General features: G+C 49.2%; 6 protein-coding genes across 17 annotated transcripts in view; 3 read left to right on the top strand and 3 right to left on the bottom strand.

Annotated features, from left to right (window-relative positions):
* Nucleotides 1-2,994: 2,994 nt before the first annotated feature.
* LOC102451997 (uncharacterized) lies at nucleotides 2,995-22,970 on the bottom strand. The gene is made up of 4 exons (XM_089770818.1): nucleotides 22,806-22,970; nucleotides 13,603-13,803; nucleotides 10,130-10,243; nucleotides 2,995-7,974 (listed from the first exon to the last, which is right to left on the bottom strand). The coding sequence occupies exons 2-4, from the start codon at nucleotides 13,787-13,789 to the stop codon at nucleotides 6,704-6,706; spliced, it is 1,572 nt and encodes a 523-aa protein (XP_089626944.1). The 5' UTR covers nucleotides 13,790-13,803; nucleotides 22,806-22,970; the 3' UTR covers nucleotides 2,995-6,703.
* Nucleotides 22,971-26,208: 3,238 nt separating this feature from the next.
* LOC102463934 (uncharacterized) lies at nucleotides 26,209-42,047 on the top strand. Of its 3 annotated transcripts, XM_089770795.1 has the most exons (6): nucleotides 26,209-27,377; nucleotides 29,111-29,223; nucleotides 34,832-34,919; nucleotides 35,624-35,750; nucleotides 39,472-39,585; nucleotides 39,904-42,047. In XM_089770795.1, the coding sequence occupies exons 3-6, from the start codon at nucleotides 34,896-34,898 to the stop codon at nucleotides 41,430-41,432; spliced, it is 1,794 nt and encodes a 597-aa protein (XP_089626921.1). In that variant the 5' UTR covers nucleotides 26,209-27,377; nucleotides 29,111-29,223; nucleotides 34,832-34,895; the 3' UTR covers nucleotides 41,433-42,047. The 3 variants fall into 3 exon arrangements, with proteins under 3 accessions (XP_089626921.1, XP_075770081.2, XP_089626920.1); XM_075913966.2 differs by lacking the exon at nucleotides 29,111-29,223 and having other exon boundaries at nucleotides 26,210-27,377; XM_089770794.1 differs by lacking the exon at nucleotides 29,111-29,223 and having other exon boundaries at nucleotides 26,222-27,377; nucleotides 39,946-42,047.
* A 14,293-nt stretch (nucleotides 42,048-56,340) lies between these two features.
* On the bottom strand, nucleotides 56,341-74,675 carry LOC102443700 (uncharacterized). Of its 6 annotated transcripts, XM_075913924.2 has the most exons (7): nucleotides 74,561-74,656; nucleotides 72,190-72,216; nucleotides 71,184-71,297; nucleotides 69,320-69,520; nucleotides 66,668-66,868; nucleotides 63,278-63,391; nucleotides 56,342-62,971 (listed from the first exon to the last, which is right to left on the bottom strand). In XM_075913924.2, the coding sequence occupies exons 4-7, from the start codon at nucleotides 69,504-69,506 to the stop codon at nucleotides 61,284-61,286; spliced, it is 2,190 nt and encodes a 729-aa protein (XP_075770039.2). In that variant the 5' UTR covers nucleotides 69,507-69,520; nucleotides 71,184-71,297; nucleotides 72,190-72,216; nucleotides 74,561-74,656; the 3' UTR covers nucleotides 56,342-61,283. The 6 variants fall into 6 exon arrangements, with proteins under 6 accessions (XP_089626904.1, XP_075770039.2, XP_075770038.2 ...); XM_075913923.2 differs by lacking the exon at nucleotides 72,190-72,216 and having other exon boundaries at nucleotides 74,561-74,675; XM_089770777.1 differs by lacking the exon at nucleotides 72,190-72,216 and having other exon boundaries at nucleotides 56,342-62,968; nucleotides 74,561-74,675.
* Nucleotides 74,676-74,803: 128 nt separating this feature from the next.
* LOC102444088 (zinc finger protein RFP-like) lies at nucleotides 74,804-101,536 on the top strand. Of its 5 annotated transcripts, XM_089770809.1 has the most exons (9): nucleotides 74,804-74,935; nucleotides 77,698-78,127; nucleotides 80,968-81,063; nucleotides 81,365-81,595; nucleotides 83,641-83,663; nucleotides 84,394-84,509; nucleotides 85,607-85,666; nucleotides 99,873-99,986; nucleotides 100,276-101,534. In XM_089770809.1, the coding sequence occupies exons 2-9, from the start codon at nucleotides 77,711-77,713 to the stop codon at nucleotides 100,956-100,958; spliced, it is 1,740 nt and encodes a 579-aa protein (XP_089626935.1). In that variant the 5' UTR covers nucleotides 74,804-74,935; nucleotides 77,698-77,710; the 3' UTR covers nucleotides 100,959-101,534. The 5 variants fall into 5 exon arrangements, 4 of the variants coding, with proteins under 4 accessions (XP_089626935.1, XP_075770078.2, XP_075770079.2 ...); XR_016347311.1 differs by lacking the exons at nucleotides 74,804-74,935; nucleotides 100,276-101,534 and adding an exon at nucleotides 95,715-95,898 and having other exon boundaries at nucleotides 75,791-78,127; XM_075913963.2 differs by lacking the exon at nucleotides 74,804-74,935 and having other exon boundaries at nucleotides 75,791-78,127; nucleotides 100,279-101,536.
* A 12,724-nt stretch (nucleotides 101,537-114,260) lies between these two features.
* LOC106731265 (E3 ubiquitin-protein ligase TRIM39-like) lies at nucleotides 114,261-128,575 on the top strand. Its single transcript, XM_014573187.4, has 6 exons — nucleotides 114,261-115,297; nucleotides 122,122-122,217; nucleotides 124,498-124,728; nucleotides 125,189-125,211; nucleotides 125,313-125,416; nucleotides 127,966-128,575. The coding sequence occupies exons 1-6, from the start codon at nucleotides 114,563-114,565 to the stop codon at nucleotides 128,526-128,528; spliced, it is 1,752 nt and encodes a 583-aa protein (XP_014428673.4). The 5' UTR covers nucleotides 114,261-114,562; the 3' UTR covers nucleotides 128,529-128,575.
* Nucleotides 128,576-137,461: 8,886 nt separating this feature from the next.
* The window catches only part of LOC102463681 (uncharacterized), an 11,381-nt gene continuing 8,873 nt past the window's right edge, over nucleotides 137,462-139,969 (bottom strand). The window contains exons 3-4 of the mRNA XM_089770815.1: nucleotides 139,652-139,765; nucleotides 137,462-139,341 (exon numbers count right to left, since the gene is read on the bottom strand). Of these exons, the coding sequence (XP_089626941.1) occupies nucleotides 137,975-139,341; nucleotides 139,652-139,765 (1,481 nt within the window). The 3' untranslated portion in view covers nucleotides 137,462-137,974. The remainder of the gene's footprint in view (nucleotides 139,342-139,651; nucleotides 139,766-139,969) is intronic.

Here is a 139,969-nt window from a genome sequence, read left to right as displayed (position 1 = left end):
CTGTCCTTCGGGAGGGGAGGGGGGGAGCAGCACTGGGTCTAGGACAACCCTGCCCCCAGTGCAGAGATGTCTTTTGAGCCAGGTTAAGCACAGACTCTCTCTCCTATATTCCCACAATAATTACCCTGCAATTAGTGCTAGCCCAATTTGTGGCCTGATGCCAGGCAGTTTGATGACAATGAGCAAAGCACCGCGCTGTCGGCAGGACATTTCACACACCTATGCATAGCAGGAGCAAACTGTATTTCCATAGACACACCCAGGGTGTCTCCCCACTCCCAGCTCGCTGCGAGGGACGCAGTCCTAAGTTTATTTTCAATCCCCTGTGGTGAGTGTGATTGGCTCCTGGTTGTTGAATTTGCTTTAACAGAAACCAGGGGCTGTGCCCCCTGCTGGTTGGCGCTTGCCAACCTGCCGTTGCGGGACTTGGCTCTGGTTTTGACATGGCCCGTGTGGGACTGAGTGGAGCAGCGGGGCCTGGAGAACAGGTCCCTCTCTCAGCCCTGGGAGCAGCCCAGTCAGTCCCCACTAGGGCACACGGACCGGCTGGGTGAGAGTGGAGCTGGGCCTGGTGCTGCCCCGGCTGTTTTCCCTCTGACTGGCGAGAGACCCCCAGGCTGGTCACGGCCCTGTGAGCTCTGCCTGTGGCCCAGCCCCCACCCCGCTCCCCTGTCTGGCTTTGGGGGGGGGCAGGACTTAGGGTCGAGGAGGGAGACCGATAAATACCCTTGTGTGTCTGCAACGGTGAGGAGGTGACGTCGCCGCATCTGGCACCCGAGTGCCGAGCTGGAACGGAGAATCTGGGATTTCCAGAAGGGTGTGATGGGATTCCTGGGGAGGGGGACTGCAGCTGGGGGTTCATCTTTCACTGTATTGGGGTGGGGGAGGGGCTGCTCCCTGACCACGCCTCTCCCTGGGTTATTGTCAGTGCCGGTGTGTTCATATCCCCATGGACCAGAGCCGCACTCAGAGCCCTGCATCCCAGCTAAGAGGGCCCCAATCCTGGGAGATCCCCTGGAGTCCCAGCACCCCCGGCTGCTCAGAGCAAGGCCCCGGGGGCGGGGGGGGGGGAAGCTTGGAGCTACCAGGATAGTTCATTAGCACAGATGTGTGCCCAGGGCTGCCTCCGGCTGTCACTGCCCAGCCGAACAAGGGGGCTGGTGCTCTCAGCTGTGCTGGTTGTTCACAAGTGTCCTGTGTTTCACTTACTCTATGACTTGTGGCTTGATGCTCCAGGCCTGGGATGCTGCACTGGGAGCAGGGGGGTGACTGTGGGGCTGGGCTGTGACGGTCTCTGTGCTGGAGGGAGGCACCCAGTGAGGGAGCTGAGGGTTCACTTGCCAGCGGTATTTGTGCTGCTCAGTTAAAACCTGTTAATTTGGCCTGCAGGGAAATGCAGCCCACAGGGCGTGGAAAGGGCCAGCTGGATTCCCTGTGATACCCCAGTGACTGTTCCTGAGGAGTGGCTGGCGGGTTTCTGAGCTGGGGAAAACTGCTCTGAGCAGAAGGGCAGGTTCCCATAGAGACGTGAATGGCTGAGAACAGGCGTGTGGCATGATGGTGTCCCCCCCCCACTGTCCCTGTAGCCTCCCCCTCTTGCTGTGCAAGGTAAGAGTCTCCCTCCAGCCCAGCCTGCACAGGCCGAGGGGCAGGGAGATTTCTGGGGAATGCTGGGAGCTGGTTGCCATGGAAGACGTCACAGACTCAGGGATGTTCCTGTGCACCTGGGCTCCAGAGTCTGAGTCCCTTGGGCCAGATGCTTTGAGCTAGGTATGTGCCCAGTGAGTCACACCGGTGCCTAGCAGGCCTTTCAGAAGCCCCACAGAAGCTTGGGCCCCTAACTCCCATTGGTGCCCATAGGAGTTGGGCACCTCCCCTGTTCTGGTATGTGTGGCATCCCAGGGGCCTCTCTGTGTGGCTGGGTGTGGAAATGCCAGTGAGAAGCTGGCTCCTTGGCCTAACTCTCCAGGGTCTCTCTCGCAGCATGGGGCAGAGCTGGGACGTTAGCCCTGGGCATGCCCCTGCCAGTGATGGGTTTTTCTCTTCCCTTTCAGAGGCGCTGGCTGCAGAGAGAGGTGAGGATCCCAGGGCACTGCCCTAGGGCCAGGCACGGCATGTGTACAGAGGGTATGTCTACACTATGGGATAAAGATGAATTAAGATACACAACTTCACCTATGTTCATTTCGTAGCTGAAGTCAAAGTACCGTAAGTCAACTTTTGGTGCTGTCCATAATGCATGAAGTTGAAGGGAGAACACTCTTCCTTTGACTTCCCTTCCTCTTCGTTGAAGCAGGACCACCGGCATCAACCAGAGTACCCCTCTCATTTCAAATGAACAGGTCTTCACTAGACCCGCTAATTCAAACCCCAAGATTGACTGCGGGAGCTTCGATCATCTCTGTAGTGTAGACATACCCAGACAGGGCCATAGGGAAAGTACAGATAGCTATCCTGCTTTGCTGTCCTCTACTTTTGCACAGGTTACTGGGCAATTTTCTCTTGTTCTGGTGACAGGAATGCAGAAGTGAAGCTGTCTCCCAGAATGACAGTGGAGTGAAGGAGAAAGGGGTTGGGAACCAAGTAATTTTCAGATGAAAAGAGCTAAACAATTATCACAATTCAGAATTGGGAAAAGCAATCAGTTAGAAATGCTTCTCAAATAACTGGAAATGAATTCAGAGATGGGTGTGTTTATGGTTATAATGAGACTACCCTTAGCTAATTGAGACTGAAAATATACATGACAGGATGTCTCAAAATAAACATTTAAATAATCAAAAATGACAGAAGGAAACTATTAAATAGTCCAAGAAGGCCTATTCAAATGAGGCACCAGATTTAAAAAAGGGAAATAAAGAGAGTGATCCAATGTAGGAATATTTAACTAAAAATTGAAATTCTGTAATACAAAGTTAAAACAATTTGGTTAACTGTTTTGAGTGGAGTAGTGTTATAAAGGTGGGCCTAGAATTCCAAAACTTATGCTCTAACCACAATTATATTCATTTATTTTTCATGACATACAAACCACATCCATAGGTTGTTGTAACTCAAATGAATTATCTAAGCATTAACAATTGACTTCAACAGCTAAACGTAAAGAACTAGCTCTGGCCATCATTTCATAGTTACATTGATGTCAGCCGTCTTGCATCACTATAATTCTGCATGAGTCTACATTGAAATTGGGCTTCCAGCTATGTAAGCAGCCAATTACAGGAACATAGTAACACCATCTCCTTGAGCCAGGGTGACCTAGTGTGGTCAATGCAGGAGGAGCATAGACACCGTTTGACCTATGTCAATGCTAATAGTCCTCCAGCAGCTGCCCCTCTCTAGTCATCATTGTGAACTCCGCTGCCCAGGGATCATGGAGACCAGAAGCCCCCCACAACCACTTACCCACCCCACATATTTTTGAAATACTTTTTTCAGGTTGCCCAGCTTGGCAAGCACCCCTAGCAGCGTTCCTGTGTTGCATGTGCCAATTACATGTGCTAGACATGTGCTGGTACGGAATAAACAGGGGGCTTTGAACATTGGCCTGGCCCCCTGCGCTGCAATTCTTCTTGGGGCCTGCAAATACCAGAGGGTTCTTCACCCTGTGTGTAGAGCGGTCATGACACTGGTGCAGAGCTGTGCAGGCTCCATGCTGTTGGCAGAGAGAGGAGAGTGAAACTGCTCTGGGGGTAAGTAGAAGCAGCACTGACAACTGTGGCCAAGTTTGCATCCATACAACGGTTCTACTAACAGCAGCCGCTTTCTGTCACTGTAACTTGCATTGACCAGTTTGTAACATGAACATGGACCTTACCTCAGATAACCAAGTATAAATTCATTGGAGTAACTTGGTTAAAACTATAGTTTGATTTGATCATAAAACTTCTGAACAAAAACATGAAATTGAACACAACTAGATGGACTGGGTATGATGAGCGAGTTCATATCAGTGCCAACGTAACAAATTCTAGACAAATCACTAATCCTTCTCGGACTTTGTCTTAGGTAGGCAGCATTCTTAGGCTAAGCAAAATCTGTAAATAGCATTCAGTCCTATGATCACTACAGCCTGAAAAACAGCAGCATGTAGATGCGTCTCTAGCTGAAAATGGTTAGAACACACACAAAAGGTGGGTAAATGAATCCCCAATTCTTCCTGGTTCAAAGCAAGAAAGTCACAAATACACCATTGTCCTGGCTCAGTGCCCAGAACCAAGCCAGAGCCTCGCAATGACAATCTGAGCCATCTCAGCACCTGTGTGTATCCATTGAGCTAAGGAAGGGATCAGGGATTCACAAAGGTTCTCAGGTGCTCCTGTGATTATAACACTTCCACTCCAGAGCCAACTCTACTGTCAGCTCTTGAGCTCACTTACCATCTATACCAAGGGTTGGAAACCTTTCAGAAGTGCCATGCCAAGATTTAACTTATTTACTTCTATTTACAGATCTATGTGCCAAGGGGAAGGAAGAGGCAGCGGCAGGTTAGGGCAGGCTGGGTACTGTGACCATATTGTTACAATGGGGTCAGATGCAAACCCTGTCACCCATTCCAGTTTGTGTGAAGAATTTTCCCCAACCTGCGGCAGTTGGAAAGCTGTATTACTTTTCCCATTTCTAGCGTTCTTCTTTTGTACCATTTGGAAAAAAAGGTTTTTTTCATAGCATCATAGAACACTAGAACTGGAAGGGACCTCGAGAGGTCATTGAGTTCAGTCCCCTGCCCTTACAGCAGGACCAAGCACCATCTAGATGATCCCTGATAAATGTTTGTCTAACCAGCTCTTAAAAAGCTCTAATAACAGAGATTCCACAACTTCTCTATGCAATTTATTCCAGTGTTTAACCACCCTGACAGTTAGGAAATAAAACATCCAACCTAAATCTCTCTTGCTGCAATTTAAGCCTATTGCTTCTTGTCCTATCATCAGAGGGTCAGGAGAATTAAATTTTCTCCCTCCTCTTTGTAACTTATTTTAGGGTATGTCTAGACTACGTTGCTATTTCAGGCATCCCTGTAATCCTTGTTCCACAAAGGTTAAGGGATTTGTTGGAATAATGCCTTATTTTGAAATTTAGGCATGGAGGAGACTTGAACGGGACTCCACATCCTAGTCCCCACTGCAAGGTCAGGCAGTCTCTCAAAACATCTACTAGGCAGGGCCCTATTGTCAGCAGATAATTTCACTTCTGTGGTTCATGAATAGGGAGAACAGATATATGCCTATTTGCATTAAAGGGGCGAGGCTTAAGACAGATTCCTCTTGTTAGCATGCCACACTGGCTAGCTTACTTGGCTCCCTATGTGATGGGCGGGGATTTGGGACTGCTTTCTAAGACACCTATTCCTCCTCTGTCATGATATAATGGGGTTGGACACATAACTCAGTCTTTGTGGATCCCACTGCTGTTTCTCTAATATTCTAGATAACCAAGAGTTAGGCATTTGCAACACTCAATGTCATAAAGTTTAAGTCTTTTGATGGATTCCAGCCTAAAAAGGCTGTCAGGGATGAATGAGAAATCAATGGGTTTAGGTGTGTAACATCAAATGCAAATGAAATGACTGAACAGAAAATATTCAGATTTCTCAACAAGTTATAATCAAGTCCTGTTATAATATGGGAAACTTATCTCAACTTCTCACTGTCCATGGCTCTGTTCTTGGAGGACATTTCATACCCTGGTTGAATAACGATGCACATCCTCATTACATGTCTGTGGAGCCATGCCCTACCCTCAGAGATGTGTAGGAATAATGAAAAATGTTACTCTCTTGCCCCATCCCCAGCCAGCACACTTTTACGGTGTGCGTACTCAGTGGATGTTCTTACATCTCATGAGGGATGAGCTGCACTAGGAGGCTTTAGAGCACCCTTTCCTGTAGATTCTCTATGGGTTATTAAGGGCTGAGCTCTCTCAGAACGTTTTCCAAATCTGGGGCATTTAAAGGGTTCTTCCCTCTGTGGATTCTTGCGTGGGCAGTAAGTACCTCAGGGCTCCTCAAATCCCCACACAACACAAGGATAGCCATGTAAGCCAGCCAGTGTGGAATGCTGATGAGAGTGGTCTAGCCTAAGATCTCCAACGAATGCTTTTCCTGACCTTGACAATTCATAAGGTCTCAGCCTGTGGGCTTTTGGATATGACAGAATGTGTGAGCACTGCCCTGCACCTGTAGGTTCCCTCTTCTTTTGGGATTCTCTGATGTTCAATAAAGCTTGAGCGCCCATGAAAACTTTTCCCACAGTCAGAGCAGTTGAAAGGTTTTTCACCTTGTATTAATTGTACAATGCCTGTTACGATTTGAGAACTAACTGAAGGTTTTGCCACAGACAGACCACTTGAAGGGGTTTCTCTCCCATTTGGATTTTCCTATGTTGCATACGGTATGACCTCTGACAAACTTTCCCCATATCGGAGCAGTTACGCAGTTTCTGTGTTGTGTGGGTTCTTCTATGTCCAACAAAGTCTGAGCGTCAACTCAACATTTACCCACAGTCAGAACAATTAGAAGGCTTCTCACTCATGTGGGTTCTCTGATGTTCAAAAACATATCAGCTCTCACTGAATCTTTCCTCAGTCACAGCAGTTATGGAGTTTCTCTCCTGTGTGGACTGTAGGATGCCTGCCAAGATTTGAGTGTCAACTGAACCTTTTCCCACAGTCAGAGCAGTTGAAGGGTTTCTCTTCTGTTTTCCTAAGGTTTAATCAGATTTTCATTTGGATGGAAGCTTTTCCCGCATTCAGAACAATTAAAGGGCTTCTCTGCTGCGTGGATTCTACTATGTCTAACAAGGTCTGACCTCTGATTGAACCTTTTCCCACAGTCAGAGCAGCTGAAGGGCCTTTCTCCTGTGTGGATCCTCCAATGTCTAACAAGGTCTGACCTGAGATTGAACCTTTTCCCACATTCAGAACAATTAAATGGTCTCTCTCCTGTGTGGATTCTACTATGTCTAACTAGGTCTGACCTCTGACTGAACCTTTTCCCGCAGTCAGAGCAGCTGAAGGGTTTCTCACCTGTGTGGCTTCTTCTATGTGTAACAAAATCTGATCTAAGATTGAACCTTTGCCCACAGTCAGAGCAGTTAAAGGGTGTCTCTCCTGTGTGGATTGTACGATGGATTTTAAGACTTGAGCGCCGAATGAAGCTTTCCCCACAGTCAGAGCAGCTGAAGGGCTTCTCTCCGGTATGGGTTCTCTGATGATCAACAAGACTTGCACGCCGATGAAAGCTTTTCCCACAGACAGAGCAGTTATAGGCTGTCTCACTTGTATGTAGTACCTGATGTTGAATAAGATGTGAGCGCCGACTGAAGCTTTTCCCACAGGCAGAGCAGTTAAAGGGCTTCTCTCCTGTGTGGATTCTATGATGAATGTTAAGATTTGAGCGCCGATTAAAGCTTTTCCCACAGGCAGTGCACATAAAGGGTTTCTCTCCTGTGTGGATTCTGTAATGAATGTTAAGATTTGAGCGCTGACTGAAGCTTTTTCCACAGGCAGAGCAGTTGAAGGGTTTCTCTACTTTATGGTTTATCAGCCAATCAGGTGTTACTGAATACCAATGTAAACTTTTCCGACAGTCAGGGCAGTCACAGATTTTCTCAGACAAATTGAAGGGTTTCTCACCTGAATGGATTTTCTGGTGTAAAATGAAGAACTGTCCACATTGGAAACTTTTTCCGCAGTCACTGCAAGTGTAGGGTCCCTCTTGATGGGGGATTTGCTGTGGAATGGTTTCTGGTTTCACCCCTCTGCTCCAATGACTGGATTGACCCTGTCCCTCCACTGCATGGTTTCCCGGCTGCCTTTCTGGTCTATGCTGACTCTCATAGATCTCTCCCTGCTCAGGACTTTGAGAAACATGGCCTTCAGATCTTCCCAGGAACATCCCATGTGGAGCCACTTGCTCCAGTCCTTCCTGATGAAGGCTCTCCTCATTGCTCTCACTCAGTGTCCTGTCACCTGCTGGGAAAGAGAAAGACAGGAGTCATTCTCTGTGCTGAGCTGAAATGACAACAGGAAAAGGGGGAGAAAACACCTAAACAACTGCTGGGTAGGTTGAAATTGCTACAGCTCTCCCCCATCCTTCATGAAAATTGGCTTATGAAAATGAATTTTCATAAAACATCTTTGAGACAGGCATAATAGAATATGTAACATTTAAAAAGTTACTGCCGTATCTGTTTCTGCTATTTTTCGTGCCTGTATCATTCTTGTATGTGAAGTTAGATGCATGAAGTGTGCATCTAGTTTTAAGTATAAATGTGCTAATGAGGACCCTTAGTGATAAGTTAGGAACTTAGTGACTCAGCCCTCAAACCAACCACCAATGATGGTTTCATTTTTACTGTAAGCCCAAACTGTGGTTGATCTTGAAAGTCACATGACCGTGCCACCTGGTACTGGAAACCATCTTGAATCAAATACTTTTCCATGGGGATGAGAAGCATGAACAAAGGATTCTGACCCTGGGGGAAGTCTATGTAAGGAAAGGAAAGCAATCAGGTCTTTGTCTTCAGCTAGCCTAAGAAACTACCTCACCCACCGTAAGAAGATGCACATGAAGAAACCTGAAAACACAGAACTCTAAAGAACTCTGAAAAGCTATAGATCTAGACCAGAATAAAGATCAGCTGTGGGACTTGACGCATTTTACTTGAGATAAGAACTGTTTAGAGTAAGAATGTGCATGTAATAAGTTTCTTAGAGGATTAGAATTAGCTGGTGTATATTGTTTAAATTAGTAATTTACTTTGATCTGTCTGTTTTCATTTGCAATCACTTAAATCTTACTTTTTACATGTAATACTTTTGTTTATCGTCAGGCCCAGTGTAAATAATTGTTATCTGGAAGGGGTGACCACTGCGTATCTATCTTTCATGCAAAAGGAGGTGAATTTATGAGCTTTCTCTGTGTAACACTTTTACACAGGGTAAAACTGATTCATATGGGGTTTTGGTCATTTTTGGGGATTGGTTTTCTGGGTGCTGAAGCCTTATAGCTGAGCCCTACTAGAGCAGATCTGGTTCAGTGTCTGTGTCCCTCAGCTGGGAGGCAGTAACCCCAATTCTGTGCTTTGGCTGGGGGAGACCTGTGCTTCTGGCCCAGCAGGACAGGGTGGTGAGGAGCCCCTGTGGGCAGGAAAGCGGGCACTGGTGGCTTTATCAGTACACTGCGGGACAACCCCAAGTGGATTTCTATGATCTAACCCTTCACAGAAATATCATGAGCTGATTTCACCCTCCTCCCTCACAACCCTTCCCCAGACAGAATCCATCATTCCAGTCAAATATAGGCAAACAAGTGAAGTGTGTTCCCTTCTGCTTGATAAAAGCAGCCAAGCTAGCAAGCCACAAACGGGTTTTGGCAGCAACCACAGCATAACCAAGTTGGGGGAGGGGAGCAGGAGTTGGGTGCCACAGAAAGGCCCTCACGTCCTTCCGGAGATCCCTTTTGCAATTGCTGAGAAGCTTGTCTATGTGCCCTCAGGATGTGTCTGTCTGGGCCCCAGGAAATGCAAACTCTGAAAAATCTCATCTGGCTGGCTGATGGTTGAAAGATAACCTCTTGCCTGACCTTTAGGGCTGCTCACGTAACAAGTTTTCTTTGAATAAACAGGGGCAAACAGTTAGAGGTAATTGAACCCTTTGGCAGGGGCTCTTTAGGGACTCCCCCTCTGGATTGACCTTGCAGTCTCCACCAGCAGCAGCAAGACTGGCCACTGGGAAACTGCTGCTGGGTCACTCGAGAGCCACACCCAATTTCAGGAATTATTGTAGTTTGAGGGCATTTCACTAACCTGTTACAGATGAGTGTAAGTGCTTGAGATTAAGTAACATGAAGGTTTAAGTGAGAGCTCTTATGTGGTCATGTTTGTGCCAGCCAGCTATCAGTCTGACGGCCATGTCTCGCTGGATTTACTTCCTGACACCACTTCACACAGAGTAAAGATATTGAGATCTTTGGGTTAAAGGAACCACAGGTAAACTCCCCTCCCCCACCTCTCACTGGAGTTGAAGACAGGCTGAAGTGTCAGTCAGACTGGATGAAAATGCACAAGTGAAACCTGCTATGAGGACACAGAAATTGGTTTCTGAGTCAGTTTAATCGATTGCTCACCTGTCTGGGTGTCACTGATGATCTCCCATTTCACAGAGCCCTGGAGATCTGGGATCCGCAGCTCCTCCCCTTGCTCCACCCAGGAGATCACATGAACTTTGGAGACTGGAAATCCTGCTCAGGGGAGCAATTAATAAAGTGCTGATCTTGTTCATTAAGGTCTGTGCCATTACTACTTCTAGAGCCAGGATCTGAGTCATGCATCCAGAGAGGCTCCTTTCCCACCTTGCAGATTGTACAAGATCTCATGACACACTCACCTGCAAGTAAAGGTGCATCCCCCAGACTCGGGAGTTGCCCTGCTTATTCCCCAGGGGAGCTGAACTCTCTGCTGCATTCTCTAGGGTACAACTAAGTCTCCCTCAGGGCCTGTTCCTTGCCCCCCACATCCCAGGGCGGGACAGGAACACACTGCTCAGGAGATGAGCTCTGGTGAGGGCTTGCAGGTCTGACACTGAGACCCCAGGCAGGTCTCAGACGGCAGCTGCCACATGGCAGGTCATTAGGGCTATGTCTACACTCACAACTTCTTGCGGAAGAAATATGCAAATGAAGCTAAGTGTGGAATATCTCTGAGCCTCAGTTGCATACCTAATGAGCCGCCATTTTTGCAGAAGAGGCTTTTGTGCCAGAAGGAGCTGTCTACACTGCCTCTTCTTCCACAAGAAAACCCCTCTTGTGTAATGCCGTTATTCCTGAAAATAATCGGCATAATGGCATTGCGCAAGAGGGGTTTTCTTGCGCAAGAAGGGGCAGTGTAGACAGCTCCTTCTGGAGCAAAAGCCTCTTTTGCAAAAAAAAAAAAAAAAGGCAGCTCATAAGGTATGCAAATGAGGCTCGACAATATTCCACACTTAGCCTTATTTGCAGATTTCTGCCACAAGAAGCCGCGAGTGTAGACATAGCCTAGGAGTTGGAGAGAAAGGACCCAGCAGAGCTCTAGCTCCCCAAGGGATCTGTGCACAAAGCTCTTGGCTGGGAGCTCAGCTTGCCCTGCTCTTTGGTGCTGATGCTCGATTTGGACCAGGAGGCAAAGGAAGTTCTCTGAGCAGCTAAGGAAATCTTTGGTGGCTGTTTCCGACCCTACCTATGCTCCACACTCCAGCCAGCCACTATCACCTGCCTCATGATTCTGTCCCTTTTCTGTATGATTTGTTAAGACACAATCCAATTCCAGGAATATCCCATTTTCTTGGCTCAACCAAAATCGGACCTTGCTTTAAGTTATGATAAGAGGAAGCTTCATATTACATTTGGTGGTCCTAGCTTTTACCCTGTAAGAAGTGTTCTTGAACTGATACAGGCACACAGACAGACTCTCTTAAATATACAGTAGATAAAAGATCTCTGTGTATCATCTATTGCAATTATTTTGAGCCTGTCTCTCATAATTCACTTTATTGTATTAAGTTTGTTTATGTTCATTAGTCAGAGACAGTCCCCTGGTAATATCCAGGCAATCCCTACAGAGCCAGAAGTCACCTTTTACACATGTGGGCTAGCTACACTGATAAGGACAGAAGAATGGCCATACTGGGTCAGATCAAAGGTCCATCCAGCCCAGTATCCTGTCTGGGTCAATGCTAGGTGCCCCAGAGGGACTGAATCAAATAGGTAATGATCAAGAGATCTCTCTCTCCCCTGCCATCCATCTCCACCCTCTGACAAGCAGAGGCTAGGGACACCATTCCTTACCCATCCTGGCTAATAGCCATTAATGGGCTTAACCTCCATGAATTTATCTAGTTCTCTTCTAAATCCTGTTACAGTCCCAGCCTTCACAACCTCCTCCAGCAAGGAGTTCCACAGGTTGACTGTGTGCTGTGTGAAGAACTTGTATTTGTTTTAAACTGGCTGCCCATTAATTTCATTTGGTGGCCCCTAGTTCTTATATTATAGGAACAAGTAAATAACTTTTCCTTATTCACTTTCTCCACACTACTCATGATTTTACATATCTCTATCATATCCCCCCTTAGTCTTCTCTTTTCCAGGCTGAAAAGTCCTAGTCTCTTTAATCTCTCCTCATAGGGGACCTGTTTCAAACCCTTAATCATTTTAGTTGCCCTTCTCTGAACCTTTTCTAATGCCAGTACATCTTTTTTTGAGATGAGGACAACACATCTGTATGCAGCATTCAAGATGTGGGTGTACCATGGATTTATATAAGGGCAATAAGATATTCTCCGTCTTATTCTCTATCCCTTTTTTAATGATTCCTAACATCCTGTTTGTTTTTTAGACTGCTGCTGCACACTGCATGGATGTCTTCAGAGAACTATCCACGAAGACGCCAAGATCTCTTTCCTGATTAGTTTTAGCTAATCAGTTCATGGTTATAGACAAACTAATACTGAAAATCTTGGGTCCAAATTTTTCTGCTAACGTAAGTGAGTTGCCCAGGGTCTCTCAGAAAGGCAGTGTCAGTGCAGGAAATTGAACATAGGTCTCCCAAGTGCACGGCTTAAAACACAAGAAGAGCTCTCCTCATGCTTATCTACTATAAAGCTACCCCCACAGAAGCCTTGCACAGTGTGAACTGCCTCGTCCACCCTCCCTCAGCCCCAGCACCCAGCCTCTCTCACGGGCAGGAACCAGCATGTCATAGAGATCAGTCACAGCGAGAAAAGAACTCCAGGAATTGCACCCTCCTTCCAGGGGCTCAGCCCACTGGCACAAGGAGGACCCTGCAGGCACTAAGAGCAGCTGGACCCAGCCCCACAACTCTGGTGCCTGCCGTTCCTGCCTGGGCTCTTCCACTGACACCTGCCGTCAAGGCACAACATGGGCAAGATGGTGGGGAAGCACATAGACACCTTGGCTACGTCTACACTGGCCCCTTTTCCGAAAGGGGCATGCTAATTTGACAGGTCGTAATAGGGAAATCCGCGGGGGATTTAAATATCCCCCGCGACATTTAAATAAAAATGTCCGCCGCTTTTTTCCGGCTTTTAGAAAAGCCGGAAAAGAGCGTCTACACTGGCCCCGATCCTCCGGAAAAAAGCCCTTTTCCGGAGGATCTCTTATTCCTACTTTGAAGTAGGAATAAGAGATCCTCCGGAAAAGGGCTTTTTTCCGGAGGATCGGGGCCAGTGTAGACGCTCTTTTCCGGCTTTTCTAAAAGCCGGAAAAAAGCGGCGGACATTTTTATTTAAATGTCGCGGGGGATATTTAAATCCCCCGCGGATTTCCCTATTACGACCTGTCAAATTAGCATGCCCCTTTCGGAAAAGGGGCCAGTGTAGACGTAGCCCTTGGGTGTGGGAAGAGCAGCACAATTGTTATGTCTCTGAACCTACCTCCCCTTGGAGGCAGGCATAAAGGGAACAGTTCTCACACAGGAGCCAGAATTATTGGGACTGATACTCATGACATTGGAGGTCAGCGAGCAATGAGAGACTCTGAACCTAACCCAATCCAGCTGCTCCAGAGCCCACCCAGCTTCTGATACCTGAGGGGACAGGAATCCTTACCCAGCCAGCTCACAGCCTCGTAATTCTCCTGCATCACATCCCAGTAGAGGGCTCTCTGACCCGGGTCCAACAGAGCCCATTCCTCTTCAGAGAAATACACAGCCACCTCCTCGAAGCTCACTGGCTCTGCCACAGCCATTTCCTTTCCCTGGTACTTCAGGACATGGGCTGAGCTGGAGCAAGACATGGGTGTTCTGCAGCCTGTCGGGGAGAAGGGCAATTGGAGACATTTTAAAGGGGGCTTTAATTCTTCTCACCACACCCCCATTCCCCCAGACTCTTTCCCTGTTCACACATATGCTGGACTCTGCCATTCAGGGCAAATGCTTGAGTCTCGATATTCCATAAACAACACACACAAGCTAGATCCGAAATCCATATTCATTTTCTCAATACCTGGCTTTAGTTTCAACATTCCTGTACCAGCAACAATGAGATTCATTTCTGAGCACCCAGTGTTTCTGATAATCAAGCTGCATATTTACCTGCCTGAACATCGATGTAGGTGTCTAAATTTAGGCTCCTATATTTAAAGTCTCCAGTCTTCCTCCATTTATTTACAGTGCAGACCTAGGCCCTCTCATCAGGATTAAATCAGCAGAGATTAAGTAAAGTCAAGGGGACCATTCTGATCCTTAAAATTAAATGCAAATGCTGAATGTTTACAAGATGAGATCCTAAGATTCATAGATTCACAAGATCAGAAGGGATCAATATTTCATGTACTCTGGTCTCATCTGTCACAAGCCATTGTATTTAACCCAATTGCCCCCGTAACAAACCTGGATTTCCTCAAAGCATATTTCCTAGAAAACCATCTATTTCCTTTAGTTTTAAATGTTTTAACTGCTGTTCCATAACAGCTTCACGAGGGGCTACAGACATTCAGACACAAATACCTGTGACAGCAAAGTAGCACTATTAGCCCCACAATTGGTATCAGAACTGTCATGCTATTAATAATAATGTTTAACTTCACATCTGAGTCAGTGTAATAGACTGTTCCCTCAGCAACCAAAAAGCACTAGCTAGCCTCCTGTAGAAACAAGTGGAAAAGTCAAATCTGGCCATGTAAGCACTATGCTAGAGACTCAACCTAAGCAGAGAAGGATTATTCATTTTAAAAATCCTGGATTTTGGCAACTCAGAACAGTAACATTGTCAGAACAACAACAGTGAAGTGTATAACAACAGATATAGCCTGTATACAAATTGGTGACAGTTTGTGTAATTAGAACTATAAATGAGTAGAAAGCCCAACATTTGTTTATGCAATACATAAAGTAATAAAAAAGTACAGTGTGTACTTCAGTTTTGGCAGGATGGGGAATTAATGACAGAAAGAAGGATTTTAATACTTTTTCAATTATAAAATAAGGATGTTAAATTTAGTTTAATCACCTAATCGACTAGTCGATGGATTTTCCATTGACTAGTCAGTCAGTCAGTCAATAAGTGGGGAGCCGCCGTGGGGTTAGCATCTGGTTCCAGGAGCTAACCGCACTGCAGGCAGGACAACTGATTCCTGGCTTGCACTGGATCCCCCTGCTGCACATCAGCCTTTTAAATGTATTAAGAGCTGGCGGGCTCTTAATACATTTAAAAAGCAGAGGCACGGCATCTAGGACTGGGCACAAGCCAGGAATCAGCTAATTCCTGGCTTGGGCCCAGTCCCTGCTACCCCCTTGTCCCCTGCGGATACGGTGCTGGGGAGAACTGGCTTTTAAGCCATCTTTTCCCAGCACCGGCTCCTGCTCCCCTACGGGAGGAGGCGAATGGTTGAGGGACTAAGTCACCTATCCGATAAGTTTTTGCTTATCAGATTGACTACTAGTCGCTTACACCCCTATTATAAAAGAGTATCTCGGTGCTTTCACATTTACAAATCTGGCCTATAGTGAGTATTTGGGATGCAAGATCTATCCAAGTGGTGACCTGTGACAAAGCCTTAAGGTGCTGGGTAGAGAACCAAAACAACAGCTAATAAAGGCTGCCCCCATTGGAGGAGGAAAGGAAACTGAAGGAGTTTTGAGACCAAGCCAGGAAATCTGTCAACCTGGATATCACATGGACCCAAAGAACACAAATCCGAAGCTACAGTACAGACAGGAGGTGGAATATTAGAAACAAACGGCCAGGGGACTGCTGAAACTGTCAGCTACAGAGTGTTTTCAATGATTTCTTGGTATTAAAAATACACACAAGGATGTCTAACAAGAGCTCTGTGCACACTGTTAGGGAACACTCAGAAGCATAGCTATGTTAGTCTGTAACTGTAAAAACAATGAGCAGCTCTGTGGCAGCTTAGAGACTAACACATTTATTAAGTCATGGCAGGGCCCTGATCCTGTTCTAAACCCACTGCCTGCCTGTTATCCCCTTTGGTCCCTCTCCTGGCCCTGTAGACAGCTGTTCAACCCATCCCTGTGGTGGGTTTGGCCCCTGCACAGACTTACCCCCTGCACCTGCAGTTTGCCGCAAGCAGCCAGGAGCAGGTGTCAACCTGGAGTCCAGGGGGAGCAAGGACAGCAGCACATGGTCAGAGCAGCCCCAGTTTTCAGGGGGCTGCTCTGACCCCACACTGCATCTGATGGTGTCCCTTCCCAGCCCAACCCCTTGTCTGGGGCTTGGCCCTCACTTGCAGGTTGTGTCCCCAGAGCTGGGGCAGGATCCAGCCTCCAGCCAGATGCAGTGGTGTGCTGAAGAAGGGCTCTCCCAGTCCATCCACCCGCACCCCTCCCCACAGGGAGTAGCACGGGTCAGGCAACAACATGTGACCAGCCCCAGTTCTGTGGAGCAGCCAGAGCAACTTCCTCTTCCAGAGGAACAGGCAGTGCAGGCTAAGAGCACAGGGTTAACCCCTTCGATGTCAGAACCCCGCCACAGCCCCTATGCTCCCTACCTGGTACCCAGGGACACCCTGGGGGACTGACCCAAGATAGACTCCCTGCGACATGGCCTGGCCCTGCTAGGGTGGCTTGTGCAGCTCCCACTTGGAGGAATAGCAGCCGCTTCTCTACCTCTGCAGTGCCTTGAGCAGCAGCTGCAGTGATGCACTTCTGGCACTGCCTAACCCTGCGGTCCCAGCCTGCCCTGCCGGGTCACTTTGGTTCCTCATCCAAAGCTCCTGCTAGTGCCATGTCACCCCAGATATACCTAGAAATACACCCTGTGCAGCTGCCTTGCAACTGTGTCATTTGCCTGGGTCTGTTTCATTAAACATCACTCAAACTTTTTCTATTTCAAAGTCTAACCCTTTCCAAATGGTTCCCAAGAATCAGTTCCTTTTGGATGGTCACTGCACTCAGAACAGATGGTTTCAGGGAGCTGATTCTGGGGCTGTTTCTGCACTTCAGACCTTACAGCAGCAGAGCCATGCCATAGTAAGATCTCACACGTAGCCCTCTCTGCCAGTTTGATCAGTCCAGGCACCAGCACTCATGAAAAGAAATATTATCTAGACCGAAGGAAGAAGAGGGCAAAGTGAAGCCAAACCACCAGATCTGGCCCAACACCACCATCCCATGGTGCAGCTTGAGCCTTGGGCTAGCTCCCTGCCTTCCTTGCACTTGCACACCACTCAAAGTGGCTGGCTACAGGGGCCATGTGTTCTGTGTGCTGAGAGCCCCTCGGGGTGGGCTTTGTGCACTGCCAGTGCTCCCAGCACAACCTCATAGCTTCCATTATGGACGTTAAATATTGGTTAATTGAACAGTCGATTAACCTCATGAATTCTTATCGGTTAGTGGACTATTCTATTGTCCCCAGGAAGCCCCTGTCCAAGGGGGAGGGCGGCGCTACAGGACCAACCCAGCAGCACCCCAGCTGCTTTGCCCCAAGCCACGGGATTCAGCCGCTGCTGAAACTGACCAGCAGCGTCAGTTTCACCAGCAGGCTGAATCCGGACGCCTGGGGCAGAGCAGCTGGGGTGCTGCGGGGTTGGTCTCGTAGCACTGCCCCTCGGCGCTGCGGGACCAACCAGGCAGGACCCCAGCTGCTCTGCCCCAGGGGTCCCCAAGTCAGCCGCTGCTGAAACAGATCAGCGGCTGATTCCAGGAAGCCCCGGGCTGAGCAGCTCTGCCCCGGGCTTCCTGGAATCAGCCGCTGATCTGTTTCAGCAGCAGCTGAATCGGGGACCCCTGGGGCAGAGAAGCTGGGGTCCTGCCGGGTTGGTCCTGCAGCGCCGTACTTTGGTGCTGCGGGACCAACCCGGCAGCACTCCAGCTGCTCTGCCCCAGGCGTCCCCAAGAGCAGCTGGGGTGCTGCCGGGTTGGTCCCGCAGCCCCGAGGGGCAGCGCTACGAGACCAACCCAGCAGCGCCCCAGCTGCTCTGTCCCAGGCGTCCCCAAGAGCAGCTGGAGTGCTGCTGGGTTGGTGCCGTAGCGCCACCCCTCGGCGCTGCGGGACCAACCCGGCAGCACCCCAGCTGCTCTATTGCAGGCATCCCCGATTCAGCTGCTGCTGAAAGTGACCAGCAGCAGCTGAATCAGGGACGCCTGGGGCAGAGCGGGACTATCGTAAGGGGGGGCTATGAGAGGTCTGGGGTGGCATTCCCTCCCACCCCACTCCAGACCCCTCATAGCACCCCCTTCTGATAGTCCGGCATATCTGAAAATCCGGCATCCCCTGGGTCCTAAAGGTGCCGAATTATCGGAAGTTTACTGTACAGTATATTAAAAATGTACATGCTTGGACTGAGGTGGAGATAGATGTAGAAGACAGATGTGTTGAGTGTCTCTGGGGTAGGTTAAAAGGGGTAAAAAGCAAGGGTGATGTCATGCTATGGGGCCACGACAGACCTCCTACCCAGATAGAAGAGGTGAATGAGGCTTTTTCCAAACAACTAAGAAAATCATCCAAAGCACAGGATTTGGTGTTGATGGGTGACTTCAATTATTCAGACATATGTTGGGAAACTAACATAGTGGGGCACAGACTACCCAATAAGTTCTAGGACTGCATTGAAGACAATTTTTTATTTCAGAAGGTTGAAAAAGCTACTGGGGAAAAGCTGTTCTAGATTTGATTTTAACAAATAGGGAGGAACTGGTTGAGAATTTGAAAGCGGAAGACAGCTTGGGTGAAAGTGATCATAAAATTATAGTGTTCATGATTCTAAGGAATGGTAGAAAGGAGAACAGCAAAATAGAGACAACTGATTTCAGGAAGGCAGATTTTGGTAAACTCAGAGAGCTCATAGGTAAGGTCCCATGGGAAGCAAGACTAAGAGGAAAAACTACTGAAGACAGTTGGCAGTTTTTCAAAGAGACATTATTAAGGGCCCAAAAGCAAGCTATTCTCCTGTGTAGGAAAGATAGAAAGTATGGCAAAAGACCGCCTTGGCTTAATCAGGAGATCTTGCATGATCTCAAAATCAAAAATGAATCATATAAAAAGTGGAAATCAGGACAAATTACAAAGGATGAATATATGCAAACAATACAGGTATGCAGGGACAAGATTAGAAAGGCAAAGGCAAAAAATGAGCTCAAACTAACTAGAGAAATTATGGGTAACATAAGACATTTGATAAATATACTAGAAGCAAGAGGAAGACCAAGGACAGGGTGAAACAATCATGAGGAGGGAGAAACAATAACAGGAAACTTGGGAATGGCAGAGGTGCTTAATGACTTCTTTGTTTCGGTCTTCATAAAGAAGTCTGGAGATGAAGGAATGCCTAACATAGTGAATGCTAGTGGGAAAGGGTAGAATTAGAAAATAAATTAAAAAAAGAACAAGTTAAAAATTACTTAGAAAACTTAGAAGTCCTCAGGGTCTGATGAAATGCATCCTAGAATATTCAAAGAGCTGACAGAGGAGGTATCTGAGACCTTAACTATCATCTTTGAAAAATCATGGAAGACAGGAGAGATTTCAGAAGACTGGAAAAGGGCAAATATTGTTAGTGCCCGTCTATAAAAAGGGAAGTAAGAACAATCCAGGAAACTGCAGACCAGTCAGTTTAACTTCTGTGCCAGGAAAGATAATGGAGCAAGTAATTAAGGAATTCATCTGCAAACATCTGGAAGAAAATAAGGTGATAGGTAACAACCAGGATGGATTTGTAAAGAACAAAACATGTCAAACCAATCTGACAGCTTTCTTTGATAGGATAACAAGTCTTGTGGATAAGGGAGAAGCGGTGGACATGGTATACTAGACTTTAATAAGGCATTTGATAATGGTCTTGCATCATCTTATCAATAATCCAGGCAAATGCAACTTAGATGGGGCTACTATAAGGTGGGTGCAAAACTGGCTGGATAACCATTCTCAGAGAGTAGTTATTAATGGTTCACAATCATGCTGTAAGGACATAACAAGTGGGGTTTCGCAGGGGTCTGTTTTGGGACCGGTTCTGTTCAATATCTTCATTAACAATTTAGATATTGGCATAGAAAGTACGCTTATTAAGTTTGCAGATGATACCAAGCTGGGAGGAGGGGGGTGTTGCAACTGCTTTGGAGGACAAGGTCATAATTCAAAATAATCTGGACAAACTGGAGAAATAGTCTGAGGTAAATAGGATGAAGTTTAATAAAGACAAATGCAAAATACCCCACTTAGGAAGGAACAATCAGTTTTATACATACAGAATGGGAAGAAACTGTCTAGGAAGGAGTACTGCAGAAAGGGATCTAGGAGTCATAGTGGACCACAAGCTAAATATGAGTCAACAGTGTGATGCTGTTGCAAAAAAAGCAAGCATGATTGTGGGATGCAAGAAGAGGAGTGTTGTGAGCAAGACAGGAGAAGTCATTCTTCCGCTTTACTCTGCACTGATTAGGCCTCAACTGGAGTATTGGGTCCAGTTCTGGGCACCACATTTCAGGAATGATGTGGAGAAATTGGAGAAGGTCCGGAGAAGAGCAACGAGAATGATTAAAGGTCTAGAGAACATGAGCTATGAGGGAAGACTGAAAGAACTGGGTTTGTTTAGTTTAGAAAATAGAAGACTGAGAGGAGACATGATAGTGGTTTTCAAGTACCTAAAAGAGCGTTGCAAGGAGGAGGGAGAAAAATTGTTTCCGCGGCCTCTGAGGATAGGACAAGAAGGAATGGGCTTAAACTGCAGCAAGGGAGGTTTAGGTTGGACATTAGGGGTGTGTCTAGACTACAGGGTTTTGTCAACAAAAGTGGATTTTTGTTGACAAAACTATACCTGCGTCTACACTACTGCCGAGTTCTGTTGACATAACGTCGACAGAACTCAGCAATTTTGTCGACGGCGGTAAACCTCATTCTGCGAGGAATAATGCCTTTTGTCGACAGAGTTCTGTTGACAGGTGTTATTGCATCTACACTGTCCTTTGCGTCTACACTCTCATGTTGACAAAGTGGCTTGCTTTGTCAACAGAACTGGATGTAGTCTAGATGCTCTTTGTCGACAGAGGCTTTGTCGACAGTATCTGTCGACAAAAGCCTGTAGTCTAGACGTACCCTTGGAAAAACTTCCCAACTGTCAGGGTAGCGAAACACTGGAATAAATTGCCTAGGGAGGCTGTAGAATTTCCATCACTGGAGCTATTTAAGAGCAGGTTAGATAGACATCTATCAGGGATGGTCTTGACCAGTGTTTCTCAACCAGTGGTATGAATACCTTTGGGGTACTTGAGAGAAGTCTAGGGAGTATGTCAATGCAACTGAAATGTGGAGAAAACTGAATTTTTGTCTTAGGTTTTACAGCTTTTTATTATTTTTGTATTTTTTACACCCAAAAATGTCATCACCCGCCCAGCTACGATTAAGTTGTTTAAACAAATGTGTTGCAATGGTAGAAAAATATTTTGCATGTTTGATACTGGGGGTACTTTATATAGATAGATAGATATAGACAGATATATATTTTTTGAAAAAGGGGTACTTTATAAAAAAAAGATTGAGAAACGCTGGTCTAGACTGTGCTTGGTCCTGCCGTGAGAGCAGGGGACTGGACTTGATGATCTCTCAAGGTCCCTTCCAGTTGTAGTGTTCTATGATTGTGATTTCAACACAGGATGGGCATGAGTACAAAGATTAAGGCAAGACTACACAACACAGCCCCCATTTAAGTCAGTTGTGCTGATATTAATAAAATGCAATACTTACCCGATTCCCACCCACATGACAGAACTTTTACTGAGCAATGACAGTGCAGGAATTCATCTACTAAAATGCATATCAACAGAAGACCATTATATTGACTTGCTGATGTGACGCATGTGGCCAGTGGAGGCAATGTTCAAAGGATCCAACCTACGGGGAGCGTGTGGAGCCCTGTATAAACCAACACACAGACTGTGGGGCGGTTTGGAGTAGCCCTGGCCAAGAACAGGCCACCATTTTGTTTTCCCGGATTGGTGCCCGATGTAAACGCAGTGGGGGGAGTGGACCAGTGCTTTAAATTAAAGGGGCCACAACAAAATGTGCTCGGTGGGTGTGCGTGTGGGGGAGGGCATTTTTCCCCAATAAAAATTTTCCCCAACCCTAGGGTGTTGTGAATTAAAAAAGGCTGAACACCACAGGTCTACACCAGTGTTTCTCAACCTTTTTTAAAAATAAAGTACCCCTTAAAAAAAATTAGAAGGATCCCCAGTACCTAGTTTCCAGACACACCATTTTTTCCCCCCTACCATTGCAACACATTTGTTGAAACAATTTAATTGCAGCCAGGTAGGTGATGCCATTTTTTAGGTGTAAAAAGTACAAAAATAATGAAGCGCCGTAAATCTTCTGCCCCACACGTCTGTCACGTGCCCCTAAGGGTACCGGTACCACCGGCTGAAAAACACTGATCCAGACCATCCCTGACAGGGGTCTGTCCAAGCGGCTCTGAAATCACTCCAGTGATGGAGACTCCACGACCCCCCTCGGCAATTTATTCCGGTGTTTCCCCACCGGGACAGACGGGAAGTTTTTTTTTTTTCTCACTATCCCACCTAAACCTCCCTCGCTGCAGTTTCAGCCCATTGTCCCGCAAAGCACGAGACCAGGCCGCACATTGTTCAACCAGGCTGCCCCCCCCCCCCCAGGGGTGTGACAAAGAGCCTCCCCCCCCCCGCCAAGCCCAGGGCAAAAATCTCTCCCCCCCCCCCCCTTCCCCCCCCCCCCAGCGATTTATCTGCCCCGGCCTCAGCCCCTCCCCCCACAGACTCCCCTTAGCGCCCCGCCATCTTACCCGTCACCCCCCCTTCCCCGTCGAAACGCCCACCCCCCCTCACCTCAGCGCCTCCGACTGCTCGCGCCCTCGCCCGTCCAACCGGCGCTCCCCGCCAGCAGCCGCGCGCGCGCGCGCGCCGAGTAACGGCACCAACGGACTCCCTCCGAATCCGCGTCGCGCGGCGCATGCGCAGTTGCCGCGACGGCGAGCGCTGAGTCAGGGGGTAGTGCGACGCTGCCGAGTCGCAGCGGGGGCCCGGCGCGCGGGGCAGGGAGGGACTGGCGGGGAGGCGCCGAAAACCCGGCGGGGAGGGAAGATGCGGAAGGGGGACAGACTGCGCGTGCGCAGCGGGCCCGCGCCGTCCCGGTCGGGAGGGCCAGCGCCGGGGCTTAGCTCAGACCGGGAGCTGCCTGGCCCAGCGGGCTCTGCGCAAAGCAGGCTCCAGGCGACCCCCCCCTCCCCCGCGGGGAGTGAGGGGTCCCCGCCCCCAGGGCGCGGCGCGCGACAGCTTGTGCGCGGGGCGGAGGGAGGTGGCTGTAGCCCTCGGGGCTTGCAGGGGGCGGAGCAGCCACGTGGGGGGGGGGGGTTGTGGGAGCCAGAGGGCAGTGAGGGGGGGGCACATAGGGGTGGGGGGGAGCTGGGACAGGGGGACACTGCGGCTATGTCTACACTGGCACCCTTTTCCAGAAAGGCTGAAAACGGAAAACTTTTCCGTTAAAAGCATTTTCGGAAAAAGCGCGTCTAGATTGGCACAGATGCTTTTCCGGAAACGCACTTTTTGTGGAAAAGCGTCCGTGCCGATGTAGACGCGCTTTTCCGCAAAAAAAAAGCCCCGATCGTCATTTTCGCAATCGGGGTTTTTTGGCGGGAAAGAAATCTGGGCTGTCTACACTGGCCCTTTTCCGGAACAGTTTTCCGGAAAAGGACTTTTGCCTGAACGGGAGCAGCATAGTTTTTCCGGAAAAACACTGACGATTTTACATTAGATCGTCAGTGCTTTTCTGGCAATTCAAGGGGCCAGTGTAGACAGCTGGCAAGTTTTTTCGGAAAAGCGGCTGATTTTCCGGAATAAGTGGCCAGTGTAGACACAGCCTCTCGGTGTGTGTGTGTGGAGGGGGGGGGTAGGAAAAAAAGAGCAGCAGCTGTGAGGGAGCCTAGAAGCTTGACTTGATGGGTTGTTAACTTCTGGGGCCAGGGGACCCCCCCTTTTCCCTCCCACTCCACTCCTCTCCCATCTGCCTCCCTGTGCCTGGGGGGGGGCGTCTCCCCACTGCAGAGTAGGCTGTGCTGGGAACACTCTCCTGGGCCTTTTGGGTGGCTTGTTTTGTTTTGCGGTGAGACCAGAGCTGGTTTGCTTCTGTTTCCTCTCAGCCCTGAACTTCAAGCCTTGCTGAAACTTCCTCCTCCAGCAGATGGTCCCAGATCAGACCTTTTTTGCTTTGTAAAGTCTGGTTCCAGTTCAGTTAAAAACCCTAGTGCTCTGGTTCAGTGTTGGTGGGTCCAGCTGGGCGAATGGAATCCACCACTACTGAGCTGTCCCCAGGGCCTGCAGGGTGACCCCAGGGGGCTCGGGCATGTGGGGAGGGGTCCCTGGTTACTGCAAAAGCAGAGGTGACTGGTGTCTGGGGCTTTGCACCCATGGAGACGTGGTCTTGGCGCCATGGACTGGACTCCTGTGGGACCCTATCCCCTGCAAGGCTGGACACCCTGGGGTTACCTACCTGCCCACCCCTGCTTTGCTGTGCTGCACCCAGCCTTCCTCTCCCTCCATTTCCCTGAACTCCACCCCAGAAACCTGGACCCCATCCCTATTCCCAGGAGCACCCTGCCTCCCATCTCCATGAACCACAGCCATTCTTACCCCAGTTTTAGCCCCAGGCACTCCTTGCCCCGACCAGACACTCTACCTCCAGCCTGCTCCTGCATTCTGCCCCCTGACCAGACACCCTATTCCCAATCTGCTTCTGCACCCTACCTCCCACCAGACCTTGCACCCTCATCCCTTTCTGCATCCCACCTCCCATCCAGATCCTGCATCCCATCCCTATCCCACTCACTGGCAACCCTATCCTGCACACTGAACCCCTCATTTTTGTCCCCACCCCAGAGGCTAAGAGGGTCTGTAAAACCCATTAACTCTGGAACCCCAGAAAAGTAAATCTGGCCTATGGGAAGCCCTGAGCCTCAGGTCTCTCTGACCTTTTCCCTCGCCCCATGGGGCTGGAACGCTGGAGGAATGAGGTGTCTCAGTTGGGGGCCACATCAGTGAGAGTTGGGGGTTTTGGGAGGAGTTTTTTTTGCTTCTTGTGTGTGAACCCCGACACAAAAAAGGTTCCCCCCACCTTCCATAAATAAAGAAAACATTGAAACCTTGTGTGTTAGACATAAATTAATATTTTATTTTCTTTAAAATGAAGTTTGATAAGCTAACATGAGAATGTTAAAGCTCTTGATCTGTTTAATAATTTAAATTAAACTGTTCTCTCTAGATGCAGTGCTACCAAAATGGCTTGGACGTTATGTACTTAATGGAGCGTTTTCTTTAGCAACTGTTGGTCCACGGAAAGGTTAACATTGAGCCAGGGAATCCATGGGCCAAAAGGTTTGAGAACCACTGCTGTAGACCTCTAGGCTAAAAGAGGGATTTGAGGGGTGCACTGGGGCACTGTCACTAGGACATGGCCTCATAATCCTTTTCAGAGTTGCAGCTTATTGGGATACCGTTCTCCATTCCAGGGGTGTGGCTTTGGGCGAGGGCTAAGACCTAACACATGGCTCTGGGAAGCCTGCTTTGTTTGCATGTATCCAGCTTCCCAAAGGATCCAAATCATTCTGTGTCACTATCCTGCCCTCAGCCTTATTTACCTGTCTGCTCATATCTTGTCATCCATACACGTTGCCAGCTGGGATTTTATATTTGCTTCAGGTTCACTGAACAATTAGTTCCTAGACCTTCTTCAGAGCTCCTTATAGCCCAGTGGGAAAAGGCCTCCAGCCTCTGTTACACAGGCCATGTCTACACTGGCATGATTTTGCGCAAATACATTTAATGGAAAAGTTTTTCCATTAAGAGTATTTGAGCAAAAGAGCATCTACACTGGCACGGACACTTTTGTGCAAAAGATATCTTTTGCTCAAAAGCATTCGTGCCAGTATAGACGCTCTCTTGCGCAAGAAATTAACGTGGCTGTCTACACTGGCCCTCTTGCGCAAGAATACTTGCGCAAGAGGACTTATCCCTGAGTGGGAGCGTCGGAATATTTGCGCAAGGACCACTGATTTTGTACATTACAAAGTCAGTGTTCTTGCGCAAATTCTCGCAGCCAGTGTAGACAGGCAGCAAGATTTTGCATAAAAGCAACCGCTTTTGTGCAAAATCTTGCCAATGTAGATGCAGCCAGAGACTATAGTGCAGAACACACACTTTGGATCTGTGTTATCCAGAAGCATGTGGAGCGGGGGAGTGTCAGCAGCTTATAAATGCCTCACTGCTTGGTTCATGCTCATGATGAGGAACAGAAACAGTGTTACTGTCCTGGGTTCTGTGATGCTTTCATGTGCATGTTGCATATTAAATCCATAGGAATGAGTGGAGTGAGGTGTGTCTGCCCCTTGGTTCTTCTCCAGCATCCTCCCATTCCCTTGGGTTGGGCTCTTTCTGGCCTTTCCCTTCATGCTGGTCATGTCTTTACAGGCTCCATTCCCCCGGGGGCAGGGAGGGGCTACCTCACACAATGCCACCTCCTCCTCCTTACTCTCTGGCCTGGAATGTGCTATTCCCCAATGCTACCTCTTCCCCGCCTCTCCCAGGACAAGGCAGGGAGGACCAGCTGGGGGAAGGGGGATTCCCAGGGTGGTTAAATCTCTTTCCAGCCTCCTGGCAAAACCCTCCCAGCAGAATCAGTCTCTTTCCTCTGTCTCTCTACTCATCTGTTTCTGGAAGTCAAACAGAGGATGTAGTCAGGCATCCACTCCAGTATCTTCCTGGTATCCAGGATTTCCCAGCCAGAAAGGAGCTGCTGGAAAGTGTGAGAAATGGTCCCAGTTTGGCCCCTCACACTCTGATTCTCTCTTTCACCAGAGAATGTGACTGGTGACACGGCTCATCCTGTTCCTGCTTATCCATGGGAGAACTTTTATTGTCATGATCAGCTGTAAAAATTAGTTGTTTTTACGTGTGACATTTACTGCAGTTCACAAAAATAAACAAACAAAAGATCCCCAAGAAGAGTCCCTTCAAAATCCTTACTGCACTTAGGCAATTTGTGTTACACGGACGTTTTCCTCTGCTGCTACTGACACTTCTCTTTTAGCAGGAATGTGGCTGTTCCTTTAAGAGAAGTCTCATTTCCCCATATCAAAACGGTTGATATGACAACTTCACATTTCCTCTAGTACTTGCTGTTTCAAACTCAGCCATTCTTAGCCAAGGCGAAAAGCACATGTACCAGTGTGGAACAAAAAGGATTTATTTAAAACTGTAAGGAAAAGCTACAATAAAACACTGCAGCTATTTTACAGCTAGACTCAGCTGTGCAAATTGATACAATGAAATGGGCGTTGGAATATAAACTATCAGTTACCAGATGAAGGCCAGGGCACATCTTAAAGATCATAAAACTTCTCAAATCAGGTAAGTGAATCTTGACTGCTTGAAAGCCATGGAACTAAAGGACTTATAGCATCCTTAAGAGCCACTGATTTTTTATTTGCACAGCGTTAATAATACAAAGATTTGATAATCTCTTGAGACTTTATTTTACTTTTTATGCTACATGTACATACAAAATAAATTTCAGATCACTTTCCTATCTGTAACACCATTTTTACAGCTCTTTGACTTAGCCATGCATTTATACAGTTTTTTGTGCTTGGTTCAAGAGCATTGGGCCAGCTCCCACCCTCAGTGAAGGCAAAGGAAGATTTGTAATAAAATAATTTCCTGTATTTAACATACTGAAAGAAACATACAGCTGCTAAGCCAACTGCCATCACTATAGTTAGAGCCCTGCGCAGATAAAAAATGTATTCAGATCCTCGTTTGCATCTGCAAAATTGAGGCACAGACATCTACATCCATGGATGTAGATATCTGCAGCCATAAAGTGGTTATCCACAGATTTGCTGGGCTCTAATTATAGTTTCCTGCCTATTGCCACTATTTTTCTTGCTTTTCCTTGGGACGGGGGAGGGAGCACCAAATCTTCTTGCTCTGAAAGCCTTACGGGGGAAAAGTCCAGTTATATGCAGAATCAAATAGGCTACGTCTACACTGGCCCCTTTTCCGGAAGGGGCATGTAAATTTCACTAGTCGTCGTAGGGAAATCCGCGGGGGATTTAAATATCCCCCGCGGCATTTAAATAAAAATGTCCGCCGCTTTTTTCCGGCTTTTAAAAAAGCCGGAAAAGAGCGTCTAGACTGGCCCCGATCCTCCGGAAAAAGTGCCCTTTTCCAGAGGCTCTTACTTCAAAGTAAGAATAAGAGCCTCCGGAAAAGGGCACTTTTTCCGGAGGATCGGGGCCAGTCTAGACGCTCTTTTCCGGCTTTTTTAAAAGCCGGAAAAAAGCGGCGGACATTTTTATTTAAATGCCGCGGGGGATATTTAAATCCCCCGCGGATTTCCCTACGACGACTAGTGAAATTTACATGCCCCTTCCGGAAAAGGGGCCAGTGTAGACGTAGCCATAGAAAAGAGCCTTCTTTCTTCATTTTAAAATCCGTGGGAATCATGAATGTGCCTGCAGTGAAGCGACTGTTTTACTTAATCAGATGGACTTAATCGCTGAACTGGGGGTCAGAAACAAGGAGGACGTGTCTACACACTTAACTCAGTGTGGGGTTTGTGCATGTCTGTGTGCACTGATTGGCACCAGCTATTGAGTGATCGATTCATCAAACATGGATGAATGGTGCCCTAGGTGAATATCTATGTTGGTGCTTCCCCCCATTACCTCTGACCCTTAGGGACTCTCTGGGTTCCCCTCCCATCATCTCTGGTCCCAGCTGCCTCCCCTGAGAGTGTAATTTAAAAGAGGTACCAGAGCGCCGTCCTGGCATCAGAAATTAAGCTAATAGTGGATTGCATCTTGCCAGAGCTCAGAGCTCTCCCTCTGGCCACTCCTGACTACCAGGGGCATCATTTTGGATTTTATAGCGGAGGGGGGAATAGGGGTTCTTCACTGTGATTCCAAGGACTGCTTAGGCACCTGAAAACTCTAGGGTGGTTTTTTATTTATTTTTTTTTTTGCATGTTATAATTTAGCTGACAGGAGCACTGTATCTAGCTGTTATTGACAGAAATAAAAATGCTCCAAATTCACATAGAAAATTAAAAATTTAATGTAATTGGAATTTGTATCTATCAGGAGACAATACAGCAAGATGTTCCCAATTCCAAGCCTTGAGGTATCCATTCTGGAGCTTTAACCCAGGTATCAGAAACACAAGTTTGAGGCTTTGCAGACTCTCTTTAGAAGAGGTAAATACATTTAAATAGAATCTGCTTGCTTTCCCTAACAGACACACTCTGTGTTACTACTGTTATCAATTCCACTAGAACCATATTTACTTGATTTGAATATACATCAGGTTATTCCCTCTGTTATTAAGAAAGGAAATTTATTTTCTAATTATTTTGGTATTTATGTTTATGGACCACAATAATGTACGTGACTCATTAACATTACACTACATCATTATGATCATACTTGGAATTGCATTTATTTTCATAAGAATTTTAAGTTATTTTACAAATATAACTAAAAATCAAATTTGAAAGTTAGCAATTTTCATCTGCAGAGTGTCTAAACTAATGTGTTTAGCTTTTTTTTTAAAACTGGCTCCGGCTCCGGCCCCGGCCCGCCTCTCTTTCTCTTTTCACTGGCTTCCTCCCAGCTTTTATAGCTCTGAGTTAATGAGGCCTGGTGGGTATTAGGTTGTCAAAGGGTTATTGACACAGCCCCATCCATTCCTCTTGATTGGGACTGGAGTTATGGGAGCTGATTAATAACAAACAATTGGAGGAAACTGAGGCAGACAGATTAAGGGTGTATCCCAGAAGAACTAAGGGGACTAAACCAGTGTTTAGTTTCTCAACCTTTGTTTATAAAGTACTTAAAAAAAAAAGAATGATCAAGTACTCCCTTTTAAAAAAAAATAAGTACCCCCAGTACCAGTTTTCAGACACACACAATTTTTTTTCTACTATTGCAACACATTTGTTTAAGCAACTTAATCGTAGCCGAGCGGGCAATGAAATTTTTGGGTGTAAAAAGTACAAAAATAATAAAGCGCTGTAAAACTTAAAACAAAAATTCAGTTTTCTCCCAAGTTTCAGTTGTGCTGAAGTGCCCCCCTGGACTTCTCTCAAGTACCCCTAAGAGTACTCGTACCACTGGTTGAGAAACACTGGATTAAACAACTTGAATCCTAAAAGTTCTGAGATATGCGGCCTTTCTGGTGTCTCTAAGTCTTTCTGATGGCTTATGTGAACTTATAAGTGAGCTTCTCCTGGCACCATGAGGGCAGGTCACTGAGCTCCGTGCTGCTGCTTATCTTCTTGGTACATCTGGCCAGGAAAGGGGAAAACAAACCTCTAAGTCAAACCACAGTACAAACCAAGAAACTGGGACCGCTGCCAAGAAACAGCCATGGGAAATAAAGATTTCTGTGCTCTAAGACAGTCAGCTAAGTCAGAGACCAAGTCAGGCACAGCCTCTGCTTTCTAACTCTGATTCTTTCACTGTTGCCTCCAAAGGGTCTAAAATGTCTGGAATCTCTAGACATTCCTGTCTCACGCTCCTCAAAGAGCCTGTAGCCTGATTTAAAGATGGTAAATACGATTAGTTTGGGTTACAGACTCGCCAATTGAACTAATCAGAAGATAATAGGGTTCTTGTCCCAGAATCAGGCTGCACAGAATATCCCAGGGACTTTCAGGGGGCATTAAGGGGGGTTCACACGGAGACAAAATAATTTTAAAACTTTATTAAAATATATGGAATTGAAATGAAATAGTAATTTGAGTAGTAAAGTAAATCAGGGTTACAAATGCAGCGTTATTAGTCTAAGATACATATAGAATTATTTCTATAGGTGGTGATTAACATCCGATCTTGATAAGCTGGTGACAAGAGACTAAGGATGAGCCTTCCCTCTGGTACAACAGGTCAGGCCCAGGTTTCTCAGTTCTTGACTGAGAGGTGCAAAAGCTAATGCTAAAAGATTATTGAAGCTAACTTAGTTTACCTAACAGACTGACCTAAATCTAGATTAAACTAAGAGACTATTAGGAAAAAAAAAGTTTAGGGACAAAGTTGAGAGACTAATTTTTAGGGCCATGTCTACACTGTACGGCCATCAGAGCACCTGTGTTTTTTCCCAGGCTCCAGCTGGAGCATCCACATCTGCCTTTTTGCACAATAGCTGTAGCGCAAAAGGGAGTTATGCCTCGTAGAAGGAGGTTTCCCTGCATCGGCAAGTGCCCTCTCTTCTGCCATTTTACTGCAGATTTACTTGTGCAAAATTGGCCATTTTTGCACAAAAACCTTGCGGTGTAGACGCAGCCTAAGGGTACATCTACACAGTGCAGCTATTTCCTTCCCTCCCCCCTCCCACCACGTAGGCGGCTTCCTTGGCGCTTTGCTGGCGGGCATCTGGGATGGAGCATTCTCCGCTGCCGCCCGCCGAGCCCCTGCCACCCCGCCACCCACTGCGGCTGCCCCAACACTACACCTCATGCTCCCCTCCCCGCAGGACTGTCTCTGCTGTGCAGGGCCCCAAGTCCAGCTGTGCCACTGCCTCCTCCTCCACCTGCAGGCAGCCGCTTGTTCCTTGTTACAGTGGCTGCCACGGCCAGGGGGTGAGGTGGGGGGATGCTGGGCGGATGTGAGACAAAACCCAGGCAGAGCAGCAGCCACCTGAGTCCCAGGAGGGGCTGCGCGGAGCCTGGCTGGGGTGCTGCGGGGTGCCCTGGCCTGGGCGCACTCTGAGCACTGCCGCTCTCTCTCCCCCCACTGCATGTGGGGTGCTGTGCTTGGGGTGGTGTGTTTGTGGGGGAGGGATTCCTGTCACTATACCCAAGCATGCAGGGGGTGGAGGTATCTGGCCATGCTAAGGGGATCCCCAATGGGGGGGTTCCAAAGGCTACAGGGGGGCAGGGACCTGACCATGCTAAGAGAATCCACAACAGGGTCCCCATCACTGCACAGGGTGGTCTGTCCATGCTAAGGGGGTCCCTGAAGGGGGGTGTTGAGCTCAATCAGCCTACCCACCCTGTTGGGGGAATGGCAGCACGGTGTCTGGAAGCTTTCCCAGCTGCAAGGGGGTCTGAAGTCAGGTGAGCAACCCCCCATGATGCTGAGCAATTTAGTGGAGCTCAGGGGGTTATGTATGTATGTATGTATGTATGTATTTATTTTTAATTGGACTATAAAAGATCATGGAACAAAATCAGTCCCCACAATCTAAGATTGAAAGATGTTTTGAATCTGTTACTGGAGAACATTCCCCAGAGCGTTGTATTGAGAGAGATGCCACATTCTCTCTGTCTAGGATAATGAAAAGTTACCTGAGTGCCAGTAAATTAAGTGACCTACCTTTTATCTCTAATTTAAATGAAAAGTGTGGTAATGGGTTAACTGAACACATAGGAACGGACTTGCTGGGCCCCCGTGGACAGAAGGGACGGGACAGTCAGCCCTTAGCACTGCCCAGATCACACTATCTGGCACTCCAGTGGTGAATTGCAGAGCTTGGGGTTCTGGCTACTGCCACAGTAGTTAGCAGCAATTGCTGGGACCCCCGGCCCATTTGCCTCCTTTGCCCGTGACCCCTGTCGGCAGGTGAATTTGTACATTAATGGGAATATTTTGAAAAGCGCTCAAAATATTTAGAAAAATTAATTCTATGGCAAATCAATGTGGTTTATGCCACCACGTTTTTATGTGCTTTTAAAATTTCCTCCCTAAAATGTTCCATCCATGTGCGGACTCTGGAGCGAACCAGATGAGTTTCTGAGAGAGGTCAAATCAATGAACAATAAAAATGATAGCATGTCAGTGTCCGACTAAACAACTCATTTTACCATAGTAATACAGGAAACCCGTGACTTCCAACTGCCCGAGTTACGACCCCCTGCACTTACAACCATTTTTGTAAGTGCGGAAGGGGACAAACCCTCCCAACTTACGTTCTTGGCTGGCATTTATGACGGCACGCAGCGACTATTGTAAATGAGGGTTTGCGTTATGACACCCCCGACTTGCGATGCTTCTTCAGGGACCAATTGTGTTGCAAGTCAGGGGCCGACTTGTACCTTCCCATTGTTAATTGCCTTTCCTCTTATTTCTAATTTAATTTTATGGAGTTTTGAAGAAAAAGACCAATCAAGCCAGAGTCTGGTACAAATGTTCAAAATAAGTAACACAAATAATGACCAAGTAAAATGACAAGCCCATGATACAAAATAATGACACTCTGACTCAATATCAAACAGCAAGGAAGAAACTGAAAAGAAAAATCCTAAAGGAAAAGAATCCGGAGAAAGTTGCACTCCAACAGCTAATGCCACCGATACTTATGAGCTACCTGACCACGGAAATAGCCTTTAAAATGTTTTCATGACTCTGCAGATGATACTTTCAAATATTGCCAGGTCAACGAGCTGCATGTAACCCTTCAGGAGAGAAGACGCCATGGAAGATCACCACTTCAGCAGAATTATTAGAACCAAGGTGTCAAATTCTGCTCTTGCTTCAGCCAGAAAAATTTGGATTTCATTTATAGGGCGGACTTCAGAGTGGTTGAACCTGCGCAATTGCAAAGGGCCTGAATTAGACCTGGGATGAACACGTTAGTTGACCCTTCTGGGCACAAAAGAATTGCTTTCTAGAAGACCACCTCCCACCGACCCCACTCATATACACCCCCCGCCCTTCCTTCTATACATAAATATTCCATTTATAGTGAAATCTCCAGATTACATATTGGCTGTGTCTAGGCTGGCCAGGTTTTCCGGAAAATCAGCCGCTTTTCTGGAAAAACTTGCCAGCTGTCTACACTGGCCGCTTGAATTTCCGCAAGAACATTGACTTCCTACTGTCTGAAATCAATGCTTTTTGCGGAAATACTATGCTGCTCCCGTTCGGGCAAAAGTCCCTTTTGCGCAAAAGTTTTGCGCAAAAGGGCCAGTGTAGACAGCTAAGATTTGTTTTGCGCAAAAATGGTAATCAGGGCTTTTTTGCGCAAAAGCGCGTCTAGATTGGCCACGGATGCTTTTCTGCAAAAAGTGCTTTTGCGGAAAAAGCGTCCGTGCCAATCTAGACGCTCTGTTCCGAAAATGCTTTTAACGGAAAACTTTTCTGTTAAAAACGTTTCTGGAAAATCATGCCAGTCTAGACGTAGCCATCCAGTTCTACTGATGATTCCCTGACCTCTGGGAAAGGGTTAAAGTATTTGAATGAGTCCTAGTTCTGGGTGATTCTGTGTCTTTCTACAAATCCAAAGCATGGAAACATACTTACTACAGCCGGAGCAGCGCCTGCTGCTTGCTTGTGGTTCCTCTGGCCCTGGCTGCCGGAGCAACCACTTGCCACTCATCACATGGCCCCGGATCAGCCCTGTCTGCCGCCCCCGACCATGTGGCTCCGGCCACCAGAGCAGCTGCCAGCTGCCTGTAACATGGCTCCATTTCCCTGCCCCGGCTGGGACAGAGGCAGCAGCCGCTGCCAGTCATGTGGCTCACAGCTCCAGCACTGGGGAAGGGCTGAAGCTCTGGCCAGGGCCGTGTGCTACTTCTGGAACAGGGAAGCCGCCTGCAACTTGGCCCCGCCGCTGAGCAGCCATTGCGCGGCCCTGCTGAAGAGGTGGGCGGGCCTCAAATTCTTGGTTTTCCCCCTGCACAGGCGTGCACCTCGGAGGGAACACGGGGGACGAGGTCCGTGTTGTCAGTGCACAACTGAGGGCTTTCCCTGCATGGCACGGCCCTACAGTGTCTGTCGGCAGGGAGGCAGCCTGGGGGAACTGGGCTGTGAAATGGACCGAACCTCCTTTGGAAACCTCCCCAATCGTCCCTCTCGCCCTGACAGAGTGAAGACTCACGTCCGCGCTTTGCTCCGGAGCGTCCCATCTTGCAGGAGACAGGGCGGGGAAATGGCTGTGGTGGAGCCGGCTCAGGTAGGGGATTTTGTGGGGAGCTGCAGGGGGGTTATTGTAGAGGGGGAAGGGGCAGGAAATACACAGGGTGAGGCAGGGAGGGGGCCGAGTGGGATAAACCTGCTGGGACATGCTCAGCATAGGGCCTGACTGTCTCCCTGTTCTAAAACTCCCTAGGGACAGGGCGAGGAAAACTGAGCAGAGTCTCCATTGGTGCATCAGTGGCTATTCGCCAGGATGGGCGGGGAGGGTGTCCGGAGCCTCTGTTTGCCAGAAGCTGGGAATGGGCGACAGGGGATGGAGCACTCGGTGGTTCCCTGTTCTGTTCATTCCCTCTGGGGCACCTGCATTGGCCCCTGTGGGCAGACAGGACCCTGGGCCGGGGGGGCCTTTGGTCTGACCCAGCCGGGCCGTTCCTATTGTATTTTTCTCACGCTGGAGACAGAGCTCACTAGCCAGAGGCTGCCGTGAAATAGGTGGGTGCTGGGATTCCTGTCCCTGTCGCCTCTGCAGAGCTCTGCTCCCCCCTCAGCCTGTGGCTGGCAGGTGGGTGGATGAGAAGACCCAGCCCTGCTCCATCTGCTGGGAGGCACAAGGAGCTCTCTCCCCTCTCTCTTCCCTGGAGTCTTCTGGCCTCTCTGGGCAGGGCAGGGCGGGATTCTGCTCCTCTGACCTCCTCCTTTGTGACTAGTGGGGCTGTGGCTGGGGGGCTCCTGTTGTTGCAGATGAAGGTGACCTTCGAGGAGGTGGCTGTGTATTTCACCCCGGGGCAGGGGGCGCTGCTGGGCCCCGCTCAGAGAGCCCTCTACAGGGACGTCATGCAGGAGAACTACGAGGCGGTGACCTCGCTGGGTAAGGATTCCCGTCCCCTCAGCTAGCAAAGCGCTGGGGCCGGCATTTCTGTATCTGCTCAGTTAAATTAGAGGGGAGTGGGGCCCACAGCCCCCATGTGAGAGACATTTTCATCCCCCTGTCCCCTTCCGGGGAACAGAGGAGACAGACACCTAAGGGACGTGTAATTCACCCCATCTCTCCAGCTTTCAGTGGCCAGAACCAGGGAACTGTCCAGCCTTTATTATTTCTCCTACACACATGGTTCATCGGCCTTCTTGGGACTGGCTTCAGCTGTGGGGAGGGCTCCAGATTCCTCATGCTTGGAAATGGGCAGAAATTTACCCCCAGGCTACATCTACACTGCAGGGCTACGTCTACACTGGCCCCTTTTCCGGAAGGGGCATGTTAATTTCAGAGATCGTAATAGGGAAATCCGCGGGGGATTTAAATATCCCCCGCGGCATTTAAATAAAAATGTCCGCCGCTTTTTTCCGGCTTTTAGAAAAGCCAGAAAAGAGCGTCTACACTGGCCCCGATCCTCCGGAAAAAGTGCCCTTTTCCGGAGGATCTTATTCCTACTTTGAAAAGCCGGAAAAAAGCGGCGGACATTTTTATTTAAATGCCGCGGGGGATATTTAAATCCCCCGCGGATTTCCCTATTACGATCGCTGAAATTAACATGCCCCTTCCGGAAAAGGGGCCAGTGTAGACGTAGCCCAGGCTTCTTGCACAAGAACTGTTTTTCCCAAGTGCTTTTGCGTGAGAGAGTCCATGGCAGTGCGGATTCCCTCTTGCACAAGAAAGCTCTGATCGTCATTTTAGCCATAGGGGTTTCTTGCACAAGAAACCCCTGGTGCCCGTCCACACTGGCTTCTTGTGCAAGAGGGTTTATTCCTCGAAGGGAGAGGAATAACTCTTACGCAAGAAGCCTTCTTTTCCGGCACCGTACTGTAAATTTACTTGCGCAGTGTAGAAACTCTGCAAGTTTTTGCGCAAGAATGGCCATTCTTGCACAAGAAGCCTGCAGTGTAGACATAGCTCTCGAGATGTGTGTGTGTCAGCAAGTTCCCCAGAACCCATAGATCATTAAAACTCCTAGGCTGTGTCTAGACTGGCATGATTTTCCGGAAATGCTTTTAACGGAAAAGTTTTCCGTTAAAAGCATTTTCGGAACAGAGCATCTAGATTGGCACGGACACTTTTCCACAAAAGCACTTTTTGCCGAAAAGCGTCCGTGGCAAATCTAGACGCGTTTTCCGCAAAAAAGCCCCGATCATGAAAATGGTGATCGGGGCTTTTTTGCGGAAAACAAATCTGGGCTGTCTACACTGGCCTTTTTGCGCAAAAGCTTAGTTCGAATTAACTTTGATAGGGGCTACACATACAAACCGCTAGTTCGAATTTAAATCAAACTAGTGGAGCACTTAATTCGAACTAGGTAAACCTCATTCTACAAGGAGTAAAGCCTAGTTCGAATTAAGTAGTTCGAATTAAGGGCTGTGTAGCCACTTAATTCGAACTAGTTGGAGGCTAGCCCTCCCCAGGTTGCCCTGGTGGCCACTCTGGGCCAAACCTGGGAAACTTTTCTGCCCCTCTCCCGGCCCCAGAGCCCTTAAAGGGGCACGGTCTGGCTACGGTGCTTGTGCCAGTTGCAAGCCTGCCAGCACCCAGCCAGCAGACCCTGCACCTGGCACGGCATGAGCCAGGCACCTGCTGCCACCCAGCCCTCCGCCTCTTCCCAGGACCAGGCTAGCGGCTCCCAGGAGCCTGCCTGGGGCCGCAAGAGGCGGGCGCCCGCCTGGTCTAGTGCGGAGATTGTGGACCTCATCGAGGTTTGGGGGGAGGCCTCCAACGTCCACGATCTCCGCACTAGCCACAGGAATGCAGCCATCCACAGCTGCATGGCTGACAGCCTGGCCACCAGAGGCCATATGTGAACCCAGGAGCAGGTTTGCATGAAAATCAAGTTGGTCCAGTGAGACCCCCGACCCTGAGCCCTGAGCTTAGAACATAAGAATATAAGAACGGCCATACTGGGTCAGACCAAAGGTCCATTTAGCCCAGTAGCCTGTCTGCCGACAGCGGCCAACACCAGGTACCCCGGAGGGGATGGACCGAAGACAATGACCAAGCAATTTTTCCCGTGCCATCCATCTCCAGCCTTCCACAAACAGAGGCCAGGGACACCATTCCTACCCCCTGGCTAATAGCACTCCATGGACCCAACCTCCATGAATTTATCTAACTTCTCTTTAAACTCTGTTATAGTTCTAGCCTTCACAGCCTCCTGAGGCAAGGAGTTCCACAGGTTGACTATGTGCTGTGTGAAGAAGAACTTTTGCTTATTAGTTTTAAACCTGCTCCCCATTAATTTCATCTCGTGTCCTCTAGTCCTTATATTATGGGAACTAATGAATAACTTTTCTTTATCAGCCCTCTCCACACCACTCATGATTTTATAGACCTCTATCCTATCCCTCCTCAGTCTCCTCTTTTCTAAGCTGAAAAGTCCCAGTATCTTTAGCCTGTTCCAAACCCCTGATCCTTTTAGTTGCCCTTTTCTGAACCCTTTCCAAGGCCAAAATATCTTTTTTTTGAGTTTAGGAGACCACATCTGTACACAGTACTGAAGATATGGCGTACCATAGCTTTATACTTCCCCTCCCCCTTCTTCCCCTGGCTTCCCTCTTCCAGCTCCCTCCTCCCAGGTTTCCCCCTCCCCTCTCTCACCCCCTTTTCCCAGTCTCCCCAGAGGTTAATCCCCTTGCCCCCAGTTTTGTTAACTAAAGACAAAAGGGGGGAGGGATAGCTCAGTGGTTTGAGCATTAGCTTGCTAAACCCAGGGTTGTGAGTTTAATCCTTGTGTAGGCCACTTGGGGCAAAAATTTGTTAGGGGTGGTACTTGGTCCTGCTGTGAAGGCAGGGGACTGGACTTGATGACCTTTCAAGGTCCCTTCCAGTTCTAGGAGATAGGCAATCTCCATTAATTTATTTATAAGAGAATTTCTATTTTTGAACACGTGTCCTTTATTTTTTACATCAGGAAGGGGGGCTAGGGAGGTGTAAGTGGAAGGAGGTAAGGGAGGAATGGGGTACGAGCCCCCGATGGGGAGGACTGGGGTGGCTCTGTGGGCTCCTCGGGGTGGAAGCTCCCCTGCAAGGCCTCCTAGATCCTGACAGCACCCCAATTGATGCCCCCGGATGGCAGCCTGGGGCAAATGCAGCCGTGCTGATGGCCGAGTGCTGTGATGTGCCGAGTGCGGGCACTCAGGGCACTCCAAGACAGGACTGCTTTGCTGTACCTCATCGAGGTAGACAAGCAAGCAGGGAACCCTGAGAACTGTCTGTCCGGGGTGGGGGTGGGGTCCCTTTAAGCACAGCCCTTGGTTAGCCTGAGGCAGCAGCTCCACACTCTAAGTCCTAACCTGATGTCCTGCCCGCACTGGTTCCGGCCATCCTTAACCTCGGTTCAGGGTCCACTCAATGTGGACATGCTATTTCGAGTTAGCAAAATGCTAATTCGAATTAATTTTTAGTTCTAGATGCACTAATTGGAATTAGCTTAGTTTGAATTAACTAATTCGAACTAAGTTAGTTCGAATTAGCGCTGTAGTGTAGACATACCCTGAGCTACTATAGTCCCATGTAGGATCAGATTGTGCTCAGGGAATGTTCCATGTGACACATACTCTGCCCAGACTCCATGTGCCTTCACTTTGCCTGATTTCACCCCGTGCAGGATTCCCCATTCCTAAAGCTGACCTGATCGCCCGGCTGGAACAAGGGGAAGAGCCGTGGGTCCCAGATCCCCAGCCCTCCAAAGCTATGGGGATCTTGAAAGCCACCTGCACAGGTGAGGAGTCAGGGGAGCTGACACAGAAATCTTCCAGTGTGTGCAGGAAAAACCTGGGAGTCCCAAAAATGAGCCGAGAGCGAGAGCCCTCACTTCTGCCCCATGTCCCCCAGGTAGGGCTGCAGGTATCATGCTGACAAATACCTGTCACAACTTCCCAGCCATCCTGTTAGCTGTCAGGAGTTTCCTCCCTACGTTTCCTTCCCTGGGAGTGCTTGGGTGGGGTGTGGAGGCAGAATCCAATGTCTCAGTTTCCTGAACTATTATTGTGTTGTGCTCTCTGCCTTTGCCATTCCCCTCTTGGTCCTTTCTCCCCAGCACAGACGGTGACTCCTGCCTGGATTCTCTCTCCCCCAACAGGTGATAGGGCAGTGAGGGAGAACAATGAGGAGAATCGACCACGGGAAGGTCCCGGAACTGTAGAATCACAAGGAACATTTTTGGAAGGAGCTGAAGGGGATTTTTCCCAGTGTGTAGAACAGGGGGAAGCCTGGGGAAATCGACACAGGGCAGAGAGGCAACTGGAGAACAATCCAAGCAGGAAAGCAGAGGAATCCATTAAATGTTTGGGAGGATCCAACGATCCTAAGGAAACTTCAGCCCAGCAGACACCTCTCAATGGAAAAAAATCCTATGAATGCTCAGACTGTGGGAAAAGATTCCGTGAGAAGTCAGGCCTTATTCTGCCCCAGAGAGGGCACACAGGAAAGAGGCTCTGCAAATGCCTGGAGTGTGGAAAAAGTGTGACTGAACGGTCATCCCATACTGAACATGAGAGTATCCACATGGGAGAGAAATCCCATACATGCCTTGAGGGTGGGAAAAGCTTCGCTTTGAGTTCGCACCTTAGCAGACATCAGAAAATCCACACAGAAGAGCGGCACTATAGCTGCTTGGAATGTGGGAAAAACTTCAGTCAGAGGTCAAACCTCATTAGACACGAGAAAATCCACACAGGAGTGAGGCCATATAAATGCCATGAGTGTGGGAAAGGTTTCATTGAGCGATCAACCCTTATTGTCCATGGGAGAACCCACACAGGAGAGAAGCCATATAAGTGCTTGGATTGTGGGGAAAGCTTCAGTCAGACTTCACACCTTATTATCCATCAAAGACTGCACACAGGAGAGAGACCATATAAATGCCATGAGTGTGGGAAAGATTTCAATCAGCGATCAGCCCTTACTCTCCATGAGCGAACCCATACGGGCGAGAGACCATATAAATGCCACGAGTGTGGGAAAGGTTTCATTGACCGATCAACCCTTACTGTCCATGAAAGAACCCACACGGGAGAGAGACCATATAAATGCCATGAGTGTGGGAAAGGTTTCACTCAGCAGTCAGACCTTACTGACCATGAGAGAACCCACACAGGAGAAAGACCATATAAATGCCATGAATGTGGGAAAAGTTTCACCATGCGATCAGCACTTACTATCCACAAGAGAACCCACACGGGAGAGAAACCATATAAGTGCTTGGATTGTGGGAAAAGCTTCAGTCAGAGTTCATACCTTATTATCCATCAGAGGGTGCACACAGGAGAGAGACCATATAAATGCCATGAGTGTGGGAAGGGTTTCACTCAAGGATCAGCCCTTACTGTCCATGAGAGAACCCACACGGGAGAGAGACCATATACATGCCCTGATTGTGGGAAAGGTTTCGCTGAGCGATCAGCTCTCATTGGTCATGAGAGAATCCACACAGGAGAGAGACCGTATAAATGCCTTGATTGTGGGAAAAGCTTCAGGTACACTTCAAACCTTACTAGACATCAGAAAATCCACACGAGTCCTGCATCAGCAAATACCCCAGGGAAGAAACTTTGCAGATTTCATTAGCTGGTGTGTAAAACACTTCTATTAGCGCTTGGGCACCAGAGACTCCTCCACACCCAAGAGAAATTCTCTTAGTGCCCTTCCTAATTCCCACACACAGATGAGTGGCATTTGACTCCCAGGGATCCAGCTGTCCAGCGCTAGGGTGAGGGCACAGCAGGACCCAACAATTAACTGGTCAGTGACCCACTGGTTCTGCCTGGTCTGAGCAAACCTCAGGCAGGCAGGGGGGCAATTGCCCCTTCTGCCAGCTGCAGCCAGAGCTGCTGGGCCGGAGGGGGGAGAATGAAGAGACACAAACTCCTCCAGATGCTCCCTGTGCCTGCCTCAAGTTCCCCCTCTCCCGTCCCATCCCATTTTTGAAAGAGATCATCTAGACAGCCATGTGACTTTCGAAAAAGCGATCCACTTTTTCTAAAGAGTGCACACAGGAAATCTGGACGCTCTCCTTTGAAAAAGCCCTGTTTGCGTTCAAAAGTGTCTTTTTTCAAAAGAGCTCTTTTGAAAAAAAGGCGTTCTTTGTCGTAAAAGGAGGTTCACCACTATCAAAAAAACCACCATGTTCTTTCGATTTAATTTCAAAAGAATGCGATGACAGTCTAGACTCAGGTGAAGTTTTTTTAAAAAAAACCCTGTAGTCTAGACGTACCCTCAGAGGGGCCTCGAAGTCTGCTTCTCAATTCAGGAAAAGGGTCTAAGATAATAGCTAGATGGTTACTCCCCACAGATACCAACACAGGGTCAGGAAAATGTCGAGATTGATACATGAGTGATGGAGATGGTCTAATCAGATCATGAGGCACAAGGTGATTTGTGGTAGCATGGCAACATCAGAGGGCAACACATCAGCAGTGATGTATTTGTAACTGTATATAAGGTGGTGTCTTGGGGTACAGTCTTTGAATGGCCTAGGGAGGCAATGAAAGTGTTTCCTTGTTTTGAGCCATTTCATTGTTACGGGGTACAAATACATAGTGGCTCAGTAGAGTCTATTAACAACTATTAATGTACAGTACTTCGCTTCACAATAAACTTAGCCTGGCACCTTCAATCCTTATCTGATTTGTGGTCTGTGGGGGCTCTCCTGGAGCCTGCTGTGAAGACTAAGTGCATTAATATACACCGCACACATCACGGAGGACCCACGCAAGCAGCCTTCTGGTTATCAACATCAATTCGATGTCGTGAGGACACCGCGACAGTGAATCCTGGCCCCTGCTAAACAGCTGCATGAGCAATGACAGCCCCTTCCCGGGGAAGGGGGAGGGTCCATACCACAGTTCCTCACAGCAGCCATAGATGGCACGCTCAGAGCCCTGTGCAGATATAAAATGTGTATCCACGTCTGTCCTGGTAACTGCACGAAGGGCAGCGGGTACAGAGCGGCTCCTTGTGGCTTGGCAGGCCCTGCCTGGGGAGGGAATGGCTGGGGAGCAGGGGGATCTGGGTGCCAGGGAATATGGGATAAAAAAGCAGAGAGAACATGAGGGGGGGATGCCTCCTCTGCCTTCTCCCTGCCCCCTGTAGTCAGACAGCACCAAGGAGGGGGGGTGATTTCCACACAGACTTTTGTGGGAGGTCCAGAGACCATACCTCTGCCTCTGCAGCATGCACCTCAGAGGGCGTCTCTGTGGCAGGAAACGTGGTGGGGATTGGCCATCGCGTCCCTGGAACCCTCCACCAGATTTCAGTGACCTGCTCCTTCCTTGTTAGCAGAGTGATTGCTAGTCCCCCGATTGGCTCCTTCCCAAACATTCTCACATGACTCCAGGCCACTTTTATTGTTTGTCCATTTCCTTCCTGATGGAAGGAACTCACTAGCTGCTAAAACAGTGGGACAGTGAAACGTGGTTTTCCCATCCAGTGCCATTGGATGAGGATGGGTGAGTCTGCGGCTTCCCGCCTTCCTCCATGACCCTCACCCTCCACCCTCGGCACAGGAACCTCTGGCTCCGCATGGAGAGTTTTATCCTCTCCCCATTCTACTGCTGCACTTCCCCAAGGTTTACTGAGCACAACGGCTTGGGATCTCTGTGCTCAGGAATCCCAGAGTGATTTCTGTGATCTACAGGAAGGAGGTGGGCAGCTCTTGGTGGAGAAAGAACAGGTTAAAAAACAATTTAGAAAACTATTTAGAAAAGCTAGACATACCCAAATGCATAGGTCTGGATTTAATGCATCTGAGGGTACGGAGGGAGTTGGAAGATGTCATTGCAGAGCCTTTGGCCATTATCTTTAAAAACTCGTGGAGCTGGGGAGAGGTCCCGGATGATTGGAAAAAGACAAATGCAGTGCCCATGTGGCGGGTTTTAAGGGTGCGAGCTCCACACCCCGTGGCTCCCGCCCGTGCCCCGGGCCGGGGCCGGCGGAGTGGGGTGGGGCTCCGCGAACTCACCGCCTTAGAGAGTTCAGTTATCCCGTCCTCCGTGGTCCATGAGTGAGTCTTCTCCCGGGTGCGATCACCCCTCGCCCTGTCTGGGGGACGAGGGGGCTCAGCGGACCCGGTCTGGTACCTTCCCGGGTGGCCCCTAGCCAAGGCCTGGCCGGGGCTCTGGAGCCGTCCCTCTAGTCCTGGTCCCTTCCTCTCGTTCCCTCTCGACGGCGGGGGGGGTTGGGTAGTGTTCGGCTATTGCCACCTTGAGGACCTACGCTGAGGTCGGGGGGTGGGGAGTGGGGGACCCGGGCCCGCCCTCAACACCGGGTCCCAGCCCGAGGCCCTAAGTGGGGTGGGTGCTTTAGAACGATCCCCCCCACGACAGGCGGGGCAGCCGCCCGAAACTCGCCTGTCCACGGGCGCCAAAACGGTCCCGCCTCGGGCTCCTTCCACTCCCCCACCGCCGGCCCCCCGGGCCGGCGCGAGGGTAAATCACTTACCCTGTCGCAGCCACCGTGCCCGTCCCAGGGCGAGTCGCCAGCTGCCGGCGTCGTCTCCTCTCGTAGCCCGGAAGGCCGGGTGCTTGGGGTGCCGGGAAGCCAGGGTGGCTGCCCTCTCGCTCCCCCCGCTCGGAGCGTCTCCCAGCCCCTGTTATGGGCGCGGGCGGGTGACATCAGGGGCGCAAGCCCCGCCCCCTCCGGGGCTCTCCGGGCCGGCTCCCGCCGGAGCACGCCCATGGCTCCACCCCGGGACGCAAACCGGGGCGCCCTAACCGGGCGTTTCGTGGCCGCCCGGGGCTTCCCCCGCTTCCCCCGGCGTGTGCCCGCCCCCGCTTTCTGCTGCGGCGGGGCTGGCAGCGCCGCGCCGAGCGGCTTTCGGCCATCCGCAGCTGCCGCTTCCCGCTCGGGAGGGGGGGCCTCCCCCGCTCCCAGTGCGGACCCTGCTGGGTCCGTCACAGCCCATATTTTAAAAAAGGGAAGTAGGACAATCCAGGGAACAATAGACCAGTGAACCTCACCTCAGTCCCCGGAAAAATCATGGAGAGAATCCTCAAGGAATCCATTTTTAAACACTTGGAAGGGGGGAAAGTGATCAGGAATAGTCAACATGGATTCACCAAAAGCAAGTCGTGCCTGACCAATCTGATTTGCTTCTATGATGAGGCTCTGTGGACATGGGGAAGTCGGTGGATGTGATATACCTTGACTTTAGCAAAGCTTTTGATACAGTTTCCCACAATATTCTTGCCAGCAAGTGAAGGAAGTATGGATTGGATAAATGGACTGTAAGGTGGATAGAAAGCTGGCTAGATTGTTGGGCCCAACAGGTTGTGATTAACGTCTTAGTGGTCAGTTTCAAGCAGAGTGCCCCAAGGATGGGTTCTAGGGCTAGTTTTGTTCAATGCCTTTATTAATGACCTGGATGAGGGCATGGATTGCACCCTCAGCAAGTTTGCAGATGACACTAAGCTAGGGGCTGAGGTAGATATGCTAAAGGGTAGGGATAGGGTCTAGAGTGAGACAGACAAATTGGAGGACTAGGCCAAAAGAAATCTGATGAGCTACAACAAAGACAAGTGCAGAGTCCTGCACTTGGGACAGAAGAATCCCAAGCATAGTTACAGACTGGCTAAGAAGCAGTTGGACAGAAAAGGATCTGGGGATTACTGTGGATGAGATGCTGAATATGAGTCAACAGTGTTCCCTTGTAGCCAAGAAGGCTAATGGCATATTGGGTTGCATTAGGAGGAGCATTGCCAGCAGATCTAGAGAAGTGATTATTCCCTTCTATTCAGCACTGGTGAGGCCAGTTCTGGGCCCCCCCCCCCCACTCTAGAAAGGATGTGGATACATTGGAGAGGGTCCAGCGGAGGGCAACCAAAATGATTAGGGGGCTGGAGCATATGACTTATGAGGAGAGGCTGAGGGATTTGGGTTTGTTTAGTCTGCAGAAGAGAAGAGTGAGGGGGGATTTGATAGCAGCCTTCAGCTTCCTGAAGGGAGGTTCCAAAGAGGATGGAGAGAGGCTGTTCTCAGTAGTGATGGATGGCAGAACAAGGAGCAATGGTCTCAAGATACAGTGGGGGAGGTCTAGGTTGGATATTAGGGAAAACTATTTCCCTAGGAGGGTGGTGAAGCACTGGAATGGGTTACCTAGGGAGGGGGTGGAATCTCCATCCCTAGAGGTTTTTAAGTCCTGGCTTGACAAAGCCCTGGCTGGGATGATTGAGTGGGGTTGGTGCTGCTTTGGGCAGGGGGTGGAACTGGATGACTTCCTGAGGTCTCTTCTAGCCCTAGGATTCTATGATCGTAAGTCATACTCCTGAGGGCTGCAGGAGAAAGTGTCACAGGTCTGGGCGTGGGCAGGGCAATCCCAATGAACCTCCCAGCACAGTGTGATCGGTCCAATCTCACAACCCCGGTTTCATCTCTGGGTGCAATTGCTGCTGGGCTTTTCTGGGCTATTCCAGATCATTTGTTCATGGGAACCCGGGGGATGTTTTTTCTTTTAGTATAATGATGTAACTTTTGTAACAGAGGGTGCATCTACACTCCACTGTTTTTCCGGAATAACGGCTGTTATTCCGGAAAAAAACAACACTAGCATCCACACAGCAATAGCGTTATTTTGAAAGAAAAGCAAAATAATGGAGGGCTTTTTCTGATGTTGGTAAACCTCATTCCATGAGGAATAAGGAAGGCCTTTTCTGAAAAATCTTTTTCAGAAAAATCTTTTTCAGAAGAGGGTGCGTGTGGATGCTTCACTACTGCTATGTCAAAATAGCTCCCCACCAGGGCCATATTCTAAAGTTATTCCTCCCCAGTGCCTCCTGGGGCTCTAAATTCACATCCACATTAGGGGAGCCTGCCTTGGACTAATTTTGAGGCTTCCCTGTAGTGTGGATGCTCTATTTTGAAATAAGCTATTCCAGAAGATAGCTTCTGGAATAGCTTATTTCTAAACAAGGTTGCAGTGTAGACATACCCCGACACAGTCAAGTAATGAGGTGAGAAGTAAAGCAGGTTTAACCACTTCAGAAGAAAATGGGTAATTTTATTTCTCTGCTTTTGAGCCTTAACAGATTCCCTAATGTATCACTCTATATAGATGTGAAAGTGTTTTACAGCCCATCCTGTATTGTGGGTTTTCTCTCTCTGTGAAAGTTGTTGGGTCGCACAGATTGATAGCAATTTAGTTAGACGTGCAGACATCACAACACAAATGCTCACTTGCCAGAATTTTCATTGTATTTTAACCATGTTCTAGCCTTTTCTATAAGTGTAACCCTTCTGCCAGGCCCAGTAAATAGCAGCAAGGGCTGGGTTCTGTATCTAGGGGTCTCCTCCCAACAAGGTAATACAACACCGGCTCGAGCCCCCACCCAGTGACCTGGGAAATCTTACATACACCTCTGGGTGCCTCAAAAGAGGCAATTCTTCCCCTCTGGCAAGCACAGAGCCTCAGTATAGTAGCAAACCTTTAATAACATGAGGTAACCAACGTCAGCATTAAATTGGGGAAACACCAGAACTCAGCATTAAATTGGGAAAACACCAGAATTGGGATTTACAGACCAAACATGAGCGAAGGCCCTCCCCCAGCCACAAATCCCCCCAAAGTCCCAAAAGTCCAACACCCCAAAAGTCTCTGTCCTGTCAGTGCCGCCCGGCAGGGTTTCGATACACCTTACGTGGTCCGGTGCCCGATCTGCCACACTCCACCTGTCAGCCGCCTCCACTGTCCTGGCTCCCTCCACTGTCCTGGCTCCCTCTACTGTCCTGGCTCCGCCAGCCATGGTCCAAGCCCCTGCCCAGGTCCTGTCCTGGCTCCCTCTACTGTCCTGGCTCCGCCAGCCATGGTCCAAGCTCCTGCCCAGGTCCTCCCCCTGCTGTCAGCCACTCTGTCCACCCCGCCAGCTGCATCTGCTGTCCACCCGCCCCCGCAGGTCACCTGCAGGTCACCCCCACCAGCTGCATCTGTCCAACTGCACCAGGCAAACCACTCCGCTGTCCACATGCACTGCGCTGCTCCACAGCAAAGTTAATTCCACAATTCATAACTAGACTCCTAACAGAATCTAAATTAACTCTGATATTCCACAGTGGAAAGAAGAGGAGGTACAACCAATGTTGTATATGCCTTCAAACAGAACCACCCCCCAGGAACAAAAACCTGTCTCCAACCTCATTCAATTTGACTGGGTTTGGAACCCATGCCCCTTGTCTAGCGAGTGCTACTTAGGTTATGGCGAATCCCTCGGTCATAAACAGTTCCACCATTCCATTGACCTTGATTCGCCTAATCAGGGTAACAACACTTTTATCCCCCCTGCCTCAATAACAGAGAGACTGGGGATCCCACAGTGGCCAAAGTGACCATTTGGGCTGCTGTGAGCACATACTAGACAGGGTGGGTATGTCTATGCAAATTGGGCTCAGCCCCTGAAGTCTCTTTGTACCACTTGCCACAGTTCACCACCAGATGTCAGGATAGAGTTTACCCTGACCCTGCTTACATCAGCAATGACAATGGTCAGTATCTCTCAGCTGTGGGGGCAGGAGGGGGCAGAGCAGGGGAATATGAAGGGCATCAGGATTACTATGACACTGTGCCCCCCCTAGGGATGGGCCTGGCTGCAGGTTTCTAATCTCCCAACCCAAGCCCTGGAGGCCAGATATAGTTGAGCTGGGCCAGCTGCAGCCTGGCCCCAGGGCTGTTATCTAAGGGCAGACAAAACCAGACCGTTTCCTTTTGTGTTGGAGCCTCAGGGATTCTCTTCACTTTTTACCCCACCCATGTCTAAATGCTGCTTACTGACAAGTTCCCCGGGGGATGTTTGGGCTGGGGGTGCAGAATGTCAGGCTGAGTGGGGTGGGGGTGGGGACAGGGGCCTGTCTTTGTTTCTCCTTTGCAAAAATAAAGCAGATTTTTAGTTTCTCCCACTTCTGGGCTATGTCTACACTACGGCTGTGTCTACATTGGCAAGGCACAATGCAGTCGCTTTTGTGCAAAATCTTGCCACCTGTCTACACTGGCCGCGAGTATTTGCGCAAGAACACTGATGTTGTAATGTACAAAATCAGGGCTTCTTCCACAAATACTCTGATGCTCCCGCTCAGGGATAAGCCCTCTTGCGCAAGTATTCTTGCGCAAGAGGCCAGTGTAGACAGACAATGTTAATTTCTTGCGCAAGAAAGCTCGATGACTAAAATGGCCATCGGAGCTTTCTTGTGCAAGAGAGCATCTACACTGGCACGGATGCTTTTGTGCAAAAGCACATGCCAGTGTAGACGCTCTCTTGCGCAAATACTTTTAACGGAAAAACTTTTCCGTTAAAAGTATTTACGCAAAATCATGCCAGTCTAGACGCAGCCTACATACTTTGTCGGAAGAGGCAATGCAGAAGAAGCACTGATTAGCATTTCCTTGCACTTCATTTGCATCATCTATTCCGATCCGTTTTTGTGCAAGAGGTTTTTGCACAAAAACAAGCAGTGCGGACGTGGCCTAAGGATCTTATGCAAGAAGGGTTTTTTTGTGTGCAAAATGGACGTGTCCACACTGCTTGTTTTTGCACAAAATCCTCTTGTGCAAAAATGGATCGGACTAGATGATGAAAATCATGCACAAGAAAATGCTAATCAGCGCTTAATTTGCATTGCCTCTTCCAACAAAACATGTAGGCTGCGTCTAGACTGGCAAGTTTTTCCACAAAAGCGGCTGCTTTTGCACATAAACTTGCCAGCTGTCTATACTGGCCACTTGAATTTGCACAAGAACACTGACGATCTCATGTAAGATTGTCAGTGTTCTTCTGCAAATACAATGCTGCTCCCATTTGGGAAAAAGCCCTCTTGCGCAAATGTATTTGCGCAAGAGGGCCAGTGTAGACAGCTAAAAACTGTTTTGCTCAAAAAAGCCCCGATGGCGAAAATGGGGATAGTTTCTTTCTTGCGCAAAACCGCGTCTAGATCGGCACAGACGCTTTTCCGCAAAAAGTGCTTTTGCGCAAAAGCGTCCATGCCAAACTAGACGCTCTTTTCCGCAAATGCTTTTAACGGAAAAACTTTTCCGTTAAAAGCATTTGCGGAAAATCATGCCAGTCTAGACATAGCTGTAGTGTAAACATAGCCCTGGTGTCCTTTATTTTGCATTAACTGGCTCCCTTCATCACGTGGCTGCTGCTGGGGATCCCCAGCTGGGGACCCCTCTCCTGGAGGCCGGGGCTTGAGTTGTTCCATGCAGGAAACCCCCTCCGAGGAGGAAGCAGGAGTGTTGCTGTGGTGTCCCTGAGAACATTCAGCCCACTTATCTGCTCGACCAGGGGGCCAGGGTCTCGTTTCCCCTTCTCACAGGTGGGGACACGGCTCTGAGGAAGGGTCTCTCGTCTCTTAGGGGAGCTTTGACCAGTGAGCTGGGCCAAGGCTTGGCAGAAATCTCTCCCAGAGACTTGCAGGCTGGAGAGATGTTTGCTGGGCAGCATTTTGTGAATGTCGATGGATTTAAACGATTTCCTCAAGTGGTGGGTTTGAAGCTTTGGTTTAAAATTTGTCTCTATTCAGATGTTCACAGTTTTAAGGAATTAGTGTGTGTGTCGGGGGGAGGGGCGGGATGAGAGAGAGGCTGTCAGCCAAGGAGGAGCAACAAATAATGATTTACCGGCAGTCGATACTGTCACTCACAAAGCTTTATAGCACTAGGTGGATGTAACTATAGAGAGCAAAGGGGCTGCAGGGCCGGGCTGGCTGCCCTTTCCCACAGCTCCCATTGGCTAGGAACAGGGAACCACAGCCAATGGGAGCTGCGGGGGCGGTGCCCGCGGTTGGACAACACCAGCACAAGGCCTGGCAGCTGCACTCACATTGCCCTGATGGACCGCGTTTGCCTGCGGGTTGCAGGCTGCTCACCACTGTTCTTATGGGGGAACTTTTATGCCCCTGGGTTCTGCTTGGGCAGTGGTTCCCAAACTTTTCGGCATCACACCCCCTTTTTTGATTTTTGAGAAACCTTCACTCCCCTCCCCCCCAATAGCAAAACTTGTTGAGCAAAACCCTCCTCCCCCCAAACCTGGGCTCTTTCTTGGGGCTGGGGCTCGTTGCCTCATGCCTCCCCAGGGATTTCTTCACCTCCCCCCCACTCCCAGTTTGGGAACCTATGTGCTTGGGGAAGGAGGCACCAGTCATGCGACAGCCTCCCAGTGTGAGGAGCAACCCTCCAGCTCCCCTCCCCTGGCTGCCTTGCCATGATGGGAGAAGCTGGGCAGGGAGGAGTGGGGGTAATTTCCCATCACTCTTCAGCGGACACAGGCTGCTGGCCCTCCCCCACAAGGTAACTCCCCGGCATGCCCAGGCCTGGCCTTTCAATGGCACCTTTCAATGACCACGGGCTAAATAAGTCTCCCATCAAACAGTTTGGCTGTGTCTACACTGGGCCACTTATTCCGGAAAATCAGCCGCTTTTCTGCAATAAGCTGCGAGCTGTCTACACTGGCCCTTGAATTTCCGGAAAAGCAACGACGCTCTACTGTACAAAATCAGCCGCTATTCCGGAAAAACTATTCTGCTCCCGCTCGGGCATAAGTCCTTATTCCGGAACACCGTTCCGGAAAAGGGCCAGTGTAGACAGCCCAGTAGTCTTTTCCGGAAAAAAGCCCCGATCGCGAAAATGGTGATCAGGGCTCTTTTCCGGAAAAGTGCGCCTGCCAATGTAGACGCTCCTTTTCCGGAAAAACTGAAAATGGAATAGTATTCCGTTTTAAGCAGTTCCGGAAATTCATGCCAGTGTAGACACAGCCTTTCTGTGGGGCTGGGACATGTGCTACCTGCTGCAGAGGGCAAAAATGGTGGGGACAGGCCTGGTGGGGGGGGCAGAGTTGCTCAGGTGGGGAAGTGCCTGCTACACCTTTGGGTACGGCTAGACCATAGGGGGAGTTTCGGGACCCAAAAAACTCTGTCGCGTCCAGGGAACATGTTTGCTCTTGTGCTTTTTTTTTTTTTTTGCGGAGGAGCAAACACGCTCTTTCGGAAGCCCCTGTATTCCTTGTAATATGAGGCAGAAGGGGGCTTTCAAAAGAGGGCTTTCTGCCCGAATGTCGGAAAAGCCTCTTCCAACAAAAGAATCGGAAAAAGGTGCGCAAAATGCGGCGTACCTTTTTCCGACAAAAACTTGTAATCTAGCCGTACCCTTTAAGAGGCAGTGGCTCACTCCACACGATCTCCAGCCGGCTCCTTTGGGGTGAGGTATTGGCATGGTGATCATATTTTCCAAACCAAAAAATGGGGACATATGGTATAAGGGCCTTACTATCAATCAAATGACAATCACACATCCTGATCCCATTAGCCATGCCCCCTGGCCCTCTTAGGCCATGCCTACCCCTGCCACAATTCGTCCCCCCTGGCAGTACTTCTGGGGTCAAGATGGACACATGACCGGATGTAAAGGACACTATGGGCAGGATATGTGTGGTAGTGTTGTGCACAGGGACAGGATGTGTAATTAGGCTCTAGTGGCACAACTGGGCGTAACGGAGCCTGGCTGTGGCACTGTGTGCAGGGGCAATAGGTGTGTGGTGGCACCGGTAGTGCTGTGTGTAGGGGCAGGGGGCGTGTGGGTACAAGGGCCATCGTGGGGAGCTGGTGCTGTCTCCTGGCTGCAGGGGACTGTGCCTACAAGCTCTCCCACTTGGCCTGGCGGCAACTCCTGACACCCGCTGCAGGTGGGAGCTGAGAAATGCAGAGCCAGGACAGGGGGCTGAGCGCCTGATGCTCCGGAGTGCTCGAGGCCAGGTGGGACGTGCACCTACCTGCATTGCCTCGTGGCGGGCTTGTCTCCTCCTTTTTGTCACTGCGGATGCGCTGCTGCCCATTAATCATTCACCAGCCAGAATTAGCACCGCTTGGCTCTGCCGTGGCAGCCTCCTCCCGCCTTTGCCAGCCTCACGCAGGAGAACTTGGCATGGCTCCACCAGGAAGCTGAGCCAGGTGGACAGCCAGTGCCTGCTGCTCTGAGCCCGCAGGAGGGGAGGGAAGGGCCGGGCAGAGGATGCTCCCACTAATAGCCATAGCGGAACTTTCCTTCATGAATGTATCTAGTTCTTTTTTGAACTATGTTACAGTCTTGGCCCTTCACGACATCCCTCGGCAAAGAGTTGGGGGCCCCCCCCCCCAGGGGAGACTCCCCTAGCAAGACAGGACTGGCCCGGGATGGGAACCGTTCAGCAGGGTTGGGGAGCTGGGGAAAACCTGTGGGGAAAGGTAGCTGCGTCTCCCTGATCTTCTGCCGCCAGGAGCCGCCCGGCTATTGGAAGCACTCCCGGAATCCAGCCACTGGCCCGAGAGTTTCGGCAGGGGATAGGACGGGCTCATGCACACTCAGCTTCTGGTCCTCAGCTTCTCTTCAGGGGTGTAGCCTGCCATGCTGAGCCCCATCTCCTGCTTCACCCCATGCCCCAGGGAGCATCACGCCACTCACCGCACTCAACAGTCGTACCATCACTGCCGCCGGGCCCACCCTGCCTGGCCACCACGGGGGAAGGTCTGGGCTGGGGCAGACGCTCCCCAGCCATGCCAGGGACTTTGGTTGGGGGCCCGCAGTCTGTGGCAAAGGGCCACCAGGCTCTGTTGAGCTGGGGCATGGGCTGAAACGTGAGGTTGCCAAGGATAGGAAACTGCAACGGGTGCTTTCCGGTGGCATCTCCACCATGCAGATTCCCTGCTGCTCACGGAGTGGTGCGCAGCACTAACGCTGCAAGTGGTCTCTCGGTACTTCCTGTTTCTTGTGGGAGGGGGAACAGCCGCGCACAGCTGGTTCCAGCAGCGTTTCAAGACTCCGGGGTTTGTGAGACATTTCAGTGCTTGATGGGGACACCGGGACAGACTTAAAATCAGGATTGTCCTGGGAAATCCAGGACTCGTGGTCCATGTAAGTACAGTAATTCTTCATTTAACATGGCAGATACGTTTCAGAAAATGATCGTGCTAAGTGAAAACCTGTTACGCGGGGTCAATTTTCCCATTGAAAAGAATGGAAAAGGTGGGGGTTGCGTTTCAAGCACATGCGCGCTCGCAGCTCCAGTCTGCACTTGTTAGCAGCTGGGATTGGGACATAAGGTTGGGGGAGAAAGGGGACTGGGTTATAGCAGGGAGGGGAGGTGTTTGGCTCTGGAGAAGGGAAGGGAAGGACAGGGGAGGGGGCTAGCAGCCGTTGGCTGGGTTTCCCCAGCTTGCCAGTCACCGGCAGCTGCGCGGGGCTTCCTCTGTCTCCTTACAAAGCTGTAGAGGTTTGCCGCTCGCCGTGCAGTTCCCCGGTGACCCCCTCTGGCCAAATACCTTGCGTCTTGCAGGAGGGGGTCACCGGGGAATGGCGCTGCGAGCAGCAAACCTCTGCCATTTTTCAGGGAGGCAGGGGAAGCCTCACGCAGCTGCCAGCCACTGGCCGGCCCTAGGGGAAATCGTGTTATTGCAGGGACGGGGTCGTGTTGTTTGAAAAGTGTTCTCTAAAAAAAAAAAAAAAAAAATCGTGCCATCGCGAAAATGCATTAAGTGGGCACATGTTAAGTGAGGAATTACTGTATTGATCCTACTGTCTCACGCACACTAAGCAAGTGCTCCCAAACCTGAGCTAATTCCACCACACAGGAACAAGCCTCCTGACCCACCCACCATGTTCCAGAGGCCACAAAGTCTGTGCAGCTGCCAGAGGCTCCTTTCTGAAAGGGCCATGTGTGAACATGCTCTCGTGCTGTGGCTTGATTAGCCGCTAGTGCTAATAATGCCATGGTCATAGGTTCAAGCCCTATACTGGACAGTTGGGATGGGGGCCTGTCTTCCTTCAGCTGGCTGCTGTGGCCAGGGCAGAAGAAACAGGCTGCTTTGCAAAAAGCAGGCCAGAGATCTGGTAGGAGAAGGCTCCAACATGTAGAGAGAATATTCAAGGGAGGTGCCTTATGTACATGACCCTGAATTCTCTGGCAGATCTCAAGAAGGAGACTCCCTGTAGCAAAGCCATGAGGAATCTCTGAGATTAACCCGTCCCACCTGGCTGCCATCTTGGACTTCCTGTGAGGTCACCATCTCCTTTAGCCAATAAGCTGAGTTGCTGCAAAAGGCCTTGTGATGTCACAGACACATCCACAGCCACCCCTGCTCTCCAGGCTAATGTCCTGCCCTTGGCAGTCCCTTTGCATGTTTTGGCTGCTTTCAGGGGTGAAAGTAACCCCCCACCTTTTTTTTACAAGTACTCTCATATTGGATACTCCCCTTGGGTGGGAGGAGGCTCAAGTCAAGAAGTTGTGGGGTAGTTGTGATGTGACAGTATCTGTAAGAAATTAAAGTGTGGAGAGGAATGTGGGAAGTTCAGGGCAGGGAGTTGGGTAGTTTGTGTGGGGGGCTCAGGGTGGGGGTGAGGATGTGAGAGGGTACAGAAGTCAGGGCAGGGAATTGGATGGCATTGGGGCTGGAGTTGTGCCTGTGTTAGGGTCTAGGATCCCAGCTCCCTCTACTCTGGGCTCCCTGAGGCCTTTTAACAAACCAAGAGCTTTCTCTGCAGCGCGCTGAGGAGAGAAACCCCTGAGCCAGTGACACGGACTGACCTGGGTGCGGGCGAACGAGGCGTGCTTTAATAAAGCTACATGTAAATAGATCCATTTAGCAACAACTGCACCAGCCACATGTACAGGGGAGGGGGCTTTAGTCAAGGAAGCAGTGACTCAGAGAAAGGTTTGAGAGTGACTGTGGCTAATCAGATGCACAAGTTTCCAGTGCTGGGCTGTGACCAAAACAGGTGATGTGAACTACCATGTCACGGGGAAAAGAAAGGGCCCTGCTGCACCAAAGCCTGGGATTGAACCAGGGCCTTTAGGCGAACACTCTCCCAGCTGAGCTACTTCAGCTTTTGCCCTAGAATTCTCTGTCCAGGGTGTTTGGCAGCTATGCCACACAAGAAGGATGTTGCCATGTACTGCCCAGGAAAGGAAGACTAGCATTTCCCTACCACTCACTGGTTGGTTGTGTAGCTGTTGCCTTAGGTATAGGAACTGTTTGGGAGAGCAAGCAACACGAGTTAGAGGCTAGGTCAGTGGTCCCTAACCTTTCGGGGATGCTGGACGCACGGGGGCGGGGCCACTCACGTGCTGGGCACCCGGGGGCGGGGCCGCACAGGCGCTGGGCACCTGGGGGCGGGGCCGCCCATACGTTGTGTGCCCAGTGCCGGTGACACCCATGCGCTGCACTCCCGGGCTGGCGTCGCTCCTGTGCCGCACACCCAGGAGCCGGCATCACCCATGTGCTGCGCGCCTGAGGCCAGCACCGCTTCTGCGCCGCATGCCCAGGACGGGGCCGCCGCCGTGTACCCGGGGACAGCGCCACGCCTGTGCCACGCACCCGGGGGCAGCGCCACGCCTGTGCCGCACACCCAAGGGCCGGCACTGCCCATACGCCGTGTGCCCGGTGCCGGCACAGCCCTTGCGCTGTGCACCTGGGGGCAGGGCTGCCCATACACTGCGCATCCAGGGGCCGGCACCGCCCATGCACCACGTGCCGGGGGGTGAGGCTGGCCCCGATCACTCAGCGGGCGAACAGAAATGGCCCGACAGGTGCCATGATGCCCACGGGCACTGCGTTGGGGACCACTGGGCTAGATCTTTTGTGGTCTTGCTCCCCTTGCATCCATAAAGATTCTGCAACAACAGTCATGTAAAAAGAACCCAATATTCTTTCTTCCTTTCTAGGAAGAGGCAGAAGCCACTGGACGTGCTTAGCCCTAGGGCTGCTCTGCCTGTGAAAAGAAGAACCAAGAACACTCCTGCCACTGGAGAACATGGGCATCGATCCCACTGCCTTTTGCATGCTAAGCAAGTGCTCTGTCACTTGAGCTAATTTCCCTATGGAGAAGTAGCTATTCTGACCCACCCATCTTGTTCCAGAGCTCACAACGTCCCTCTAGCTGCCCATGGCTTCCTTCCAAAAGGCAATTTGTGAACCTCTTTGCTGTGGGGTAAATAACTCAGTTTGCCTTAGACCTCAGGGACTTAGCATGAGGCGTCATCCCAGGCAGCTCTCTGAAAGGAGCAGAAGGCGATGGGGAGTGCGTGGAGAATATCTCAGGGGGAGCATCTACACTGCACCCTTAACTCGAAATAAGCTACACGATTTGAGCTATGCGACTTGTGTAGCTTATTTCAATTGTCTTTCAAAACAGCTTATTTCATAATTTGGAGCAGTCTACACAGTGCCAAATTTAAAAATAAAACGCTAATCCAAAATGTCCCTTAATCCGCGTGGAACGAGGTTTACAGGGACATCAGAATAGCAAGTCCAAAATAACGGGCTTTCTGTGAAGACACGGGATAGCTATTCCAGGATACTCCAGTATCCCAAAGTAGCACTGCAGCATAGATGTACCCAGGGGTTGCGTAGCTGTGTTGCCCTTGTTAGGGGATGTGGTCAAAACACAGGTCATGCTGTGAGCAAGATTTCAACATGCACAGGGAAACCCTATTGGATTTCTAGTCCCACACCTTAATCACTCGGGCATGAGCTCAGCACTGCCCCAAGGCCAGGGAAAGCTGTCAATAATCCAGTGCCCAGGCCTGAAGTCACCTGGCACGCAGAATTCTAACAGCAAACCTGGCTCCCAGAGCACATGGGGAGTTTGGGGTCTGACTGCTGAACTGTGGGGGTAAGCATCAAACCAGCTCCCTGCTGTGGGGCCTGTAATTGTTGCCGTCCCTGCTGTACAGAGAGGGACATGGAGACAGTGAGAAGTTAGCTGAGCAGGCTAAGATCACCCAGTGAGTTAGAGCCCAGCTCTGGCCCCCATCTCCCTGCTAACCCATCAACGTAATGATTTCTTTGCTGTCATGGGACTGTTTGAATTGGCCTCTCTTCTTTATAACCAGGGCTAAGCCAGGACAGAGTGTCAGGCAGGAGAACGTGACCTGGACCCTGCATTTCTCATCACTTCAGAGACACTTGTTAGTAGAAAAATAAATCATATTCAAATGACTATGGGATTTGGTCCTGCCTAGAGCAGGGAGCTGGACTTGACCTTCTGAGGTCTCTTCCAGCTCTATGACTATAGATTATGAAACTTCTGTTGTGGTTACTCTGGAAACTTCCCCCAGACCTTCCCTCTGAGCCTGGAATTATAATGAATTGGATCACTCTGATTTGTTTCAGTTTGATGTTAATATCTATTGCAAGTAAACAGTCAGAGCCCGTCACGTCTGAAAGGCACAGACTTGTGCCTCAATTTCCCTACCCGGTTCCCTTCTCTGTATCTTTCCTGCACTGAAGGAGACTCGGAAGAAAATGATTTTGTTAGCACCAGTAACCAAGTCTGATATGCAGATCAGGAAACATGTCCTCCCTTTTTCACATCGGAAAATAATTAGTTTTTCCCCATTCATCATTATTTATTTTATTGTTGCATTTTCCTCTGAATTTCTTGCCTGTGACAATGCTGAATGGAAAAGCCTTGCTGGGCTGCCACCCACTTGTGTGGCACTTGCCCTGATACTTACAGGCAAGCTAACCTGGATGAAGCAGCAGTCTGTAGCAGGCCTTTGATAGCTCAGCTGTAGCAGGTGCTCTGCAAGGGATCCTTACGGGTCTGGCTAGAAGGAGAGCCTCTTTTTTTCCTCCTCTGGGCTGAGGCAGGGCAACCAAAGAGAGGAAAGGCTTGCTGGCCCGTAGGTGGAGCAGTAGGACAGACGACATCCTTCCAGGAAGGGTTGGAGTAAGAGTTTTATATTTGCATTTTAGGTTTAATAATGTAATGTAACACATTTAACAGGTTACCAATTAAGCCCTTTAGTTAAATATATATTACTTTGTTTTAAGGTTTAGAAGTGAGACACAGGATTTTGGTATTGTGTCTATGTTAATGAGATTAGAAATATTGAAGGCCCGGACCTTTAGTGTGAATTGTTTTGATTATAAGATTTAGTAGGGCAATTTACAATGCTGTTTGCTTTGCTCAATATAAAACTCTGCTGTTTGTATCTCTGTGTGAATGAGATAAGGTGTGAAAATCGTTAGAGACAGATGGTCAAGAGAGAAGGGGAAGAATGTGGGGTGAAGACAGACTGTGAAAGAGAGACTTGTCAGCGTCAGAAAAATCAGAAGAGTGCATCATGATTAAGGAAGGGGCAAGACTGACGGCTCTAAAGATGAAGGCATCCCTAAAAATAACTGATTAACAATCCAAGACAGGATGGCCTCTCGGAGATGTCTGGAATATCAACATCAAAAGATAACAGTAACCGGTCACAGACTGACACAGCAAAATCCATAGAGGAAAGGATTATAAAAGCAGCGAGCTTTGCGATGGGACTTCGGGCTTGTCTTGCCACCAACTCCAGGAGAGCATTGGATTGCAAACGACAAAGTGATCGATCTGGCGGGTCACTAGATTGATCCAGACTCTGGACTGGTAACTATAACATCGTCTGGTGGGACTGTGTGTATGGTGTTTGTGTGTGTGAGTGACTGAAAAGCATATGCTACTGTTGTATTCTCAAATGCGGTGTACTGCCTTTTCCCCTATAAAAGGATCTCATGTGCTTTGTTTAAGCATAACAGAAGCACAGCTGAGCTCTCCAGAGAAGGGCCAAACAGGCTCAGGGAGAAAGGCTTCTGTCAAAGCTTAGGATAGGGTTAGAGCCTTTAGAGCTTCAGTCTATTGCTTTCCCAACTGAGCTACTTCAGCAGCTGCTCCCTAGGCTTTGGGACCACCAGTTCTCAATGGGGGATGTTTTTTCTCAGCAGCAGCGCACAAGAGAGAAGCTATTGCAAGTGGCCCTCCAAGGCAAGAGGAGTTTTCCCTGCTTCCCTCATTTCTTTGCCGCTTCCCTACTTCAATGCTGGTTGAAAATGACTGCGGCTCCCGGGGGGGGGGGGCGGGGGGGGAGGGAAGAAAGGAGGAGGAGGAGGGAGAATGGGCAACAAGACCCAGCTGGCAAACTTCCCCCTTCCCCTCCAGTTTTAAAACAGAAACAGAGCCCTGCAGCCACATTTCTGCACAATGCATGGGGCTGCAGGACAAATTGGGGAGCCTGCCTGGGGTTCCCTGCTGCTTCTAGGGGCCAGATCTGGTGGCTTGGTGGGCCGGATTTGGGCTGAAGGCCATATTTAGCCCAGGCCTGTTATAGGGTTTCTCTCCTGTGTGGATTCTCTTATGTTTAACAAGTTCTGAGCTCTGAATGAAACTTGCTGCAGTCCAAGAAGTGAATGCAACCCTATAACAGGAATGTTGTGAGCAAGACACGAGAAGTTATTCTTCCACTCTACTCTGTGCTGGTTAAGCCTCAGTTGGAGTATTGTGTCCAGTTTGGGCACCACATCTTGAGAAAGATGTGGAGAAATTGGAGAAGGTCCAGAGAAGAGTAACAAAAAACTAGAAGACCTGACCTGTGAGGGGAGACTGAAAGAATTGGGTTTGTCTAATTTGGAAAAGAGAAGACTGAGAGGGGACATGATAGCAGGTTTCAAGTCACTAAAAGGGTCTTACAAAGAGGAGAGACAAAAATTGTTCTCCCTGGCCTCTGATGATATGAGAAGAAGCAGTGGACTTAAACTGCAGCAAGGGAGATTTAAGCTGCACAACAGGAAAAACTTCTAAATGTTTAGAGTGGTTAAACACTTGCATAGGGAGATTGTGGAATCTCCATTAGAGGTATTTAAGAGCAGGTTAGATAGACATCTATCATAGATGATCTTGATGGTACGTGGTCCTGCTATGAGGGCAGGAGAGTGACCTTGATTATCTCTTGAGGTCTTTTTCAGTTCTTGTGTTCTATGAGTCTATAGTTCTCCTGTGTGGATTGTAAGGATGTTAAATTTAGATTAATAAACTAATCAAATAGTTGATGCAATTTGCATCGACTATTAGTTTAGTTTCTAAGGCAGAGGTTCCCTTATCAACGTAGCAAGAGCTCTACCAGCTCTTGCTACATTTCAAAGGCGGAAGTGCTGCAGGGAGCACAGTGACAGCAGGGGACTGCTTGAATCCCCCGTTTGCTCCTGCTCCCCCGGCATTTCTGCTTTTGAAATGTACCAGGAGCCCTGTTCTTGCTACATTTCAAAGAGGGAAGCACCACCAGTTCCCCACTGCACCCCTGCCTCTCCTCCATGGAGACGGTGCTGGGGGGGGGAGGGGAACAGGCTTCTAAGCTGGCTTTTAAGTCTGATAGAGGCAGAAAGGGGGAGAGTGACTAGTTGAATTGACTATCCAATAAACATTTGCTTATTGGATAGCTGACTAGTCACCCACATTCCTAATCTGAACACAGATACAAGTCCCCCCCCCACCCCAGTCCGCATTCAAAGGATTTCTTTTGTGAGATTTTCCTATGTCTAACAAGATGTGAGGTCCTACTGCAGCCTTTCCCATAATAAGAGCAATCAAAGGATTTCTCTCCTGTGTGGATTCTACGATATTCAGTTAGGGCTGAGCTCTGACTTAAGCATTAGCCTGAGTCAGAGCAGATGAAGGGCTTCCAACTCAGTCTGGTTTCTCTCCTGACTTATAAAACTTGAGCGCCTACTGAAGTTTCCCCCACAGTTAGAGCAGCTGAAAGGTTTTTTTTCTGTGTGGATTCTCCTATGTTTAACCAAGTCTGACTTGTCCCTGAAGCTCTTCCCACAGTCACCACAGCTGAAGGGTTTCTCCCCTGTGTGGATTCTCCTATGCCTAACAAGGCTTGACCTCTGACTGAAGCTTTTCCCACAGTCAGAGCAGTTGAAAGGTCTCTCTCCTGTGTGGATTTTTCTATGTTTAATAAGATATGAGGAACTACTGAAGCTTTTCCCACAGTCAGAGCAGCTAAAGAATTTCTCCCTGGTTTGGACTCTCCAATGCCTAACAAGGTCTGACCTCTGACTGAAGCTTTTCCCACAGTCTGAGCAGGAGAAGGGTTTCTCTCCTGTGTGGATTCTCTGATGCCTAACAAGATGTGCGTTGCTATTGAAGCTTTTCCCACAGTGAGAGCAGTTGAAAGGCTTCTCTCCAGTGTGAATTCTCTGATGTTTAATCAGGGTTGAGTTCTGACTGAAGCTTCTCCCACAGTCAGAGCACCTGAAGGGTTTCACTCCCCTGTGGATTCTCCTGTGTGAGACAAGGTATGACCTCTTACTGAAGCTTTTCCCACAGTCAGAGCAGCTGTAGGGTTTCTCTCCTATGTGGATTCTATGATGTTCAATTAGGTCTGAGCTCTGACCTAAGCATTTTGCAGCATCAGAACAGCTGAAGGGTTTGTCTCCTATGCGGATTCTCCTATGTCTAACAAGTTCTGAATGCTCACTGAAGCTTTTCCTGCAGTCAGAGCAATTGAAAGATTTTTCTCTTGTGTGGCCTCTCTTATGTCTAATGAGATTTGAGTGCTGACTGAAGCTTTTCCCGCACTCAGAGCAGCTGAAATGTTTCTCATCTGTGTGAGTTCTCTGATGTCTGTAAAGATGTGAGTTCCATCTGAAGCTTTTCCCACAGTCCGAGCAGTTGAAGGGTGGCTCTTCAGTGTGGATTCTCTGATGTTTAATCAGGGTTGAGTTTTGACTAAAGCTTTTCCCACAGTCAGAGCAGCTGAAGGGTTTCACTCCTCTTTGGATTCCCCTGTGTGTACCAAGGTCTGAACTGTCACTCAAGCTTTTCCCAAGGTCAGAGCAGTTAAAATGTTTATCGTAGGTGTGAGTTCTCTGATGTCTCAAAAGATGTGAGTTCCAACTGAAGCTTTTCCCACAGTCAGAGCAGTAAAAAGGTTTATCCCGTGTGTGGATTCTGCTGTGTCTTTCAAGTTCCGACCTCTCCCTGAACCTTTTCCCACAGTCAGAGCAGTTGAAGGGTTTCTCTCTGTGGATTCTATGATGCTCAATAAGAGTTGCACAGTCACTGCAAGTATAGGGGGCTTGTTGATGAGGGATTTTCTGTTGAATGGTTTCTGTGTTTCTTTCCAGCCTTCTGCTCCTGTGACTGGATTTACCCTGTCCCTTCTCTGGATGGTTTCCCTGCTCCCTTTCTGGCTTATGACTCTCCCAGGTCTCTCCGTGCTCAGGACTCTGAGAAACATGCCCTTCAGATCTTCCCAGTAACATCCCATGTGGAGCCACTTGCTCCGGTCCTTCCTGCTGAAGATGCTCCCCATTGTTCTCACTCGGCGTCCCATCACCTGCTGGGACACAGCGAGAAATCAGATATAAATCAGTCCTGAACTTAAAGGAAAACTCTGAAAGGGGAATAGAAAAGGGGGAACACACCCAAATAATGGCAGGAAAGTTTGAATATTCATGAGCCGAGTTCATCTTCTTTCCCCATAACTGTTTCTCGAAGGGGAGAACCCAGCCGCTCCCCTCCCCCACCCTCTGACTGGAGCTGAAGACAGGCTGAAGGGGCAGTTAGACTTGATGAAAATGCACAAGTGACACCTGTTATGAAGACACAAAAATTGGTTTCTGAGTCAGTTTAGCGGATTGCTCACCTATGTGAGTGTCACTGACGATTTCCCTTTCCACACAACCTTGGAGATCTGGGATCTGCAGCTCGTCTGCTTGCTCCACCCAGGAGATCACATGAGCTTTGGAAACTGGAAATCCTGCTCAGGGAGTAATAAACCAAATGTTGACCTTGTTCATTAAGGTCTCTGCCATTACTATTTCCAGACCAAGGATCTGAGTCGCCCACCCAGAGAGGCACCTTCCCCACCTTGCAGAGACTGGGCTCTGGCTGGTGCAAGGTCCCAGGACACACTCACCTGCAGTAAAGGTGCATCTCTCCTGCCTTGGGAATGGCCCAACTCTGCTGCACTCTCTAGCGTTCAACTAAGTCTCCCTCATGGTGCATTCCAACCCCCCACCATCCCAGGGCAGGACAGGAACACACTGCTCAGGAGGTGAGCTCTAGCGAGGGCTGCAAAGTTTGACACTGGGGCTCACAGGCAGGGCTCGGGCTGCAGTTGCCATATGGCAGGTCACTAGAACTTGGGAGAAAAAGAACTCAGCAAGGCTCTAGTTCCGCAAGGGCTCTGTCCACAAACCTTCTAGCCAGAGGGCTCAGCTCACCCTGCTCTTTGGCTCAGATCATAATCATAGAACCAAAGAGATGGAAGAGACCTTAGAAGGCCATCAAGTCCAGCCCCCTGCCCAAGGGAGGACCAATCCCAATGAAATCAACACAGCCAGGTCTTTGTCAAGCCGAGATTTACACATCTCTAGGGATGGAGACTCCACTACTTCCCTAGGGAACCCATTCCAGTGCTTCCCCACCCTCCCATTGAAATAGTTTTTCCTAATATCCAACCTAGACCTCTCCCACTGCAACTTGAGACCATTGCTCCTTGTTCTGCCATCTGTCACTACTGGAAACAGCCTCTCTCCATCCTCTTTGGAACCTCCCTTCAGGAAGCTAAAGGCTGCTATAAAATCCCCCCTCATTCTTCACTTCTGCAGACTAAATAGACCCAGCTCCCTCAGCCTCTTCTCATAGGTCAGATACTCCAGCCCCCTAATCATTTTGGTTGCCCTCCGCCGGACCCTCTCCAATACATCCACAAGCTTCCTGTAGTTGGGGGCCCAGAACTGTACACAGTACTCCAGATGTGGCCTCACCAGAGCCAAGTAATGCTCTACTAAAGCCAGAAGGAGGCAGAGGAAGTTGTCTGAGAAGGAAAGTGAATCCTTGGTTCACACTCCTGCCTATGCTCCACACTCCCGACCCTGACTGCCTGTCCCTGCCAGCTGACCACAAGAGCTGCTGCTTGTGAGCTACTGCCCACAAGATCTGGCCATTGTGGCATATGGCTGTGCAGCTTTTCTGGTGTGTGTGGCTGTTGCTGCAGCCGACCTTCCCCTCTGCTGCTTCAGTTCTCCTCCACAGCCTCTTTGTGTGGATTCCCCACCTTCCTCTTGCAGCCAGCCTGGCCTGCCATTTGTTGCCCTCATTGGTTACACAGAATCTACCATTCATACTCTCCCATCTGGTGGGCGCATTCCTCACATCTTCAGCCAGACCCCATCTTGGACCATCATCTAGTGTTGGGCCATGGAAATCTCATCCTCACCCAACGGACTTTCCCAGGGACTTTTCAGCCAGACGGTGGCTAACGCCTGCCATGGCTCATTAGAGCAGGCCAGGGCATGCGACCAGTGCATGTGACACTAGACTCCATCTGGGCCCTGTGCTTTCAGCTCGCAGTGCTGGGGATTCTGCTTGGAGAAATGAGCTCCCCTCCACCTGTGCGGCCATGTGGGAGAGATTCACATGTTGCCCAGAGCATCCGCAGAGCACACACAGCTGGCAGCATGTACTTAGGTGCCCCTCCCGCACCTTGCGCCATCCTGCCACTGCTCCTGGGAGGGATCCTCCTACTAGCTGTGTAGAGTGAATGAGGGGGAATGCTGAAGTCTAGGTGTCCCCCTCTCCCTGTTCCTCAACTCTACAGAGCAAGGCAGAGGGGCCACAGCCTGGCTCAGGAGTTCTGAACGGTGAGGGACGGCCTTTCTGACACTGGCAGTGCTCTGCCTGTGAGATTTCCCTAGCAGACAGCTCACAAGGCCTGTCTCCCTCTCACCGCAACACGCTGTGGCTATGTCTACACTGCAGGCTTCTTGTGCAATAACTGTTGTGCACAAGAGTTCTTGCGCAAAAGGTCTTGAGCAAGAACATATCCACACCGCCATGTGCTTTTACGCATGAGCATCCATGGCAGTGTGGACACGCTCTTCCACAAGAAAGCTCTGATGGCCATTTTAGCCACAGGGGTTTCTTGTGCAAGAAACCCCTGTTGCCTGTCTACACAGCCTTCTTGTGTAAGAGCTCTTGTGCAAGAGGGCTTATTCCTCATGGAGAGAGAAATAACTCTTGCGCAAGAAGCCCTCTGTTCCAACACCTTCCTGTAAATTTACTTGCGCAAGATCGCACGTGCAGTGTAGACACTGCAGGTTTTTGCACAAGAACGGCCGTTCTTGCGCAAGAAGCCTGCAGTGTAGACATAGCTTGTGTGTCACATGCATTGTCCCCTTTTCTCTGCTCATGTACCCCATCTGTGCTGGGAGGCAAGGTAACAAGGCTCAGGGACAGAGCAAGGCAACTTTAAGGTGCCTATAAGGAGCTCAGTATCTCCCCTAATTAATATATTTATCCTTCCCCAGCCCTGTGACACAGAAACATACTGTAACAGCTATTGCAGAGATAGAGGACAGGACACAGACAGTCTAAGTGACTTGACCAAGGTCACACAGGAAGTCTGTGCACATTGAGACATTGGGTGTGGGACGAGCAACACCCGTTATGTACCTCAAGCTGCGTTCCTTGGGAGGGGGTGTTGAGGGGACAATCTCTCAGCAGTGTTCCCTCTACGATTTTCCAACCATGGGCAGAGGGAGTTTTGGCTTGTGCACCAATATTGAGGTCACATGCGCTGATCTGGAGGTGTGCCACTAGGGCACCCCCTTTATTAACATGCAGAAGCTCCCCACTCCCTTCATGCATCAGGCCCTGTTCCCGGCCACCAGAGCAAACACAACCCAATCCATCCATTCCCAGCCCCAGTCTCCAGAACAGGTCCCGGCCCCATGGCAGCCCTGGCTACCTTAGCAGAGCCCTCATCATACCGTCTCAATGAGCCCTACCCATCAGCGCAGCTGCCTGCTACAAGAGGGCTCTCCAGAGGAGGTGGGGGTGAGGGGAAAAGGTTTGTGTGCGGCTGTGCAGGTGCACGCCTTAGCAGGAACCATGCCTCTCACACAGGAGCCAGGATTACTGGGGTGGATTCTCCTGACATAGGAGGGCATGGAGGAACCCTGAACCAAATCCAACCCAGCAGCTCCAGAGTTCACCCACCTCTGATACCCAAGAGAACAGGAATCCTTACCCAGCCAGCTCACAGCCTCATAATTCTCTTGCATCACATCCCAGTAGAGGGCTCTCTGGCCCGGGTCTAGCAGAGCCCATTCCTCCTCAGAGAAATACACAGCCACCTCCTCAAAGCTCACCGGCTCTGCCACAGCCACTTCCTTACCCTGGCTCTGCTGGCCATGGGCTGAGCAGGGACAAGACATGGGTGTTCTGCAGCCTGTTGGGGGGAGAAGAACAATTGGAGACATGTCAGAAGGGGCTTTAATCCTTTCCACCACCCATTCTCTCCAGACTCTCTCCCTGGTGATACACATGCTGGACTTTGCCATTTTGGGCAAATGCTTGAGTCTCAATATTCCATAAACAGCGCACACAAGTTAGAGCCTAAATGTATATTCATTTCTCTCAGTACCTGACCTGAGTTTCAATATTACCTCTGCTTGCAACTGCATCAGTGTCCAGTGTTTCTGATGAACAAGCCCTTTGTTCTGCTGCCCAAATATGGATGGAGTGTCTTAAAATTTTGGCTCCTGTGGTTAAAGCCCCTAGTCTTCCTCCATTTATTATACAGCACAGTCCTAGTCCCTCTCATCAGGACTAAATTGACAAAGTTTAAAAAACCTCCCCACAACAGATACTTAGTGAAGTTAATACCATTGTTCAGATGCTGATTATTAAACATGAGTGGTGAACGTTTGCAGGATGAGATCCGAAAGTAACTGAAGGGATCATTAGTCACGTAGTCTGACCTCCTCTGTGGCAGAAGCCACTCCCTATAACCCAGCTACCTAGGCACAAAGCTCTATTTCCCAAAAGCATATTTTCTAGAAGTTCACCCAGTGTTGATTTGAAGACATCAAGCGATGGAGAATCCACCACTTCTTTTGTGCCTGCTTTTTTGTGCCGGCTTTCTAGACTGAAATTGTCTGGCTTCAGCTTTGGTTCTCACTGAGTTGTATCAACTAGACTCAAGAGCCCTCGGGGATCCAGCAGTTTTTTTTCCATGAACAGACTGTTACATAGGGTGAAAGGCAGAGAGGTGACTGGCTGCCAATTTCGTGTTTTAATCCAGTGTCTCTCAACCTTTTTTTTTTAAAATAAAGAACCCCTTTAAAAAAAAATTATAAGTACCCCCAGTACCTACAGTTTTCAGATACACACATTTGTTTAAACAACTTAATCATAGCTGTCCGGGCGATGAAACTTTTGGGTTTAGAAGCACAAAAAAAATCAAAGCACTGTAAAACTTAAAACAAAAATTCAGTTCTCTCCAAATTTCAGTTGTGTTGACATATCCGTGACTTCTCTTGAGTATCCCTAAAGGTACCCGTACCACTGGTTGCAAAACACTGTTTTAAACCAACCCATACTGAAACTGACTGGCGGAGCAGTGAAATCTGAGATTGAAGGCGCTGTAGGTCAGGTGCTTTAATTTCACACCTTTAGCATCATAACCCCGGAGACAACCCCTTAATGCTGCTTGTCCATAACATCCACATAAGCAGGGAAGTGCCAACATTCAGATGCAAAGACCTGTCACAGGAAAACAACAGCTTTAGCCCCACAATCCGCATCAGAGTTCTTAAGATGGTAATAATAATATTTCACTGTGCATCTCAGTCAGTGTTAGTCTGCAAACTCATTGCTCAGCGAATGGGTGTTTTACAGACATGGATGAACATGTATTAGCTGTTCCCCTGCAGAAACACAGGAGCAGATCCACCTCTGGTGAGGTCAGCACCATGCTCCAGACTAGGGTGGGAAATAATTTTCACAAGGGGGCCACGTAATGAATATTAGTATGTGGTCATGGGGTGGTTCCCTTCTGCCCAGATTCTTCCAGGGGCTCAGCACACTGACACAAGTGGTATCCTGCAGGCACTAACAGCAGTTAGACCCAGAACTCTGGTACCTGCTGTTCCTGCCTCAGCCCCTTCCACTGACACCTCCAGCTAAGGGACAAACATGGGTGAAATGGTGGGGAAGTACATTGAGACCTTAGGTGTGGGAAGAGCAGCACCATTGTTATGTCCCTCCACCTGCTTCCTGTGGGAGGGGGCTTGGAGGGGACAGTCTCTCACCAGTGTTCCCTCTAAGATTTTTCCAAACATGAGCAGAGTGAGTTTTGGCTTGTGCACCAATATTGAGGTCATATGTGCTGGATTGGATGTGTGCCACCATGGCACCCAATTTATTAACACACACATGTTCCCAGCTGCTGGAGCAGAAATTCTCCTTCTCCCATCATGCAGCATGCCCCATTCCTAGCTCCAGTCTTCAGAACAGGCCCCAGCCCACCTACCACGTGGCAGCCCTGGCCACCATAGCAGGACTCGCTCCCACTGTAACACAGCCGAGCCAGGTCCCGGTTCCCTGCCCCAGCAGCACCCTCACCACCCCCGTCTCAGCAGACCCTACCCACTGGAGCAGCCACCTGCTTAGCAAGTGCTGCTGTGCAGCTCTGCAAAGGAGGTGAGCAGAAGAAGAAGTTTTTGTATGCAGCTGCACCTTAGCGGGAACTACGCATCTCACACACAGGCCAGGATTATTGGAGCTGATACTCCTGACATTGGAGGGCAGGGGGCAAGGAGGGACACTGAACTGAACCCAACCCAGATGCTCTGGAGCCCACCTACCCTCTGATATCCATGGGAACAGGAATCCTTACCCAGCCAGCTTACAGCCTCATAATTCTCCTGCATCACGTCCCAGTAGAGGGCTCTCTGACCCGGGTCCAGCAGAGCCCATTCCTCCTCAGAGAAATACACAACCACTTCCTTTAAGTTCACCGGCTCTGCCACAGCCATTTCCTTTCCCTGGCTTTGCAGGCCGTGGGCTGAGCTGGAGCAAGACATGGGTGTTCTGCAGCCTGTTGAGGGGGAAAAAAAAAAAAAAACAATTGGAGACATGTCAGAAGGGGCTTTAATCCTTTCCACACACCCCATTCTCCCCAGATTCTCTCCCTGATGACACACATGCTAGACTCGGCCATTTTGGGCAAATGCTTGAGTCTCGATATTCCATAAACAGCGCACACAAGTTAGAGCCTAAATCTATATTCATTTCTCTCTATACCTGGCCTGAGTTTCAATATTACTGTGCCTGCAACTGCATCAGAGTGTCCAGTATTTCTGATAAACAAGCCACTTGTTCTGCTGCCCAAATATGGATGGAGTGTCTTAAATTCAGTCTCCTGTGGTTAAAGCCTCTAGTCTTCCTTCATTTATTTTATAGCACAGTCCTAGACTAAATTGGACTAAATTGACAGAGAATTTATAAAACTTCTTCACAACAGACACTAGGGCTATGTCTACATTGTGCTCTCTTGTGCAAGAACATATGTAAATGAGGCGAAGCGGTGAATATCGCTGTGCCTCATTTGCATACTTAATGAGTTGCCATTTTTGCATAAGGGGCTTTTGCACAAGAAGGAGCAGTTTAGACTGATCCTTCTTATGCAAAAATAGCAACTCATTAAGTATGCAAATGAGGCACAGCAATAGTCATCACCACGCCTCATTTGCATACGTTCTTGCACAAGAGACCGCAATGTAGATGTAGCTTAAGTGAATTTAGTATCACTGTTCAGATGCTGATTATTAAACGTGTGGTGAATGTTTGCAGGATGAGATCCGAAAATTCACAGATTGACAGTATCTGAAGGGATCATTAGTCATGTAGTCTGATCTCCTCTGTGGCAGAAGCCACTCCCTATAACCTAGTTACCCAGGCACAAAGCTCTATTTCCCCAAAGCATAGGTCGCCTAGTGTTGATTTGAAGACATCAACAGATGGGCTGTGTCTAGACTGGCCAGTTTTTCCAGAAAAATCAGCCACTTTCCTGGAAAAACTTGCCAGCTGTCTACACTGGCCGCTTGAATTTCTGCAAAAGCACTGATGATCTCATGTAAGATTGTCAGTGTTTTTGCGGAAATACTATGCTGCTCCCATTTGGGCAAAAGTCCCTTTGCGCAAATGTTTTGCGCAAAAGGGCCAGTGTAGACAGCCCAGATTTGTTTTCCAAAAAAAAGCCCGATTGCCATTTTCACAATCGGGGCTTTTTTGCGGAAAAGAGCGTCTAGATTGGCACGGACGCTTTTCCGCAAAAAGTGCTTTTGCAGAAAAGCGTCCGTGCCAATCTAGACGCTCTGTTCTGAAAATGCTTTTAACGGAAAACTTTTCTGTTAAAAGCATTTCCAGAAAATCATGCCAGTCTAATCGTAGCCATGGAAAATCCACCAATTCCTTTGGCCATTTGTTTCAGTGGCTGATCATCTTCCCTATCAAATGTTTGTGACTTCTGTCTAGCCTGAAATTGTCTGGCTTCAGCTTTCACTTCTTGGTTCTCACTGAGTCATGTCCACTAGCCCAAACATCCCTTGGAGATCCAGCAATTTCTTTCCATGAACAGATTGACACAGCGGAAGCCAGTCTGCTCCCAGTCTTTCAGCCTAATTATGGTTTTAAACCAACACCATACTGAACCTGAACTAACTAAAACAGTGAAATCTCTGAGATTGAAGGTACTGTACATTATGTGCTTTAACTTCACATCTTCAGCATCATAACCTGGAGACAATTCCTCAATGCTGCTTCTCAGTAAAATCCACACAAGCAGGGAGCTGCCAACATTCAGATGCAAATATCTGTCTTGGGATACCAACAGCTTTAGTGCCACAATCCGCATCAGAGCTCTTAAAATAGTAATAATGTTTCATTGTGCATCTCAGCATTATAGTCTGTGAACTCATTGCTCAGTGAATATGTGTTGTATAGACATGGATGAACATGCAGTAGCTGTTCCGCTGCAGAAACATGGGGGGGGGGGAGACACCTCTGGTGAGGTCAGCACCATGCCCCAGACAAGGGGTGGGCAATAATTTTCACCGGGGGGGGGGGGGGAAGGGGCACAATTAATTTTGGTACATGGTCATGGGCGGTTCCACGCCTGGAAGGGAAGGGACCTTGGGCAGAAGGCTTGGGTCTGTGAACTAGCTTCTCCCCAGAGTCGTATGGGCCACAGGCTTTGAATTAAAAACACAGCAAAGGGTTCACAGCTCCTGAATCTGCTGCTACTATGTCACCTGGCCACCACCAGGGACTGCTGTGGCTATTAAAATGGCTCCAGCCTCTGCCAAGGTAGTGCCATGACTGAGCCATTTAAACAGCATTCTGCTTCCCGAGGCACCCCTTGGAAATTCAGTGGCAGGGGGCAGCAGGATATAAACAGGAAGCAGCCAGATGCAGTCCATAAGCTGGATTAAAGTACTAGGTGGGCTGGTTCCGGGCCTGGAGTCACATCTTGCCCAGCCCTGTCCCAGACCAGACCCTTGCAAAAAAATAAATCATTTTAAAAACCCTGGATTTTGGCACTACAGAACAGTAGGATTGTCAGAGTGAAGAGCTCCATTAGAATGTATTGTAACAACAGATGTAGCACACAGAGAAACTGTGACACTGAAACGTGTACTCAGAAGTACAAGTAAAACACCCAATATTTATATATGCAATAAAGTAATAGAAAAATCAAGTATGTACCTCAGTTTTTTCAGGATGGGGAATTACCTACAGAAATAAGGATTTTGTGATAAGTTTGCAAGTACCAAATTATTTTCAACAGTATCTTGGTGCGGTCACATTTAATAATCTGCCCGATAGGGACTATTCAGGAAGCAAAACGTAGCCAAGTGGCTGGCGACGTGAAAAAGCACTAGTGCTTAGGGCGACTGTAGTTCCCTTTGCTGAACACCGGACACCTGGGCTATGTCTACACTGACGGGTTCTTCTGCAAGAACATCTTGTGCAAGGGTTCTTGTGCAAGAATACATCCACACTACCATGTGCTTTTGCGCAAGAGCATCCATGGCAGTGTGGACGCTCTCTTGCGCAAGAAAGCTCTGCTGGCCATTTTAGCCTGAGGGCTTTCTTTCGCAAGAAACCCCTGCTACGTGTCCACACTGCCGTCTTGTGCAAGAGGGCTTACACTTAGGCTGTGTCTACACCGGTGCCATCTTGCACATAAGCAACTGCTCTTGCGCAAAAACTTGCTGCCGGTCTACACTGGCCGCGTGTTCTTGTGTGAGTAAACTGACGTAGTAATGTATGAAATCAGGGCTTCTTGTGCTAGGACTGATGCTCCCGCTCAGGAAGAAGCCCTTTTGCGCAACTGTTCTTGCGCAAGAGGCCAGTGTGGACAGGCAACATGAATTTCTTGCGCAAGAAAGCCCGATGGTTAAAATGGCCATCAGCTCTCTTGCGCAAGAGAGCGTCTACCCTGGCAAGGATGCTCTTGCGCAAAAGCACATGCCAGTGTAGACGCTCGCTTGCGCAACTACTTTTAACACAAGAACTCTTGCGCTAAAGAGTTTTTGCGCAAGATCATGCCAGTGTAGACGTAGCCTTGTGTGACGGCACGTTGGGGGTTCCCCGTCTCCTGCACCCCGAAATGGCACAAACAGACTGTACCAGCCAGTGGAATTGAGGGTGGTTTATTGCTCCTCCAGCACAGCGCAGCACAGATGTAATCTGGTTACAGGAACTGGGCTAGGATGCCTCAGGCCCCCTTGAGATGGGGGAGACTGGGCCCCTAAAACTCCAGCTCCTCTCCCTAGGCTGTCTCATCCATCCTCACAGACAGCCACCAACCCACTAACCCACTTCCAGCCCTGCCCCCCAGCCAGGGCCGCATTCACCTTCCTTTGTTCCTCTCCATGGGGGGTGTCTGGCCACTGGTTCAACCAGTTTGGCCTTACCTCTGCCTAGCGAGGTTTTCCCTGCTGGGTCTTGCTCCAGACAGCAGAGGTCACCACATCCCAGCAAGTACCCCCACTACGTCACACCTTGTTAGAAAGGAGCGTAGCTCTTGCGCAAGAAGCCCTGTCTTCCGACGCCGTGCTGTAAAACTTCTAGCGCAAGAGCAGGCGGGCCATATGGATGCTCTGCGGGTTCTTGCGCAAGAACCCACCAGTGTAAACCGTATCTCTGGTGAAATGATCCATAGTCAAGGAGCATCCATAAGCCCTGAGCAGCACAAAGGTCCACATTAGCATCAAATCCCTGGGAAACGTAAGCACGGTGCAGCTGGCGCCGTCGGCTGTGTCTACACTGGCCACTTATTCCGGAAAATCAGCCGCTTTTCCGGAATAACTTGCCAGCTGTCTACACTGGCCCCTTGAATTTCCAGAAAAGCACTGACAATCTCATGTAAAATCATCAGTGCTTTTCTGGAAAAACTATGCTACTCCCGTTCGGGCAAAAGTCCTTTTCTGGAAAACTGTTCCGGAAAAGGGCCAGTGTAGACAGCAGAGATTTCTTTTCCGGAAAAAAGCCCCGATCGCGAAAATGACGATCAGGGCTTTTTGGCGGAAAAGCGCGTCTACATTGGCCACGGACGCTTTTCCAGAAAAAAGGGCTTTTCCGGAAAAGCGTCCGTGCCAACCTAGACGCGCTTTTTTCGAAAATGCTTTTAACGGAAAACTTTTCCGTTATAAGCATTTCCGGAAAATCATGCCAGTGCAGACGTAGCCTTCCTGTGTCCAAGGCGGGGGGGGGGGGGGGGAGCCTCCCCAACAGGGCGGAGGGGGGGGGGGGAGAGGAGGATGCAAAGGGCCGGGGGGGGGGGGGGTGCAGAGGGAACAAGGCAGCGCGGTCAGTGCCGGGAGGAGGATAGGGGGGGGGGGGGGTGCGGGGCCAGCGCGGGGGGGGGAACAGCCACTGGACCCCCCCCCCAACACTCACTCACGCTCCCTCCGGGCGGGGCTGGCGCGCGCGGAGGGGGAAGGGGGGAAGGGAGCAACAAACGGAACAATTTGGCCGTTTGTGAGAAGGGGGCGGGGCCTTGCAGCCGGGCTCCAACCCAGCCCCGCCCCCTTCCCCCGAGGCGCTGCTCGGCCCGCCTGGGCCGCCTCACCTGCAACCTGGGGCCCGGCTCCGGGGAGCTGCTGGTCCGAGCGAAGCCCCGGCGCTAGGATCAGGAGCGGAGTCCATGAGCCGCTGCGCACGCGCGTTCTAGCTCTTCCCCCCCCTGGCCTCCCCCCCGAGGGTTTTTCAGCGCGTCCTCCTCGTCACGCCCCCTCGCTCAGGCCCCGCCCACCCCGCCGCGCGTGACCCCCCCGGTTGGAGCCCGCAGCAACGTCTGACTCGGTGCGGACCGCCCGCCACGCCGCGGTCCCTGCGCATGCGCCACGTGTCCTGGGGCGCGCGTTCCGAGGGAGCCGTTGTGGCCGTTTCTCGTCGTGCGGCTGCTTCCGTGGAGTGGGGGGAGGGGTAGGAGGAATCAGAGGAGGTGAGGCGGATGCGAGGGGGGGGGCGACTCGTTGCAGAGGGGGGGGTAGATGACGTTTCAGGTGGGGGGGGCGGGAAGAGGGGTGGAGGCTGGAGCAGATATTTCACTGCGGGGGGGGGGGAGGGGGTTGGAGGTTTTGCCCTGGAACCCAAATCACTGGCTGCGTGGGGTGGGGGGGCAGCTCCTTGTCCCCCACGCGGGGCGGGGCGCACATATTCACCCTCCACCTGCTCAGCCCTTTGGGCTGCACAGACAGAGCACAGAACCCAGGGCTTCTTGCACCAGAAAGATGCAAATGAGGCGAAGTGGAATATTCCCCAGCCTCATTTGCATACCTAACGAGCTGTCATTTTTGCCGAAGAGGCTCTTGTGCCAGAAGGCGCGTCTACGCTGCCCCTTCTGGCGCAAGAACAACCCTCTTGTGCAATGCCGGTCTTCCCGAAAAGTAATCGGCGTAGCGGCATGGCGCAAGAAGGGGCAGTGTAGACAGCTCCTTCTGGCACAAGAGCCTCTTCTGCAAAAATGATGGCTCATTAGGTATGCAAATGAGGCGTGGCGATATTCCATGCTTGGCCTTATTTGCATATTTCTGGCGCAAGAAGCCACGAGTGTAGACATAGCCCAATAGTCTCCCCTCATCCCAGGTTTCTAGGGGCTAAGGCTTTAACAAACCTGTCAATTATTAAAAAACGACGAGGAGTCCTGTGGCACCTTATAGACTAACTGAAGTGTAGGAGCATAAGCTTTCGTGGGCAAAGACCCACTTCGTCAGATGCATGTGACGAAGTGGGTCTTTGCCCACGAAAGCTTATGCTCCTACACTTCAGTTAGTCTATAAGGTGCCACAGGACTCCTCGTCGCTTTTGCAGATTCAGACTAACACGGCTACCCCTCTGATACTGTCAATTATTGTTAAGACTCATTACACCAGGGCTACTCAGCCTTGGGGGGGGGGGGGTTGCACAATGATGCTCACAACATGCCAAGGGCCGCAACTTGCATGGTTGCATAGACATGCAAATATACATGCAAATAGTTTTTCACACTGACAGGCATGCACACAAAGTACTTCCCACAGTGTCCCGGTGCTCCTGGCACCTCCTCCTTGGGGGCAGGAAACACCAACACCCATCTGTTCCAGCCAGCCTGCCCTCCTGCTTGCCTCTTTCCATGCTCACACCGCCTGGGAGACACTTCCCCACTGTGGAATGTGTTCCCAGTGGAGGCCATGTTCAAAGGATCCTACCTGCAGGCTGCGTGTTGAGCACTGTGTAAACCCAAACTGCACCGTGGGCTGCAAACAAACAGGCCACACCTTGAGTAGTCCTACACAGCCTTAGTGTCTGTGACAATCCAGCCTTTGAAATATTGACACCAGCTTAACCAAGGCTTTGGCCTGTGAATTTCACATCCTTAGGTTTGGAAGGATTAGACTTTATCTGCAAATGCCACTAAATGTCAATGTCACTCTCCACACATCAACCATGAAAAAATACTCCCATTGATAGTAATTAAAATGTACCAAGGGGCACAGTAAGAACAATGCTACATGAGAATTTACTACACTTTGATTTACAAATATTCACTTTGCTTATCTTGACATTTGGGGTATGTCTAGACATACAAGGAGGTTTACAGGATCTGTTGAAAAAGGCTTTCTTTCTTGACAGATCCCCTGCTAGATTGCCACTTTTTGTCGACAAAGTGCTGAGTCAGCAAAACGCAGTGGTCATTTTAATGCAAATTAGGCACAGGATATTTAAATCCCTGCCTCATTTGCAATGTTGACCTGCCTAATCTGCATCTCTCTGCCGACAGAAGGATGCAGTCTAGACATACCCTTGCTGTGGACAATCTGTAGGTGAAGGATTATAAAGCTTTGACTTTTTGAATCTGACCTTACTCTCCTTCAGTAATTATTGTCTGATCAAAACAGTGTGGCTACGTCTACACTGTAGGCTTCTTGCACAAGAGTTCTTGTGCAAAAGGTCTTGTGCAAGAGTGCGTCCGCACTGCCACGTGCTTTTGCGCAAGAGCGTCAATGGCAGTGTGGACCCTCTCTTGCGCAAGAAAGCTCTGATGGCCATTTAAGTCATAGGAGTTTCTTGCGCAAGAAACCCCTGTTGCCCATCACACTGCCTTCTTGCACAAGAGCTCATGCTCAAGAGGGCTTATTCCTTGTGGGGAGAAGAATAACTCTTGCACAAGAAGCCCTCTGTTCCGATGCTGTACTGTAAATTTACTTGTGCAAGAATGCACGTGCAGTGTAGAGGCTCTGCAAGTTTTTGCGGAAGAATGGTTGTTCTTGTGCAAGAAACCTGCAGTGTAGACATAGCCTGTCTGATTCCCCCCCCCCCATGATTTCTCACCAATTAGAAAATGCAAACGGATGAAATGTGTATTAAATGCTAAAAACTCATTTTTTTGTGCAACTGTGAACATTTAAATGAAGAATAAGTATAAAAATTACTTAAAATAATCACCTGGAAATATTATGTATTTATAAAAAACAGCATTCTGCCAGCCTGAATGTCACTGCTTACCCAGCCCCTGCAGGCTCATGTGAGGGGGTGGGGGCTGCAGGGACACTCCCCACCAGTACAGGGGCTGATGGCAGGGACAGTGCCCTCGTGGGATATTTCTCACTAAAGCCTCCAGGGCTGCAGCCTTGCAAACAGCCTGAGTCAGCCCCAGGAAAGGAAACAGACAGTTGTTGCTGGGCACAGGGCAGGAAATTGAAACTGACCATGTGAGTTCCCCAGTCCAAAGGGAGCCATGGCTACAGGGAGCCCCGTGGAAAGTCTCAGGGAGGAAGCGACATGTACCCTGTGCCTGGAGTATTTTAAGGACCCAGTGATCACAGACTGTGGGCATAATTTCTGCCGGGCCTGCATCAGACGGTACTGGGAGGGAGCCAGCCTGGCCGCTTTCTGCCCGCAGTGCGGAGACTCTGTGCAGCAGGGACTCCTACGGCCCAACAGGCCGCTGGCCAATGTGGTGGCAATAGCCCAGCAGCTCAGCCTGCAAGCAGCGCAGGGTGCAGTAGGGGCTGGGATGTGTGAGGAGCACCAGGAGGCGCTGAAGCTGTTCTGCGAGGAGGATCAAGCCCCCATCTGTCTGATCTGCAGAGAGGCCCGGGCTCACCGCGCTCACATGGTGCTCCCCATAGAAGAGGCTGCCTGGGAGTACAAGGTAGGGAAGTGCTGTCCAATCGAATTGGGCTAATTTTGGATTTTAGTTAAAGGCTAATGTCACTTTTTGCTGGCCCAATGTGACTCATCAGTCACCTCTGTGAAGCCCTCCTGGTAGGGGAGATGCTGTAACAAAAGAAATGCTCTGGTCAGGTGGCAACAGAGGTAAAATATCAAGTCTTTAAAGGTACCAGATGCAGGAAACTGAGATGCTGAACCCTTTTCAAACCCAGCTCCCACTGGTGAAAGGAGGGAGCTTTTTATACAAGGGAAGGTGCTAACCATCAGTGAGGTGTAAATCACAAGGGCTGTCTACACTGGCCGCTTGAATTTCTGCAAGAACACTGACGATCTCATGTAAGAAATCAGTTTTTCTTACGGAAATACTATGCTGCGTCTGTTCAGGCAAAAGTCCCTTTTGCGCAAAGCTTTTGCGCAAAAGGGCCAGTGTAGACAGCTCAGATTTGTTTTGCGCAAAAAAGCCCCGATGGCAAAAATGGATCATGGCTTTTTTGCACAAAAGCGCATCTAGATTGGCACGGAAAGTGCTTTTGCGGAAAAACGTCCATGCCAATCTAGACGCTCTTTTCCACAAATGCTTTTAACGGAAAACTTTTCCGTTAAAAGCATTTCTGGAAAATCATGCCAGTCTAGACGTAGCCAAGGATTTCCAGACAATCTCTGTGACTGCAGATGGATAAGTTAAAATCTCTAGTTTTTAATAGAATAATGTTTAACAGAATTCATCATTTTTATTTCCATCACAGTAGCCCTTCCAGGCCCCAAATGCGATCTGGACTCTACAGTGTCCAGTGAGGGACAATTCCTGCCCTGAGCTAGACTAAAGGTGTGAAGGGAAACGAAGGCATAAAGCAGTGAAGGAAGTTGCCTAGGATCACATTAGAGCTGAGGTCTTCCTGAACCCAGTCCAGGTCCCTAACCAATAGACCAGTGATTGCCAGCCTTGTTAAGCAAAAGATCACTTTTTGAATTTAAGAGCAATCCAGGATCAACCTCAGACCTAAATATCCTTGCCCCACCTCCTTTGTGCCCCTTCTGGGAGGCCCTACCTCTGCTCACTCCATCCTTCCTTCCTCCCTCCCTCCCCCATTCTCCCTCCCTTTCACCTGGCAGGGACAGAGGGTTGGGACACAGGGTCTGGTCTTGGGCTAAGGGATTTCGAGTGTGAGAGGGGCTCTGAGCTGAGTCTAGGGCAGGCAGTTGAAGTGTAGGAGGGGGCTAAGGGTACAAGCTCTCTAAGGGAGTTTGGGACCAAAGGGCTCAGGGCTAGGACAGGGTCTTGGGGTGTTGGAGGAGGTTCATGACTGGGACAGGGGCTCGGGATTCTGGCTCCAGCTGGATACAGCTTACCTCAGGTGGCTTCTGGGTGGTGGTGCAGTGGGGATAAGACAGGCTCACCCCTGTCCTGGCCTTGCACCACTCTCAAAAGCAGCCAGCACACTCCTTCCATCCCAAGCCCTGTGCCCCCCATCAGTTCTGTGAAGATAGAATACAGGGTGAGAGAGGGCACCCTGACATCAGCGCTCCCTCTTCTCCCTTCTCTGCTCTGCACAGCATGCAGGAGGCTCCTGGGAAGCGGGGGAGAGGACAGCTTTAAGGCAAAGGGCAGGAAATGCGCAGCAGTGGGGAAAGGGGCAGCTGAAGTGTGCTTGATAGCCTCTTGGCCAACCAGTCATGATCACCTGTCAGAGGCGCCAAGATTTACTAGTAGATCTTGATCTACTGGTTGATGATCACTGCAATAGGCTATGGTGCTACCTCAGCATCAGCCAAACAGTGATGAATCATGGCCATTAGGAGGGAAAGAAGTGTTGATAAAGCCCTCAGGCCCAGCAGGGAGAGGAGGTTTCCCATTGGGATGTTGATCTCTTCCCATTGGGATGTTGATCTCCTGGGCTGCTGCATGCCGGGTTAAACTCAGATGCTGCGGCCTGTGGTGCTAGTGAGTATGTGGGCAAGGACGAGCCAATGTGGTTCTGTTGGTCCCACCAGGCAGCCTTTGGGAATTTCCCAGCATCAGCCGTACCAGGGACTGGGACAATGGATACCTGCCCAGAAGGCATTGCCAGTGTAAGTGTTTAGAACAGCACTTGGCAAGACCCAACCATACTTAACAGAAATCAGCTTGTTTAATTGCGAGGGGAGGGTTTGTTACTGAGGCATTCCCAGAATACAAGACAGCCCCACGTCTGCCTGCCTGGGCCCACCAGCATCCTTATTGGTTAGCCTTTGTCATTGCACCCCCACCAACATCAATCTGCAGTGAATAGCCACCTCCACTTCCCCACCCTCACAGGTGTCCTTCTGCATCTTCAGTCTCCTCCTGTCTCTTTTTCACCAGATAAAGCCATGTCCAGTGCTGAGTCCTTACTGAAAGGGGACAGAACTCCGCAAATTGGGACTCTGCTGCTTAAAACCACACACATTGCCTCCCTGCATTTCATGTGGATTTCCTTGGTGCCTAGACGAGCTCTGTCCAACCACTGCAATTTAAACTCTCTCAAATATGGGTATATTGGTTACTCCATGGGACTCCAGTGCCCTGTTGCACACTGTACCAATAAACAATCCATAAATACCAATAAAGCTTGGTGATAATGGAGATCTGTTTGCAGTTACTAAAATAACTGAACCTGAATGGGTAACAAGTCAGTCTATGGCACACTCCCAGTGACCATTAATAAGATTTCATCTTCTTGGGGACCCTGATGTCACAAAGTGATTGGGAGGAACAGTATCATGGGTTTTTGTAGAACTGGATGTTTTTCCACTCCCCTCATACTCACAGTGAAACTTCCCGACTCATGTCTGTTTCTTCAGAAAAAAATTGAGGCTCATTTGGTCATTGTGAGAGAAGAAAGAGAAAAGCTGCTAGGATGGAAAGCGGCTGGAGAGAGGAGAAGCCAAGAGTATCTGGTAGGTGCCTGTGGGTATGAACTGGCAGAGACTGGCAGTGGGAGTCCTCCCTCCTGCTGCTCTGGGTATGAATTCCCAGCACCCATGAATAACAGAACACGCTGCCCATGACAGGCGGGGGACCATCCCTTTCAGAGGGACACGGGGCCAAAGGGGAAACTGGGAGAGACTCCTTTGCCTTGTACCCACAGGTCAGAAATCTGAGGGTTTCCAAGTTCTCCCTGTTGCTCACTTAGCTCTCCATGAAAGGGCCCCGGGCTACATCCATGCCCCTACCAGCCCTTTCCCTGTTTTCATACAGAAACAGACACAAGCCAAGAGGCAGAGGATTATGGCTGAGTTTCAGCAGCTGCGGCAGTTCCTGGAGGTTCAAGAGCGACTGCTGCTGGCCCAACTGGAGAAGCTGGACGAGGAGGTTGGGAGGCGTCAGACTGACACTGTCAGTAAACTCTCCGCACAGATTTCCTATCTCTGTGAGCTGATCAGTGAGCTGGAGGGGAAGTGTCAGAAGCCAGCAAGTGAATTCCTGCAGGTGAGACTGAGGGAGAAACATCCCAGCTCATAAGAACATAAGAATGGCCATACTGTGTCAGACCAAAGATCCATCTAGCCCAGTAACCAGTCTGCCGACAGTGGCCAATACCAGATGCTCCAGAGGGAGGGTTCACGACAGTTAATCCTCACATGATCCCTCTCCTGTCACCCATTTCCAGACAGAGGCTAGGGACACCATTCCTACCCATCCTGGCTAATAGCCATTGATGGACCTAACCTCCACGAATCTATCTAGCTCTTTTTTGAACCCTGTTAAAGTCCTAATCTTCACAACATTCTCTAGCAAGGAGTTCCACAGGTTGACTATGCGCTGAGTAAAGAAAAATTTCCTTTTGTTTGTTTTAAACCTACTGCCTATTCATTTCATTTGGTGACCCCTAGTTCTTATATTGTGGGAATAAGTAAATCACTTTTCCTTATTCATTTTTTCCACACCAGTCATGATTTTATAGACCTCTGTCATGTCCCCTCTTTCTCTCCTCATTTCTAAGATGAAAAGTCCATTCCAAAACATTAATCATTTTTGTTGCCCTTTTCTGAACCTTTTCCAATGCCAATATATCATTTTTGAGATGAGGTGACCACATCTGTATGCAGTATTCAAGATGTAGGCGTGACATGGTTTTATATAGAGGCAATAAGATAGTCTCTGTGTTATTCTCTATCCCTTTTTTAATGATTCCTATCATTTTATTTGCTTTTTTGACTGCTTCTGCACGGAGTGGATGTTTTCAGAGAACTATCCACAATGACTCCAGGATTTTTTTCTTCAGTAGTTGTAGCCAAATAAGTCTCCATCATATTGCATGTATAGTTGGGATCATTACATTTATCAACATTACATTTCATTTGCCATTTTGTTGCCCAATCACTTAGTTTGGTGAGATCTTTTTGAAGCCCTTCACACTCTGCTTTGGTCTTAACTGTCTTGAACACTTTGGTATCATCTGCAAATTTTGCCACCTGACTGTTTACCCTTTTCTCTAGATCATTTATAAATAAGTTGAATAGAATTGGTCCCAGAACATACTCTTGGGCTACATCTACACTGCAGGCTTCTTGCTCAAGAACTTTTGCACAAGAACTCTTGTGGAAAAAGTTCTTGCGCAAGAGTGCGTCCGCGCTGCTATGTGCTTTTGCGGAAGAGATGTGCTTTAGAGCAAGAGTGTCCATGGCAGTATGGATGCTCTCTTGCACAAGAAACCCCTGTTGCCTGTCCACACATGCCTTTTTGCACAAGAGCTCTTGCGCAAAAAGGCTTATTCCTCATAGAAAGAGGAATAACTCTTGCGCAAAAAGCTCTGTGTTCTTACGATTAACTGTACTTTTTCTTGCACAAGACTGGGGGGAGGGATAGCTCAGTGGTTTGACCCTTGGCCTGCTAAACCCAAGGTTGTGAGTTTAATCCTTGCAGAGGCCATTTGGGGCAAAAATTTGTCAGGGGTGGTACTTGGTCCTGCTATGAAGGCAGGGGATGGGACTTGATGACCTTTCAAGGTCCATTCTAGGAGATAGGCAATCTCCATTAATTTTTTTTTTAATGCACTTGTAGTGTGGCTGCTCGACTGACCTTGTAGTGTAGTTTCCCTTTCTGAAATTCAGTGCCACAGTGTTGGGCTGCTGAGGTGTTTTTCCCACCTCAGGGATGTTAAATTTTATTATATTATGATCACTATTTCCAAGTGCTCCAGTTATATTTACCTCTTGGACCAGATCCTGTGCTCCACTTACGACTAAATCAAGAATTACCTCTTCCCTTGTGGGTTCCCCGCACAGGGAAAGGAGGCTCCTGCACTATAAGCGCTGGAGTACAGCTGTCAGATCTCCGTGTAACTTTGGTGTGTGCATTGCTGACATGTGAGGACTGTTGTGCTTTGCAGAGTTACAGACACAGAGATAGTAGAGATGGGCAAAGCCCCATTAACTGAGGGCCTCTCTTCCCCATGGTTGCAAAATTCCTTCTCTGGGATCCCATGTGTGTGTCTGATGGTGCTGAGGTTCTTTTCTCTCTCCCTCCTCTAGGATGTCAGAAGCTACTTGAGCAGGTGCGTGGCTCCCTCACTCCCCTCACACTGCGCTATGTTGGGAAAGAGCTTGGAGTTGACGTTAGCACCACATCTCCCCAGGGCTTTACAGGCAGATGTGAGGGGACGGTCACAGGCTGGGCACAAATCTCTCTGACCAACTTCAACCTGAGGGTCTCATCCTTGCATAGAAGACTCTGGAATTTTCCATTGAGGGGCATAGTCTGATCTCAAATATTTCCTAGAGCTGTCACTTCCCTAGGGACTAGCTGCCTCTGGACTGTGGGGGTGGAACATGGGCCTGTCCCTGCTGGGCACTGGGCACCATTCAGCCTAGGACAGCAGGGGTCAAGAGTCTTTCCCACTCATGAGGTCTATGGAGACCTGTGTGGCATGAGCTGGGGACGGGGGAGCTGGTGTCTCAGTCTTGTTCCAGGTGGGCAGATTCCCACAGCACTTCACCTGGGAACCTGCTGTCCCTCAGAGCCTGGAGACCAAAGAGTGAATTGGCCATGGACACTCAATTCCACCTCTGTCCCTAGAGCTAGTCTCTCCAGGCTGGATTTCAGGAATATTAATGGGTCCTTTCAGGGAAAGGTTGCATGCCCATGGGCTGTTCTGCACATGCTCTCGGGCTGGGAGAAGCAGAAAAATTTGAACTCTAGGCCCATTAGAGCAGCGATTCACTAGCCAGAACTTATGAACTGTGTCACTTGATGCAGCGTCAGCCTGTGACATTGTTTCTCTCCAGGTGTGAGACGGGGCAGTTCCAGCCACCAGAGGAGATTTTTCCTGACCTGGACGAGCAAATCAGTGGTTTCTGCCAGAAAAGTCTTGCGCTGTCGGAGACGCTGAGAGAGTTCAAAGGTACCTAGAAGGGATGGAGGAGGGGAAAATGAGCGAAGCATCTGAGACCACGGAAAGAGAATGATGCTGGTCATTTGGTTCACAGTTAGATTAAGCTTCTATTTAAGTGTGAGGTGAGAATGGCTCATCCTTGGGATCTAAGACACTTGGGTTGATTAATGGAACCCATATTGGTTCCAAAAGCAGGCTTTGTAATTACAGTGCCTGTTAGTAAGGAATGACAGACACACAGAAAGAAACACCACCTGCTCCTGGGGCATAGGTGGGTCAAGATGCATTTCTCCTATGATGCTTTGACTACCTTTTACCGAGTCTGACACATTATGCGCAGCCAAATTATGCACTGGTTCGTTCTGGAGGAGGGACAGAGGCGTGTCCCTGAGAGAGCTGGGGCTAGGAAGGGCAAGGGATGAGGCAGGAGAAGGAGGGACAGAGGGACATGGGCTGAATAAAGCTAGGCCTCTGGCTCTCTGCTCCCTGGCCTAGGCACACCAGGTCACTGTAACCGGGATGTGACTCCAGCTGGCGTTAGAACTGCTTGAGCCTGTGCCAAGCTCTGCCCTGGCCCTCGCAGCCACTGACCTGCGGGGTAACAAATGGCCTCCTTGCCCTGGTTGGACCGGCACAGGGTGAATCTGGACCAGGTAGCCAACCTGCCCCTGCCTCAGTTTCCTCTGGATAAAATGATTTTTATCCTTATTCCTGTTGCTGCCTGTGGAGGGCGAGGCCCCATCCTGCTGCTCCCTGTAGTGACACTGAGTTACTTTGGTGCCAAAGTCTGTGCAGGCCTGGATCTAGGTCACGACAAAGGCAGTAAGTGAACGAGACAAACCCACTGGCGTCTGAAGGGTGGGAGGGGATGAGGAGGGAAAAATTAATTCTCACTGTCTGCTTGTCTGTGCTGGGGTGAGTGTGAGGCTGCAGGGATGTTGGTTCCATTTCTGGTGCCTGAGTGGGAGGGAAACAGAAGGTTTCAGACCTTTTCATATTAAACACCTGAGTGTGGCTCTGTCTGGTCTCTGTTACAATTAAATCCCAGCTCTGTGTGATCACAATGCAAACCTGAAATCTCCCCTCTCCTCTCCTCCCCCCTCCAGACACACTACCATCTGCACTGGAGGTCCAAAGAGGGGAACCTCGAGGAGCGTACAAACCAGGTGAGTTGCCTCAGAGCCTCATATTATTCCGCCCCGCCTTGCTGAGCCAGGCTTGCTGGCCACTTCGAGGTGCAGCCCATTGCCCCAGTTCAGGGAGGCACCAGACAGCTGGCCTTAGCACTGCTGACCAGAAGCCAGCCATGTAAGTGAGATCCACAAACTCCCCCCACCCCGAGCCTCCTCCAGCCCAGGGGCCACCTCCTGCACCCCAAACTTCTCAATCTGGGCCCCAGCCCAAAGCCTAGAGCCCCAGTCCAGAGCCCATCCCCCCATCGTAGGGCACTTTGCCAAAACTGGAGCCCCCTCTTGCATCCCAACCCCTCATCTCCAGGGCTACCCCAGAGCCCTCACCCCCTCCAGCATCCCAATCCTCTGCCCCAGCTTTCAGTCTCCTTTGGTAGTCTAATACCCTCAGCCAAGGTGAGTAACTTCCTCCTCCCTCTAAGCTGCACGACTCACGGATGGGAGCCAAAACAAAAAAGTAGTCAATATAATGGTCTTCAGTTGATATGAGCTTTTAGTAGTTACATTCCTGGACTGTCATTGCTCATGAAAAGTGCTGTCATATGGGTGGCAATCAGGTAAATATTGCATTTTATTAATATCAGCAGGACCGACTAAATGGGGCCTGTGTGTTGTGTAGTCTTGTCTTAATCTTCGTATTCATGCCCATCAGTGTGAAAGAAGCTATTTGCATATATTTGCGTATATTTGCATATACATGCAACCACACTTAAGTTGCAGCCCTCAGCATGTGCTGTGAGTATCATTATGGCTCCTGGGGCTTCCAAAGTTGAGTAGCCCTGCTCTGCCCTAAGACGCAATATTTACACTCAGACTCAGTGCTTCTGAATGGGGAACAAAAGAAAACTTTGATTAAAAGGGAAAGGAACTGAGCACTGATTTAGGGAAACACCACATCCCCATTCCAAACTGTGTGGCCAGAAGCAACCCCCAACCCATAGTTCACCAGCAGTGTCCCCATCACTACCCTGACAGCCGCTCAGTGTGCCTCTCCCTCGCCCCCCTGCTGCATGCTCATCATGCTGCCGCTTTGCTGGCCACCTGGTACATCTGCTGGCTTGTGGTGGATTTGGCTCTAGGCTAAACTTAGCGATCTCAGCTCTTGGCCCAGCCACAAGAAATTCCAGCATCCACCTGAGTAAATTTTTAAAAATAAAGAGACTTCTTATGGAGTTTGTTCTAGTTTTATCATTAGAACAGGGAGGAGAAACAGGTTGAACCAGTCTTACAGTTCACACCTGGAGGGCATGTAGCCTGCTGATTGAGTCCTGCCCTCTCCCAGTTCACAGAGTTTTGGCAGGGGAACCCTGGGTCATGGAGGTTCTTTACACTGCCAGTCTCTGTCCTTAGAATTGAATTAAACACGGTCTGACTATTCTGCATCCTCACAATAACTGCAAGGATTGCTGATCATATCTCACAGTTCCTGCATTTAATGTTAACACAGTTTGTGACCCCACAACAGCCAAACTGGTTAACATAGGCAAAACACCACTGTAACAGTTTAATATCTAGCAGGCCTAAGCAAACTGAGTGAACTGTATTTACATGTGCATGTCCAGAATCTCATTCTTTAACTTGAGAGTGTTTCCTGCCACAGCTTGAGCTCAGCCCCCCACCTCCTCTGCTGCTGCTTGAGCCTCGCAGTTGGTGAGTAGCTGCAAGGCTGCAGCGCCAGCTCCCGCTTCTGAGTTGTAGGTCACTGGTCAGGAATGCAGAAAGCAAACCCATACCCCCTCCTCCCCTTCATGGGCTGCAAAGCTACAGGTGGACAAGTGCCGTTCCTCCCTCCCCCTTCCATCGCTGGGTTTCTGCCTCACCTGGGTCCCTCTGAACTCCTGGTAACAGTGGCACTTCCCTCAGTTACTCCCACAGGGCAGGCAGCAGGTTGGGTTGCTCAGGGTCTGGCTGGCTGGGTTGGGCTCTTGTGGTGTGTGAGTGGCTGGTGCCCTCCCCCTTCCCTGGCCGCAGGATAGGCTGTGCCTTGCCCAGCGGCTGTGGGAGGAAGTAGCACTGGAGCTGAGGAGCCTACATGTGCAGGATGTACACATGTCTAGAACGAAGGCTAGAACGAAGGCACAAATGTTTGATGGGGAAGAGGATTAGCCACTGGAACAAATGGCCAAAGGAGGTGGTGGATTCTCCATCTCTTGATGTCTTCAGATCAACACTGAGCGACTTTCTAGAAAACATGCTTTGGGGAAATAGAGCTTTGTGCCTGGGTAACTGGGCTAAGTGTAATTGCTTGTGCCATAGAAGAGGTCAGACTACATGACGAATGTTTCCTTTGCACACTGTGAGTCTATGCATTTTAGGATCTCATCCTGCAAACACTCACCAGACATGTTTAATAATCTGAATTTTCCCCTGGGCTTCACTAAATCTCTGTTGTGGAGAGGGATTATAAAGAATAAATGCGTAAAGACTAGGAGTGTTAAATAAAGCAGCTGAAATTTAGACACCTACATCCATATTTGGGCAGCAGTATAAATGGCTGGTTTATCAGAAGCACTGGGTGCTCAGAACTGAATCCCATTGTTGCAGGTGCGGGAATGTTGAAACTCAAGCCCGGTATTGAGAGACATGAATGTGGATTTGGGATCTAACTTGTGTGCCCTGTTTATGGAGTATCTAGACTCAAGGATTTGCCCAAAATGGCAGAGTCTAGTACAGGATCAGCAAGCTCTGGCTCGCGAGCCAAATATGGCTCTCTTGGTCATTTTTGTTTGCCCGATGGGCCAGAGCTTGAGTTGGGCTTCAGTGCAGACAGCCCTACTGGGACACCTGCATTGTTATCCCAGTTCACATTCTAGCATGGTGGCTGCCCAGCTGCTCCAGGGTGGGCCGTGTGGCAAGTAGCTTGCTCCGTATGCTGGGGCTAGGGCTGGGGCTGCGATGCAGCTGCTCTTGTGACAGCCTGGTCAACAAGTCCCTATTGGGGGCTCCCATCTAGCCACAGAAATGGCTTCTAGCAGCCTCCCCGCTCCTGGTGTGGCACAGGTAGGAAGGGAGACCATGATCTGGCTGTGGCGATTCTGACCTGGGCCCAGCAGCCCAGCCGGGTAAGATAATGTGGCCCCAGGGCCCCCCCCACATAATCTATTTCCAACCCCCAGAGTCCTGCCTTGCCTCCTGTACCCCCACATACTCCAAACCCTGTGCCTCAAGCCCATGATACACCTGAACCCACAGACCTGAGCCCCTCATACTCTCCAACCATGACTCCTACGCCCCCACATCCCCAGCCCCCTACCATAAGACTGAAAGAAGACAGCCTGAATGCCTGCATGAAGCTGGATTTGACCAGTTATGATGTAAACTTCAAAGAAATGTGCAAAAACACAGAGCAGCAGAAGTCCCATTAACTAGAGTTTGTGAAAACAATGTTTCATTTATGCTATTCTTAATCATCATGTCAATGATCAATAATATTGTTGTATATTTTGAGTCATGCAAATGAGCATGCTTATATGGCTCTTTGTTGACCACTTGTTCTGCATTTTGATGTTGTTTGACTCTTTGGTTAGAAAAAGTTGTCGACCCCTGTTCTAATATGCGTGTCAAGAGGAACAGAGTCTGGGGAGAATGGGGGTATGGAAAAGATTAAAGCCCCTTCTGACATGTTTCAAATCGTCCTCCTACCCCTGCTGACAGGCTGCAGAGCATCCATGTCTTGCTCAGTTCAACCTATGGCCTGCAAAGGCAGGATAAGGAAATGGCTTTGGCGGAGGTGGTGAGTTTTGAGGAAGTGGCTGTATATTTCTCAGAGGAGGAATGGGCTCTGGTGGAGCTGGGCCAGAGAGCCCTCTACTGGGATGTGATGCAGGAGAATTATGAGGCTGTGAGCTGGCTGGGTAAGGATTCCTGTCCCCTCGGGTATCAGAAGCTGGGTGGGCTCTGGAGCAGCTGGGTTGGGTTTGGTTCAGAGTCCCTCCTTGTCCCTTGTCCCAAAATGTCAGGACAAGGCATAATCCTGGCTCCTATGTGAGAGACCTCCCCTCTCCCCTGGGGAAGCAGGTTGAGAGACATAACAATGGTGCTGCTCTTAGAATCCTAGGGCTGGAAGAGACCTCAGGAGGTCATCAAGTCCAGTCCCCTGCCCAAGGCAGGACCAACCCCAACTAAATCATCCCAGCCAGGGTTTTGTCAAGCCAGGACTTAAAAACCTCTAAGGGTGGTGATTCTAGTGCTCCCCCACCCTCCTAGTGAAATAGTTTTTCTTAATATCCAACCTAGACCTCCTCCACTGCAACTTGAGACCATTGCTCCTTGTTCTGCCATCCGTCACTACTAAGGACAGCCTCTTTTGGAACTTCCTTTCTGGAACTTGAAGGCTGCTATTTAATACCCCCTCAGACTTCTCTTCTCACAGTTAGGGTTTCAGTGTGCTCCCCTATCATCTTGCCCATGTTGACTTTGGCTGGAAGTGTCAGTGGAAGGCACCAGACAGGAACGGCAGGTATCAGAGTTGTGGGTCTGGGTCTGGCTGCTATTGGTGCCTGCAGGGTACCCTTGTGCCAGTGTGCTGGGCCCCTGGAAGGAGGGCGCGGTTTCCAGAGTCCTTTCCTGCCTGTGGCTGATCTCTGTGCCATCCTGGTTCCTGCCAGTGAGAGGGGCTGGGTGCTGAGGGAGGGTGGATGAGGCAGTTCGTGCTCTGCGAGCGTTCTGTTGGGGTAGCTTTGTGGTAGATAAATGTGAGGAGAGCTCTTCTTGGGTTTCAGGCACTGCACTTGGTGTCGGTAGACTTGTGTTCAATTCCAGCCCTCACGCAGACTTTTTGTGAAATCTTGGTCAAGTCACTTAGACTGCCTGTGCCCTGGTTTCTTGTCTTTTCAATAGCTGTTATAGTATGTCCCTGGTTCACAGGCTGGCGGGAGGTTAAATACATTGAATAGGGGAGATGCTCTACTCCACATAAGCACCTTGATAGCGCAGTGGGGTCCTGATTGATACCAGAGATCCCAGGTGTTGCTGTGGCTGATAATCTTTGCTCCCCATAGTGGCTGCTGTGCCATTTGAATGGCGGCTAGTGCCACAGAACATCGTTACAGCTGCTCAGGGCGGCTGTTTCTGGAGCCCTGATGCCTGCTGCACTGGCAGAGTGTGCAGCTTGCTCATGCAGCACAGCTCAAGGTCATTGCTAAAGAGACACAGGCTCCATTTGTGGGCTAAGGCGCTCATCCAGGTCTATTGGCGAAGAACCCCGGTACTAGTGTTCCAGCTCTCTGGGCACATGTACAGTGAGACATATCCCAGCCCAACAATGGTACTGGCTCAGCCAGAAACCAGAGTGCTGCCCCTCAGCCAGCATGAACATGCCCCTCCTGTGACTTCCTGTCAGGGCTGTTCCCCACTCTGACACTCTAAGTGCAGAAGGTGGGGGTCTGCAAAAGACCTTAAATACCTTGCCTCTATAGGCTCTGCTTACAAAAACTCCTCAAAGTCACTGATGCACTGGCTCTGGAAGAGAGACTGCCACCATCAAGGCTATGTCTAGACTGCAGGCTTCTTTCGAAAGAGGCTCTTTCGAAAGCATCTTTCGAAAGAGCCTCTTTCAAAAGATCGCGTCTAGACTGCAGGCGGATCTTTCGAAAGAGAAATCCGCTTTTTCGAAAGAGAGCACCCAGCGAGTCTGGATGCTCTCTTTCGAAGACGGCCTCTTTACATTGAAGAACGCCTTCTTTCGAAAGAGGAACTTTCGAAAGAAGGCGTTCTTCCTCGTAAATTGAGGTTTACCGCCATCGAAAGAAAAGCCGCGTTCTTTCGAAATAATTTCGAAAGAACGCGGCTTGAGTCTGGACGCAGGGGAAGTTTTTTCGGGAAAAGGCTACTTTTCCCGAAAAAACCCCTGAGTCTGGACACGGCCCAAGTGATTTTATCCTTGAAAACCAGGAAGAAACAGTTGAATTTCTTCCCAACGGGTACCCCAAGTTCTTTTTCCAAAAGAGAGCTTGAAAAAAGAAAACACAGGAAACAAACGCCAATTCAGATAGCTGGCCTGTCAGTCTAGGCAGGTACCCACACAGGCCTTCTGTTTCTTTCCAGGACACAAGAATCAAATCATCTCCTTAAAAAGGGTGATTTTTATTAACAAAACAAAAGATATACTTGATAAAGCATATGTGGTTGCTAGGTGTGTGGGCTTTAGCTTAAGTATGGTGATGGGGTGGGGAGAGGAAAGATGTGGATTTCACACAGAGTTTTAACCAAACACAAAACAAAGAAAAATACCTGGATTGCAACTAAATATACATTTTTTTCCTTAGGGTACGTCTAGACTACCGCGTTTTGTCGACAAAGCAAGCCGCTTTGTCGACAGAACTCCGTAGTCTGGACGCAGTGTTACAGGCAATAACACCTTCTGTCGACAGAGTTCTGTCGACAGAAAGTGTTATGCCTCGTAAAATGAGGTATACCAGCGTCGACAAAACCGCGGAGTTCTTTCGACGTTATGTCGACAGAACTCCGCGGTAGTGTAGACGCTGGTATTGTTTTGTCGACAAAAGTCCACTTTTGTCGACAAAACTAGGTAGTCTAGACACACCCTTAGTTACTCACTATCTCTTCACATGTCCATTTCCATGCCCCAAATTCCTTGGAGGCATGGTAGTCCCACCTGGATTTGAAAAATCATATCCCCTCAGCTTCTGGTTCAAAAATCACACAAAGAGAAAGGGCAGATGGGATTTAAATTTCAGCACTGTATCCCATTGGTTCTTTTGGCCCTTTGCCAACACCCTTAGCTGCTTGAGTTTAACTCTTTAGGCACTGAGGCTACGTCTAGACTGCAAGCTTCTTTCGAAAGAAGTTTTTTTGGAAGAGATCTTCTGAAACAACTTCTTTCAAAAGAGAGTGTCTGCACTGCAAAAGCGTATCGAAAAAATGACCTGCTTTTTCGAAAGATAGCGTTCACATTGATTGGATGCTATCTCGCATTTAAGTAGTGATTACTGTGGATGGACTGGCCCCTAGGGCACCTGTGCTTTTTCCTGGAGACTTCTTTAAACAAACAAACAAACCCTCTTCTCTGTCCATACATACATTTTTCCGAAAGAGCTCTTTCAGAAAAAGGCTTCTTCCTTGTAGAAAGAAGTTCGCCAATGTTGGAAAAACCCCTCTGTTCTTTCAGCTTTATGTTGAAAGAATGCAATATCAGTGTGGATGTAAGTGAAGGTTTTTTTTTTTTTTTTTTTGAAAAACAGCTGTTTTTCCAAAAAGACTCTGCAGTGTAGATACAACCTAAGTCAGGGCTACTCAACTTTGGAAGCCCCAGGGGCCATAATGATACTCACGGCACATGCTGAGAGCTGCAACTTAAATGTGCATTGCAAATATATATGCAAATAGCTTTTTTCACACTGACAGGCATGAATACAAAGCTTAAGGCAAGACTGCACAACACGCAGACCCCATTTAAGTCAGTTCTGCTGAAATTAATAAAATGCAATATTTACCTGATTTCCACCCATAGACAGCTCTTTTAATGAGCAATGACAGTCCAGGAATTTAACTACTAAAACTCATATCAACAGAAGACCATTATATGAACTCCCTTTTTGTTTTGGCCCCCACCCGTGAGAGCCACATAAACCCAAAGGCTACGTCTACACGGGCCCCTTTTCCGGAAGGGGCATGTAAATTTCACCAGTCGTCGTAGGGAAATCCGCGGGGGATTTAAATATCCCCCGCGGCATTTAAATAAAAATGTCCGCCGCTTTTTTCCGGCTTTTAAAAAAGCCGGAAAAGAGCGTCTACACTGGCCCCGATCCTCCGGAAAAAGCGCCCTTACTTTGAAGTAGGAATAAGAGCCTCCGGAAAAGGGAGCTTTTTCCGGAGGATTGGGGCCAGTGTAGACGCTCTTTTCCGGCTTTTTTAAAAGCCGGAAAAAAGCGGCGGACATTTTTATTTAAATGCCGCGGGGGATATTTAAATCCCCCGCGGATTTCCCTACGACGACTGGTGAAATTTACATGCCCCTTCCGGAAGAGGGGCCAGTGTAGACGTAGCCAAACTGCACTGCGGGCTGCAAACAAACAGGCCATGGGCTACAATACGGGCCGTGTGTTAAGTAGTCCTACCCTAAGTCCTGGCCAGCATTACTCCTATCCATCACACTTGAACATTGCGCTTCGTGTGTTGTTATTCCTTATCCTTATCCTGGTACCTTCCCATTGAAATAAAACATCTGTATCCATTATCCCCTCATCTCCTGCTTTGCACAAGGATCAGTGTGTTCCTCTGCCATCTCTTAGGAGTGCGTTTGCAGGTATTGCAGAGATCAGTGTGTTTTGTATCCTCTTTCCCAGTCGAATGTGCTGACTTGGTTAGCTGGTACCTAGTGATCTACCCTACTGCCAAGGCCCGTCTTGTTGTGGTTCCCAAGCATTGGTTAATACTGTGATTCTGAGGGCTCCAGCAAGGCCTCCCTTCCACTCTTTGTGATTTTTCGGGCAGTGTTTACTCGTCATCCCAGAAAAGCATGAACTGAAAATATACACAGGGCTAAACACTGCATCCTGGCCATTTTGCTTAATCTCTCCAGACATTCATGCCCCATGTGTCCAGTTGTCTTCACATTGTCTCATACAAGCCTTAGACAGTTCCGCCCCCCCCCCCCATCAAGTTGTTTTCAATTATCCAGTGTTGCTTTGTCAAATTGAGTGTTGATGACTGGACACTGAACAGGATGGTTTGGAATAACATGGGCCTCAAGATGCAATTGTACTGACCCAAGTCACAGAACACACCCCTGCCATGCTCTTGTCCTGCAGTGATAGGACTGTCTTTACCAGAGTGAGACGGATGCCGACAAGGAGGCCTGAAGACTTGTGGGACCATATGTGGGCAGAGAGTCAATACAAATGAGAAGGCAAAAGAGCAGGAAGAGTCTCAGCAAGGGGCTCTGGAGGAGACAGAGAAGGGGCTATAACCCTGAGCACACTCCAAATACTGACAGGTTTGGGCCCTGGGTCTCCCTCTTGCTCAGAACAAACAAGCGCCAGGGAAGGCTGAAAACAGAGTCAACAACATGCCTGTGCTCCATGACAGAGCCCAGCCAACTCTAATTCCTGGTGGGCCGTGGAATGAAGGCGGAACACAGGCTGGCCCTCCAGAGTTCTTCATCCTGAAGAGGAGGCAGCGTGTCCAGCCAGCGTGTGTCTGGTCAGGACACGAGCCCAAGGAAATGATTAGAGGCAATGTGAATGTGCAGAGCTTCTCTGGGGATGGGATGGAGATTCTCAGTATGAGTCAGCTAAAATGGGTGGTTCAGAGCGATGGGTGGGAGTTGATGCAGCAGGGGGCTGACATCAAACTCCGGTGAGCCAGGTGATATGGGCCGGTGGGGAACACCTTGCCTGAGAAGAGCCACAGAGGTAGGGGATAGGGCAGCCTTTACCTCCTGCAGCACACCATGGAGGACATGTCTTGAAGTTGTTGGCAGCTTTATATGCTAGGTAAGCATAGTGGGGTCCACCCAGTCCTGCCAACCATCATCCAGAAGGTACTGACTGGGAGTATATTTACTCTGGTGCTTCACAGCACTGTGACTTGCTGCGCCCATAGAGTCCATGCTGAGTAGCGAAACTGAGCACCAATTCCTCAGCACATGGAAGTCCCACTTCTCCAGCAGGAGAGTGTGCACAGCCACCCCCATGGCAGGAGGAGCCAGACGCTGCCCAGGGGCTCTGCCCAGATCATGGCAAGGCCTGGGGCAAGTACATCCCAGAACATGTGGTAGAGCTGCATGATCCGTTGTCAGTGTGGGCAGATTGGTTAGTGGGCGTCACACACAGCCCTTCTGAGAGCTTGACCAGAGTAGGAGGAAGCTCTAGCTGCTCTCAGGCACCCATGCCGATGACCAAGCCTACATCCCACAGGGCTGCTCAGAGATTGGTCAGTGTGGAGAGAAAATGCTGCTGCGGAAAACTCTCGTCCTTTATCTCATTTTCTCTAGAACCATGAGAGCAGCGCTGTCCTCTGCTAGGAGACAGGTGATTTTTTCTTCTCTTCCTCTTCTCCAAAGCACACAAGAAGAAGGAGCCACAATGCATCCCCTCAAATGGTTCGATCTATCAGACGAAAGCAACATGGGCTCAGTGTTTGTCCAGGACCTAGAGTTCTTCCCATTTCTCCCAGCACTCACTGTGGAGGCAGACACAATCAGGATTTGGAGCTACGTATCTTTCACCCCCACATGACTTGATTAGGTAATGAGGCAACCCTCAGCTACTATTGCTACTGGGCTTCAAAACAGGCCTTCTAGCTTCCTCAGCCAGGCAGTCAGGGCAGGTCAACAGGCAGCCTGGCTCACTCGTTAGAAGGCAGGTGCAGCTTCAGGGCCCTATTGCTGATCCTGGCCCCTGGGATAGTTGCAGCAACACAGCGTGACACATGCCTTCTCTACTCCTCCACATCTCTGAGCCGAGGGAAAGATGTGTCTCTATCCTCGCTAGGCCAGCCCACCTCCCAGAAGGACTCCACAAACCCAACATCCTCCTGCAGGGTTGTATTACAGGAAGGATGCTGCTCAGCTAGGAGGGATGTCACTGTGGGTCACAACCGTGAATACCAAATTCAGGACAGATTGCCAAGAAATAGATTAGGCATACCCCAATACTGGTGGTGGTTCTCCCATGTGATATACTCCATTAACAACAAAAGTACATGTCCATCTCATCACCCAGAGAAGTCAGAAATGCAGCCTTCTTAATATTCCAGTTCTTGTTTCAACACCCAGACACAAGACTTAATGAGGAGTGGTGAGTTAAAACCAGTTTCATGAACCAAAGGATTCTGCTGATTCCAAAGGACCAGCCACGTACCCAAGTCAATAAAATAACTCAGATCTTACCTCAAAATCACACGGTTACCAATTCTATTTGCTGGCTAAAAGTTTATTTGTAAGTGAAGAGAAAGAGGTGAGAATTACAACTGAGATAAGCAATCAAATACAGACACACATTGGAACGTTCTTGCATCAGTTTTAAACCAGTGATGGACTAAACCGCTGGTTTGTTACGTTTCTGGTTGTTTTCAGAAGATTGGACAGTTTTCTGTCCTGTGGTTAGAATGCTCCCATTAGCGTTTGTCCATAGTCCGGAGATCAGAGCAGAGGAGAGGTCAAATGGAGTTGTTTCACCAGCCTTTTATAGCTTTCTGGCATGTGGACAGCAGGGTTCCCTCTATTTTTTTCCATCCATGCGTGGGAATATGTGTTGTGCACTGACTTGCTCTTGTGCACCATCAGTAGAATAAAAAAAATAGATTTAATACATATTTTGAAAAGTCACCTTTGTGTGTGTGAAACAGACTCTGTGTGTGTGTGTGTGTGTGTGTGTGTGTGTGTGAGAGAGAGAGAGAGAGATTCAGGGTATGTTCATAGGTGACTCAGGCTGTGTGTGTGAGAGAGGGAAAGAGACTGTGTGCGTGCTGGCTGCTGCTGAGAAAGTTACTGGGAACCCCACACTCTGTGGCTTTGTCTACACTGCAGGGTTTTTGTGCAAGAAGCTTTTTGCGGAGGAGATCTTCCGCAAAAACTTCTTGAACAAAAGCGTGTCCATACCTCAAAAGCACATCTCAAAAGCAATGTGCTTTTGCGCAAGAGAGCGTCCACACCGCATGGATGTTCTTGTGCAAGAAAGTTCTGATGGCCATTCACAGAATGGCCATCAGAGCACCTGTGCTTTTTTTGCAAGAAACTCCTGCGGAGTGTCCACACCTGCCTTTTTGTGCAAGAGCTGTAGCGCAAAAAGGAGTTATTCCTCGTGGAGAGAGGAATAAATATACCAGCAAAAGCCCTCTGTCCTGTCAATTTACTGGGGGTTTTTTGTTTTGTTTTTTGAGCAAAAACGTGCTTAAGGTATAGACATTCCCCCAGTTTTTGTGCAAAAACCTTGTAATGTAGACATAGCCTATCTCTTTAAGACACTGCAAGCTGTCCTGCTCTGTCCCTGAGGCCTGTAGTCTCCCCCTTCCCTGCTCTGTGCAGATGGGGTACATGAGCAAGGGAGGGGGAGTGTGTGTGTGACATTGGGGGTGTGTGTGTCACTATGTGTCTGTGCGTGTCACAGAGTGGTGTGTGTGTGTGTGAGAGAAAGAGAGAGAGAGTGTGTGAGCTGGCTGCTGGGGATATCATCTTAAAACCCTAGCACTGCTTGTGTAAGAAAGGCAGGCTGTCACCGTTCAGACACAGCGGCAACCATATTTGAAATATAGGTGTATGGTCCATATTCATAACTTGAAGTACAAAAATGATGCACATTTACAAATAGGATAATCATAGTCACCACATCAGAATGTTTCCATTGACTCCATACTCGACAAGTGTTGCACAAGATTTGTTGCAACTGTGTAACAGTGGTAGCACAATAACCTACATGGTCATATTGTAATCCTATAACATCACAGAGGGATCTTCCCAGCACTAAGTGGCAGTCGGAGAAGGGGTCTGGCTAAAAACATGAGGAATGCAAAGATGCAAAAATGTGAATGGCAGATTATGTGCAGCCGAAGGGAGGGAGCAAACGGCAGGCTGGGCTGGCCACCAGAGGAAAGTTGGGGAACCACACAAAGATGCTGTTGCTGCTGGCAGCATAGAACTGAGGCAGCCAACGGGAAGCTCAGCTGCAGCAACAACCACACACCCCAGAGAAGCAGCACAGCCAAATGTCACCATGGCCAGCTGTGGGAGCAGCAGCTGTTCTGCACAGCTGGCAGGGCCCACCCCGGCACAGGCAGTTGGGGTCAGGAGTGTGGAGCTTAGGGATGGTCTGAAGCAGCAAGTCAAGGATTTACCTCACTGCTCAGACAACTTCCTCTACTGCCTTCTGGGTCAAATAGAGCATCGGAGCCAAAGAGCAGGGCAAGCCAAGTTCCCCATCCAGGAGCTTTCTGGGCAGAGCCCTTGAGGAGCTAGAGTTCTGCTGGGTCCTTTCTTTCTAAGTCCTAGTGACCTGCCATATGGCTACTGCAATCTCAGCCCTGCCTGTGGGCTTCCGTGTCAGACCTGCAAGCCCCCACTGGAGCTCCCCTTCTGAGCAATGTGTTTCTGTCCTGCCCTAGGATGGCACGGGGGATTGGTAGGTGGGTGGAACAGGTCATGAGAGAGACTGAGGCTACATCTAGACTGTGGGGCTTTTTTGAAAAAAATATGCAAATTGCAAACCACAAATTGCGTATCTTTTCCCTCTTTTTTCAGAAGAGGCTTGTCCAAAATTTTGCCCATCTACATGGGACTAAATTTTGGAAAAACCTCCTCTTTTGGAATATCCCTTATTTTCTCAGCAAGAGGAATATAGGGATGTTGAAAGAATACTCCCACTTTTTAGGAAACTGTTCCAAAAAAGTGGACACATTCGCTGGACACGGCAGAGTTTTTCCAGTATACTTCTGGTATCCCGGAAAAACTCTACAGTCTAGACTCTACAGACTGAGTTGTACACTAGAGCAGTGGTTCTCATCCATGGGCCATATGGCTCCCCAGGGGCCACACCCTACCTCTAGGGGGTCACATGGAAAAAACAGAACATTAGGTAAATTATGTACCTTTTTTTCCAACTAACAGCGGCTATGGGGGGGGGGGACCACAGAGGTAAATGAGGCTCAGAAGGGGGCGATGAGTAAAAAAAGGTTGAGAACCAGTGGTACGAGTACCCTGAGGGGTATTCCAGAGAAGTCTGGGGGGTACGTCAACACAACTGAAATGTGGAGAAAACTGAATTTTAGATTTAAGTTTTACAGTGTTTTATAATTTTTGTACTTTTTACACCCAAAAATTTCATCACCCGCCCGGTTACGATTAAGTTGTTTAAATGAATTTGTTGCAATGGTAGAAAAAAAATTTATGTGTCTGAAAACTGTAGGTACTGGGGGTAAAAAATGTTTGTTTTGAAAAATGGGTATTTTATTTAAAAAAAAAAAAGGTGGAGAAACACTGCTCAAGAGCATGCAGCAGGGTGCTCAGCTCCCCCCAAGGAATAAACTGGGCCATTCCCGAAGCAGGGGGGATGTACCTTTACTGCAGGTGAGTGTGTCATGGGATCTGATATCATCCAGAGCCTCGTCTCTGCAAGGTGGGCAAGGAGCTACTCTGGGTGGGTGACTCAGATTCTTGCTCTGGAAGTAGTAATGGCACAGACCTTAATGAACAAGATCTGCACTTTGTTAATTGCTCTTCATGCAGGATTTCTAGTTTCTAAAGCTCATGCGATCTCCTGGGTGGAGCAAAGGGAGGAGCTGTGGATCCCAGCTTTCCAGGGCTATGAGGAAGGGGAGATCATCAGCAATACCCACACAGGTGAGCAATCAGCTAAACTGACTCAGAAACCAATTTCTGTGTCCTCATAGCAAATGTCTCTTGTGCATTTTCATCATGTCAAACTGACCATTCGGCCTGTCTTCAATGTCATTTGGGAGGGCGTGGGGCGTGAAGGCTGGGTTCTCTCCTTTAGAAAAGGGTTGTGAGGAAGAAGGATGAACTCAGCTCATGATTATTCATCCTTTCCAGCTATTATTTGGATATGTTCCCCTTTCAGAGTTTTCCTTTCAGCTCAGCACAGAGAATGATTCCTGGATTCTCTTTCCAGCAGGTGATGGGACACTGAGTGAGAACAATGGGGAGTGTTTTCAGCAGGAAGGACCAGAGCGAGTGGCTCCACATGGGATGTTACTGGGAAGATCTGAAGGGCATATTTCTCAGAGTCCTGAGCACGGAGAGACCTGGGAGAGTCAGCATAACCTAGAAAGGGAGCAGGGAAACCATCCAGAGGAAGGACAGGGTAAATCCAGTCATTGGAGCAGAAGTGTGGAAAGAAACACACAAAACGTTCAACAGAAAATGGCCCATCAGCAAGCACCCTCCACTTGCAGTGACTGTGCAACTCTTATTGAGCATCAAAGAACCCACACAGGAGAAAAACCCTTCAGCTGCTTTGATTGTGGGAAAAGCTTCAGTCAGAAGTCAGACCTTGTTAGACATAAGAGAATCCACACAGGAGAGAAACCTTACAGCTGCTCTGTGTGTGGGAAAAGCTTTTGTGGGAGCTCAGGCCTTATTAGACATAGGAGAATCCACACAGGAGAGAAACCCTTCCACTGCTCTGACTGTGGTAAAAGCTTCAGTTGCAGCTCACACCTTATTACGCATTGGAGATGCCACACAGGGGAGAAACCCTTTCATTGCTTTGACTGTGGGAAAAGCTTCAGTCAGAGCTCAGACCTTGTTTCCCATCGGAGAATTCACACGGGAGAAACCCTTCAGCTGCACTGACTGTGGGAAAAGCTTCAGTCAGAGTGCACATCTTGTTAGACATAAGAGAACCCACACAGGTGAGAAACCCTTCAGCTGCTCTGACTGTGAGAAAAGCTACAGGCAGAAGACAGACCTTATTAAACATAGGAGAATCCACACAGTGGAAAAACCGTGTAACCTGAGTTCCCTTTAAACCAGTGGTTCCCAAACCTTTCGGCATCATGTCCCCTTTTTTATTTTTGAGAAACCCTCACGCCTCTCCACCTCTTCTTTACCATCATCAAACCCCCCTTTTAACAAAAAATTAAATTCATAATTTAAAATAAAAAATAAACACAAAAACGGATGTGGCCCCAACTGACACATCTCCCTCCCCTGACATCCCAGCCTCATGGGGGGAAGGTAGGTAGGACTGAGGTTCAATGCTTCAGGCCAGATTAACTCTTCTTGAGTTCCAGGGTTAGTGGAATTTGTGGGCCCCTCTACACTCTGAGGTGGGGCCAAAAATGAGGGATTCAGTGTGCGGGACAGGGGATCCAGTATGGCAGTGAGTGGGATAGGACTGGGATGCAGAATCTGGGTGGAAAATAGGGTACAGGAACAAGTTGGGGGTAGGTGACTGGCCAGGAGGGAGGGGCAGGTGGTGTCTGGGCAGGGTGCTGGATGGGGTCTGACCAGGGGGCAGGAGCTGGGTGCAGGTGGGGCCCTGAGCAGGGGCCAGTATGCTGGTGGGGCCCCAGGATGGGGCAGGTGGGAGTCTGGCTAGGGGGTAGGGTGCTGGTGGGGCCCTGGCCAGAGTACTTGTGGGGGTCTGGGTGGTGGAGGGCAGGCTACTCGCAAGGATCTGGGCAGGGGGCAAGCTACTCATTGGGGTCTGGGCAGGCGGGAGGGGACAGGAACAGCTTGGCTGGTACCTGAGGGTTCCACAGCTGTGCGCCAAGTCCAGGTCTCAGGAAGTGCGTGTGTTGCTTTCCCCCTCCCCAAACAGCCAGCGCATTTTCTGAAAAGCTGGGTCTGTTTTCCTTCCCCCTGCTGCTTGCCTGTGCGGGAAGGATGGGGGGAGTAGGAGTCCCAGGACTGCGCCAGCTCCAATTTCTCAGGCAGCATGCGCCCTGCTCCTCCGCTCCCCATGGCAGCTGCATGCTGCCTCAGCAGTTGGAGCTGGCATGGTCCCGGTACTCCCTCCCCCCTACTCCTTTTCCCCGTGCAGGCAGGAAGTAGGGGAAAGAAGTCCCCGGCGGCATGACAGACCTGGCATTTCAGGAAGCGTGTCAGCTGTTTGGGGGAAGGGAAGCAGCACACGTGCTTACTGAGATGCCGGCCCTGGCGTGCAGTTGTGGGACTTGCCCCCCATGCCACAAGAAGCTGGTGCTACCTCCATTTTTGCAGGAGGTAGCGCCAGTGCAGGCTCTTTTTTGGGGTGGGGGAGAATGATGGGGGGGGGCTGGGTCACCTCACATCCCACTTGGAATTTCTTCATGTGTCCCCTCCCTCTCCCCCCCAGTTTGGAAACTATTGCTTTAAGCTGTGTGGACACATGTCTGTGCTGCAGCCTATTCAATGCAGTATAAGCACTTAGAGCCATGGTAGGGAGAAATGCCTCTACCCATTGGTCTCAACCCCAGCTCACAACTGCCATGGGCAAAGGGCAGTTGACTATCCCACAGCCCCAGGCCTGCAGCTGCCATTGCAGGGAAAGGTGTCCCTCCCCTTTCCCCCCATCGCAGCAGCATCAGAGCTGGGGAAGAGGGAGCTGGTTGGGAGTCGTCTGTCCCGAATGTAGCCTTTCAGTGGCCTACACTTCACATCCCTCCATTCTTGAGCTCAGCCCCCAGCTGGAGCCCTCAAACCCTCAGACCTCTATCTCAGCACTGAGACCCTTATCCCCAGCCTCACCCCACAGTTAGCCTTCACTCCCCGGCTCTTTGCCCCAGCCCTGAGCCTCCTTTCGACATCCAAACCCCTGAGTCCCATTCCTACTTAGTTCTGTGTACCAATATGGAGATGGTGTGTCACACATTCTTTCCATATTGGTGCCCCTAACAAAATTCATTTTGTACATGTGTGGGAAAAATTGAATAGAACACTGTGTATAACTGCCCTGAGTGTGAAAAAAGCTTCAGTGAGAGGTCAGACCTTGTTAGACATAGGAGAATCCATACTGGAGAGAAACCCTTCAGTTTCTCCTGTGCCACAACCAATACTACCGCACCGTACACAGATGAAGGTTATGAAAACCAATCTCACCAAATCTAAACAGGTTCTCATGATCCCAAATAATCTGCCACATTTCCAGGACAATGTATACCTTAGATGCTACCTAAAAGAGCACGCTGTGCCAATTCTTTAGAATCTAAAATCAAAAGATTTATTAATAATGAAGAAAAAATTTTGAGAGTAAAATTGTTAAAGGAAACAAATTAAATACACTAAGGCTACGTCTAGACTACACCCCTCTGCTGGCAGAGGAATGTAAAGTACACGTTTTGAAAGTGCAAATGAAGCAGGGATTTAAATATCCTGTACTTCATTTGCATAATTGCATCATGGTGCTTTTTTGAACAAGCACCATTTCAAAAGTAAAACTGGTTTAGATGCGGTTCTTTTGAAAACGGGGTGCTTTTTTGAAAGATCCTGTACTCATTTTTTGAGGAATACAGGATCTTTTGAAAATGCATCCTGTTTTTGAAAGAACCACATCTAAACCACGGTTTTACTTTTGAAATGGCACTTGTTCGAAACAGCGCCACGATGCCGTTATGCAAATGAAGCATGGGATATTTAAATCTCCGCTTCAGTTGCACTTTTGAAACATCTAATTTACATCCCTCTGCCGACAGAGGGGTGTAATCTAGATGTAGCCTAATTGCAATGTTCCTGGTGCAGGCTTGTAGCAGAGATGGAGTAAACTGCTATCTTAAATATTTTTAGAGCACGTCATTTGTTAGGGTGGGTCATCAGACCTTTTGGCTCAATTCATAGCAAAGATGCCCCTAAAGTAACGAGGTGGAATGAAGACAGAAATGGAAACAAAGATGGAGGAACTCGCAGGCCCCTCTTTATACCCTTGCCCATACGGAGGGTGTGACGGGGTACAGTCACAGATGACCTCTTGAGGGTGCCTCCCAGAGTGCTGATACAGCCACTTCCACTTGCCTTCCTGCTCTCGGGCTCCTCACTGCCCAGTCCTACTGGGCCAGCTCCACTGCTCTCCCCCAGCCAAGGCCCTGAGCTGAGGTCTCTGCCCCCCGAGAAGCAGTGTAGACACTAAACCTCTTCAGGTCCAAGGCAATTAGGCTGTGTCTATATTGGCACCCTTTTCCGGAAAAGGGATGCTAATGAGACACTTCGGAATTGCAAATGCCGTGGGGATTTAAATTTTCCTACTTGAAATTAGGAATAAGGGATCTTCCGGAAAAGGGTTTATTTATCCCATCTAGACTGGCGCTTTTCTCCGGCAAAACCCCGAGCCGGAAAAAAGCGGCAGCCATGTTCATACAAATGCCGCCGGGGATATTTAAATCCCCGCGGAATTTGCAATTCCGAAGTGTCTCATTAGCATCCCTTTTCCGGAAAAGAGTGCCAATGTAGACAGCCTTACAGTTTAGGGTACAGCTTCCAGGGATGACCCCAAATGGGATCAAACCCTGAAGAATTAGGTAAGCCACCTTTTACAATGTAAGGGGGAATGTATGCACTGATTGCTCCCCTAGGTAACAATTGTTTACACTGGGTTTGATAGAAAATAAAAGTGATTTTATTAAGTATGAGCAGTAGGGTTTAAGTGGTAATAAGTGAGAACAGGCAGAGCAAAGTAGGTTACAAAACGAAACAAAACGCTTGGTTAATTCTACACTGGCACCTCAGTACAAACACTTCAAACTCACCCTAAAACCTCTTTTCCAGCTGCTCCTCCAAAACAGGCTGTCCCTCCACCCTGGTGTCTTCAGCTTCTTCCTTCAGGTGCTGCCCAGCCAAAAGACCAAGGCCCCAGCTTTCCTATTCTTTTTTAAAGATTTGAGGCCACTCCCTACCAACCACTGCTTAGACTTAAGGACAAAAGAGATTGTTTAACAGTTGCTCATCAAGACTTTGAGAGTGACACCTTCCATGCCCCTTCTTCACACATTTGAAACCCACAAAGCATTCCCCACTCTGTCTAATTTTATACACAAAAAGGATACATACATCTTGGGTGTGTCTAGACTGGCAAGACTGTCTAGACTGGCAAGATTTTGCACATAAACTTGCTAGCTGTCTACACTTGCCGCTTGAATTTGTGCAAGAACACTGATGTTCTAATGTAAGAATTCAGTGCTTCTTGCACAAATACTTTGATGCTCCCGCTCAGGGATAAGCCCTCTTGCGCAAGAATACTTATGCAAGAGGGCCAATGTAGACAGGCACCTTAATTTTTTGCACAATAAAGCCCAATGGCTAAAATGGCCAGAGCTTTTTTGTGCAAAAGTGCATCTATACTGGGCACAGATGCTTTTGCGCAAAAACATCCATGCCAATCTAGACACTCTTTTGCGGAAATACTTTTTAACAGAAAAACTTTTCCTTTAAAAGTATTTCCGCAAAATCATGCCAGTCTAGATGCAGTCCATAAGACTGGACATACTGGGTCAGACCAAAGGTCCATCTAGCCCAGCATCTTGTTAGCCGACTTTGGTCAATCCCAGATGCCCCACAGGCAGAGGTCACAACAGGTAATCCTCACTGTCACCCACCTCCAGAGAAACAGAGGCTAGGGACACCATTCCTAACCATCCTGGTCCTAACCTCCATGAATCTAGCTAGCTCTTTTTTGAACTTTGTTAAAGTTCTAGCCTTTGCTATATCCTCTGGCAAGGAGTCCCATAGGTTGACTGCGATGAGTGAAGAAAAACTTCCTTTTGTTTGTTTTAAACAAAATCCAGGGAAGGTGGTGGGCTGGGTCCTCAGGTGGCATGCTAGATAAGGTTTATATCTCCAGAGTCAGGGGTGGTGGGTTCAAGTCATGCCAGCCCCAGAACTGCCAGACACTCTTCTCTACCCTCCCAGGCCTGGAGCAGGTGCCCAGCTGAAGGGGGGCAAGATAAGGCCCCTGGTGTTAGTAGTGGGGAGGGGGCAGGTCCTCCAGCAGCCTCGTGGATAAGGCCAGGGCTGGCTTTAGGCCAATTCCCTGGAATGGGGCCCTGGGCACCTGGCATATGTGCATTGCCATCCTGAACAACTGGCACATGCCCCCCAATTATGCAGCATTGTCCTGAGCTCCCTGCTGCCTCCCAGGAACCCAGCACATCCCAGTTAATGATTGGGTGTGATTGGGTGTGGGTGAAAAATTCCCTTGGATTTCGCCCTCTTCTCTCTGATAATCCAATATCAGCAAAACTCCACTGATTTCCCCATTTCCAATTGAATGACCAAAGTCAAAGTAAAATCCCCTTCAGCTCATGATCCAGGGGACAAGCAAGGGCCTGTTGCTGGCTGCAGGAGTCAACCTCGCTGGCAGTGGCAGGGGAGGCAGAGTGACCTCTGATGTCCCAGGCAGAGGGGGGATGATCAGGGATAAGGTGGGAAGTGTCTCCCAGCCTTCACTCTGGAGTCACAACCCAGCTCCATAACTACCCCCCTGGCCTTTACCCTGGGATCCAGCACCCAGTTTTGCCTGCAGGGTGTGGAAGGCCCCTTGGCTCTTGCCTCTCCCTGTGGTGTCCCTACACAGGGATGGGCCCGAGGGTCTGGTGTTATCACTCCTCTCCCCTGGAGGTGTAGCTCCTTCCCCATGGGCTTAGTCATCTCCCAAGCCTGGGGCACTGGCAGGGAGCCAATCTCTGCCCCAGGGTGGGAGCTGGAGTCACCAATACGAGAGCAACACTGGTAACCTGCAACTCCTCAGGTTTGCCTGAGACCTGGAACCAGCAGCAGAGAGAGAGGTGAGAATTCCCACCACAGAGCCCCCAGAGCAGGGATCAGGAATGTACCTTGCCCCTCCCCACAGTCCTGGCTCTGCCCCAGCTTTTCCACAGAGCAGTGTCCTTCCGACTTCCCTCGGCTGCTCTGTCCCACGTGCCCCAGCTGGGCTCTCCCTGGTGCAGATCCCGTCATACCCACCCAGCCCAGGGGCTGCTCCGGGCTGGGAAACAGGCTCCCAGCAACTGCTGTGCCCAGCCCTAGGGCAGCACCCTGGGATCCTCACCTCTCTCTGCAGCCAGCGCCTCTGGAAGGGAAGAGAAAAACCCATCACTGGTGGGGGCAGTGCCCAGGGCTAATGTCCCAGCTCTGCCCTGCGCTGCCAGAGGGACCCTGGGGAGTAAGGCCAAGGAGCCAGCTTGTCACAGGCATTTCCACACCCAGCCATGCAGCGAGGCCCCTGGGATTCCACACACACCAGAACAGGGGAGGTGCCCAACTCCTATGGGCACCAATGGGAGTTAGGGGCCAAGCCTGGTCTGGGGCTTCTGAAACTCCCAGCAGGTGCCTGTGCGACTCACTGGGCACTTACCTAGCTCTGAGCATCTGGCCCAAGGGGCGCAGACGTGCAGCTGGTGTCAGTCAGGGAGGCTCCATGGACGTCCAGGAAGCTGAGACTCCAGCCCTGAGTCTGTGACAATGTGTCCCACAGCAACCAGTTCCCAAGGAATCTCCCCCTACCCCTTGGCCTGTGCAGGCTGGGCTGCAGGGAGACACCTTGTGCAGCAAGAGGGGAAATCTACAGGGGCAAGGACAGTGGGGGTGGCACCTTCACTCCATGCGCCTGTTCTCAGCCACTCACATCTCTATGGGAACCTGCCTTTCTGCTCAGAGCAGCTTCCCTGGGCTCAGAACCTTGCCAGCCCCTCCTCAGGAACAGTCACTGGGTGTCTCAGGAAATCCAGCTGGGCCTTTCCAGGCCCTGTGGACTGCGTTTCCGTGCAGGCAGGTGTGACTGAATTTAACTGAGCAGCACAAATACCCCTGGCAAGTGAACCCCCAGCTCCCTTGCTGGGCGCCTCCCCCCAGCACAGAGATGGTCACAGCCCAGCCCCTCAGTCACCCCCTAACTCCCAGTGCAAAATCCCAGGCTCCGGTTCCAGACCTGGACATCAAGCTGCAAGTCAGAGAGTGAGCAAAACAGAGGACAAAAAGACACAGGAAGTAATTTTTCCACTCTACTCAGCACTGATGGGCTGTGCCTACACTGGGCCACTTATTCCGGAAAAGCAGCTGCTTTTCCGGAATAACTTGCCAGCTGTCTACACTGGCCCCTTGAATTTCCAGAAAAGCACTGACGATCTACTGTAAGAAATCAGCTGCTTTTCCGGAAATACTATGCTGCTCCCGTTCGGGCAAAAGTCCTTTTTCCGGAAAACTGTTCCGGAAAAGGGCCAGTGTAGACAGCCCAGTAGTGTTTTCCGCAAAAAAGCCCCAATCGCAAAAATGACGATCGGGGCTTTTTTTGCGGAAAGTGCTTTTTCGGAAAAGCATCCTGCCAATGTAGACGCTCTTTTTCCGGAAATACTTATAACGGAAAACTGTGCCGTTCTAAGCATTTCCGGAAAATCATGCCAGTGTAGACGTAGCCATGGAGTACTGTGTCCAGTTCTGGGCAGCAACACTTCAGAAAAGATGTGGACAAATTAGAAAGTCCAGCAGAGAGCAATTAAAATGATGACAGGTCTAGAAAACATCACTTACGCAGAAAGATTGAAAATAAATTGGGTTTGTTTAGTGTGGAGAAGAGTGAGGGGAACACGAGAACAGTTTTCAGGGATGTAAAAGTTTGTTATAAAGAAGAGAGTGATAAGTTGCTTTCCTTAACCATGGAGGACAGAACAAGGAATAATGTGCTTAAGTTCCAGCAAGGGAGACTTGGTTTAGACATTAGCAAAAACTGTCAGGGGAGTTTGGAGGTGAAAGTAAGCAGTAAGCAGGTCACCCTGGTACGCAGTGCTGACAAGAACTGGCTGAGCTGTAGCAAAAGCCTGCAGGGAGCTATTTGAAGAGCTGGCAGAGATTAGGTTGCAATAGGTCTGTACTTGTAAGAAATGTTAACCCATTTTCACTGCTGGGGTAGGTTAACAGTAGAAGAAGTTACCTAGGGAGGTTGTGGAATCTCCCATAGGTTAGACCAGGGGTGGCCAACCCATTCTGGGCAAAGAGGCAAGATAGCAGTGGATCCAGCTCAAAGAGCCGGGACAAAGTTGTTGAGGGGGGAAAAAAAAGTTCCACCCCTTTAAGAAAATGCATTTTGAGGCTTTTTGGCCACAACAGGCTCCCACCGCCATCTTTAATTCTACATCTTTCATGACTGTGCCAGACAGCTCCCCTGCCCAGGTCAGCACAGGGAGCCGGGAGGAGAGAGCCATTTTTCGGGTTGCGGGGGCAACTTACGAGTCACAGGGTGGGGGAGAGAGCTGCATGCAGCTCGTGAGCCTCAGGTTGGCCACAGCTGGGTTCGACAAACACCCTTCAAGGACAGGTTAGATAATACTAATCCTACCTTGGTTCAGGGGACGGAACTGGATGTCCTATTGAGGTCCTCCAATCAGGGAGGAGCTTATTAAAAGAATCAGTAAGGAAAAGGTTTATTGGAACAGCCCATATAAAAAGGGCTGCTCAGCAGAACAGAGGGCAGTCTCTCCCTGGGATGCAAGGGAGAAGGACTGGCTGTACTGCTGGCAGGGGAGCAATAGGATGCTCTAATCTGAGGACGGAGTAGGTCTAGACTACGGTTTTGTTGAGAAAAAGCTATGGATTTTTCGAAAGATCCCTTATGCCTCATTTTAAGAGGGATAAGGGATCTTTCAGAAAAGGCTTTATTTTCCGAAAGATCCGCGTTTAGACTGACGCTTTTTTCCGGCAAAGCTCCAAGCCAGAAAAAAGCGGCAGCCATTTTTTTGCTAATGAAGTAGGGGGAGATTTAAATCCCCACTTCATTTGCAATTGCGATATGTCTAATTTGCATCCCTTTTACGAAAAAGGGATGCAGTCTAGACACAGCCTTAATGAGTGAGCTCGGAGACAGGGCTGGCTTTAGGCTGATTTGCCCAATTCCCCCGAATCGGGTCCCGTGCCTAAAAGGGCCCCATGCCCTAAAGCCAGAGGGCTCCGTGCCCTAAACCCAGAAGTGTGCAAGGTGCACTGGCGTGCCGGGCGTGCTGCAGGAGGGGGCGTCGGCCCTGGAGGAGGAGCGTGGCTGCTTCTGTGCGCTGCAGGAGGTGGAGTCGGCCTGTGAGTTTGGCTGGAAAGTGGGACTCTGTCCTGTTGCTGGGGATTTAAAGGGGCTGTGAGTTGTTTCTTTGTGTGTTGGGTTGTTTTGGGTTTTTTTTTTTTTTTTGCTCAACCTGCACTTCCTAAATCTGGCCCTGCTTGGAGTGCCCCCAGCCTTGCTCTGAGGCAGTGAGTGTAAGTGATGTGAAGGTTAAAGAGGCTCAAAGGCTTGTGTCAGACTTCTGGGAAGAGGCATGCAGACCTCCCACATCCGAAAGGAGAATAGATTAAAGGCCTGAGCCCTAGAATTCCCAGGGCTGTATACAGTGACTAGACTCTGCCCAGTGCCAGCTGGCTCAGAAGCACATGGGACCCAGCAATTCAGTTGGCTCACAACAGACTAGTGACTGTACAAGGGCTCGCTAGGGCGCCATATAGCATTTAGGGCTCCCAGGCTGTGTCTAGACTACATGGCTCCATCGATGGAGTCATGTAGATTAGACAGATAGGCAAAGGCAAATGAAGCTGCGATTTAAATGATCGCGGCTTCATTTAAATGTACATGGCTGTCGCGCAGAGCCGACAAACAGCTGATGAGCTGTTTGTCCGCTCAGCGCGCTAGTCTGGACACTTCCCTGCCGACATCAAAGCCCTTTGTCGGCAGCCCCGTTATTCCTCGTGGGATGAGGTTTACCGGGGCTGCCGACAAAGGGCTTTGATATTGGCAGGGGAGCGTCCAGACTAGCGCGCTGAGCAGACAAACAGCTCATCAGCTGTTTGTCGGCTCAGTGCGGCAGCCATGTAAATGTAAATGAAGCCGCGATCATTTAAATTGCGGCTTCATTTGCCTTTGCCAAAAAAACAAATCTACATGGCTCCGTCGACGGAGCCATGTAGTTTAGACGTACCCCCATTGACTGAAATCCTAGGGAGCGTCTACACAGCAGCGTTATTTCGGAATAACAAAGAGCGTGTCTATACAGCAAGCCGTTATTTCAAAATATTGTCAAGCTGGAGGTCGTCTTATTCCAACTCCTGTGACCCTCATTTCACGAGGAGTAAGAGAAGTTGGAGGAAGAGTGCTCTTAAAAGCCAAATTAAGCTATTTCTACTTCAGCTATGCAATTGACGTAGCAGAAGTTGTGTATCTCAATTGGATGTTCACCCTGCTGTGTAGATGTGCCCCTAGAGACCACTTCTGCGCAGCTTGCATTGGTGTATCTGGGAAAGGGCAGCTAAGTAGCTTCACCCGTGTCTCAACAGAAATGAAAATATCAGCAGTTCAATGGTGAGCAATGCACCTGGAATTGATAAGTGACTTTATGGCAAAGTGTCTCTGCTTTATTTCCTGAAAGTCTAATGTTCACAGCCTGTCCCCTTCCCAGCTGCCAGCTGATTTCAGCTACAGCAGTGGCAAACTCAGCTTGCAGAACCGTTTTTTTTTTTCATGTGACCTCAGTTAGGCTGTAAGAAAATTAGCTCAGGAATATGAAACAATGAAAGGAAACTAATAAAACAGAACATACACTTTATGCAGGGATGCGACAGAGATTCCTCTCCATCTCCAGCTCTCTCAAATGATCTGAAATCACCCTGGACTCCCCCAGTGTCCTTTCCAAAGGCTGGAGTCCCCTTGGGCTCATTAAGGGACGACAATGGCAGTGAATCCATGGCTGTCCTGGGACGGAGCGCAGAAATGACTGAGCACTGTGTCCTCCCATCAGGGCCAGCCAGCTCTGCTGGCCCACATTTGCTGTGGCCCCAAATCCTCCCTACTGCATGGGGGTTACAACTGGTGCGCTCCCCTGAGCAGCACCAAAGCGCGTGCGGCCCCCGAAAAGTGCCAGGTGGTGGGAAAGGCTCTGCTGCCTCCTTCGACCTTTCACCCCTGTGCAGAGGTTGGTCACCCTCTGGCCCAAGGCACTGCAGATTCAGGGGCAGATTCCATCTCACCTGCAGCTTGTATTGCAGGGGGGGGAGGGGACGGGCTTTTAGCTCTTTCTCCCACTTCTGAAAGAGAAAGTTCTGCATGGGTTAGTTAGCTGGGGCAGGGGCCAGGCTGGCTGAAGGCAGGGAGGGCAAAGTGGATACTGAAGTTAGGGCAGCGTGATGGGTCCTCCAGTAGCCTGGTGTGTAAAGCATCAACCTGGGGTGGTGGGTTTCGAGCTCCCTCTCCCCCAGGCTGGCTGAAGGCAGGGAGGAGGGTAAGGTGCCTGCTGAAAGGGTTAGAATCCGACTTTTGCCAGCCCCAAGGGCGAGTGCAGCCCCTGCTAGGGACCCTAGCAGGTTGGAGAGAGTGGAGTCAGAGACCGTCCACCCTCCTGCTTGCGCAGGGTCTATCGAGGAACGTAAAGGGCCCCCATCACTTTGCAGGCATGGAAACATTTGTCTGTATGAACCAGTGGTGGATGGAGCCTCCCCAATCAATGGTGATGCCTCTTCCTTTGCCCACGGAGGGCAGATTCAACCTACATCCCCTCCCCGCCAACCCTTTGCACCAGGCTGGGTTTTGGGTCATGGTATGGAGGTGGGAGGGCGCAGCTGTGAGTGGTTCGACTCCTCAAGTCACCAGGAGCCAGACCAAGCCCTATGGGACAGAAAACACCCTTATGGTGTTTCTGTGAGGGTCATTGTACCCATGAACCCCTGCTAAAGCCATCCCTGGTGCAAGCTTCTCCTCCTGTGCCTCTCTCATGCCTCGTTCTTTATAAACCACCAGATGGGGGCTCTGCTGTGAGCCAGACACCAGCAACCACTTGCTGTTTGAAGGGCTGAACAACAGGCAGCTGAAGAGATGTTCACGTTGCGAGGCCTGGCAGAGAATGTAAATTCCTCCAGCCCATCTAATGAGCTTTGGAATGATCGTGGCCTCAGGGGCAGGTCATAGAGCTCCAAGTGGGGAACATCCCCAAGCCGTTTCCTTCCCATGCCCCCATGCCCCCCTGCCCCTGAGCTGTGCCGCTCCCATCAGACCAGATGACTGCAGAGCTGCTGAGGTCCATGGCCACAGATTAAGCCAGGAGCATCAGCAGTAAAAGATACAAACTTAATCCAACTACAGCCTGACAAGTGTTGTATCCCTGGCTCTGCCATCAAAACAGACATGCACAGACTGCCCCATCAAAATGGGATTAACTTTCTATTGTCTTAGGATGCCAAAAGGTCTGGAAATCAAAGGCTGATGGGAAAACAATTCAACAAAACTCCAAGACAGAGCTGTAGTCCGCCTACTAGGAGAGTAATGCCTCGGAGATTGATCATCTGGGGTACGATTTAACAAGTCTAGTAAGGACCCACTAAATCAACTGCTGATTGTGCCCCCATTGATTGCAGTTCTCCACCAGGTCACGAGGAGTAAGGGAAATCAATGAGAAAGTTTCTTCTGCCAACCTCTCAGGATGGGAACACTGAAGATTCAACCTAAGGTAAGTCGACGACAGCTATGCTATTTCACAGTGTTTGTATGTGTGACTGAAATACCTACACTTTTGTAATGTCGTTCTCTGTATGGAATTGAATATCAGGTGTGCCATCACGCAATGAAAGTCTGTACTGCACTCCATGGCTACAAAGCGCCTTCACTGCTTGCAAGTCAGAGTTCAGGGAATAAATGTTCTCCAGTTTACACTGTCCAAAGGACAGGGGAATTTGGCCCAAAGACAGGCCCAAAAGTAGGAATGAGATCCTCCGGAAAAGGGCTTTTTTTCCGGAGGATCGGGGCCAGTGTAGACGCTCTTTTCCGGCTTTTGTAAAAGCCGGAAAAAAGCGGCGGACATTTTTATTTAAATGCCGCGGGGGATATTTAAATCCCCCGCGGATTTCCCTATTACGACCTGGAAAATTAGCATGCCCCTTTCGGAAAAGGGGCCAATGTAGACGCAGCCTTAGGGTTACTCAAGAGAAGTCTGAGAGGATATCAACACAACTGAAATTTGGAGAAAATTCAATTTTTGTTTTAAATTTTACAGCACTTTATTATTTTTGTACTTTTTACACCTCAAAATTTCATCACCTACCTGGCTACGATTGAGCTGTTTAAACAAATGAGTTGCAATGGTAGAAAAAAATGTTGTGTCTGAAAGCTGTAGGTACTGGGGGTACTTATTTATTTTAAAGGGAGTACTTATAATTTTTTTTAAAGGGGTACTTTATATATAAAGGTTGAGAAACACGGTTCTATAGCATTTATATTTACCGCAATTTCCAAAGCATCTGTAACCCTGACTTTCTGTGTGAGTTTACTTTAGAGTAACCTCTGGGGAGGGTGCGTTACAAACACCCCCCTTTGATGGCTGACCCACAGGGTTTATGAGGTTTTAAGTTGTGAACTTTACAGACTGATTCCAGATCCATCCGCCGAGACTTATGCTGTGTTGTAGGATCCCCCATTCAATTCCCAGTGAATGTTGGTGGATTAGCCAGGTACTCCCTGTGGAGTAGGGGGTATGCTCTCCCCTCCGGGCTTACAGCAATCAGTACATCAGATTTGTTTATACTCTTCCCCCTGTCTCCAGTGCACCTGTTCTCCCATCCCTCCTCTATCCCTTCGGGTTCTATTTCCTTTTCCCTCTCCATCCCCCTCTTACTCTCATTCAGTTTCACTTTCCTATTTGCTTCCCTCTCCCCTGCCCCCTCATCTCCTGCTTTTTCTTCTCCGTCTATGGCTGGGAATAACTCAGGCCCCTCCCACAGTCAGCACAAGGCTGTGCCTGGCAGAGCAAAGGGCAGGGGGAAGAGACACAGACACGCACCCAGCTACCATGGCCTCCGCAGCGACAGCAGGGGACATACACGATGATGCCATGTGCTCTATGTGCCTGGGGTACCTGACCGAGCCGGTGACTCTAGCGTGTGGGCACAACTTCTGCCGAGCCTGCCTCACCCAGCACCGTGAGCAACGGGGAACAGGGACACCCCCGACCTGTCCCCAGTGCAGGGCTCCATTCTGGCATGGGGAGTTCAAACTCAACACCCAGCTGAACAACATTGTACAAAAGCTCCAGCAGCTGGGGCCCAAGCCAGAGAAAGGGCAAACAGAGGGTCTGTGTGAGAGACACCAGGAACGCCTCAAATTCTTCTGTGAGGACGATGGAGAAGCCATTTGTTTGGTGTGTGAGAAATCCCAGGACCACAAGTCTCACGCGGTGGTGCCTATCAAGGAGGCTGTCCAGGAGTACAAGGTAGGAAACTTTTTTGACTTTGCCTAATTAAATCCCTTAAGGACACCAGGTTCACTCCCCTCGCAATACAATGACAAATATTCATGCCTGTCAGCTTAGAGTGAGGCAGCTAGAGGAAAGGGACTGGTTTTCAGACAGGTGAGTTCTGGGGGTTGTGGGCAATGGGAAAAGATCCAGACTTTTTTTTTTTGGCCCAGTGCTGCACGTTCAGTACATAAGATCGGCCACATTGGGTCAGACCAAATGTCCATCTAGCCCGGTGTCCTGTCTGCCGACGGTGCCCAATACCAGGTGCTCCAGAGGGAGGGAGCGTAATAGGGAATCCTCATGTGATCCCTCCCTTGTCACCCATTTCCAGACAAACAGAGGCCAGGGGTACCATCCTTACCCATCCTGGCTAATAGCCATTGATGGACCTAACTTCCATGAATCTATCTAGCACTTTTTTGAATCCTGTTAAAGTCCTGGCCTTCACCACATCAAATACCTAATAGAGAGAACAGGGCTGGCTGCTCTTTGTACACCTGTAACATGTCTGCCAGGAGGAGTGGGCCATAAAAAAGGCCACGTTTGATATTTTGTGGTTTCCTTTTCAGCAGTACAACACAGATCCACTTTGTGTCTCCCTTGTGTAACCTGCGTAAATTCCCCCCCTCCCCCACGCACACCCCCCCCCTGGGTACCCCTGCTCTGCCCCAGACCCCATCCTAGTCCACGTCTTTCCCCAAGGCCATCACTTCCTTCCCCATTTTTGCCTTCGCTCCTGAACTTGCCCCACCTTCATTCTGCCCTCTCCTCTCCCCTCCCACCACACACAGTGCCTGCTGCATGCCACTGAACAGCTGATCTGCGGCAGGCAGGAGGTGCTGGCAGGAAGGGGGAGGAGTTGATCAGGGAGCTGCTGGTGGGAGCTGAGCACCTTCTATTTTTCCAGGGTTGCTCCAGCCCTGGAGCACCCACCGAGTTGGTGCCTCTGGTAGAAAAGGAACTTTCAGCGAAAGGAGGGAAATCACCCGGCATTAATTAAGGAAAATGCTGCAAGTAGCATTCATAGAGATAAAACTGTGAGCAAAACAGTTAGGTCTCAGGGAAATTAATTTTAGCAGACAGAAGACAGTAAATACATAGAGGCTACATCTAGATTGCATCCCTTTTTTGGAAAAGAGATGCAAATTAGACGTATCGCAATTGCTAATGAGGCGGGGATTTAAATCTCCGTTTCATTAGCATAAAAATGGCTGCCGCTTTTTTTCGGCACGGAGCTTTGCTGGAAAAAACGCCAGTCTAGATGCAGATCTTTAGGAAACGATCTCTTAAAATAAGGGATAAAGGATCTTTCAGAAAAGGCTTTATTTTCCGAAAGATCTGCGTCTAGACTGGCGCTTTTTTCTGGCAAAGCTCCGTGCCGAAAAAAAGCGGCAGCCATTTTATGCTAATGAAGTGGGGGGATTTAAATCTCCACTTCATTAGCAATTGCGATACATCTAATTTGCATCCCTTTTCCGAAAAAGGGATGCAGTCTAGACGTAGCCAGACAGTGTAAGCTGTAAACAGTTTTACACAAGCAATTTATTACGGTTCCCATCAGGGATGATTGCGAAGCTTGCTTAAGGTGATGGAGTCAGAGGGTGTCCCTGCCTTCCCCATCTTAATCTTCATGGGGGTGTGGCACCCAAACCCCTGCTTAGCGAGGGCAGTTCAGCTGAAGGTGACCCCTGTTGTGACGTGGCGGGGATTGTGTTCACTCTGTTTGGCTGTATGTGATTCCTGCTGTCCTGTGTTGCTCGGTTGTAACCCCGTGAGTGTGCCTCAGTTTCTCTGAGCACTGCACTGGAACTTGGCTAGGGATGAGAATGTTGGGTATGTCTCTCAGTGAGGGGGAGGCTGCCCCATCTTCACACGTACACAACAATGGCTCAGGCTCTCTTGTAGCCTGAACTTAGGTGGGGGGGAGCAACCAGATGACACCTTGCCCTGGGAATCAGAACAAAGGAGGGGGCGGGGCTGCCTGCAGGGCTGGGACCCGTTGCTGGGTGTGTGAATTACTCTGGGCTGGAGGAGGATGCAGGGAGAGGGCCCAGGGCCCTGTCTCTGGGCCCCCCTCTCCCCAAGTGGGATGGTGATGGTGGCTCCTGGTTCCTGTGCTAACACGTCTGTGGTCCGCTGTGTCCCTGTGAACAAACAACCCTGCTGCCTGAGGGGCACGTCTGGCTGTGGATGGGGGTGCAGGGCTCAGTGCCCCCCCCATACTCCGTGACACCCATCAGTCAGGGCAGACTAAGTGCTGCTCTGGTGCCTTTTGCTTTCATTATCCCTGCATTCAATACTGAAGGGATTTGCAATCCAGCACCCAGGGTCAGCCTTAGGGAAAATGATGCCCTGGGTGAACTTATATTTTGACACTCCCCCCCCCCCCCCCCCCCGATTCCTCTTAGCATTGTGGCCTCCATTTCCCTTAGCCCCCACGGGTTCCCCAATCTCTGCACCCGCCTCCTGTGCCGCTTTTGCCATTAACTCCCACCTCTCCTGCCCCCTGACTCCCACACTGTGCCCCCACATCTCTCACCCCTGCATTTTGACACGTTTATCCCAACCTCTGCACAGTGCCACCTTCACCCCCAACCCCTGCAGTCCTGATCCCAGTCCTGCATTGCTAGTGTGCCTGCCACACTGCCTCCCTGCCCAGTGCCCGGCAACTCCATGCCCAGTGGCCCCTCATGCCCCAGAGGTCCCCACCGTAGATTGGTGTGCCCAGCCGTCTCCCATGCACAGATCTCCCCGTAGCCCAGCGCCCCAGTCCTGGACCCCCCACAACTGCCCCGCATGCTATATTCCTGAGGGCATTCAGCACCAAAAGAAAGTTACAAATTCTGTGCGCAATATTTTAAAATTCTGTCGAATTCCGCAAATTATTTGTCCACACGTGAATGTGGAGGCTCCAGCATGGCAGGGGCAAGCAGAGGCCACTGGCTGCATGGGTGGGAAATGACACTGCAGCCTTCCCCTTCCCCACTAGGATAGGGACTTAGCAGTGAGATACGTCTGGGTGTCGGCAAGGGGCCACAGGGGAGCGATTTACAGGCTGGCTCAGAAGGATGATCCCAAATCCACTTGAATGACACAAAAGAAATAGCGGATGCCAATGGCTAAGTCCAGTCCTCACTCAGTCCTGGCCTGGCACCCCTCTGTCACCTCCCACATGGCCTTTGTATTTCTTTCTAAGCTTGAAAAGCAAAGAGGTGCGTGGGGGATGTACAGCTTGATAGACAAAGGAATTCTACTGAGGCCCCAGGCTTTTTTTTCCCCTGCCCTTATTTACACACCTGCTTTCTACAGATGGCTTAATGGGATTGTACTGGCCAGCACACGGTTTCAACAGTGGGGCAGGAGCCAGACACCAGCCACATGCCTCATTCGAACTGTGGCTTTCGTTTTGAGACCTTTGAGGTCGTTTTTAAAGGTCTTTCCTGGGGCAAGGAAGAACGGGCTGCATTCTCGCTCTCACTCAATCCCACTCAACTCAGCATGGTTTAGGACTCACCCTCATTCAAAATGCCACCAGCTGGAGACACAGCCCTGGATGCACAAGGGGAAAAAAAGTCTCTTTTCCCCAATCAAAGTTTTCAGCTACTCCCGCCTTGTCAAGAGCACGTTCATCTTCCTCCCCAGCTAAGACATCACAGCCTCCCTTGCATTCTGCAGCCCTGATTGCTGCTTTTTCTGCTCCAGAGCCATTTGCCACCCACCCCACTTTTGTTCTAGTGTCAGTTTCCTTAAAACAAAACAAAACAAAACAAAACAAAACAAAACAAAACAAAACAAAACAACAACAACAAAAACCCCACGAGCAATCTCCTTACAGACTAACAAAAATACATATACAGGCAGTCCCCGGGTTACATGGATCCGACTTACATCGGATCCCTACTTACAAACGGGGTGAGGCAACCCCGCACTAGCTGCTTCCCCCCAGCAGAACAGGGAGAGGCGAAGCTAGCGCTCCCCTCCAGCAGACCAGGGAGACGCGGAGCGGCTTTTCTCAGCAGACACCTCAGCTTGAGAATAAAGGACTGAGGGAAGTGAGGTGTGGGAGAATAAAACTGAGCTCTGGAGAAATGTTTGGCTGGAGTTTCCCCTACAATATGTACCAGTTCCGACTTATATACAAATTCAACTTAAGAACAAACCTACAGTCCCTATCTTGTACGTAACCCGGGGACTGCCTGTATAGCATCCTGGGCTTTCGTGGACAAAACCCACTTCCTTGACACAGGCATACTGATAATCATGGGCAGGCGTAAACACCATCTTCTCTTATTTTCCTTTTGCTTTCACCCCTCCCCAGCCAGGCCGCATGTGTACCTCCCTCCCCCAGCCCTCCTCTGCTGCTGATCTCTGCTGGGGAAGGGAAAAGAGGACAAAGTCCAAAGGGGATCTTTGGCTTTAATTTCAGAGCAGAGAGAGGCAGAGTGAAAACAAGACTTGAGAGATTGCAGGGAGTTGCCGGCAGGCAGGGCAGATGGGCAGAAGAGGGGTGAGGGGCAGGTGCAGTGTGGGGCAGCTCGGCAAAGCTGCTCTCCCCTGGGGGTACCAGCCTGCTCCCCAGGAAGCTCTAGCACAATTGTTTGCAGCTGACTCACTGACACTGAGCCACACAATGAATGCCCCCCCCTACACACCTGGTCTTTTCCCTTCCCAGCTTGCCTCCCCCAGAATCATCCCTAGTCCTGTTTCTCCTCTGCTCCACTCCCTGATGTCCTGTCCCCCAGATCTAACCCTGCCAGAGCTCAGCTCCCCCCATCTTTCCAGCCTCCAGGGCTACATCTAGATTGCATCCCTTTTTCGTAAAAGGGATGCAAATTAGACGTATCGCAATTGCTAATGAAGCGGGGATTTAAATCCCCCCCTTCATTAGCATAAAAATGGCTGCCGCTTTTTTTCGGCACAGAGCTTTGCCGGAAAAAACCGCCAGTCTAGATGCGGATCTTTCAGAAAATAAACCCTTTCCCAAAAGATCCCTTATCCCTCTTAAAATAAGGGATGAGGGATCTTTCGGAAAAGGCTTTATTTTCCGAAAGGTCCAAGTCTAGACTGGCGCTTTTTTCCAGCAAAGCTCCGCACCGAAAAAAAGCAGCAGCCATTTTTATGCTAATGAAGCGGGGGAGATTTAAATCCCCGCTTCATTAGCAATTGCGATACGTCTAATTTGCATCCCTTGTACGAAAAAGGGATGCAATCTAGACGTAGCCCAGGTGTCCCTACTGCTCTGTTCCCAGATTTGCCTGGCTCCCCCTGCTCACCCACATGCAATGCTCCTGGCCCCAGATGGCCCCACCCAGAGATGGAGCAACACAGGCAGGGAAAGGGGGGGGTGGCTGGGTGGAGCTGGGGGCCTCAGCCAGCCAGCTTAGGCATAAGTGAGCAGAGGGGACTGGGTGGAGGGACGCTTCCTGGCCCAGCTCACAGCAGGGGCTGGAGAGGAGTCTGTGTGGCAGCCCGCACAGGGAAGCCTAAGACCCCTTGTGGCACCCTGTCCATGCACCTGTTAGCCCAGTCCTAAGGCTGGCGGGGCCAGCACCCATCAACGCTGATCACTAGGCACCCAGGCAGAGTGGGTTTGGTCATGTACATACACTGTGGTCTGAATCCTACCCTCATCCCAGCTGGCTGCTAGGGGAGAGCTCATTCAGACTAAATTAACACGTCAGTGGCCATAAACCCAGTGCAGGTTCCTACATCCCCCCTTCTCCTCTTTCTCTTGCCAAATCCTGATCTGTGCTCCTCCTTCAGCTTCAGATCTTTCTGGGCAGCAGCCCTGCTTCGCCCGTACAGCTCCTGCAGCCCTTAGCCCAGACAAAGTTAGTAGGAAGTGGTGTGGACTTTCCGCTAAGATACACCGCAGCTACGTCTGCACTACGAGTTTTCTCAGCAAAAAATATGCAAACGAGGGACTCATTTGCATGAGTCATGATCCTATTTGCATATTTTCTGCTGATCCGTTTTTGCACTGTGGTTTGGGAGCAAAAACAAGCAGCATGTACATTTTCTTTTTGTGCAAAAATGCCTTTTTCCGCAAGATCCTTATGTGCCCCAAAAAGGAGGTATGCCGATCTTGCGGAAAAAGGGGGGTTGGCGCAAAAAGAAAACATGCACACTGCTTGTTTTTGCCCCAAAACTCCAGTGCAAAAACGGATCGGCAGAAAATATGCAAATGAGATCACAACTCATGCAAACGAGACCCTCCTTTGCGTATTTTTTGCTGAGAAAACTCGCAGTGTAGGCGTAGCCCAGGTGTTTTACACCAGTTTTCTGGCAAAGCGGCAGCTAGCTGTGTGCTACTATGGCTGGGTTTTGGCAGCCTGGATGGGACAACATTATTCTGGAAACACATTAAAGAAATATGACAGTGCTGTGGCACTTTTCCGGAAAAACTTGCCAGCGTCCGTGCCAATCTAGAAATATCTGAGGCTGTGTCTGGGCTAGAGAGTGGGGATCTGGGGACGAGACACTGCCGAGGTTCCCTGTTACTCTGTGGATGTTACTCCAGGGGCTGACATTTGAAATACAGATGCACCGCCAATGTGGATATTTTCAAGTAGAAATATGATACATGCACACAAGTCATATAAACAGACTCAGCAAATCATAAGCTTTCTATAGACACCTCACTTGACCCACTTTGTACAAAATTTGGTGCAAGCATAGAACAGTGGTTGCAACAATGATCTGTCCATTCATATTACAATCCAATTACATCACCATAGTACTCTCCGCCTGTCGGACAGCCAGATTAATGGCTGCTTATTGCCCATGATGCTCTGCAGGTGAAACTCCAGGAGGCCCTGGGGCCTCTGAGGAAGGAGCTGGAGGAGGCCTGGATGCTGATGTCTAAAGAGGAGGAGAAAATTATGGACTGGAAGGTGGGTGTCTGGGTTTATTCCTCCCTGAGCCCTTCCCCCTGTAGTGCATCTGGGAATGAAGGGGCTGTAAAGCTCCAGGATGAGGTTATATACCTACTTGGGTTGTTTGCTCCATTGCAGAGGCTTGGTGCCAGCCATGGGCATGGCATGGCTCCGGAATTTGGGGAGACTAGATGTGAGTGCCAAAACCTCCCCAGCACCTGGATTATCACCGTGCCCACTGCTCCACCCCATCCATGGGCAGGCATTGCCTCCATCACCACTACCCCGGCTTTCCTCACCCCCGATTTCTCTGGAACTCTGTTGCCTCTTGGGCACTAGTGCCTGTACCATCATCAGATAGTGCTCGGTACCATCATCCTTTGTGTGTGCTGGGTCCATTTCTGGACAATTGGTGATTGCCTGTGGGGCTCCTCTGAGAGGCAGTAGTGCCTGACTCACAAGCACAGAGTCTGAGTGTGGAAAAAGAAACTTTTAATACAAGGTGAGGGAAGTAACGTGGCATTAATTTGGGAAAACACCACAGACAGTTCACAACCAGACCCATGAGTGAACATCCCAGCCCGAGTGGGTTGAGCGGTGTTCTTTTCCCCTTAGCTTCTTATGTCCGGCAATGAAAGGGTACGTCTAGACGACAGGCTTTTGTCAACAGAGGCTTTGTCAACAGATACTGTCGACAAAGCTTCTGTCGACAAAGAGCGACTAGACTACATCCAGTTCTGTTGACAAAGCAAGGCGTTTTGTCAACATGAGAGTGTAGACTCAAAGGACAGTGTAGATGCAATAACGCCTTCTGTCGACAGAAGTCTGTCGACAAAAGGCATTATTCCTCGTAGAATGAGGTTTACCAGCGTCGACAAAACTGCTGAGTTTTGTTGACGTTATGTCGATAGAACTCAGCGATAGTGTAGATGCAGGTATAGTTTTGTCGACAAAAGTCCACTTATGTCGACAAAATCCTGTAGTCTAGACACACCCTAAATGTCCCCAACCCGTCTCTGCACCCCGCTCCCAGTCGCTGCCCTTGGGTTCAGAGGTGCAACCACAGCATTCACTTCTCACCTGGGTGTGGCGGGGTGAGAGAGACATTTTATTTGCCCTATTGGCAGCTCAGCCTACTGCTGCCCCGCTGGCTGTCAGTCACCATCCACCTCTTGGTTGTGACCTATTCACATGCATTCCTTAGTAGTTCTCAGCTTTTTTGCCACAGCTGGACAGAAACTGCCTCATCTCAAGTGATTTTGCCTCCCAGTGATTTTAGCTCTTAGGAGACAGGGCAGAAACACAGCTCTACTACAACTAAAATAACAAAGAGGCTCTCAGTGAAGCCTATGTAGCTCTATTCTTTGAATAGTGGGAACAATATGTTAAATAAATGTAGGAGTACCCCTGGGAAGGCTACCTGCCACCTTTCTTACACTCACAACCGAGTCCCTGCTTAGCAAGCTCCTTTCTGCTAAGCATGAGCCTTTTCCTTTGGAATGGGTTAAGCACACTGCTGCTTTTCTGTATTCCCACAATAATTACACATTGGCAACCATATTCCACTACTCCTGCATTCAATGCTAACGTAATTTGTAATCCAACAGCAGCTAAGTTGATTACAATGAGAAAAAAATGACTCCAGCTGCTGAATATCTAGCAAATCTAACCAAAGCAGGAACAAACTGTGTTTACAGAGACACACCCAGGCTGTGTCTACACTGGGCCACTTATTCCGGAAAATCAGCCGCTTTTCCGGAATAAGCTGCGAGCTGTCTACACGGGCCCTTGAATTTCTGGAAAAGCAACGATGCTCTACTGTACAAAATCAGCCGCTATTCCAGAAAAACTATTCTGCTCCCGCTCGGGCATAAGTCCTTATTCCGGAACACTGTTCTGGAAAAGGGCCAGTGTAGACAGCCCAGTAGTCTTTTCCGGAAAAGCGCGTCTACATTGGCCACAGACGCTTTTCCAGAAAAAGGGCTTTTCCGGAAAAGCAGCCTGCCAATGTAGACACTCCTTTTCCGGAAAAACTGAAAACGGAATAGTATTCCATTTTAAGCAGTTCCAGAAATTCATGCCAGTGTAGACACAGCCCCAGGATCTCTCCCCTCTTCCAGCTCGCTGTCAGGGAAGCATTCCTTCAGATCTTGCTTATATCACATTTCCCAAAGAAGTAAATATCCTTACAAACCTGTTACTCATTTCACATTCCCTGCTTCATAGACAGAGGCCCAGTCTGTAACTCAACATTTGGCTTGCGTTTTCCCTGCCTTTTTCCTATTTTTCTTTCTTCAGAGGAAAGTGAAACAGAAGCAAGAGACAATTACCCGTGAATTCAACAAACTGCACATGCTGCTGAGAGAGGAGGAGCAGCTGCTTCTGCAGAGGCTGGAGGAGGAAGAGAGGGAAACTTTGCAGAGGCTACAGGAAAATGTCTCCAAACTCTCCCAGCAAAGCTCCTCTCTGCAGCAGCTGATCGCAGAGATCGAGGGGAAGTGTCAGCAGCCGGTTACGGAGCTGCTAAAGGTGGGACAGCATCAAAACTCGGCATCCAGCCAGAATTATAGTGCAGATCCATGTTCGGTGGGCTACTGACAGATAAAACATCAGGCTAAAGGTGCCATCAGTTCCAAAATATTGCAGTTCATGTCAGAGGGGAATTCTGGCCATGGAGATCCAGAAAGGCCCTGGGAGAGTAAATGGATGATACAGAAATGATAAAGAGCTAACTCCATCTCTGCTGTGACTTGAACTCAACACAGTCACTAAACCCAGATACTGATGGTCCCTAGATGGTAGAAGCATTCAGCCAAATCCCCATCTCACTTGCATATAATGAAACTAGTGTTAATGCAAAATGGTGTAGGAGGGTTGATGAAACTGATTAATTCAAAATTGTGTAGGAGGGTTGATGCCCAGAGTGGGAAATGCTCCATTTTAGGCACATGGTGGTAATACAGAACATCAATTCTCTTTCTTCTTTCAGGATGTGAAAAACACATTGAGCAGGTGCGTGTCCCATTTTCATCGCGCTTGTATTCTTGGGGATGGCTCTGCGGTGAGGCATGCACAGAGCTGTGGAGTTATGATGGGATTTTTTTTCTTCATAGGAGTGAGAATGTGAAACTCCAGGAACCAGAAACTGTTTCTACTGACCTGAAGAAGGAGTATGACATTTTCCTTGACATGAAGGAACTGCTGAAGAGGTTCAGAGGTGAGCTCTGGTTGAGGTTTTGTGTTGCTCTTTCAGATCTCTGGGGTGGGGGAGCACATTAATAAGCCCCATGCTGGAGTTCAGAGCTACTGAGCACGGAGCTGCTTGGTGGACGGGGGCGGGGGGCCACCCCTCCCCCAGCTGCAGCCACTCCCTGCCAGGTTCAGAGAAATGTGTCTTTTCCAGCCAGTGCCTGCACCTTCAAAAGGCAGGACTCTTTCTGAGCCCCTGACTGGACTGGGGCCAGGCCAGGGGAGCAGACTGAACAGGGGTGTTAAGGCAAAAGAGGGGCTGGGTGGGTGCAAGCATTGGGGTGGTAAGGTGTGGGTGGGGAGTTTGTTTGGAGTGTCCTGACTCCCATCTGGGCTGCAGCGAGAGTCAGACACTCTCACTGGTGCAAGGGAGAGACACAGGTTCCTCTCCTGGGCCGTGTCCACACTCAGGGGTTCTTTCGAAAAAAGTACCCTTTTTTCGAAAGAACTTCCCCTGCATCCAGACTCAAGCCGCGTTCTTTCGAAATTATTTAGAAAGAACGCGGCTTTTCTTTCGATGGCGGTAAACCTCGTTTCACGAGGAAGAACGCCTTCTTTCGAAAGTTCCTCTTTCGAAAGAAGGCGTTCTACAATGTAAAGAGGCCGTCTTCGAAAGAGAGCATCCAGACTCGCTGGGTGCTCTCTTTCGAAAAAGCGGATTTCCTCTATCGAAAGATCCGCCTGCAGTCTAGACGCGATCTTTCAAAAGAGGCTCTTTCGAAAGATGCTTTCGAAAGAGCCTCTTTCGAAAGAAGCCTGCAGTCTAGACACAGCCCTGGGCTGAAGATGGAGGGAGAGGGAAGTAGGCTCCACGGTGGGTGCCCAACATTTCTTGCGGGTTATGCTGGAAAGCTGGAGCATGTGGTTCCATGGGAGATGGGGTGCTGGGGAAACTCCATGGTCTCATTAATGCATCAGAGGGAGCTCCATCGAAGTACATCTTCCCTTTTCTTGTTGAGACTGGAGTGAGGAGGGTTTGGTATTAATTACAAACTGATCAGTGACATAATTACAAGACCTGAAATATGCCAGAAAAAAGAGGGAAGGAATAATGTCCTGCTATTTTCCACTGTTAGAATTGTAGTGCAAACAGAAAACAGGAGAGGGATCATGTATGGATTCCCTGTTCTGTTCATTCCCTCTGGGGCATCTAGCATTGGCCATTGTCGGCAGACCGGATACTGGGCTAGATGGACCTTTGGTCCAATCCCGTAGGGCAGTTCTTATGTTCTTCTTATGTTTCTATATTCTAAAACAGTGCATCTTTGCAGTTCTAGACCAAAATATTTTTCCTCTAGTATCAGGAAGGAAAAATAAAGAGCTTGCTTTTGGCCATGTTGAGTTTGTTAACAGGTGGCCAACTTCCCAGAGATGTTAGAAAGCCTGGGCTAAAACTGAGTTTGTTTGGAGGGAGACAGATCCAGAGCAGAGAAGTAAAGAGGGCCGAAAGATTCTGCATTAGCAGATCTTCATGCAGGATATAACTTCACTTGTATTGGAATTTTTTTCTTTTGTAAAACAGTTAGGCTATAGATAAGGATTTAGGCTTTAATGATTTAATACTGGAACAAAAGCATGTGGGTAGCCTAGCTCATGATATTTGCATGATTATATTTAAAACAATGTTTACATAGGTGTTAATGGCTCAAGGTAAGAAATAAAAGGATTATTTTAACAAAATTCTTTTGGAGTGTTGTGGATATCCAAAAACTCTGATCTTAATCATTTTTTAAAATCTTGCGTTACTAATTAATAGATGGTCAATTGCTAAAACTGGAAGAATTTTACTATAGATCCTCATAAAATGAGGTTTACAGGATCTTTTGAAAAAGGGTTTTATTTTTGAAAGATCCCCATCTAAACTGCCATTTTTCTATCGAAAAGCCCCGTTTTGAAAAAAAAACCATGGCCTCCATTATGCAAATGAAGCATGGGAAATTTAAATCCCGGCTTCATTTGCAATTTCGAAGAGTCCAATTTACATCCCTTTTTTGAAAAAAGGGATGTAGTCTAGACGCTTCAGTGTGGGAGGGGCCGCCACCGACCTACCCTTAGCAACAAACCAAGCACACATGGCCTCAAAGTAGCAGAGATTCCCTGGGGCCTGTCCCCTTCCCGCCCCCCCCCCCCGGCTCTTGCCCCTGCCTCTGTCCTCATCCTCACCCCTCCCCTTCTTCTAACCCCATTTTTGTTCCTCTGGACCCCAGCCTTTCTGCCCCTTACTTTACCTCATTGGCTCAGGACCCTGCTGTCCACTCACCTCTGCTGCTCACCCCCCTCTCACCTGCCCCAGTCCTCCAAACATCCCCTGCATCTGGAGCCCACCCACCATTTCACACCCTTTACCTCTGGCTTCCAGTACTAGCTTTTACCTCTCTCTTTCCCTGGCACCTGCCTTTTCCTTCATCCTTGTGGTCACCTATCCTCTTGCCCCACTCTGAACCACAGGATTAATTCCCTCTGATCCCAGGGACCCGCCCCTGCCCCCTGGCACTGACTCTGTGACTCTCTCCCCAGCGGATGTGACTCTGGATCCAGACACAGCTCATCCCAAACTCGTCCTGTCTGAAGATCGGAAACGTGTGATGCTTGGAGACACGCGCCAGACTCTGCCTGACACGCCTGAGAGATTTGATCTTTGTGTCTTTGTCCTGGGCGCCGAGGGGTTCACAGGCAGGAGGCGTTACTGGGAGGTGGAGGTGGGAAACAAGACAAGATGGGCTTTGGGGGTCTGTAGGGAATCCGTGAGCAGGAAGGGTCCGGTCACACTCACACCTGAGGATGGATACTGGTCTATGTGTCTGACGGACGGTGAATACAAGGCCTGCACCTCCTCCACTCTGACCCCTCTCTCCCTGAGCACCAAGCCTGGCTGGGTGGGGATTTTCCTTGACTACGAGGTGGGGGAGGTCTCATTTTACAATGCGACTGACGGGTCCCATCTCTGCAGTGTCAGTGGCACCTTCTCCGGGATGCTCCGCCCTTTCTTCAGTCCTGGTCGCAATGCTGGGGGTACAAACACAGCTCCCCTGACCATCTGCCCGGCCCCAGCCCAGGTTGGAGGGAATCTCAGCCCATGACAGTGACCCCCATGGTACAGACCAACCCTTCCCATTGCTGTGGCTCTTCCCACCTCCCAGTGGTGGGGCTTGTTACCATGGAGATGGTATAAAGGCGATCACCTGCCTGCTCCCATCTCTTTCCCTCTCAGTTCCTAGCCTCAGGCCTGTGAGTTTGTGGAGGGAAGAGGCAAAGAGAAAGGAGGGGGGGTTGGGAGGGGGAAATCAGCTGCTGGACTTTGTGGGGACCGATGTTGAGGTGGGGAGGGAGTTTCAGCAGCAGGAGGGGAAGAGGCCTGCTCACAAGAGGAAGACTGGGGAGGGGTATAATGAGCATGAGAGGAGAGAGGCCTCAAACAGGAAGAGCTCTGGCAGAAATGACAGAGGAGGAGAGCATCTCGACATTTCCTGTCAGAAAGATCCCATTGAAATGATGTGTATTTACTGTGGTTTCTTAACTACACACTGGCTGTGTCTACATTGGCGCGATCTTGCGCAAAACTTGCTGCCTGTCTACACTGGCGGGGAGTTCTTGCGCAAGAACACTGACGTTCTAATGACATCAGGGCTTCTTGTGCAAGAACTAGGATGCTCCCACTCAGGAATAAGCCCCTTTGCGCAACTGTTCTTGTGCAAGAGGCCTGTGTAGACAGGTGGTTCCTCACTACCCTGCTCTTGCAAGCACCACCACCCCGCCAATCCTATGAGCTGCAATTCTCAGCCAATGGGAGCAGCGGAGGAAAAGCCTGCAGGTGAACACTTCCTTGTGCTGCCATTCCCCCAACTGGGGGTGAGGGAGAACAGCAGTCCACAAAATCGCTTCCTCCCCCTGCCAGGTAGCAAGGGCCATACAGCAGCCTTAGCATCAGCTTCCCGCTGCATGGTCCCTGAGCCTCACAAGTCAGATCAAGGGAAGCCAGGGATCTTGGGCCCTAGGTTCCCCACCCCTGCATTACACCCTGGCTGTGTCTAGACTGGCCAGTTTTTCCGGAAAATCAGCCGCTTTTCTGGAAAAACTTGCCAGCTGTCTACACTGGCCGCTTGAATTTCCGCAAAAGCACTGACTTCCTACTGTAAGAAATCAGCGCTTCTTGCGGAAATACTATGCTGCTCCCGTTCGGGCAAAAGTCCCTTTTGCGCGAAACTTTTGCGCAAAAGGGCCAGTGTAGACAGCTCAGATTTGTTTTGCACAAAAAAGCCCCGATCGCGAAAATGGCGATTGGGGCTTTTTTGCGCAAAAGTGCGTCTAGATTGGCCACGGATGCTTTTCCGCAAAAGGTGTTTTTGCGGAAAAGCATCCGTGCCAATCTAGATGCTCTTTTTTGAAAATGCTTTTAATGGAAAACTTTTCCGTTAAAAGCATTTCTGGAAAATCATGCCAGTCTAGACGTAGCCCCTAGGTGGTGTGGTCACCACACACCCAGACTCCAGCCCTAGTGCTTGGGCAGCCAGACAGGACAGTTGCTACCTGTGATGGGGTGGACTAGTCCCTGACCCCTCCCTACTGGAGGCCTTGTGGTTGCTCCAGAAAAAAGGGCAGTAGAGAGGTCCTCCAAACAGGCTAGAGTGGCTGCAGGGGAAGCAGCCATTCAGGGGCCAGGAGGGCCATATAAAAGGATCTGCAGAACAGAGCAGAAGTTAGTTGCCAGGAGTGAAGCCTGGGTGATGGGAAAAGTAGTAGTTCTACAGACAGCTTAGGGTGGAGAGCTCACAGCAACCAGAACAGAGCCCTGAGGTGAGGGTACAGCTGGTGCAGGGCTGCGGGGAAGTGGGCCAGGGAATTAGAGCAGCTGTGGAACAGTCATAGCATACAGCTGCTATCTACAAGGTCCCTGTGCTGGAGCTCAGAGCAGAGAGTGGGACTGGGGACCTTAACCCCTATCAGCCATTGGGGGAAGTGGTCTGAACACTGAGACATCCTGGGGGGAAGTGGGGAATTGGACTAGAGTGGCCCATATAAAGGCAAAGATTTAAAGACATAGTCTCCAATGAAGAGCCCTGGGGCACCACTCTTATCTGGAACAGGGACACACTGATTTTCTTGTAAAGTTTTATTTCAAGGTGAATGCTTTCTCTGTGTACATGTTCTTTGGGTGGCGTGTGTAATGAAAAGGAATATAATTAAAATTTAGTGCAGGATCAGTCTCCTCGTTTATTACCTAAAGTTAATTGGAGTTTTAGCATTAGCTTCAATGGGCCACAGTTACATTCACTGGGTTTTTTCTTTTTTTCATATAAAATTTCTGTTTTCATAGTCACTGTGAAATGCATTGTTCTCTTATATGACACATTTCAGTAAGTTTACACTATTAGAACTATAGGCAATAAGTCACTTTTGTTTTTGACAAATGTTATCCAGGTTATTTTCAAAGAGCAATAACAATCTACACATTTTGAGCAATGACTTCTGTGTTTAATAATTGTTAACATCTAATTGTCCCAGAATAAATATTGGCTTGATAAAAGCCATTAAGGCTTTTGCAGATGTCTTATGCAGACATGTTTTATTTACAGTAGATGTATGCCTTGTAAATCACTCTAGTTAAGAAACTAATTTTATGTCATATCTCCACCTGCTCCGATTAGCAGAGGGGAAATGTTTCCACTTTTGGGAATGATTAGAATGATCATTCTTAGAATGATTCCCTTGCAGTGTCCCACCAGTTCCATCAAAGTCCTCAGAAAGACATCAAGAAACTGTCAAAGCAAGACTGGCACTGATTGATGTGGCACCATTTCAATTTTTATGAAAATATATTTTTGAATATGAATATGCATAACTCAGTTATGCTTTATGCAAACTGGGGCATATGACATGGCACTCAAGCGCTTGTAACCCCCCTGAATGCAGTCAAAACATTCTTGTCAAAGTATGACCCAAATTGAGGCTATTTAAGCAGAATAAACCACACTTAACAATGCACAGGTCTTGTCAAAGGTAAGATAGGACATTTTGAGCTATGTGCCTAACTTTCATGAAAGCTTTTGAAAGCCTGTCCACACACAATCAATAGAGATCAAGTTTCATGTACATTAATCAGATCACGTATAAAAATTTAATTGCATAAATGGGAACAATAAATGTAACAGGACAAATAATGTTAAATAAAAAAAAAATCCAAGGGGTGTCAAGCATGAGAAGTTAAGTTTTTGGAATATTATGAATTTAAAACAGACTATCTGCAACCCCCTTTACCAGCTGTATTGGTGTTTACAAGGCTGACATTTTCCTTAAAACATGTAGATGGTATCATGAGCTTCTGTGGGCACAACCTACTTCTTCAGATGAATGGAATTATTAAAGGTCCAGTTTCTAAATAAAAAATGATAAAAACTGGATAAAAAACTGAATAAAAATTTTATTTCTAAATAAAAATGGGAAACTGGACCTTTAATAACTCCATTCATCTGAAGAAGTAGGCTGTGCCCACAAAAGTTTAGATACCATCTATGTGTTTTTTTAGTCTCTAAGGGTATGTCTAGACTACATGGCTCCGTCGACGGAGACATGTAGATGAGTTTACTAGACATAGGAAAATGAAGCGGCGATTTAAATAATCACCACTTCATTTACATTAAAATGGCCACCGTGTTGTGCCGATCAGCTGTTTGGTAGCACAGCGGGGAAGTCTGGATGCGCTGCGGTCGACAAGGGAAGCCTTTGTCAACAGTATTCCTCGTGAAATCACCACTTCATTTTCCTCCATCGATGGAGCCACGTAGTCTAGACATACCCTAAGGTGCTGCAAGACTATTTGTTGTTTAAGTTTTTCCAGTTACAGACTAACTTGGCTACCCCTCTAAAGCTTTTGAATATTTGCCTTAGTGCTCCTTGGCTACTTCTAGACTGGCATGATTTTCTGGAAATGCTTTTAACGGAAAAGTTTTCCGTTAAAAGCATTTTTGGAAAAGAGCATCTAGATTGGCACGGACGCTTTTCCACAAAAGCACTTTTTGCGGGAAAGCATCTGTGCTAATCTAGACGCGCTTTTGCCCCGATCGCTTTTGCGCAAAACAGCACTGTGCTGTCTACACTGGCCCTCTTGCGCAAATGATTTGCGCAAGAGGGCTTTTGCCTGAATGGGAGCAGCATAGTATTTCCGCAAGAACACTGACAATCTTACATGAGATCGTCAGTGTTCTTGCGGAAATTCAAGCGGCCAGTGTAGACAGCTGGCAAGTTTTTCTGCAAAAGCAGCTGATTTTGCGGAAAAACTGGCCAGTCTAGACACAGCCCTTGTGAGTAACACACTTGGCTGTAATTCAGAAGAAGCTGCAAGAAATACTAAAGCCATGGGGACAGACACATTTCTTTAGCATGCTGATCACTGGCAGGGGATCTATTTGAAACAAAATGACCGTAGAGGTTGCTTTAGTTTCCTTAGCCCCTCTCAACATGTAGGCTAGTCTGCACTAATGGACTGATGTGGCTGACAAACAAAAGGCATGAGATGGAGACAAATCGACATTTCCTTAGGGAGGAGAGGCAGTGAAGAATGATCTGCATCACAGTATCCCAATGGGCCTCACCTTCTTCATTCTATAAGAAAGAAGGAATCTTCTGAAAGAGGGGGATTTTCCAAAATTTGGCTCAGTGTAGACGGGCCAAATTTTGGAAAAGCCTCTTCTGAAAAAAAAAAATTGGAAAAAGCTTTGCGTAGTTTTCTCTGACTGCCCCCCCCGCCCCCAACCTGCCAAAAAAAAAAAAAAAAAGCTGTAGTGTAGACCTCGCCTAATAGTCTCAGCTATACCTTAACCAATCATTCTAGTGAAATTTAACTAGCCAATCGTCACATATTATAGCATGATTATCTAATCAGGTATATCCCATTACCATTTATACCCAGAAACATTAATTATACATCAGACAGAAACAATCAAAGAATCAGACAAAGGCAATACAGAGAAACAATAGAGAGGTGGGGAGCATGACAACAAAATTAAAAAAGAAATGAGAATTTCATAATCCCAAATACTGATAAGTTATCCTAAACTCATGAACATAAGAACAGCCACACTGGGTCAAACCAATGGTCCATCTAGCCCAGAATCCTGTCGGCTGACAGTGGCCAATACCAGATGCCCCAGAGGGAGTGAACGCAACCGGTAATCCTCAGATTATCCCTCTCCTGTTACCCATTTCCAGACAAGAATCAAGTTGGTCCTTGCCAGACGGAAAGTATCAGCCTCATTTTTCTTTAAATCTTCTAGGCTCTTCCCTACATCTGGAGGTGATTGACTAGATGGCCTTTCTCATAGCCCCAAATTGCCATATTTCATTGGGAGAGGTCTGGAATGTGTCAGGACGTGACCGCATGTTTCCCAGCTTATGGCTGTCTCTGCTGTTTAGGCAAAGGCCTCAGACTGTCTCATACAGGCAGACTGTGGTTTGTTCCTTTGTTTTAATGCCCTGTAATTAGCAAAATGGTAAGAATCTAAAGAACAGGCCTTCCAAGCCCTAACATCTCATGAGGGATGAGGAGCACTAAGGCTTTCCCACATGCAGAATACTCTTCCCCAGAGCTTCTCTGAGGTTTATTAAGGGCTGAGCTCTCACGGAAATGTCCCAAATTCAGGGCGTTTAAAGAGTTCTTCCCTGTATGGAATCTCTGGAGGACAAGGACTGATCCCCCACAGAGGCTTTCCATGCCCTTAGCAATTCATAGGTGTGACGTTATCGGATGTTATGAACATATATAACATTGTTGCAACCCTTGTTATATGCTTGCACCAAATCTTCTGCAAAGTGGGCCTAGTGAGATGACTTCAGAAACCTTATGATTTGTTGATTCTGTTTGTGACGGGGAGGTCAGAGGAGACCCCTTGGGGGTGCCTCCCAGAGGGCTGAGAAGGCCACTGACGCTCACCTTCCTGCTCTTTGGAACGTCTCACCACTCGGTCCTGCTGGGCCCACAGCCAAGGCACCGAGCTGAGATCACTGCCCCCTTAGGAGCAAGTACAGACACTAAGGGTACGTCTAGACTGTTTCCTCTTCAGAAAGAGGAAATGCAAATGAAGCACTGATTAGCATATTCTCTCACTTCATTTGCATATTCTCTTCCGACCCTTTTTGCAGAAGGGATTTTTCACCAAAAAAAAGCAGTCTAGAGGTGGCTTTTTCATGAAAAAACCCCCTTTTTTTGAAAGAACTCATAAACCTCATTTTTTGAGGAATACGGGTTCTTTCAATAAAGGGTTGTTGGTTTTTTTTTGCAAAAAAGCCGCATCTAGACTGCATTTTTTGGAGAAAAACCTCTTCTGCAAAAAGGGTCGGAAGAGGATATGCAAATGAAGTGTCACATATGCTAATCAGAGCTTCATTTGCATTTCCTCTTTCGAAAGAGGAAAGCGGTCTAGATGTACCCTGCATCCCTTCAGGTCCAAGTAAAATGAATTTTAGGGCCCAGCTTTCCGGGATACCACTCCCCAGATCAGAACCCCAAATGAATAATTTAGGTAAGCCCTCTTTAACAATGTAAGAGGGAATGTACACACTGATTGCTCCCCTAGGTAATAATTATTTACACTGGGTTTGATAGAAAATAAAAGTGATTTTATCAAGTACAAGCAGTAGGATTTAAGTGGTTATAAATGAAAACAGGCAAAGTAGATTACAAACTCAAAATAACAGAAAACGCTTAGCTAATTCTACACTGAAACCTCAGTACAAACTTGTTACAGTTTCATTACAAACTCACCCTTAACTGTTTCTTTTCCAGCTCAGCCTTCAAACCAGGGAAGCCTCCTTTTCCCTGAGGCCTTTGGTTCATTCCCCTGGGTGTGCCAAACAAAGACCCCCAACTCCTAATTTCCTATTGTTTTTAGTGATTCCCTTTTTGCGAGTGAAGTCACCTGGCCAGTTGGGGTTGACATGTGATATCCCCAGACCAACCAGTGCTAAGACTTACAGGATAAAAGACATTTTTTAACAGCTGGTCATCAAGGCATTGAAGGTAACACCTGTGATGGCTTTCGTTCATACATTTAAAAACCATAAAGCATTCCACACTCCATATGTCTAATTTTACACACAAGAGTGATACATACACCAAAATAAGACAAACAGATCGAGTGGATTGAGACATGAAGATTGATAGGTTACATGAAACCATTTCTCCAAAGCATCTTTGAGTTATGCATATTTGTGTGAAACTCCATTTCATAAAGCATGAGGGGGGAGATCCAACACACTGTTCACACTTCTCATAAACGTGTATCATTTTTGTATTTGAAGTTATGAGTATGAGGTTTGCCAGGTGTCCGATAGTGAACCAGACAGTCCAGTGTTTGGACTTTGTGTCCGGTAAGCAAATAGAGAAAATGACGGACATATAAATGTCTGATATTTTCTAATTAAGGAAGTTTTTCTGCTTTTCCCAGGCCTGACTCAGTGCCCGACAAAAGCCTGCTAGGAACACATGGCAATTAAAGGGGCCGTGACTGCATTTCAGCCCAACCTCCCACATCCCCACTCTCCAGCGCTTTTTTTTTAAATCTGGTTTTTTTTTTTAAACCATCTGGCAACCCTAATGGCTATGTACTTGTATTTCACATGTTTGCTTGGAGCTTATGAACAAGGTTCACTCAGCTATCATGAAAGTGTCACTAGTCAAATGAATAGCAGTACTTGTCTGACAATCCACCTCAATCTACAGCTGGAGACTTTGCTGTATACCTTAACACTAGCATGTAAGCCATGGCTGTTGGCCTAAAAAGGATTGAGTTATGCATGGACAGTTGATTTGCTCATGTGATAAACTCCATTTTGGGAAGTACTTTCACATAAGGGCTGTGTCTACACTGGGCCACTTATGCTGGAAAAGCAGCCGCTTTTCCAGAATAACTTGCCAGCTGTCTACACTGGCCCCTTGAATTTCCGGAAAAGCACTGACGATCTACTGTAAAATTATCAGTGTTTTTCCAGAAAAACTATGTTGTTCCTGTTGGGCCAAAGTCCTTTTCTGGAAAAACTGTTCCGGAAAAGGGCCAGTGTAGACAGCACAGTAGTCTTTTCTGCAAAAAAAATCCCCGATCGCGAAAATGACGATTGGGGCTTTTTTGCGGAAAAGCGCGTCTACATTGGCCACGGACGCTTTTCCGGAAAAAGTGCTTTTCCGGAAAAGCATCCTGCCAATGTAGACGCGCTTTTTCCGGAAATACTTATAACGGAAAACTGTTCCATTTTAAGCATTTCCGGAAAAGGGTGCCAGTGTAGACATAGCCAAGGAGAACAATGGATTTCCCTCCACCTGGGCAAGGGTACAAAGAGAGCCCTAGAGGCTCCTATGATTTTATCTTCATTCCATTTCATCACTTCAGGAGCATCTTTGCTATGAATTGAGTCCAAAAGGACTTATGACCCAGCCTAACAAAGGACGTATCCCAGAAATGTTTAAGATAGTTTATTCTACTTCTGCTACAAGCCTGCACCTTTGTAATTGGATCTTTGTAATTGGATCTTTGTAATTGGTTTATGTAATTTGTTTCTATTCATAACCTCTCATCTGTGCATGGTGTGATGCTGGTTGTGGCACAGGAGAAGCTAACATGTCTAAGGGGATTGCTTGTGTGTATTCTTGCAGCAAACAGCACTCTTTATGATTGGTTTGGTGTGCAGTATAGTGGAGGATCCTCCCCGTCTTGGGCTGTCAATAGCTCTGTCTTGACCCTCTCAGCAGTGCCCCCAGAAAAGCTGTTATATTACAATAGGGTGTCTCTCATCTTTAGGTTGTTCAATATAATAGAAAGCATGAGCAATGACAAACTTCTGCTTGAATAATATGTCACATTTCTCACCTGACATATTCAATGAAGTATCAGCTTCAATGTAATGTTTGGGTAGCCAGAGCAGGTGTAGGGTTTCTCTCCTGTGTGTGTTCTTTAGTGAATGATATTTGAGGTACAACTGAAGCTTTACCCCCATTCAAAACAGTCAAAAACAGGGGTGGAGAACCTTTTTGGAGTTAGGGGCCACTAACCCACCAAGATATTAGTCAGGGGATGAACAAAAGTGAGAAGCACACACACAAAAACCTGCTTGCCCAGCTGTGGCCACCCCTTCCTCCCTAAAGGAATCCCTTCAGGGAAGGGGTTTCCCTTCCCGCAAGGGACTCCCCTCTCCTCCTTCCCTCCTGGGCCCTGCATGCCTCCATAATAGCTCCAGCCCTCTGCAGCTGCCGCGTGTGTGTGTGGGGGGGGAGGGTAGTAAGCACAGAAACAATGGAGCTCTTGTTTATTCAGGAGCTTCGTCACAGAGCTTTCCCACCTCAAGCCCGCTCTCCTGAGCATCTCTTCCATGTGCAGGAGAGGAACTGGAAGTGTCCGGCCCATGCTCCAGGAGAGGCTGGGGGAAAATTTTAAAATGGCCACAGGGACCCCCTGCTGCATTTCATGGCTGCTGGACTCTCCCCCATCCCTTCAAGAGCCAGATTAAATTGTTTGACAGGCTGGACAGTCCCCACCCACGATCAAAGGGTTTCCCTCCTCCCGCTATGGATTCTCTGATGTGTAATTAGGTTTGCGTTCTGACTGAAGCTTTTCCCACACTCAGGGCAGCTGTAGGGTTTCTCCCCAGTGTGGGTTCTGAGATGATTAACAAGATGCGAGCGCTGACTGAAGCTTTTCCCACAGTCAGAGCAGTCAAAGGGTTTCTCCCCTGTGTGGATTCTCTTATGTCTAACAAGTTGTGAGCTCCCGCGGAAGGTTTTCCCACACGCAGAGCAGTTGAAGGGCTTCTCGCCTGTGTGGATTCTCTGATGACTAATAAGACTTGACTGCCGCGGGAAGCTTTTCCCACAGTCAGAGCAGGCAAACGCGGTCTTCTCTATGTGGATCCTCTGATGTTTAATCAGCTGTGGGCTCCCACAAAAGCTTTTCCCACACTCAGAGCAGTTAAAGGGCTTCTCTTCAGTGTGGATTCTCCTATGTCTAACAAGGTGTGAGCTCCTAGTGAAACTTTTCCCACAGTCCAAACAATCAAAAGCGTTCTCCCTTGCGTGGATTCTCCTGTGTCTAAGAAGTTGTGTGCTCCCACAGAAGCTTTTCCCACAATCAGCGCAGTTAAAGGTCTTCTCTCCTACGCAAATTCTCTGATGACTAATTAGACCGGAGTGCCTACTGAAGCTTTTCCCACAGTCAGAGCAGTCAAACGGTTTCTCCCCTGTGTGGACTCTCTGGTGTGTCACCAGGTGGGCGTTCTGACTGAAGCTTTTCCCACAGTTAGAGCAGCTAAAGGGCTTCTCTCCTTTGTGGATTCTTCTGTGTCTAACAAGGTGTGATCTCTGACGGAAGCTTTTCCCACAATCAGAGCAGTTATGTGGTTTCTCCCGTGTATGTATTATTTGATGGCTAGTAAGGCCTGAGCGCCAACTAAAGCATTTCCCACAGTTGGAGCATTTGAAAGGCTTCTCTCCTGTGTGGGCTCTTTGATGTTCTATAAGAGTTGCAAGCTGAGAGAAGCTTTTCCTGCTGTCAGAGCAGTTGAAACTTTCCTCTCCTGAGTGAATTTTCTGGTGTAAAAAAAGGATCATTTTCAATCTGAAGCCTTTTCCACATTTATCGCAAGTGTAGGGTCCCTCTGGATGGGGAATTTTCTGTTGAATAGCTTTTGTATTTCTTTTCACCCCTCTGCTCCTGTGAGTGGATTTACCCTGTCCCTCCACTGCACAATTTCCCTGCTGCTGTCGTAGGCTATGCTGACTCTCACGGGTCTTGTCAGGACTCTGAGAAACATGCTCTTCAGATCTTCCCAGAAACATGCCATGTGGAGTCATTCGCTCCAGTCCTTCCTGCTGAAGACTCTCCCCCTTGTTCTCACTCGCCATCCCATCACCTGCTGGGATGGAGAAAGTACAGAGAATGACTCCTGTCTGAATTCTGAGCTGAAAGGAAAACTCTGAAAGGGGAAGAGAAAAGGGGGAACATACCCAAATAATGACTGGAAAGGTGAATAATCATGAGCTGAGTTCATCCTTTTCCTCCACAGCCCTTCCCCAGAGGAGAGACCCCATCCCTTCCCCCTCCTGCCCTCTGACTGGAGCTGAAGACAGGCTGAAGTGCATTTTCATCAAGGCTCACTGACACAAGCAACACCTCGTATGAGGACACAGAAATTGCTTTCTGAGTCAGTTTAGTGGATTGCTCACCGTTGTGGATGTGTCTGATGATTTCTCCTTCCTCAAAGCCCTGGAGCCCTGGGATCCACAGCTCCTCCCCTTGCTCAACCCAGGAAATCACATCAGCTTTGGAGATTGGAAATCCTGCTCGGGGAGCAATTAATCAAGTTCTGATCTTGTTCATTAAGATCTGTGCCATTACTACTTCCAGACCCAGCATCTCAATCACTCACCTGGAGAGGCTCCTTCCCCCTCTTGCAGAGACTGAGCTCCGGCTGGTACAAGATTCCAGGACACACACATCTGCAGCAAAGATGCATCCCCTCCACATACACCCCAACCTTGGGA

This window comes from Pelodiscus sinensis, chromosome 19 (genome assembly GCF_052426305.1).
Source record: "Pelodiscus sinensis isolate ZL-2025 chromosome 19, ASM5242630v1, whole genome shotgun sequence".
NCBI lineage: Eukaryota > Metazoa > Chordata > Testudines > Trionychidae > Pelodiscus > Pelodiscus sinensis.
Note: the sequence above shows the minus strand (reverse complement) of the source record. Positions and strands in the feature narration are given on the sequence as shown.

Coding starts and splice junctions, on each gene's coding strand:
- LOC102451997 (XM_089770818.1), bottom strand. CDS start 13,789: ATGTCTTGCTCCAGCTCAGCCCATGTCCTGAAGTACCAGGGAAAGGAA. Junction 10,244..13,602: donor CGAGGCTGTGAGCTGGCTGG/GTAAGGATTCCT, acceptor TCCCCTGAGCAG/GATTTCCAGTCTCCAAAGTT. Junction 7,975..10,129: donor CATCAGTGACACCCAGACAG/GTGAGCAATCGA, acceptor TCTCTTTCCCAG/CAGGTGACAGGACACTGAGT.
- LOC102463934 (XM_075913966.2), top strand. CDS start 27,331: ATGAAGGCCAGGGCACATCTTAAAGATCATAAAACTTCTCAAATCAG. Junction 34,920..35,623: donor CTGTGGTGGAGCCGGCTCAG/GTAGGGGATTTT, acceptor CTGTTGTTGCAG/ATGAAGGTGACCTTCGAGGA. Junction 35,751..39,471: donor CGAGGCGGTGACCTCGCTGG/GTAAGGATTCCC, acceptor CACCCCGTGCAG/GATTCCCCATTCCTAAAGCT.
- LOC102443700 (XM_075913923.2), bottom strand. CDS start 69,506: ATGTCTTGCTCCAGCTCAGCCCACGGCCTGCAAAGCCAGGGAAAGGAA. Junction 66,869..69,319: donor TGAGGCTGTAAGCTGGCTGG/GTAAGGATTCCT, acceptor TCCCCCCAACAG/GCTGCAGAACACCCATGTCT. Junction 63,392..66,667: donor TGAGGCTGTGAGCTGGCTGG/GTAAGGATTCCT, acceptor CTCCCTGAGCAG/GATTTCCAGTTTCCAAAGCT.
- LOC102444088 (XM_089770809.1), top strand. CDS start 77,711: ATGGCTACAGGGAGCCCCGTGGAAAGTCTCAGGGAGGAAGCGACATGT. Junction 83,664..84,393: donor GTCAGAAGCTACTTGAGCAG/GTGCGTGGCTCC, acceptor GTTTCTCTCCAG/GTGTGAGACGGGGCAGTTCC. Junction 84,510..85,606: donor GACGCTGAGAGAGTTCAAAG/GTACCTAGAAGG, acceptor TCCCCCCTCCAG/ACACACTACCATCTGCACTG.
- LOC106731265 (XM_014573187.4), top strand. CDS start 114,563: ATGCTCTCCCCTCCGGGCTTACAGCAATCAGTACATCAGATTTGTTTA. Junction 122,218..124,497: donor AGAAAATTATGGACTGGAAG/GTGGGTGTCTGG, acceptor TTCTTTCTTCAG/AGGAAAGTGAAACAGAAGCA. Junction 125,417..127,965: donor ACTGCTGAAGAGGTTCAGAG/GTGAGCTCTGGT, acceptor CTCTCTCCCCAG/CGGATGTGACTCTGGATCCA.